The following is a 144,179-nucleotide window of genomic DNA, read 5'->3' as shown; positions in this document are numbered from 1 at the left end:
CTTTTCAGGCAAACATGTCCACCGTAAGATGAACCTAAATAGGTTTGAATGGGGATTCTAGGTGTAAGTATGTAGGACTAGTAGCATGCCAAAGTTTGTGCTATTGCCATTGGGAATGCATTGGGCGTTTAACTTAAATAACTCAGAAACTACAAAACATTTCAAAGTAAAAAGTTCCAGCATGTGTCTCCACAGTAAGCTGAAATTTAAAACGTGTGAATGGAGTTTCTAGGTGAAAGATTTTTTGACGTGCCACTGTCTGCCATTATAGATTTCTCAAATTGAAAGCACTATATTTCTAAAACTATGAAACATTTCAAAGATTCCTTTTCAGGCAAACATGTCCACCGTAAGATGAACCTAAATAGGTTTGAATGGGGATTCTAGGTGTAAGTATGTAGGACTAGTAGCATGCCAAAGTTATATATTTTTTTGGACGGCATACTATAGCATGTCGTTTTTCGTGATTAAGGACTATTTGAAAAAAAGATGAAAATCATGAAAAAACGACATACTATAGTTCATGGTTTCGGACGGCATACTATAGCATGTCGTTTTTCATGATTTTGGAGGATTTGAAAAAAAGATGAAAATCATGAAAAAACGACATACTATAGTCCATGGTTTGGGACGGCATAATATATTATGTCATATTTTCATTATTTTGGGACACTATGTCAGAGCCAGGACTTGAACCTGCAGCCTCCGGATTCCCAGGCCGGCTCTGTACCCAGTGAGCTACTGTGCATGCTGTTCTTAAAAGGCAGAATAGATAATGACAGAAGAGCCAGAGATGTGTTTCCATTGTGGTTCAAAAACATTCGAACGTCTAGAGATAAACAACAGCAAAAGAAACAATAGACAAATCTCCTGTTTTTGTATTTTTTGTATTTTATTTTTGTATCAATGTTGTACTCAAAGGGAACAGCAGACTGTGTTGTGGCAGGTAGCAAGTAGATCAGTGACTTAGCACACTTGCTGCATGATCTGGAGATTGTGGGCTCAAACCCCACTCAAGTCTTTACTTGCCAAAATCTGCCATTGACCCCCATTCTGAATTTCTCAAATTTAAAAGCACTATATTTCTAAAGAGATGAAACATTTCAAAGATTCCTTTTCAGGCAAACATGTCCACCGTAAGATGAACCTAAATAGGTTTGAATGGGGTTTCTAGGTGTAAGTATGTAGGACTAGTAGCATGCCAAAGTTTGTGCTATTGCCATTGGGAATGCATTGGGCGTTTAACTTAAATAACTCAGAAACTACAAAACATTTCAAAGTAAAAAGTTCCAGCATGTGTCTCCACAGAAAGCTGAATTATAAAAAGTGTGAATGGAGTTTCTAGGTGAAAGTGCTTTTTTGACGTGCCAATATCTGCCATTGAGCCCCATTGTAAATGTCTCAAATTTGAAAGCACTATATTTCTAAAACGATGAAACATTTCAAAGATTCCTTTTCAGGCAAACATGTCCACCGTAAGATGAACCTAAATAGGTTTGAATGGGGTTTCTAGGTGTAAGTATGTAGGACTAGTAGCATGCCAAAGTTTGTGCTATTGCCATTGGGAATGCATTGGGCGTTTAACTTAAATAACTCAGAAACTACAAAACATTTCAAAGTAAAAAGTTCCAGCATGTGTCTCCACAGAATGCTGAATTATAAAAAGTGTGAATGGAGTTTCTAGGTGAAAGTGCTTTTTTGACGTGCCAATATCTGCCATTGAGCCCCATTGTAAATGTCTCAAATTTGAAAGCACTATATTTCTAAAACGATGAAACATTTCAAAGATTCCTTTTCAGGCAAACATGTCCACCGTAAGATGAACCTAAATAGGTTTTTAATGGGGTTTCTAGGTGTAAGTATGTAGGACTAGTAGCATGCCAAAGTTTGTGCTATTGCCATTGGGAATGCATTGGGCGTTTAACTTAAATAACTCAGAAACTACAAAACATTTCAAAGTAAAAAGTTCCAGCATGTGTCTCCACAGAAAGCTGAATTATAAAAAGTGTGAATGGAGTTTCTAGGTGAAAGTGCTTTTTTGACGTGCCAATATCTGCCATTGAGCCCCATTGTAAATGTCTCAAATTTGAAAGCACTATATTTCTAAAACGATGAAACATTTCAAAGATTCCTTTTCAGGCAAACATGTCCACCGTAAGATGAACCTAAATAGGTTTGAATGGGGTTTCTAGGTGTAAGTATGTAGGACTAGTAGCATGCCAAAGTTTGTGCTATTGCCATTGGGAATGCATTGGGCGTTTAACTTAAATAACTCAGAAACTACAAAACATTTCAAAGTAAAAAGTTCCAGCATGTGTCTCCACAGTAAGCTGAAATTTAAAACGTGTGAATGGAGTTTCTAGGTGAAAGATTTTTTGACGTGCCACTATCTGCCATTATAGATTTCTCAAATTGAAAGCACTATATTTCTAAAACTATGAAACATTTCAAAGATTCCTTTTCAGGCAAACATGTCCACCGTAAGATGAACCTAAATAGGTTTGAATGGGGATTCTAGGTGTAAGTATGTAGGACTAGTAGCATGCCAAAGTTATAAATTTTTTTGGACGGCATACTATAGCATGTCGTTTTTCGTGATTAAGGACTATTTGAAAAAAATATGAAAATCATGAAAAAACGACATACTATAGTTCATGGTTTCGGACGGCATACTATAGCATGTCGTTTTTCATGATTTTGGAGGATTTGAAAAAAAGATGAAAATCATGAAAAAACGACATACTATAGTCCATGGTTTGGGACGGCATAATATATTATGTCATATTTTCATTATTTTGGGACACTATGTCAGAGCCAGGACTTGAACCTGCAGCCTCCGGATTCCCAGGCAGGCTCTGTACCCAGTGAGCTACTGTGCATGCTGTTCTTAAAAGGCAGAATAGATAATGACAGAAGAGCCAGAGATGTGTTTCCATTGTGGTTCATAAACATTCGAACGTCTAGAGATAAACAACAGCAAAATAAACAATAGACAAATCTCCTGTTTTTTTATTTTTTTTATTTTATTTTTGTATCAATGTTGTACTCAAAGGGAACAGCAGACTGTGTTGTGGCAGGTAGCAAGTAGATCAGTGACTTAGCACACTTGCTGCATGATCTGGAGATTGTGGGTTCAAACCCCACTCAAGTCTTTACTTGCCAAAATCTGCCATTGACCCCCATTCTGAATTTCTCAAATTTAAAAGCACTATATTTCTAAAGAGATGAAACATTTCAAAGATTCCTTTTCAGGCAAACATGTCCACCGTAAGATGAACCTAAATAGGTTTGAATGGGGTTTCTAGGTGTAAGTATGTAGGACTAGTAGCATGCCAAAGTTTGTGCTATTGCCATTGGGAATGCATTGGGCGTTTAACTTAAATAACTCAGAAACTACAAAACATTTCAAAGTAAAAAGTTCCAGCATGTGTCTCCACAGAAAGCTGAATTATAAAAAGTGTGAATGGAGTTTCTAGGTGAAAGTGCTTTTTTGACGTGCCAATATCTGCCATTGAGCCCCATTGTAAATGTCTCAAATTTGAAAGCACTATATTTCTAAAACGATGAAACATTTCAAAGATTCCTTTTCAGGCAAACATGTCCACCGTAAGATGAACCTAAATAGGTTTGAATGGGGTTTCTAGGTGTAAGTATGTAGGACTAGTAGCATGCCAAAGTTTGTGCTATTGCCATTGGGAATGCATTGGGCGTTTAACTTAAATAACTCAGAAACTACAAAACATTTCAAAGTAAAAAGTTCCAGCATGTGTCTCCACAGAAAGCTGAATTATAAAAAGTGTGAATGGAGTTTCTAGGTGAAAGTGCTTTTTTGACGTGCCAATATCTGCCATTGAGCCCCATTGTAAATGTCTCAAAATTGAAAGCACTATATTTCTAAAACGATGAAACATTTCAAAGATTCCTTTTCAGGCAAACATGTCCACCGTAAGATGAACCTAAATAGGTTTGAATGGGGTTTCTAGGTGTAAGTATGTAGGACTAGTAGCATGCCAAAGTTATAATTTTTTTTGGACGGCATACTATAGCATGTCGTTTTTCGTGATTAAGGGCTATTTGAAAAAAAGATGAAAATCATGAAAAAACGACATACTATAGTTCATGGTTTCGGACGGCATACTATAGCATGTCGTTTTTCATGATTTTGGAGGATTTGAAAAAAAGATGAAAATCATGAAAAAACGACATACTATAGTCCATGGTTTGGGACGGCATAATATATTATGTCATATTTTCATTATTTTGGGACACTATGTCAGAGCCAGGACTTGAACCTGCAGCCTCCGGATTCCCAGGCCGGCTCTGTACCCAGTGAGCTACTGTGCATGCTGTTCTTAAAAGGCAGAATAGATAATGACAGAAGAGCCAGAGATGTGTTTCCATTGTGGTTCATAAACATTCGAACGTCTAGAGATAAACAACAGCAAAAGAAACAATAGACAAATCTCCTGTTTTTGTATTTTTTGTATTTTATTTTTGTATCAATGTTGTACTCAAAGGGAACAGCAGACTGTGTTGTGGCAGGTAGCAAGTAGATCAGTGACTTAGCACACTTGCTGCATGATCTGGAGATTGTGGGTTCAAACCCCACTCAAGTCTTTACTTGCCAAAATCTGCCATTGACCCCCATTCTGAATTTCTCAAATTTAAAAGCACTATATTTCTAAAGAGATGAAACATTTCAAAGATTCCTTTTCAGGCAAACATGTCCACCGTAAGATGAACCTAAATAGGTTTGAATGGGGTTTCTAGGTGTAAGTATGTAGGACTAGTAGCATGCCAAAGTTTGTGCTATTGCCATTGGGAATGCATTGGGCGTTTAACTTAAATAACTCAGAAACTACAAAACATTTCAAAGTAAAAAGTTCCAGCATGTGTCTCCACAGAAAGCTGAATTATAAAAAGTGTGAATGGAGTTTCTAGGTGAAAGTGCTTTTTTGACGTGCCAATATCTGCCATTGAGCCCCATTGTAAATGTCTCAAATTTGAAAGCACTATATTTCTAAAACGATGAAACATTTCAAAGATTCCTTTTCAGGCAAACATGTCCACCGTAAGATGAACCTAAATAGGTTTGAATGGGGTTTCTAGGTGTAAGTATGTAGGACTAGTAGCATGCCAAAGTTTGTGCTATTGCCATTGGGAATGCATTGGGCGTTTAACTTAAATAACTCAGAAACTACAAAACATTTCAAAGTAAAAAGTTCCAGCATGTGTCTCCACAGAATGCTGAATTATAAAAAGTGTGAATGGAGTTTCTAGGTGAAAGTGCTTTTTTGACGTGCCAATATCTGCCATTGAGCCCCATTGTAAATGTCTCAAATTTGAAAGCACTATATTTCTAAAACGATGAAACATTTCAAAGATTCCTTTTCAGGCAAACATGTCCACCGTAAGATGAACCTAAATAGGTTTGAATGGGGTTTCTAGGTGTAAGTATGTAGGACTAGTAGCATGCCAAAGTTTGTGCTATTGCCATTGGGAATGCATTGGGCGTTTAACTTAAATAACTCAGAAACTACAAAACATTTCAAAGTAAAAAGTTCCAGCATGTGTCTCCACAGAAAGCTGAATTATAAAAAGTGTGAATGGAGTTTCTAGGTGAAAGTGCTTTTTTGACGTGCCAATATCTGCCATTGAGCCCCATTGTAAATGTCTCAAATTTGAAAGCACTATATTTCTAAAACGATGAAACATTTCAAAGATTCCTTTTCAGGCAAACATGTCCACCGTAAGATGAACCTAAATAGGTTTGAATGGGGTTTCTAGGTGTAAGTATGTAGGACTAGTAGCATGCCAAAGTTTGTGCTATTGCCATTGGGAATGCATTGGGCGTTTAACTTAAATAACTCAGAAACTACAAAACATTTCAAAGTAAAAAGTTCCAGCATGTGTCTCCACAGTAAGCTGAAATTTAAAACGTGTGAATGGAGTTTCTAGGTGAAAGATTTTTTGACGTGCCACTATCTGCCATTATAGATTTCTCAAATTGAAAGCACTATATTTCTAAAACTATGAAACATTTCAAAGATTCCTTTTCAGGCAAACATGTCCACCGTAAGATGAACCTAAATAGGTTTGAATGGGGATTCTAGGTGTAAGTATGTAGGACTAGTAGCATGCCAAAGTTATAATTTTTTTTGGACGGCATACTATAGCATGTCGTTTTTCGTGATTAAGGACTATTTGAAAAAAATATGAAAATCATGAAAAAACGACATACTATAGTTCATGGTTTCGGACGGCATACTATAGCATGTCGTTTTTCATGATTTTGGAGGATTTGAAAAAAAGATGAAAATCATGAAAAAACGACATACTATAGTCCATGGTTTGGGACGGCATAATATATTATGTCATATTTTCATTATTTTGGGACACTATGTCAGAGCCAGGACTTGAACCTGCAGCCTCCGGATTCCCAGGCAGGCTCTGTACCCAGTGAGCTACTGTGCATGCTGTTCTTAAAAGGCAGAATAGATAATGACAGAAGAGCCAGAGATGTGTTTCCATTGTGGTTCATAAACATTCGAACGTCTAGAGATAAACAACAGCAAAATAAACAATAGACAAATCTCCTGTTTTTTTATTTTTTTTATTTTATTTTTGTATCAATGTTGTACTCAAAGGGAACAGCAGACTGTGTTGTGGCAGGTAGCAAGTAGATCAGTGACTTAGCACACTTGCTGCATGATCTGGAGATTGTGGGTTCAAACCCCACTCAAGTCTTTACTTGCCAAAATCTGCCATTGACCCCCATTCTGAATTTCTCAAATTTAAAAGCACTATATTTCTAAAGAGATGAAACATTTCAAAGATTCCTTTTCAGGCAAACATGTCCACCGTAAGATGAACCTAAATAGGTTTGAATGGGGTTTCTAGGTGTAAGTATGTAGGACTAGTAGCATGCCAAAGTTTGTGCTATTGCCATTGGGAATGCATTGGGCGTTTAACTTAAATAACTCAGAAACTACAAAACATTTCAAAGTAAAAAGTTCCAGCATGTGTCTCCACAGAAAGCTGAATTATAAAAAGTGTGAATGGAGTTTCTAGGTGAAAGTGCTTTTTTGACGTGCCAATATCTGCCATTGAGCCCCATTGTAAATGTCTCAAATTTGAAAGCACTATATTTCTAAAACGATGAAACATTTCAAAGATTCCTTTTCAGGCAAACATGTCCACCGTAAGATGAACCTAAATAGGTTTGAATGGGGTTTCTAGGTGTAAGTATGTAGGACTAGTAGCATGCCAAAGTTTGTGCTATTGCCATTGGGAATGCATTGGGCGTTTAACTTAAATAACTCAGAAACTACAAAACATTTCAAAGTAAAAAGTTCCAGCATGTGTCTCCACAGAAAGCTGAATTATAAAAAGTGTGAATGGAGTTTCTAGGTGAAAGTGCTTTTTTGACGTGCCAATATCTGCCATTGAGCCCCATTGTAAATGTCTCAAATTTGAAAGCACTATATTTCTAAAACGATGAAACATTTCAAAGATTCCTTTTCAGGCAAACATGTCCACCGTAAGATGAACCTAAATAGGTTTGAATGGGGTTTCTAGGTGTAAGTATGTAGGACTAGTAGCATGCCAAAGTTTGTGCTATTGCCATTGGGAATGCATTGGGCGTTTAACTTAAATAACTCAGAAACTACAAAACATTTCAAAGTAAAAAGTTCCAGCATGTGTCTCCACAGAAAGCTGAATTATAAAAAGTGTGAATGGAGTTTCTAGGTGAAAATGCTTTTTTGACGTGCCAATATCTGCCATTGAGCCCCATTGTAAATGTCTCAAATTTGAAAGCACTATATTTCTAAAACGATGAAACATTTCAAAGATTCCTTTTCAGGCAAACATGTCCACCGTAAGATGAACCTAAATAGGTTTGAATGGGGTTTCTAGGTGTAAGTATGTAGGACTAGTAGCATGCCAAAGTTTGTGCTATTGCCATTGGGAATGCATTGGGCGTTTAACTTAAATAACTCAGAAACTACAAAACATTTCAAAGTAAAAAGTTCCAGCATGTGTCTCCACAGTAAACTGAAATTTAAAACGTGTGAATGGAGTTTCTAGGTGAAAGATTTTTTGACGTGCCACTATCTGCCATTATAGATTTCTCAAATTGAAAGCACTATATTTCTAAAACTATGAAACATTTCAAAGATTCCTTTTCAGGCAAACATGTCCACCGTAAGATGAACCTAAATAGGTTTGAATGGGGATTCTAGGTGTAAGTATGTAGGACTAGTAGCATGCCAAAGTTTGTGCTATTGCCATTGGGAATGCATTGGGCGTTTAACTTAAATAACTCAGAAACTACAAAACATTTCAAAGTAAAAAGTTCCAGCATGTGTCTCCACAGTAAGCTGAAATTTAAAACGTGTGAATGGAGTTTCTAGGTGAAAGATTTTTTGACGTGCCACTGTCTGCCATTATAGATTTCTCAAATTGAAAGCACTATATTTCTAAAACTATGAAACATTTCAAAGATTCCTTTTCAGGCAAACATGTCCACCGTAAGATGAACCTAAATAGGTTTGAATGGGGATTCTAGGTGTAAGTATGTAGGACTAGTAGCATGACAAAGTTATATATTTTTTTGGACGGCATACTATAGCATGTCGTTTTTCGTGATTAAGGACTATTTGAAAAAAAGATGAAAATCATGAAAAAACGACATACTATAGTTCATGGTTTCGGACGGCATACTATAGCATGTCGTTTTTCATGATTTTGGAGGATTTGAAAAAAAGATGAAAATCATGAAAAAACGACATACTATAGTCCATGGTTTGGGACGGCATAATATATTATGTCATATTTTCATTATTTTGGGACACTATGTCAGAGCCAGGACTTGAACCTGCAGCCTCCGGATTCCCAGGCCGGCTCTGTACCCAGTGAGCTACTGTGCATGCTGTTCTTAAAAGGCAGAATAGATAATGACAGAAGAGCCAGAGATGTGTTTCCATTGTGGTTCAAAAACATTCGAACGTCTAGAGATAAACAACAGCAAAAGAAACAATAGACAAATCTCCTGTTTTTGTATTTTTTGTATTTTATTTTTGTATCAATGTTGTACTCAAAGGGAACAGCAGACTGTGTTGTGGCAGGTAGCAAGTAGATCAGTGACTTAGCACACTTGCTGCATGATCTGGAGATTGTGGGCTCAAACCCCACTCAAGTCTTTACTTGCCAAAATCTGCCATTGACCCCCATTCTGAATTTCTCAAATTTAAAAGCACTATATTTCTAAAGAGATGAAACATTTCAAAGATTCCTTTTCAGGCAAACATGTCCACCGTAAGATGAACCTAAATAGGTTTGAATGGGGTTTCTAGGTGTAAGTATGTAGGACTAGTAGCATGCCAAAGTTTGTGCTATTGCCATTGGGAATGCATTGGGCGTTTAACTTAAATAACTCAGAAACTACAAAACATTTCAAAGTAAAAAGTTCCAGCATGTGTCTCCACAGAAAGCTGAATTATAAAAAGTGTGAATGGAGTTTCTAGGTGAAAGTGCTTTTTTGACGTGCCAATATCTGCCATTGAGCCCCATTGTAAATGTCTCAAATTTGAAAGCACTATATTTCTAAAACGATGAAACATTTCAAAGATTCCTTTTCAGGCAAACATGTCCACCGTAAGATGAACCTAAATAGGTTTGAATGGGGTTTCTAGGTGTAAGTATGTAGGACTAGTAGCATGCCAAAGTTTGTGCTATTGCCATTGGGAATGCATTGGGCGTTTAACTTAAATAACTCAGAAACTACAAAACATTTCAAAGTAAAAAGTTCCAGCATGTGTCTCCACAGAATGCTGAATTATAAAAAGTGTGAATGGAGTTTCTAGGTGAAAGTGCTTTTTTGACGTGCCAATATCTGCCATTGAGCCCCATTGTAAATGTCTCAAATTTGAAAGCACTATATTTCTAAAACGATGAAACATTTCAAAGATTCCTTTTCAGGCAAACATGTCCACCGTAAGATGAACCTAAATAGGTTTTTAATGGGGTTTCTAGGTGTAAGTATGTAGGACTAGTAGCATGCCAAAGTTTGTGCTATTGCCATTGGGAATGCATTGGGCGTTTAACTTAAATAACTCAGAAACTACAAAACATTTCAAAGTAAAAAGTTCCAGCATGTGTCTCCACAGAAAGCTGAATTATAAAAAGTGTGAATGGAGTTTCTAGGTGAAAGTGCTTTTTTGACGTGCCAATATCTGCCATTGAGCCCCATTGTAAATGTCTCAAATTTGAAAGCACTATATTTCTAAAACGATGAAACATTTCAAAGATTCCTTTTCAGGCAAACATGTCCACCGTAAGATGAACCTAAATAGGTTTGAATGGGGTTTCTAGGTGTAAGTATGTAGGACTAGTAGCATGCCAAAGTTTGTGCTATTGCCATTGGGAATGCATTGGGCGTTTAACTTAAATAACTCAGAAACTACAAAACATTTCAAAGTAAAAAGTTCCAGCATGTGTCTCCACAGTAAGCTGAAATTTAAAACGTGTGAATGGAGTTTCTAGGTGAAAGATTTTTTGACGTGCCACTATCTGCCATTATAGATTTCTCAAATTGAAAGCACTATATTTCTAAAACTATGAAACATTTCAAAGATTCCTTTTCAGGCAAACATGTCCACCGTAAGATGAACCTAAATAGGTTTGAATGGGGATTCTAGGTGTAAGTATGTAGGACTAGTAGCATGCCAAAGTTATAAAATTTTTTGGACGGCATACTATAGCATGTCGTTTTTCGTGATTAAGGACTATTTGAAAAAAATATGAAAATCATGAAAAAACGACATACTATAGTTCATGGTTTCGGACGGCATACTATAGCATGTCGTTTTTCATGATTTTGGAGGATTTGAAAAAAAGATGAAAATCATGAAAAAACGACATACTATAGTCCATGGTTTGGGACGGCATAATATATTATGTCATATTTTCATTATTTTGGGACACTATGTCAGAGCCAGGACTTGAACCTGCAGCCTCCGGATTCCCAGGCAGGCTCTGTACCCAGTGAGCTACTGTGCATGCTGTTCTTAAAAGGCAGAATAGATAATGACAGAAGAGCCAGAGATGTGTTTCCATTGTGGTTCATAAACATTCGAACGTCTAGAGATAAACAACAGCAAAATAAACAATAGACAAATCTCCTGTTTTTTTATTTTTTTTATTTTATTTTTGTATCAATGTTGTACTCAAAGGGAACAGCAGACTGTGTTGTGGCAGGTAGCAAGTAGATCAGTGACTTAGCACACTTGCTGCATGATCTGGAGATTGTGGGTTCAAACCCCACTCAAGTCTTTACTTGCCAAAATCTGCCATTGACCCCCATTCTGAATTTCTCAAATTTAAAAGCACTATATTTCTAAAGAGATGAAACATTTCAAAGATTCCTTTTCAGGCAAACATGTCCACCGTAAGATGAACCTAAATAGGTTTGAATGGGGTTTCTAGGTGTAAGTATGTAGGACTAGTAGCATGCCAAAGTTTGTGCTATTGCCATTGGGAATGCATTGGGCGTTTAACTTAAATAACTCAGAAACTACAAAACATTTCAAAGTAAAAAGTTCCAGCATGTGTCTCCACAGAAAGCTGAATTATAAAAAGTGTGAATGGAGTTTCTAGGTGAAAGTGCTTTTTTGACGTGCCAATATCTGCCATTGAGCCCCATTGTAAATGTCTCAAATTTGAAAGCACTATATTTCTAAAACGATGAAACATTTCAAAGATTCCTTTTCAGGCAAACATGTCCACCGTAAGATGAACCTAAATAGGTTTGAATGGGGTTTCTAGGTGTAAGTATGTAGGACTAGTAGCATGCCAAAGTTTGTGCTATTGCCATTGGGAATGCATTGGGCGTTTAACTTAAATAACTCAGAAACTACAAAACATTTCAAAGTAAAAAGTTCCAGCATGTGTCTCCACAGAAAGCTGAATTATAAAAAGTGTGAATGGAGTTTCTAGGTGAAAGTGCTTTTTTGACGTGCCAATATCTGCCATTGAGCCCCATTGTAAATGTCTCAAAATTGAAAGCACTATATTTCTAAAACGATGAAACATTTCAAAGATTCCTTTTCAGGCAAACATGTCCACCGTAAGATGAACCTAAATAGGTTTGAATGGGGTTTCTAGGTGTAAGTATGTAGGACTAGTAGCATGCCAAAGTTATAATTTTTTTTGGACGGCATACTATAGCATGTCGTTTTTCGTGATTAAGGGCTATTTGAAAAAAAGATGAAAATCATGAAAAAACGACATACTATAGTTCATGGTTTCGGACGGCATACTATAGCATGTCGTTTTTCATGATTTTGGAGGATTTGAAAAAAAGATGAAAATCATGAAAAAACGACATACTATAGTCCATGGTTTGGGACGGCATAATATATTATGTCATATTTTCATTATTTTGGGACACTATGTCAGAGCCAGGACTTGAACCTGCAGCCTCCGGATTCCCAGGCCGGCTCTGTACCCAGTGAGCTACTGTGCATGCTGTTCTTAAAAGGCAGAATAGATAATGACAGAAGAGCCAGAGATGTGTTTCCATTGTGGTTCATAAACATTCGAACGTCTAGAGATAAACAACAGCAAAAGAAACAATAGACAAATCTCCTGTTTTTGTATTTTTTGTATTTTATTTTTGTATCAATGTTGTACTCAAAGGGAACAGCAGACTGTGTTGTGGCAGGTAGCAAGTAGATCAGTGACTTAGCACACTTGCTGCATGATCTGGAGATTGTGGGTTCAAACCCCACTCAAGTCTTTACTTGCCAAAATCTGCCATTGACCCCCATTCTGAATTTCTCAAATTTAAAAGCACTATATTTCTAAAGAGATGAAACATTTCAAAGATTCCTTTTCAGGCAAACATGTCCACCGTAAGATGAACCTAAATAGGTTTGAATGGGGTTTCTAGGTGTAAGTATGTAGGACTAGTAGCATGCCAAAGTTTGTGCTATTGCCATTGGGAATGCATTGGGCGTTTAACTTAAATAACTCAGAAACTACAAAACATTTCAAAGTAAAAAGTTCCAGCATGTGTCTCCACAGAAAGCTGAATTATAAAAAGTGTGAATGGAGTTTCTAGGTGAAAGTGCTTTTTTGACGTGCCAATATCTGCCATTGAGCCCCATTGTAAATGTCTCAAATTTGAAAGCACTATATTTCTAAAACGATGAAACATTTCAAAGATTCCTTTTCAGGCAAACATGTCCACCGTAAGATGAACCTAAATAGGTTTGAATGGGGTTTCTAGGTGTAAGTATGTAGGACTAGTAGCATGCCAAAGTTTGTGCTATTGCCATTGGGAATGCATTGGGCGTTTAACTTAAATAACTCAGAAACTACAAAACATTTCAAAGTAAAAAGTTCCAGCATGTGTCTCCACAGAATGCTGAATTATAAAAAGTGTGAATGGAGTTTCTAGGTGAAAGTGCTTTTTTGACGTGCCAATATCTGCCATTGAGCCCCATTGTAAATGTCTCAAATTTGAAAGCACTATATTTCTAAAACGATGAAACATTTCAAAGATTCCTTTTCAGGCAAACATGTCCACCGTAAGATGAACCTAAATAGGTTTGAATGGGGTTTCTAGGTGTAAGTATGTAGGACTAGTAGCATGCCAAAGTTTGTGCTATTGCCATTGGGAATGCATTGGGCGTTTAACTTAAATAACTCAGAAACTACAAAACATTTCAAAGTAAAAAGTTCCAGCATGTGTCTCCACAGAAAGCTGAATTATAAAAAGTGTGAATGGAGTTTCTAGGTGAAAGTGCTTTTTTGACGTGCCAATATCTGCCATTGAGCCCCATTGTAAATGTCTCAAATTTGAAAGCACTATATTTCTAAAACGATGAAACATTTCAAAGATTCCTTTTCAGGCAAACATGTCCACCGTAAGATGAACCTAAATAGGTTTGAATGGGGTTTCTAGGTGTAAGTATGTAGGACTAGTAGCATGCCAAAGTTTGTGCTATTGCCATTGGGAATGCATTGGGCGTTTAACTTAAATAACTCAGAAACTACAAAACATTTCAAAGTAAAAAGTTCCAGCATGTGTCTCCACAGTAAGCTGAAATTTAAAACGTGTGAATGGAGTTTCTAGGTGAAAGATTTTTTGACGTGCCACTATCTGCCATTATAGATTTCTCAAATTGAAAGCACTATATTTCTAAAACTATGAAACATTTCAAAGATTCCTTTTCAGGCAAACATGTCCACCGTAAGATGAACCTAAATAGGTTTGAATGGGGATTCTAGGTGTAAGTATGTAGGACTAGTAGCATGCCAAAGTTATAATTTTTTTTGGACGGCATACTATAGCATGTCGTTTTTCGTGATTAAGGACTATTTGAAAAAAATATGAAAATCATGAAAAAACGACATACTATAGTTCATGGTTTCGGACGGCATACTATAGCATGTCGTTTTTCATGATTTTGGAGGATTTGAAAAAAAGATGAAAATCATGAAAAAACGACATACTATAGTCCATGGTTTGGGACGGCATAATATATTATGTCATATTTTCATTATTTTGGGACACTATGTCAGAGCCAGGACTTGAACCTGCAGCCTCCGGATTCCCAGGCAGGCTCTGTACCCAGTGAGCTACTGTGCATGCTGTTCTTAAAAGGCAGAATAGATAATGACAGAAGAGCCAGAGATGTGTTTCCATTGTGGTTCATAAACATTCGAACGTCTAGAGATAAACAACAGCAAAATAAACAATAGACAAATCTCCTGTTTTTTTATTTTTTTTATTTTATTTTTGTATCAATGTTGTACTCAAAGGGAACAGCAGACTGTGTTGTGGCAGGTAGCAAGTAGATCAGTGACTTAGCACACTTGCTGCATGATCTGGAGATTGTGGGTTCAAACCCCACTCAAGTCTTTACTTGCCAAAATCTGCCATTGACCCCCATTCTGAATTTCTCAAATTTAAAAGCACTATATTTCTAAAGAGATGAAACATTTCAAAGATTCCTTTTCAGGCAAACATGTCCACCGTAAGATGAACCTAAATAGGTTTGAATGGGGTTTCTAGGTGTAAGTATGTAGGACTAGTAGCATGCCAAAGTTTGTGCTATTGCCATTGGGAATGCATTGGGCGTTTAACTTAAATAACTCAGAAACTACAAAACATTTCAAAGTAAAAAGTTCCAGCATGTGTCTCCACAGAAAGCTGAATTATAAAAAGTGTGAATGGAGTTTCTAGGTGAAAGTGCTTTTTTGACGTGCCAATATCTGCCATTGAGCCCCATTGTAAATGTCTCAAATTTGAAAGCACTATATTTCTAAAACGATGAAACATTTCAAAGATTCCTTTTCAGGCAAACATGTCCACCGTAAGATGAACCTAAATAGGTTTGAATGGGGTTTCTAGGTGTAAGTATGTAGGACTAGTAGCATGCCAAAGTTTGTGCTATTGCCATTGGGAATGCATTGGGCGTTTAACTTAAATAACTCAGAAACTACAAAACATTTCAAAGTAAAAAGTTCCAGCATGTGTCTCCACAGAAAGCTGAATTATAAAAAGTGTGAATGGAGTTTCTAGGTGAAAGTGCTTTTTTGACGTGCCAATATCTGCCATTGAGCCCCATTGTAAATGTCTCAAATTTGAAAGCACTATATTTCTAAAACGATGAAACATTTCAAAGATTCCTTTTCAGGCAAACATGTCCACCGTAAGATGAACCTAAATAGGTTTGAATGGGGTTTCTAGGTGTAAGTATGTAGGACTAGTAGCATGCCAAAGTTTGTGCTATTGCTGTGCTATTGCCATTGGGAATGCATTGGGCGTTTAACTTAAATAACTCAGAAACTACAAAACATTTCAAAGTAAAAAGTTCCAGCATGTGTCTCCACAGAAAGCTGAATTATAAAAAGTGTGAATGGAGTTTCTAGGTGAAAGTGCTTTTTTGACTTGCCAATATCTGCCATTGAGCCCCATTGTAAATGTCTCAAATTTGAAAGCACTATATTTCTAAAACGATGAAACATTTCAAAGATTCCTTTTCAGGCAAACATGTCCACCGTAAGATGAACCTAAATAGGTTTGAATGGGGTTTCTAGGTGTAAGTATGTAGGACTAGTAGCATGCCAAAGTTTGTGCTATTGCCATTGGGAATGCATTGGGCGTTTAACTTAAATAACTCAGAAACTACAAAACATTTCAAAGTAAAAAGTTCCAGCATGTGTCTCCACAGTAAGCTGAAATTTAAAACGTGTGAATGGAGTTTCTAGGTGAAAGATTTTTTGACGTGCCACTATCTGCCATTATAGATTTCTCAAATTGAAAGCACTATATTTCTAAAACTATGAAACATTTCAAAGATTCCTTTTCAGGCAAACATGTCCACCGTAAGATGAACCTAAATAGGTTTGAATGGGGATTCTAGGTGTAAGTATGTAGGACTAGTAGCATGCCAAAGTTATATTTTTTTTGGACGGCATACTATAGCATGTCGTTTTTCGTGATTAAGGACTATTTGAAAAAAAGATGAAAATCATGAAAAAACGACATACTATAGTTCATGGTTTCGGACGGCATACTATAGCATGTCGTTTTTCATGATTTTGGAGGATTTGAAAAAAAGATGAAAATCATGAAAAAACGACATACTATAGTCCATGGTTTGGGACGGCATAATATATTATGTCATATATTCATTATTTTGGGACACTATGTCAGAGCCAGGACTTGAACCTGCAGCCTCCGGATTCCCAGGCAGGCTCTGTACCCAGTGAGCTACTGTGCATGCTGTTCTTAAAAGGCAGAATAGATAATGACAGAAGAGCCAGAGATGTGTTTCCATTGTGGTTCATAAACATTCGAACGTCTAGAGATAAACAACAGCAAAATAAACAATAGACAAATCTCCTGTTTTTTTATTTTTTGTATTTTATTTTTGTATCAATGTTGTACTCAAAGGGAACAGCAGACTGTGTTGTGGCAGGTAGCAAGTAGATCAGTGACTTAGCACACTTGCTGCATGATCTGGAGATTGTGGGTTCAAACCCCACTCATGTCTTTACTTGCCAAAATCTGCCATTGACCCCCATTCTGAATTTCTCAAATTTAAAAGCACTATATTTCTAAAGAGATGAAACATTTCAAAGATTCCTTTTCAGGCAAACATGTCCACCGTAAGATGAACCTAAATAGGTTTGAATGGGGTTTCTAGGTGTAAGTATGTAGGACTAGTAGCATGCCAAAGTTTGTGCTATTGCCATTGGGAATGCATTGGGCGTTTAACTTAAATAACTCAGAAACTACAAAACATTTCAAAGTAAAAAGTTCCAGCATGTGTCTCCACAGAAAGCTGAATTATAAAAAGTGTGAATGGAGTTTCTAGGTGAAAGTGCTTTTTTGACGTGCCAATATCTGCCATTGAGCCCCATTGTAAATGTCTCAAATTTGAAAGCACTATATTTCTAAAACGATGAAACATTTCAAAGATTCCTTTTCAGGCAAACATGTCCACCGTAAGATGAACCTAAATAGGTTTGAATGGGGTTTCTAGGTGTAAGTATGTAGGACTAGTAGCATGCCAAAGTTTGTGCTATTGCCATTGGGAATGCATTGGGCGTTTAACTTAAATAACTCAGAAACTACAAAACATTTCAAAGTAAAAAGTTCCAGCATGTGTCTCCACAGTAAGCTGAAATTTAAAACGTGTGAATGGAGTTTCTAGGTGAAAGATTTTTTGACGTGCCACTATCTGCCATTATAGATTTCTCAAATTGAAAGCACTATATTTCTAAAACTATGAAACATTTCAAAGATTCCTTTTCAGGCAAACATGTCCACCGTAAGATGAACCTAAATAGGTTTGAATGGGGATTCTAGGTGTAAGTATGTAGGACTAGTAGCATGCCAAAGTTATAATTTTTTTTGGACGGCATACTATAGCATGTCGTTTTTCGTGATTAAGGACTATTTGAAAAAAATATGAAAATCATGAAAAAACGACATACTATAGTTCATGGTTTCGGACGGCATACTATAGCATGTCGTTTTTCATGATTTTGGAGGATTTGAAAAAAAGATGAAAATCATGAAAAAACGACATACTATAGTCCATGGTTTGGGACGGCATAATATATTATGTCATATTTTCATTATTTTGGGACACTATGTCAGAGCCAGGACTTGAACCTGCAGCCTCCGGATTCCCAGGCAGGCTCTGTACCCAGTGAGCTACTGTGCATGCTGTTCTTAAAAGGCAGAATAGATAATGACAGAAGAGCCAGAGATGTGTTTCCATTGTGGTTCATAAACATTCGAACGTCTAGAGATAAACAACAGCAAAATAAACAATAGACAAATCTCCTGTTTTTTTATTTTTTTTATTTTATTTTTGTATCAATGTTGTACTCAAAGGGAACAGCAGACTGTGTTGTGGCAGGTAGCAAGTAGATCAGTGACTTAGCACACTTGCTGCATGATCTGGAGATTGTGGGTTCAAACCCCACTCAAGTCTTTACTTGCCAAAATCTGCCATTGACCCCCATTCTGAATTTCTCAAATTTAAAAGCACTATATTTCTAAAGAGATGAAACATTTCAAAGATTCCTTTTCAGGCAAACATGTCCACCGTAAGATGAACCTAAATAGGTTTGAATGGGGTTTCTAGGTGTAAGTATGTAGGACTAGTAGCATGCCAAAGTTTGTGCTATTGCCATTGGGAATGCATTGGGCGTTTAACTTAAATAACTCAGAAACTACAAAACATTTCAAAGTAAAAAGTTCCAGCATGTGTCTCCACAGAAAGCTGAATTATAAAAAGTGTGAATGGAGTTTCTAGGTGAAAGTGCTTTTTTGACGTGCCAATATCTGCCATTGAGCCCCATTGTAAATGTCTCAAATTTGAAAGCACTATATTTCTAAAACGATGAAACATTTCAAAGATTCCTTTTCAGGCAAACATGTCCACCGTAAGATGAACCTAAATAGGTTTGAATGGGGTTTCTAGGTGTAAGTATGTAGGACTAGTAGCATGCCAAAGTTTGTGCTATTGCCATTGGGAATGCATTGGGCGTTTAACTTAAATAACTCAGAAACTACAAAACATTTCAAAGTAAAAAGTTCCAGCATGTGTCTCCACAGTAAGCTGAAATTTAAAACGTGTGAATGGAGTTTCTAGGTGAAAGATTTTTTGACGTGCCACTGTCTGCCATTATAGATTTCTCAAATTGAAAGCACTATATTTCTAAAACTATGAAACATTTCAAAGATTCCTTTTCAGGCAAACATGTCCACCGTAAGATGAACCTAAATAGGTTTGAATGGGGATTCTAGGTGTAAGTATGTAGGACTAGTAGCATGACAAAGTTATATATTTTTTTGGACGGCATACTATAGCATGTCGTTTTTCGTGATTAAGGACTATTTGAAAAAAAGATGAAAATCATGAAAAAACGACATACTATAGTTCATGGTTTCGGACGGCATACTATAGCATGTCGTTTTTCATGATTTTGGAGGATTTGAAAAAAAGATGAAAATCATGAAAAAACGACATACTATAGTCCATGGTTTGGGACGGCATAATATATTATGTCATATTTTCATTATTTTGGGACACTATGTCAGAGCCAGGACTTGAACCTGCAGCCTCCGGATTCCCAGGCCGGCTCTGTACCCAGTGAGCTACTGTGCATGCTGTTCTTAAAAGGCAGAATAGATAATGACAGAAGAGCCAGAGATGTGTTTCCATTGTGGTTCAAAAACATTCGAACGTCTAGAGATAAACAACAGCAAAAGAAACAATAGACAAATCTCCTGTTTTTGTATTTTTTGTATTTTATTTTTGTATCAATGTTGTACTCAAAGGGAACAGCAGACTGTGTTGTGGCAGGTAGCAAGTAGATCAGTGACTTAGCACACTTGCTGCATGATCTGGAGATTGTGGGCTCAAACCCCACTCAAGTCTTTACTTGCCAAAATCTGCCATTGACCCCCATTCTGAATTTCTCAAATTTAAAAGCACTATATTTCTAAAGAGATGAAACATTTCAAAGATTCCTTTTCAGGCAAACATGTCCACCGTAAGATGAACCTAAATAGGTTTGAATGGGGTTTCTAGGTGTAAGTATGTAGGACTAGTAGCATGCCAAAGTTTGTGCTATTGCCATTGGGAATGCATTGGGCGTTTAACTTAAATAACTCAGAAACTACAAAACATTTCAAAGTAAAAAGTTCCAGCATGTGTCTCCACAGAAAGCTGAATTATAAAAAGTGTGAATGGAGTTTCTAGGTGAAAGTGCTTTTTTGACGTGCCAATATCTGCCATTGAGCCCCATTGTAAATGTCTCAAATTTGAAAGCACTATATTTCTAAAACGATGAAACATTTCAAAGATTCCTTTTCAGGCAAACATGTCCACCGTAAGATGAACCTAAATAGGTTTGAATGGGGTTTCTAGGTGTAAGTATGTAGGACTAGTAGCATGCCAAAGTTTGTGCTATTGCCATTGGGAATGCATTGGGCGTTTAACTTAAATAACTCAGAAACTACAAAACATTTCAAAGTAAAAAGTTCCAGCATGTGTCTCCACAGAATGCTGAATTATAAAAAGTGTGAATGGAGTTTCTAGGTGAAAGTGCTTTTTTGACGTGCCAATATCTGCCATTGAGCCCCATTGTAAATGTCTCAAATTTGAAAGCACTATATTTCTAAAACGATGAAACATTTCAAAGATTCCTTTTCAGGCAAACATGTCCACCGTAAGATGAACCTAAATAGGTTTTTAATGGGGTTTCTAGGTGTAAGTATGTAGGACTAGTAGCATGCCAAAGTTTGTGCTATTGCCATTGGGAATGCATTGGGCGTTTAACTTAAATAACTCAGAAACTACAAAACATTTCAAAGTAAAAAGTTCCAGCATGTGTCTCCACAGAAAGCTGAATTATAAAAAGTGTGAATGGAGTTTCTAGGTGAAAGTGCTTTTTTGACGTGCCAATATCTGCCATTGAGCCCCATTGTAAATGTCTCAAATTTGAAAGCACTATATTTCTAAAACGATGAAACATTTCAAAGATTCCTTTTCAGGCAAACATGTCCACCGTAAGATGAACCTAAATAGGTTTGAATGGGGTTTCTAGGTGTAAGTATGTAGGACTAGTAGCATGCCAAAGTTTGTGCTATTGCCATTGGGAATGCATTGGGCGTTTAACTTAAATAACTCAGAAACTACAAAACATTTCAAAGTAAAAAGTTCCAGCATGTGTCTCCACAGTAAGCTGAAATTTAAAACGTGTGAATGGAGTTTCTAGGTGAAAGATTTTTTGACGTGCCACTATCTGCCATTATAGATTTCTCAAATTGAAAGCACTATATTTCTAAAACTATGAAACATTTCAAAGATTCCTTTTCAGGCAAACATGTCCACCGTAAGATGAACCTAAATAGGTTTGAATGGGGATTCTAGGTGTAAGTATGTAGGACTAGTAGCATGCCAAAGTTATAAAATTTTTTGGACGGCATACTATAGCATGTCGTTTTTCGTGATTAAGGACTATTTGAAAAAAATATGAAAATCATGAAAAAACGACATACTATAGTTCATGGTTTCGGACGGCATACTATAGCATGTCGTTTTTCATGATTTTGGAGGATTTGAAAAAAAGATGAAAATCATGAAAAAACGACATACTATAGTCCATGGTTTGGGACGGCATAATATATTATGTCATATTTTCATTATTTTGGGACACTATGTCAGAGCCAGGACTTGAACCTGCAGCCTCCGGATTCCCAGGCAGGCTCTGTACCCAGTGAGCTACTGTGCATGCTGTTCTTAAAAGGCAGAATAGATAATGACAGAAGAGCCAGAGATGTGTTTCCATTGTGGTTCATAAACATTCGAACGTCTAGAGATAAACAACAGCAAAATAAACAATAGACAAATCTCCTGTTTTTTTATTTTTTTTATTTTATTTTTGTATCAATGTTGTACTCAAAGGGAACAGCAGACTGTGTTGTGGCAGGTAGCAAGTAGATCAGTGACTTAGCACACTTGCTGCATGATCTGGAGATTGTGGGTTCAAACCCCACTCAAGTCTTTACTTGCCAAAATCTGCCATTGACCCCCATTCTGAATTTCTCAAATTTAAAAGCACTATATTTCTAAAGAGATGAAACATTTCAAAGATTCCTTTTCAGGCAAACATGTCCACCGTAAGATGAACCTAAATAGGTTTGAATGGGGTTTCTAGGTGTAAGTATGTAGGACTAGTAGCATGCCAAAGTTTGTGCTATTGCCATTGGGAATGCATTGGGCGTTTAACTTAAATAACTCAGAAACTACAAAACATTTCAAAGTAAAAAGTTCCAGCATGTGTCTCCACAGAAAGCTGAATTATAAAAAGTGTGAATGGAGTTTCTAGGTGAAAGTGCTTTTTTGACGTGCCAATATCTGCCATTGAGCCCCATTGTAAATGTCTCAAATTTGAAAGCACTATATTTCTAAAACGATGAAACATTTCAAAGATTCCTTTTCAGGCAAACATGTCCACCGTAAGATGAACCTAAATAGGTTTGAATGGGGTTTCTAGGTGTAAGTATGTAGGACTAGTAGCATGCCAAAGTTTGTGCTATTGCCATTGGGAATGCATTGGGCGTTTAACTTAAATAACTCAGAAACTACAAAACATTTCAAAGTAAAAAGTTCCAGCATGTGTCTCCACAGAAAGCTGAATTATAAAAAGTGTGAATGGAGTTTCTAGGTGAAAGTGCTTTTTTGACGTGCCAATATCTGCCATTGAGCCCCATTGTAAATGTCTCAAAATTGAAAGCACTATATTTCTAAAACGATGAAACATTTCAAAGATTCCTTTTCAGGCAAACATGTCCACCGTAAGATGAACCTAAATAGGTTTGAATGGGGTTTCTAGGTGTAAGTATGTAGGACTAGTAGCATGCCAAAGTTATAATTTTTTTTGGACGGCATACTATAGCATGTCGTTTTTCGTGATTAAGGGCTATTTGAAAAAAAGATGAAAATCATGAAAAAACGACATACTATAGTTCATGGTTTCGGACGGCATACTATAGCATGTCGTTTTTCATGATTTTGGAGGATTTGAAAAAAAGATGAAAATCATGAAAAAACGACATACTATAGTCCATGGTTTGGGACGGCATAATATATTATGTCATATTTTCATTATTTTGGGACACTATGTCAGAGCCAGGACTTGAACCTGCAGCCTCCGGATTCCCAGGCCGGCTCTGTACCCAGTGAGCTACTGTGCATGCTGTTCTTAAAAGGCAGAATAGATAATGACAGAAGAGCCAGAGATGTGTTTCCATTGTGGTTCATAAACATTCGAACGTCTAGAGATAAACAACAGCAAAAGAAACAATAGACAAATCTCCTGTTTTTGTATTTTTTGTATTTTATTTTTGTATCAATGTTGTACTCAAAGGGAACAGCAGACTGTGTTGTGGCAGGTAGCAAGTAGATCAGTGACTTAGCACACTTGCTGCATGATCTGGAGATTGTGGGTTCAAACCCCACTCAAGTCTTTACTTGCCAAAATCTGCCATTGACCCCCATTCTGAATTTCTCAAATTTAAAAGCACTATATTTCTAAAGAGATGAAACATTTCAAAGATTCCTTTTCAGGCAAACATGTCCACCGTAAGATGAACCTAAATAGGTTTGAATGGGGTTTCTAGGTGTAAGTATGTAGGACTAGTAGCATGCCAAAGTTTGTGCTATTGCCATTGGGAATGCATTGGGCGTTTAACTTAAATAACTCAGAAACTACAAAACATTTCAAAGTAAAAAGTTCCAGCATGTGTCTCCACAGAAAGCTGAATTATAAAAAGTGTGAATGGAGTTTCTAGGTGAAAGTGCTTTTTTGACGTGCCAATATCTGCCATTGAGCCCCATTGTAAATGTCTCAAATTTGAAAGCACTATATTTCTAAAACGATGAAACATTTCAAAGATTCCTTTTCAGGCAAACATGTCCACCGTAAGATGAACCTAAATAGGTTTGAATGGGGTTTCTAGGTGTAAGTATGTAGGACTAGTAGCATGCCAAAGTTTGTGCTATTGCCATTGGGAATGCATTGGGCGTTTAACTTAAATAACTCAGAAACTACAAAACATTTCAAAGTAAAAAGTTCCAGCATGTGTCTCCACAGAATGCTGAATTATAAAAAGTGTGAATGGAGTTTCTAGGTGAAAGTGCTTTTTTGACGTGCCAATATCTGCCATTGAGCCCCATTGTAAATGTCTCAAATTTGAAAGCACTATATTTCTAAAACGATGAAACATTTCAAAGATTCCTTTTCAGGCAAACATGTCCACCGTAAGATGAACCTAAATAGGTTTGAATGGGGTTTCTAGGTGTAAGTATGTAGGACTAGTAGCATGCCAAAGTTTGTGCTATTGCCATTGGGAATGCATTGGGCGTTTAACTTAAATAACTCAGAAACTACAAAACATTTCAAAGTAAAAAGTTCCAGCATGTGTCTCCACAGAAAGCTGAATTATAAAAAGTGTGAATGGAGTTTCTAGGTGAAAGTGCTTTTTTGACGTGCCAATATCTGCCATTGAGCCCCATTGTAAATGTCTCAAATTTGAAAGCACTATATTTCTAAAACGATGAAACATTTCAAAGATTCCTTTTCAGGCAAACATGTCCACCGTAAGATGAACCTAAATAGGTTTGAATGGGGTTTCTAGGTGTAAGTATGTAGGACTAGTAGCATGCCAAAGTTTGTGCTATTGCCATTGGGAATGCATTGGGCGTTTAACTTAAATAACTCAGAAACTACAAAACATTTCAAAGTAAAAAGTTCCAGCATGTGTCTCCACAGTAAGCTGAAATTTAAAACGTGTGAATGGAGTTTCTAGGTGAAAGATTTTTTGACGTGCCACTATCTGCCATTATAGATTTCTCAAATTGAAAGCACTATATTTCTAAAACTATGAAACATTTCAAAGATTCCTTTTCAGGCAAACATGTCCACCGTAAGATGAACCTAAATAGGTTTGAATGGGGATTCTAGGTGTAAGTATGTAGGACTAGTAGCATGCCAAAGTTATAATTTTTTTTGGACGGCATACTATAGCATGTCGTTTTTCGTGATTAAGGACTATTTGAAAAAAATATGAAAATCATGAAAAAACGACATACTATAGTTCATGGTTTCGGACGGCATACTATAGCATGTCGTTTTTCATGATTTTGGAGGATTTGAAAAAAAGATGAAAATCATGAAAAAACGACATACTATAGTCCATGGTTTGGGACGGCATAATATATTATGTCATATTTTCATTATTTTGGGACACTATGTCAGAGCCAGGACTTGAACCTGCAGCCTCCGGATTCCCAGGCAGGCTCTGTACCCAGTGAGCTACTGTGCATGCTGTTCTTAAAAGGCAGAATAGATAATGACAGAAGAGCCAGAGATGTGTTTCCATTGTGGTTCATAAACATTCGAACGTCTAGAGATAAACAACAGCAAAATAAACAATAGACAAATCTCCTGTTTTTTTATTTTTTTTATTTTATTTTTGTATCAATGTTGTACTCAAAGGGAACAGCAGACTGTGTTGTGGCAGGTAGCAAGTAGATCAGTGACTTAGCACACTTGCTGCATGATCTGGAGATTGTGGGTTCAAACCCCACTCAAGTCTTTACTTGCCAAAATCTGCCATTGACCCCCATTCTGAATTTCTCAAATTTAAAAGCACTATATTTCTAAAGAGATGAAACATTTCAAAGATTCCTTTTCAGGCAAACATGTCCACCGTAAGATGAACCTAAATAGGTTTGAATGGGGTTTCTAGGTGTAAGTATGTAGGACTAGTAGCATGCCAAAGTTTGTGCTATTGCCATTGGGAATGCATTGGGCGTTTAACTTAAATAACTCAGAAACTACAAAACATTTCAAAGTAAAAAGTTCCAGCATGTGTCTCCACAGAAAGCTGAATTATAAAAAGTGTGAATGGAGTTTCTAGGTGAAAGTGCTTTTTTGACGTGCCAATATCTGCCATTGAGCCCCATTGTAAATGTCTCAAATTTGAAAGCACTATATTTCTAAAACGATGAAACATTTCAAAGATTCCTTTTCAGGCAAACATGTCCACCGTAAGATGAACCTAAATAGGTTTGAATGGGGTTTCTAGGTGTAAGTATGTAGGACTAGTAGCATGCCAAAGTTTGTGCTATTGCCATTGGGAATGCATTGGGCGTTTAACTTAAATAACTCAGAAACTACAAAACATTTCAAAGTAAAAAGTTCCAGCATGTGTCTCCACAGAAAGCTGAATTATAAAAAGTGTGAATGGAGTTTCTAGGTGAAAGTGCTTTTTTGACGTGCCAATATCTGCCATTGAGCCCCATTGTAAATGTCTCAAATTTGAAAGCACTATATTTCTAAAACGATGAAACATTTCAAAGATTCCTTTTCAGGCAAACATGTCCACCGTAAGATGAACCTAAATAGGTTTGAATGGGGTTTCTAGGTGTAAGTATGTAGGACTAGTAGCATGCCAAAGTTTGTGCTATTGCTGTGCTATTGCCATTGGGAATGCATTGGGCGTTTAACTTAAATAACTCAGAAACTACAAAACATTTCAAAGTAAAAAGTTCCAGCATGTGTCTCCACAGAAAGCTGAATTATAAAAAGTGTGAATGGAGTTTCTAGGTGAAAGTGCTTTTTTGACTTGCCAATATCTGCCATTGAGCCCCATTGTAAATGTCTCAAATTTGAAAGCACTATATTTCTAAAACGATGAAACATTTCAAAGATTCCTTTTCAGGCAAACATGTCCACCGTAAGATGAACCTAAATAGGTTTGAATGGGGTTTCTAGGTGTAAGTATGTAGGACTAGTAGCATGCCAAAGTTTGTGCTATTGCCATTGGGAATGCATTGGGCGTTTAACTTAAATAACTCAGAAACTACAAAACATTTCAAAGTAAAAAGTTCCAGCATGTGTCTCCACAGTAAGCTGAAATTTAAAACGTGTGAATGGAGTTTCTAGGTGAAAGATTTTTTGACGTGCCACTATCTGCCATTATAGATTTCTCAAATTGAAAGCACTATATTTCTAAAACTATGAAACATTTCAAAGATTCCTTTTCAGGCAAACATGTCCACCGTAAGATGAACCTAAATAGGTTTGAATGGGGATTCTAGGTGTAAGTATGTAGGACTAGTAGCATGCCAAAGTTATATTTTTTTTGGACGGCATACTATAGCATGTCGTTTTTCGTGATTAAGGACTATTTGAAAAAAAGATGAAAATCATGAAAAAACGACATACTATAGTTCATGGTTTCGGACGGCATACTATAGCATGTCGTTTTTCATGATTTTGGAGGATTTGAAAAAAAGATGAAAATCATGAAAAAACGACATACTATAGTCCATGGTTTGGGACGGCATAATATATTATGTCATATTTTCATTATTTTGGGACACTATGTCAGAGCCAGGACTTGAACCTGCAGCCTCCGGATTCCCAGGCAGGCTCTGTACCCAGTGAGCTACTGTGCATGCTGTTCTTAAAAGGCAGAATAGATAATGACAGAAGAGCCAGAGATGTGTTTCCATTGTGGTTCATAAACATTCGAACGTCTAGAGATAAACAACAGCAAAATAAACAATAGACAAATCTCCTGTTTTTTTATTTTTTGTATTTTATTTTTGTATCAATGTTGTACTCAAAGGGAACAGCAGACTGTGTTGTGGCAGGTAGCAAGTAGATCAGTGACTTAGCACACTTGCTGCATGATCTGGAGATTGTGGGTTCAAACCCCACTCATGTCTTTACTTGCCAAAATCTGCCATTGACCCCCATTCTGAATTTCTCAAATTTAAAAGCACTATATTTCTAAAGAGATGAAACATTTCAAAGATTCCTTTTCAGGCAAACATGTCCACCGTAAGATGAACCTAAATAGGTTTGAATGGGGTTTCTAGGTGTAAGTATGTAGGACTAGTAGCATGCCAAAGTTTGTGCTATTGCCATTGGGAATGCATTGGGCGTTTAACTTAAATAACTCAGAAACTACAAAACATTTCAAAGTAAAAAGTTCCAGCATGTGTCTCCACAGAAAGCTGAATTATAAAAAGTGTGAATGGAGTTTCTAGGTGAAAGTGCTTTTTTGACGTGCCAATATCTGCCATTGAGCCCCATTGTAAATGTCTCAAATTTGAAAGCACTATATTTCTAAAACGATGAAACATTTCAAAGATTCCTTTTCAGGCAAACATGTCCACCGTAAGATGAACCTAAATAGGTTTGAATGGGGTTTCTAGGTGTAAGTATGTAGGACTAGTAGCATGCCAAAGTTTGTGCTATTGCCATTGGGAATGCATTGGGCGTTTAACTTAAATAACTCAGAAACTACAAAACATTTCAAAGTAAAAAGTTCCAGCATGTGTCTCCACAGAAAGCTGAATTATAAAAAGTGTGAATGGAGTTTCTAGGTGAAAGTGCTTTTTTGACGTGCCAATATCTGCCATTGAGCCCCATTGTAAATGTCTCAAATTTGAAAGCACTATATTTCTAAAACGATGAAACATTTCAAAGATTCCTTTTCAGGCAAACATGTCCACCGTAAGATGAACCTAAATAGGTTTGAATGGGGTTTCTAGGTGTAAGTATGTAGGACTAGTAGCATGCCAAAGTTTGTGCTATTGCTGTGCTATTGCCATTGGGAATGCATTGGGCGTTTAACTTAAATAACTCAGAAACTACAAAACATTTCAAAGTAAAAAGTTCCAGCATGTGTCTCCACAGAAAGCTGAATTATAAAAAGTGTGAATGGAGTTTCTAGGTGAAAGTGCTTTTTTGACGTGCCAATATCTGCCATTGAGCCCCATTGTAAATGTCTCAAATTTGAAAGCACTATATTTCTAAAACGATGAAACATTTCAAAGATTCCTTTTCAGGCAAACATGTCCACCGTAAGATGAACCTAAATAGGTTTGAATGGGGTTTCTAGGTGTAAGTATGTAGGACTAGTAGCATGCCAAAGTTTGTGCTATTGCCATTGGGAATGCATTGGGCGTTTAACTTAAATAACTCAGAAACTACAAAACATTTCAAAGTAAAAAGTTCCAGCATGTGTCTCCACAGTAAGCTGAAATTTAAAACGTGTGAATGGAGTTTCTAGGTGAAAGATTTTTTGACGTGCCACTATCTGCCATTATAGATTTCTCAAATTGAAAGCACTATATTTCTAAAACTATGAAACATTTCAAAGATTCCTTTTCAGGCAAACATGTCCACCGTAAGATGAACCTAAATAGGTTTGAATGGGGATTCTAGGTGTAAGTATGTAGGACTAGTAGCATGCCAAAGTTATATTTTTTTTGGACGGCATACTATAGCATGTCGTTTTTCGTGATTAAGGACTATTTGAAAAAAAGATGAAAATCATGAAAAAACGACATACTATAGTTCATGGTTTCGGACGGCATACTATAGCATGTCGTTTTTCATGATTTTGGAGGATTTGAAAAAAAGATGAAAATCATGAAAAAACGACATACTATAGTCCATGGTTTGGGACGGCATAATATATTATGTCATATTTTCATTATTTTGGGACACTATGTCAGAGCCAGGACTTGAACCTGCAGCCTCCGGATTCCCAGGCAGGCTCTGTACCCAGTGAGCTACTGTGCATGCTGTTCTTAAAAGGCAGAATAGATAATGACAGAAGAGCCAGAGATGTGTTTCCATTGTGGTTCATAAACATTCGAACGTCTAGAGATAAACAACAGCAAAATAAACAATAGACAAATCTCCTGTTTTTTTATTTTTTGTATTTTATTTTTGTATCAATGTTGTACTCAAAGGGAACAGCAGACTGTGTTGTGGCAGGTAGCAAGTAGATCAGTGACTTAGCACACTTGCTGCATGATCTGGAGATTGTGGGTTCAAACCCCACTCATGTCTTTACTTGCCAAAATCTGCCATTGACCCCCATTCTGAATTTCTCAAATTTAAAAGCACTATATTTCTAAAGAGATGAAACATTTCAAAGATTCCTTTTCAGGCAAACATGTCCACCGTAAGATGAACCTAAATAGGTTTGAATGGGGTTTCTAGGTGTAAGTATGTAGGACTAGTAGCATGCCAAAGTTTGTGCTATTGCCATTGGGAATGCATTGGGCGTTTAACTTAAATAACTCAGAAACTACAAAACATTTCAAAGTAAAAAGTTCCAGCATGTGTCTCCACAGAAAGCTGAATTATAAAAAGTGTGAATGGAGTTTCTAGGTGAAAGTGCTTTTTTGACGTGCCAATATCTGCCATTGAGCCCCATTGTAAATGTCTCAAATTTGAAAGCACTATATTTCTAAAACGATGAAACATTTCAAAGATTCCTTTTCAGGCAAACATGTCCACCGTAAGATTAACCTAAATAGGTTTGAATGGGGTTTCTAGGTGTAAGTATGTAGGACTAGTAGCATGCCAACGTTTGTGCTATTGCCATTGGGAATGCATTGGGCGTTTAACTTAAATAACTCAGAAACTACAAAACATTTCAAAGTAAAAAGTTCCAGCATGTGTCTCCACAGTAAGCTGAATTATAAAACGTGTGAATGGAGTTTCTAGGTAAAAGTGACTTTTTGATGTGCCATAGAGCTGCCATTGAGCCCCATTATACATTTCTCAAATTTGAAAGCACTATATTTCTAAAACTATGAAACATTTCAAAGATTCCTTTTCAGGCAAACATCGTCACCGTAAGATGAACCTAAATAGGTTTGCATGGGGTTTCTAGGTGTAAGTATGTAGGAGTATAGTAGCATGCCAAAGTTTGTGCTATTGCCATAGAGAATGCATTAGGCGTTTAAGTTAAATAACTCAGAAACTACAAAACATTTCAAAGTAAAAAGTTCCAGCATGTGTCTCCACAGTAAACTGAATAATAAAATGTGTGAATGGAGTTTCTAGGTGAAAGTGCTTTTTTGACGTGCCAATATCTGCCATTGAGCCCCATTGTAAATTCCTCAAATTTGAAAGCACTATATTTCTAAAACTATGAAACATTTAAAAGATTCCTTTTCAGGCAAACATGTCCACCGTAAGATGAACCTAAGTAAGCTAGAATGGGGTTCCTAGGTGTAAGTATGTAGGACTAGTCCAAAGTAGGTTAAGATGAACCTAAATACGTTTGAATGGGGTTTCTAGGTGTAAGTATGTAGGACTAGTAGCATGCCAAAGTTTGTGCTATTGCCATTGAGAATGCATTGGGGCGTTTAAGTTAAATAACTCAGAAACTACAAAACATTTCAAAGTAAAAAGGTCCAGCATGTGTCTCCACAGTAGCTGAATTATAAAAAGTGTGAATGGAGTTTCTAGGTGAAAGTGCTTTTTTGACGTGCCAATATCTGCCTTTGAGCCCCATTCGAAATTTCTCAAATTTGAAAGCACTATGGGCCAAATGTACGCGCGTACAGGCATTTGTGTATTTTGTGTGTGTTTTGTGCAAAATGAATGCTTGGAATGGATTCATAACCCCCTAGTGTCACATGCTACTTAAAGCAAAAGTAAAGTTTGACATTTTTGACAATTTTGCCTGCAATAGGATGTTAATGATAGTTTCACAAGAAACCACTATAAAACAATTGCTCAATACTGACAGCCGGTCAGCAAGTGGATTCATGAATGTATGTAGGCCTATACAATATTTTAGGCCAATAAAAATGACTATGGCCTATACGTCCACCTCGGCTGCTGGACTAGTCAGTATTGTTGTAACCACATTGACCCTTGTGACATGCTTGCATTCAACCCTCTCCTACATAATAAACATCCAAGCAAGGGCACGCTCACACAGGATTATGTAAAGGACTGTTACATAAATCCCAATATCAGTTAATGCATATTGTCTACTATTATGTAGGCTATTGTGGACCTATTGTCTTTTTACTAGTCATTACAAAAAACAGTGTGTCATCATTCATGACGAAACGAATTATATAAAAGCGGACATAAAAAAGGTTGCCTCTTTAAATTGGCCTATGCTCCACTGCGCCTGCTAGGCCATCTGCAATGCCATTCTAAATTATACAATGCTGTGTAGGCGATCCTAAATTGGCATGCAAATCTCTCATTGTTCACGAGCATGTGAGTCACCTCTAACCCGCGTGTGAATGAATCCTCTGTGAAACGTCAACTGTGTTCATACTAGGTTTACCTACCGTCAGAAAATCCGAGCCATCTGACATGAGGGATTTTATAGGTTTAGGCGAAATTGCTTTCGCCACTGTGAGATTATAATGATGAGGTCTAAATGTATGGCAGGCTATGCCTATGCTACAATGTCTGGCACGAAACGTGTCGGGAATATGCCCATAATTCCCAAAAGGTTTTTGAGGTAGACCTTCATTTTTTTTTATTCTTGGTGGTGGACCATACTTATTTTTGAACAGAATGCACACGGATGTTTTGTTGCTTACGTTGCTTGTGTGGAGTTCGTGGACTACCGGAGTCTCTGGGAGATACCGTCCGAGAGGGCGCACGATTCAACCATACAGCCAAAGCAGGTTGGCACACGATTTACATTATTCACTACTGTCTTTGATTCGATTGCCATAGAATTAAGTAGGCATTTAGCCTATGTGTGAGTCTTTTCCAGATATGTGCGAGTCTTTTGCAATCGTATACCCATGCGTATAACTGTGCGTAAAATGGACACATGGGCGCATTCTAAATTTAAATGTCGTGGTAAACTCTTTAGGGGGCAATTGCATGACCATGACTAGCCCTGAAGTGGCTAGACCATGACATGCTTCAGTTTGTGGTAATACAAACTGAAGCATGCCTGCAGACTCGATTGAATTTATTGATGCACCATAATCCAATTTTACTGCAAAACAATTAACTGTGTATTAACCTGCTTCAGCATATTTGCAATTGCATAATTAAGCCATGCAATAGCTCCAATTTCCAAATGACCAACAATTAATCATTCAATTCCTTTTGTTATTTTCATCAGCCTATGTTAATCTTAAAGGTAAACCGTGTATACAGCCAATGACGCATCACCAGTAAATAAATGCAGCTAGCCCATACATTAATCTATCATGTAGGCTATTCTTATTCGGGGCATTAAAAACTGGGTAGGTGAGCCAAATGTCTAAAATGTAGACATTTGTACCATGTATTTGTATTTAGACTCTAAATGATGTACCATGACCATGTTAATAATGTATACACTTTGTACCATAATTTAAAGACTGCATTAGCAACCAGAAGCAAAAAAGGTCACAGCAGAAAAGTATTAATATGTCTTTATTGATATAACATCAAAGCAGTGGCAGATAAAACATTACCCTATATAAAAAATAATTGTAGGGTGCAATGTTTTATAAAATTGTATTCAAGATGCATTGGTATTGTGACTGTTTTCCCCAAATCATTTTAACCTCTAAATCGACTCAGTTTTGCTCTTTGTTAATGTTGAATGTTACACTGTTCTTGTCATCACAAGACAAACAGAAACAGCAAACGTATTCCCAAACTATTAGTAAAGGTCATTGTTGTGTTGCTAGTGCTACAGGTGAAAGTTAAACAAATAAATACATTATACATTTTTACAAGTTTAGTATAGGTATGGACTCTGGTCTAATAAGTGGTTACATCCCGATTCGCAGATGTGTCCAGTTTGCTATAAGTATACTATTAAGTATATTGATTGATTGATTGATTGATTGATTGCTTTATTGATGATGACATGAAACATAATTATGTCACATCTAGACTACCAGCATGTGGATACCTTTAAAATCCAAAATGTCCTACAAAACAAAACAAAAATACAAGGATTAAATCCCATAAAATGAACATTCCACGTGTGGACATTGTATTTGTACTGTATTCACCACTTAACTTAGTTGGCTGGGATCCCACAGGTGTTACTTGGTCTCCACCTTTTTTCTCTTCACACTATAAAGTCTCTTTAATTAACATGCCCGGAAGAGGGACGCTAGGGTTCAAATTGTTAAAGCTGGAGTGCCACAATTTTTTGTATTTTTCCAGTTTTTCATGTGTCTATGAGGTGACAGTACTTCATTAGACACGATGGAGTCGTTTTTATGTGCAATGGTGTATTAACTTTGTATTTAGGGTTTCTTCCTGGAGGCTGAAACCTTGACAGTCAAACGTGCCAATGAAAAAAACAGTAATATAGTGACATCACATTATCAGCCCCTCCCCTAACCCCTCCCCCTTTATCATACAACTACAGCTGTGGGTGCGGCTTCAGTTCAGGTGGATCACCACCCATCACCACCCACCAGGCAAACCAGGCATACCTAATGAACTGGTGGGCGTGCCCACATAAAAACAACATTTTAACAAATACTGTACACTTTTTTGAAATAATTATACCTCCTTATATAACAATAAGACCTGATGATCATGTTTTAGGGTGGAAAAAAATCACGGCACTCCATCTTTAAAACGCTATACCATTTGTATACCAAAATGTTGTGAAAATGTGTAACGAAGAATGCAGGGCTTACAGTGGTCATCAATGAAAGCTGAAAGCCTGCTGCCACTTTAATAAATAGCTACAGACTGCTAGTTGTGCTGACAACACATAGGATGTGCCAGGTTAGTAAAATAATTTACTCAGATTATGTAATGGGTAATAATCAGAGTTTGTTAATAGGCTCTCTAAATTATTGCTATATTGTGACTTTGTGGGCGAAGCTTATCCCTTTGGAAGGCTGCGAAGGCAGATGGCATTTAAATATTCAATTACCAGTAAGTGTATTTTTTTCATGCACTTGTAATGTATTGTAGCCTGTAGGAAAAAAAGGTTTAATGTTCCCAGTAGTGTACAGATACAAAACTAGAATGTGCCTCTGGCTTCTAGCCAATCAGGATGAAATTTGACAGATCGGACAGGTCCACCTTGACGTCATGAGTATAGGCATATAGAGATAAGGTGTATCGAAATGATTTGCGTGATGTTTGGACAAAATCTGTAGGCTACATGCTCCAATTTTAGCCAAGCAATTTTAGCCCCACCTAACTTGGTCACGCAGCTTGTACCATAAGGGGAAATCCGATATGTGATTATATTTTTATGATGTCACGGCACACACACACACACACGCACACGCACGCACGCGCACGCACGCACACACACACACACACACACACACACACACACACACACACACACACACACACACACACACACACACACACACACACACACACACACACACACACACACACACTCGTATCTATGTATTGACTGTCCCTATGTAATTACCTCTACGGTATTTTGGTACTCACTTCACACGGGTGTGATTTTTTCTTTCTTTATCAATAAAATGTATTTTATTAGTCAAATGAAATGAAATGAAATGAAATCTATATTTACCCAGGGTATCTGGGCTAAGCTCAAGAACTTGTTTCCAGCCAGGCCCTGCTCATAGAACACATTTCATCGTAGTGGTTGATGCCTTGTTCAAGGGCATTTCAGCGGTGGTAATTTTAACGTGTCGGACGGCTGATTCGAACTGGGAACCTTCCGGTATCTAGACCGCGCCGCTATCCGTTCGGCCACCGCTGCCACACCTTAGTTGTATAGCAACATTGTTCATGCTAAGAAATTATAAAAATTGCCATGTCATTTTACAGTCTGGGTCTCCCAGACTGTCACCATGAACCTTCGGCTAGTGTTTAGAGCATCTCAGTGGGGGGGACCACTTCACCACTTTTCAACCTATCTTCATATAATTGGTCCTCACTAATGATCATGATACAATAACACACGTGTTTGTGTCACATAGGGCTGTGGGCAGTCCAGAAACCCGTCCAACAGTGACATCATCGATGGGGAATCCAAGCTAATAGAAAATCCAGGCTTTCTATTCCTGAAAAGTTGCAATGTGAAAATAGAAGCCATTGTTCTCACTAGAATACATATATTTTTTAAATGTTGTTTTAAAAAAATCTGCCTAACGATGATGTCACTGGTGGACGGATTTCTGAACTGCCCTCAGCCCTCCTATGAGACACAGACAGAGTAGGAACAAATCGTGGTATTTTGTTGTGAACATTAGTGAGGACCAATTATTTAATTATTATATGAAGATAGGTTGAAAAGTGGTGAAGTGGTCCTTTAACCTTAAAAAAAATCATTGTAACTAAGACATTCTATATAAATTCATACACCCTGCCCTGTTTCAGACTGCTTTCACTGAGACCACGTGATGTACAGTAGTATAGTATAGGGCGTATATAGGCTGTGATATTTTCGGGCCATGTTATAGACACTTTAAATGTCTCCAAGAAGACCAGATGGTGCCCAGAGCACTTATCTACACACTGACCTATATCAACATCCCCCATAAGATGCTTAATCATTCCAAAGTCTCCTAGTCTCTGAGCGGGTGAGTTAAGGTAAATATGCTATAGCTAAATAAATTGCCCCAGCAACTAAATACAGCAGGCCCATAAAACGTAATTGTTTTCCATAATGCATTTTGCCAAAATCAATGAGGCTTAGGCCTACATAGTATAGCTATGTGGCTGTGTATTTGTAATTTGATTTGGGTTTAAGGCTTAGTGAAAAGGTACTTTTTTCCCAGCAATCTGCCATCACAAAACAGATTATATTCAGGAAGATATTAATTTGTTTTGGATAGCTGGATATGTATCTACAAAATTCCAGCTACTGCTCGGTTTCAGATAAGGTTTTAAGAAGCTAATTAGTGTTCTGCTCAGGAGGCAATACTACAATGAGTTATTGGAATCCAGAACGCAGAACTTCTAATTTCAAAATGTTGCTAAAATAGCAAAAATAGCTATTCTACCTTTTTTCTTGTTTTTAAAGACATAGGCTACCTCTCCCTTCATGAGTGGTTCTGTTAAGAATGGAAATGTAAAACAAATACAAAATAAAATAAAATAAAAAACACAATAAACAAAACTTTTTTCTCCTTTTTTCAGATTGAGAAGACAAATACCCCTGACAGTGGGACGTTGCAAAATTGGCAGGTAGTATTTTTTATTTTTGCTATGGAAGTGAATGATCTATTCTAGAGCTATAGATGTGCCTGTAATTGAATTGAACCAGCAGAACATACAGAGACACATGGCATTTTAATCATGCTATTGTTTAAAGCTTCCTATTAGTTGGATTGTCTGCTTCCATGTATCAGCGCAAAGCCATCATAATCCACTCTTAACCTCAGGAGACAGGATATACAGTAGTAGGGGAGAAAGTTCAGAAGGTCACTAATTGGTGGTGGTGTATAGGCCCTGTTAGAGATGACAACAAACCACAATACTTTGTATTGTATGTCCCAGACCGTTACTTTGTAGGGGAAAAAAGGAACCCGTGTTCTAATGGATCCCATGCAGAACTCACAAGCTCTTACTAATACTTTTCATTGCTCTAAAACCATCAGAGAGACTTAATTAAGCTCTTTAACTGTCATTCAATTTCCCCCCCACAAAGAATAGCTAAAGTAACTGATCTAGAAGTCACATCGTGACTTTATAATGACATTGCCCCACTCTTAACAGTATGTGCAATAGACAATAATCCATAATCTGTATGGTACCACGTAAATCCTTAAGATTGTATGGATGTAAGCAGTCTTGGGAACCCATAGGTCAGGATCCTATGTTGATGCACAAGTATAACCAATACACATGCTGCTAGTATGTAACATGATGTACGAGTACACTCCACATGATGCTAGTATGTAACATGATGTACGAGTACACTCCACATGATGCTAGTATGTCACATGATGTACGAGTACACTCCACATGATGCTAGTATGTCACATGATGTACGAGTACACTCCACATGATGCTAGTATGTCACATGATGTACGAGTACACTCCACATGATGCTAGTATGTCACATGATGTACGAGTACACTCCACATGATGCTAGTATGTCACATGATGTACGAGTACACTCCACATGATGCTAGTATGTCACATGATGTACGACGAGTACACTCCACATGATGCTAGTATGTAACATGATGTACGAGTACACACTCCACATGATGCTAGTATGTCACATGATGTACAAGTACGCCTAGACATGAATCATAATGCTAGTATGTCACAGGGACTTAGAACCCCAATCCAATACTGATGCTGACTGCCAAGCAAGGAGGAATTGGGTACCCTTGTCCCTTTTACAGTGTTTGGCATAACTCAGCATGGGCATTGAATGTCATTTTTTAGGACATTTTTTAAATGTTTTCCTATGATGGAATTCCCAAAAGGGATGCCATGGTGAAAGTGATTGATACAATAGAACTCCCTTGGAGCTTGGGGGTGGTCTCTTTACACATCCATTGAGAAATGTAGACCCTGATGTCGGGTTGGACACTCAATCAAGTTTTTGAAGCAGATGGCGCACTGGATTGGACACAGATGCACAGCAAGCTTAATTGTACTTTTCCCCCCCTTGTATCTCTCATCTCTCAGCTTCACTTCTTGACCTCATGTAAATATACATGAGGTCAAGAAGTGAAGCTCTGTCTCAACCTCTCCCTGAGTCTGACTGCAGTGAGAACACAGCCTATCCTCAGTGGGCAGCTACGTATAGGTTGGCCGGCCTTTCTCGATGTCCAGGCTGTGCTCTATGTGTCAAATGTGTTGCATTGCATACAGGGGTGCTGGGTCGCAACTCGCAAGATACATTTCAGTGTGAGCTGACAATTAAGTATTATTGTATCATATTAACTATTACGATTTTTCTCCGTTTATTAGTCCGTGGGCCAATAATATCCTCAATGATTACATATCATTTTGGAGCCAATTATTGCCTTCCATTCTCTCTGCAGTGCCTTATACAAGAAAAGTCGTGATGTCACAAAATCCTCCTCTATCACAAAGTCAGAACAGATCCTGAGGATTGATGACCATGACTTCACAATGAGACCAGGTTTTGGAGGTATAAGGAATTATTGTGTGAATTATTAGTGTTTTAACCGCAGTTAGACCCTCTATATATTGGACCTGAGTTGCACTGTAGGCATACTTGGTATATAATGGTAAATAATAATTACATTACATAATTACACAAAAAGAGTTTTGGACAGTACATGTACTCAAGTACTGTACGTAAGGACAATTGAGGTAATTTTACTTTACTGGAGTATTTCCAATTTTTCATACTTCTACTCCACTACAATGATATAAACATTTTACTTACTAGTTACTTTGTAGATTTTGATTATTACAAAACATACATTAACCACTTCAGTGTATACATTTTGGCCATTTGAAAATAGACAAACTACAAGGTCACATTGTGCTTATAGAGCTGCTACAGTATATTCAAAAGTTTGTAATGTTATACATTTGAATGGGTGAGTACTTTCTACTTTTGGTAGATTTTGATACTTTTGATACTAATACTCATGTAAATTTGGAATATATTTCTAAATTGCGTCATTGATACTTTAACTTAAGTAAGAAATGCGAGTGCTTTTTCCACCATTGCTGCCACCATGGTACATTGCTCTGTATGTCTGCAGGCCCTGCTGTTCCGGTCGGGGTCGACGTTCAGGTGGAAAGTCTGGACACAATTTCAGAGGTCGAGATGGTATGCTTTGCTTTGTGTATGCATTTCATTTCTGGTTGTGAATGGGAATTACATATCATAGAATGTATTTTAATCAATAAAGTGAAAGGGAAAAGGAAAAGGCACAGATGCATATCCTTCTGGTGTTTTGATATCAGCTGACAAAATACAATACATGTTGTTGTTCCACATCTGAACCAATGTCATCAGTGACTGCACACACAGCACACACAGCAAAATCGTCATGTTTACTTATTTGTAACTCGAGTGTACAAATGTAACCAAAAGGACTTAGAAGAGTCCTCTCTTAGTTAAAGAAAATCATATTCTCCTCATGGACCTATTTGTGCATGGTGGAACAGCTGTCAAAAATCACTGCTTAAACACAAATAACTGCAAATTGAAAGCAGATTCTGCCAATATGTAACATTACAAAACCTGACAACATTCTTCTTACTAAAAATTATCCTTTTTTGTTCTGGATCTGTGGATTCAGTATGAATGTTCTTCCTAATTCAAATCGTAATATAAATACAATTTAAATAAAACAGACAGATGGTGCTAAAAGACTGACATTGAGACCTGTTTTCACCGTACAGTGTTGTGGAAAGTATTTTGGAATATCAATGTCTAATCAACAGAGCAACTATAGATTCGCAAATATTTGGAGTTACTTCATGGCAAGGCAAGGCAACTACACAACACAAACATATGATTTTGCTTTAAATGAACCCCCATCTGTTTGGCAGGACTTCACCATGACGCTATACTTGAGACACTACTGGAAGGATGAGCGTCTGTCCTTCCGAAGCAACACCAACCACAGCATGACCTTCGATGGCCGCCTAGTGAAGAAGATCTGGGTGCCTGACATGTTCTTTGTTCATTCCAAGAAATCCTTCATCCACGACACCACCACAGATAACGTCATGCTGCGCGTCTACCCTGACGGCAAAGTCCTCTACAGCCTCAGGTAAAACAATTTTACAAAACACAGTTCTTCAAAATCAATAGTGGAGCAGATTACTGAAACGATCGTTCACTTGATGGTACAAGCACCAAATTTGGCACACAAGTGCTTCAGAACTTACTCTCTCAGAAAAGTACGTTGTCCACTTGAAAAAACTAAATGGCCACCATTTTTCAAGATGGCCGCCTTTCAAAATAGTTTTAAACAGTGTTTGAACTATAGTTTGATTGAATAATCCTATTGTGATGGCCTATACATCGAAATGTATGTTTCTGAGTATGAGAAATCCAATTCTGCATTTAGCAAATCAAAATTATTGAATATTATGATGATACAATCGGAATTAAACAAAAAGCTGGGGCAGATTAAGTCAATATTCCATAAGAATCTTTCACTTGGTGGTACAAGCACCACATTTGGCACACATGATGTCCAGGATGTACTTTCTATGAAAAGCACGTTATCCAGCTGAAAATCCAAGATGGCTGCCAGTTTTCAAGATGGCCACCTCGTCAAATGCAAAAAAACAAAACAACAAAAAGGTTTTCGAAGTAAAATTGTGTTAATGATCCAAACATCAACATGAATGTATTCTGATTGTAAGAACGCAATGGTGTTGGAATTGAATTCCAATATGGCCGCCAGTTTGCAAGATGCAGCTATTACGTGACTCAAAATTAGCGTTTTCGGAAGCTGTCTGATCATAGATATTGTTGAAGGGCAACATCATTCATTGATCATGCATTGAAATGCTATGGTCAAGGCTTGCTCTATTGGTTTGTATTCTTTTTATTATATAAGAGTGATGTCAAAGCACAACCAGGAACACACTGGTGACATCACTGCTGTTAGACTCAGCATGGGGTTCAGTGCTGTAGTTGTGGTTTACTAACTGTTGTAGTGTACTCACTGTAGTTTGTTGTATTCTTTAGTGTCCTAATGCTAATTAGCCCCTGTATATATCTCCACTAGAAGTTTAGTTAGTTGTAGTATTGTAGTTAGATAGCCGCACCTGAATTGACAAGATGTGCCAGCGTGGGAGAGCTGAGACAAGGGTAACAGGGCTTCAGTTACCTGTATGGTGTACAGATCGCACAGGACTTAAATGGAACTGGATGAACGGTCGTACTAAGTGTAGGGCACCAGATGCTTGAACCTAGATCAAGGTTACATCTTGTGTACAGGACAGGTACATAAGAGTACAACTTATTTTAGTTTGGCTTCCTTACAGACAATGCAGCGGCATAGATGGCAAACAACAAAAAACACAGCAAGCACAGCAAACGAAGGGATAGAATAAAGAGTGCTAGAAAAATAGTAACATATACATGTGCATGTTTTCCCTGTAGTAGCAAAGTTAGGTAAACCTTTGCCCCGGTTCTTATCAGTTCGTTCATGTATCTGATTGTTTGGGGAAAGAAGCTTATTTGCAGTCTATTTCCAGTGGCTTTGAGACTGAAAACGTTTTCCATGTGGCAGCATCCGCAAGCATCTCTGCGGTTGGGATGGCTTGGGTCCCTCATAAGTCCACAAGCTTTGCTGACACAACGATCGTCATACAGGGCTTCGATGGGGGGAGATCACATCCACTGCACTCTTCGAATTTTTGCATGTCCGTCACCAGGATCATTCTGAATTTCAGCTGCTCTCTTAGTGGAAAACTGGAGTTTCCGTTGCTAAACATTTGGCCGACAATTTTGGTACTTTTTGGTACTAACTAACTTTGTACTGTTTTGCTTCAATGTATTTTCACTGCCACCTCCATCATCCAATCTGGATGAGTCTAACATGATGGGCACGACCGTTATCACTGTATCGGATTGGCGAAATCAACCGTTATCAGCACCTTGGAATACGGCCAATATGGCCATACTGGCATACTCACCCTTGGCTGAACGTGTCATTTCCAACTCTATTGTCGGCGCATGGAAACTAGGGGCTACTATACTATCCTCTGCCTATCGGGACGTAACTCGGACGGTGCTGAGTCGGGTCTGGTGGCCGTCGCAACGCTCGGCACGTTGTCTCACGTGGCTCAAGGCCACCAGACACAGCGCGCCTCCGTCATTGACATCAGTGACACAAAAACACCATTATCACCGGTCACAATAGGTGATAATGACATACTGAAACGGTGAGTATGCCAGTATGGCCATATTGGCCGTATAAAGGTGCTGATAACGGAGGATTTCGCCTATCCAATACAGAGATAACGGTCGAATGGGGTGGAAATACGGGGAGACTTCAACTCCTCTTTCGTATCTGTTTGACACACTTCCTCCAATCAGTTTTAGTAGCGGAACATCTTGTGTTATACGGTTAAAGGCTGAGGGCTATATCCTTTTACCACCCAACCGAACCGTACAAAACATCAAAGCACATTGAAATATGGGATGCATCTAGGTTCAAGCATCTGGTGCCCTACACCTAGCCCGACCATTCATCCAGTGCAAGTCCTGTGCGATCTGTACACCATCCAGGTAACTGAATCCCTGTTACCCTTGTCTCAGCTCTCCCATGCTGACACATCCTGTCAATTCAGGTGCGGCTATCAACTACAATGCTACAACTAACTAAACTTCTAGTTGAGATATACACAGGGGCTTATTAGATAGCATTTAGGACACTAAAATATACTACAAACTACAGTGAGTACACCACTACAACAGTTAGTAAACCACAACTACAGCTAGTACGCTACAAGCATACACTGAACCCCATGCTGAGTCTCACAGAAGTGATGTCACCAGTGTGTCCTGGTTGTGCTTTGACATAACTCTTATATACAAAATTACAAACCAATAGAGCTTGATCACAGCATTTCAATGAATGATGTTGCCCTTCAACAATATCGGTGATCAGACAGCTTCCAAAAATGCTAATTTTGAGTTGCGTAATAGCCGCCATCTTGAAAACTGGCGGCCATATTGGAATTAAATAATTGACACCATTGAGTTCTTCCAGTCAGAATACATTCATTTTGATGTTTGGATCAATGTGTGGATCACACATTTCTGTTCATTAAAGTTATACGTATTTATTTGATGAGGTGGTCATCTTGAAAACTGGTGGCCATCTTGGATTTTCAGCTGGATAACGTACTTTTCTTAGAAAGTACATCCTGGACATCATTTGTGCCAAATCTGGTGCTTGTACCACCAAGTGAAGGATTATTATGGAATATGGACTTAATATGCCCCACTTTATCGTTTAATTCCCATTGTATCATCATAATATTAAATAGTTTTGATGTTCTAAATGCAGAATTGGATTTATCATACTCAGAAACATATATTCCGATGTATAGGCCATCAAAATAGGATTTTATAGCTCAATATAGCTCAAACACGGTTTAAAACGACCTCGAATGGCGGCCATCTTGAAAAATGGTGTCCATTTTGTTTTTTTCAAGTGGACAACGTACTTTTCTGAGAGAGTAGGTTCCGAAGCACTTGTCTGCCAATTTTGGTGCTTGTACCATCAAGTGAACGATTCTTATGATATATTGACTTAATCTGCTCCACTACAAGGTCTTGGATTGGATTATCTGATTGTCTTCTCATCTCGTGGATGTACACTATGTGTGTAATGTGTAGCATCATACAAGTAAGACGCACGAACGCGGGAAGTGAACGCAGCTCGTAAATTGCAATAACAACAATTAGAATAAATTACGTACCAAGTGTTTTTTTTAAGTTATTTTTGTGTATGTGTGCGTGCGTGTGTTTTCTTTAAGGTTTTTTTTAAGTTACGTTTTTTTTAAGTTAAGTTGTGTGTGTCTGTGTGTGTTTTTCTTTGTGTGATACAGCTGCGCCCTCTGGTGGCGGGCGGGTGGTGTTACAGCGTGACACACAGACAGACAGACATGTTCTGCTAGGTCTCATAGTTAGTGCTCACTGCGTTCGCAACTAGCATGACATCACATAATTATAGCTCAGAATAATACTGGATTCAAGCTGGCTCGTCGCATGTCATGGGTTAATCTCCGTTTGTAATAGGTTGGAGATCAGATTTTCCAACTGGCGAGTGAGGATGACAGTGTGCCTCCACAGACTGTGCTCTCTCCTGAGCTGGATTATCTTTATTTATTTTTGTTGATCACCTCCACCCTGGGCAGTGGTGGAAGTTGTTTTTTCTTTAGCCAAGAAAGGTTGCAATGCCGCAATATAGAAATACTACGAGTAAAAGACCTTGTGAGGGACCGAGCAGTCAAGGCTTAAGGATAACACAGGTTTCAAACTCAAAGTTTGTTTAATTTCAAAAAGTAACAAATCATTAACAAAATATTTCAATAAATGAAGTTGTAGGGCCCTTAAGGTCAACATAATATAACTCAAATGAAAAGAACGTGGAACCAAACAGGAAATGAACTCAACAGACCTGTCCAAATGACACATGAGGGAGACTTATATAGTGGTGGACCAAACCAATAAATACACAAAGGGGTGGACAGCAATTAGAGCCAACTGGAATCGCTAAACAATTCCCAATTCCCCCCTTCTCAATCAAGTCTGTTGGTATGGTCCTCTGCATCACAGCTGACTCCACCCCCTGCCCCATATGTTGCCATTTCAGGAACTAAATAAAGAACAGAACATTAGTACAACAGTGCATATTGTCACCAAGCCATTTTCAAATACTGATTTAGAATGCAAATGTGAGTGTGGGTTAGAGGAGTCTCATCTCACTGTGGGGCTGGGATCACAGCCCTCACAGACCTATTGGCATTTTTCGCATTTTTACTTGAGTGCAAAAGCCCCTTGAGATGCGACATTTCATTTTCGAGGGGGTCCCATAAACTCAAGTACAACATAAGACATTATAAATTCATACAATACAAGTAGGCTACACAAATACATTCATTACACCGAGATAGGTTGCTCACCCTCTCCTACAACTCCCTCAACTGTTAAACAACAAAAGAGAAAGTAGGGTACAATACAATATCCGGGATAATGAATTAAGACTAAAGATATGGAATAAAGAAGTGGTTTGTTGTGTGTTTTCTTGCAGGGTCACAGTCACAGCTATGTGTAGCATGGACCTCAGTCGCTTTCCTTTGGACACGCAGACGTGCTCCTTGGAGATAGAGAGCTGTAAGTGGCTAATTTGTTGCTGTCTGGCAGAGATCTCGTATCACTCCATAAATGAATGCCCTTCTTCATCACATTGATTGTCACCATAAATACCCCATGTTTTGCCATGAAGGGGTTTTGCCCATGCAGCAGTTTGTTCACTGTGATCCTCATCCGCCCATCAGATGCTTACACAGATGACGACTTGATGTTGTACTGGAAGAAAGGGAACAAGTCACTGGCCACAGATGAGAGGATCTCCCTCTCCCAGTTCCTCATCCAGGAGTTCCACATCACCACCAAGCTGGCCTTCTACAGCAGCACAGGTACCCAGCAAACTGCTTCAAATGCCTCGCAGAATGTCTAATTAATTATAACCACTTTCAACTGGCCGTCCTTATTTTGGGCATGTCATTATATAGTCTAACACGTTCAGGCTTTTTGGAAGAAATGTGGGGCGGCACTGTGCTTGTGTATTATACTATTTAAAACTGTTTTAACATATTGCTTTAAAGGCCAAATTGGCCAGAACATTGCTGGTTGTACTTTTAGAGTCTAGCATGAAATAAACAATTTCAGTATAGAGAAACATAGGGGGAGTGTTATAGCAGGTGGGCCGGAACAAGGTCATTATTATTGTAATAGTTTAGCCACTGAATCATCACCATTTTGGTGACGATTCCTCAAGGCAGAAGAATGATAGCATGGTAGCATGGTATCATCTCTTTGTCCTACAATCTTCCTCAGGCTGGTACAACCGTCTGTACATCAACTTCACGCTGCGTCGACACATCTTCTTCTTCCTGCTCCAGACCTATTTCCCTGCTACTCTGATGGTCATGCTGTCCTGGGTGTCCTTCTGGATCGACCGCAGGGCTGTGCCAGCCAGAGTTCCTCTGGGTGAGACCTTTAAGACCAATGTTATGTAGTGGTTCCCTAACGTTTTAGCTCAAGACCCAAATAGAAAGATAAGACGTTTGCCCGGGACCCAAACCAGTGAAAATAGCTTGTGAGCTTGTATATCTGCTATTTTCACTGCTCCTTAAACATTTTTAGAATTTTATTTATGGAAGATATTAGTCTTTTATTTATTGAAATAGGCTACTTTAGAAAAATGCTGGAATTGTTTTTAATTCATGAAAAGTTATTCCTGAAATGTAAAAATCTAGGGTGCATTGCTGCATGCAGGGTAACTCTAGGGTGCATTGCTGCATGCAGGGTAACTCTAGGGTGCATTGCTGCAGGCAGGGTAACTCTAGGGTGCATTGCTGCATGCAGGGTAACTCTAGGGTGCAATGCTGCAGGCAGGGTAACTCTAGGGTGCATTGCTGCAGGCAGGGTAACTCTAGGGTGCAATGCTGCAGGCAGGGTAACTCTAGGGTGCATTGCTGCAGGCAGGGTAACTCTAGGGTGCATTGCTGCAGGCAGGGTAACTCTAGGGTGCATTGCTGCATGCAGGGTAACTCTAGGGTGCATTGCTGCATGCAGGGTAACTCTAGGGTGCATTGCTGCATGCAGGCGAACTCTAGGGTGCATTGCTGCAGGCAGGGTAACTCTAGGGTGCATTGCTGCATGCAGGGTAACTCTAGGGTGCATTGCTGCAGGCAGGGTAACTCTAGGGTGCATTGCTGCATGCAGGGTAACTCTAGGGTGCATTGCTGCATGCAGGGTAACTCTAGGGTGCATTGCTGCAGGCAGGGTAACTCTAGGGTGCATTGCTGCATGCAGGGTAACTCTAGGGTGCATTGCTGCAGGCAGGGTAACTCTAGGGTGCATTGCTGCAGGCAGGGTAACTCTAGGGTGCATTGCTGCATGCAGGGTAACTCTAGGGTGCATTGCTGCAGGCAGGGTAACTCTAGGGTGCATTGCTGCAGGCAGGGTAACTCTAGGGTGCATTGCTGCAGGCAGGGTAACTCTAGGGTGCATTGCTGCATGCAGGGTAACTCTAGGGTGCATTGCTGCAGGCAGGGTAACTCTAGGGTGCATTGCTGCAGGCAGGGTAACTCTAGGGTGCATTGCTGCATGCAGGGTAGCCTGAGCTAACGCTAGACATTTCTGGCCTAGATGGGAGGGCCGCGGCTCAGATTTACGCACACCCTGATTGGTTCACCGATCTGTCCGTCAGCCCCGGTCTCTCCTCCCCCCCCCCAGTGCAGCACTGTTATTGTGTCGACCAGAAGCAGAAACCACTGGTTGCTGGAGTATACCATTCTAATGGACTGTCAAAGTTATTTCCACAGAGTCGGCACACGTTGTTTTTTTTTCTTAGACGGTGTGGTGGGTTCTTCAGCCATTCTCCTCGTTTTCCTCGCATAGCCTCGTTTGAAGTTCCACTGGTAATGATTTCCTCACGGTGTTATTTTAAGGGGTGCACACCGCTCAGAGCCCTGACGTCACATCATTTGGAGCGACGCCTACGCGGAAGGGTTGACTCCCACGTTTAGGCCAGTGCAGCCCATGCGTAAATCCAGGCTTTCATTTTTCGCGCAGACGAAATGAAAGCCTGGGTATCGAGGCTACATGCAGGGTAACTCTAGGGTGCATTGCTGCATGCAGGGTAACTACAGGGTGCAACTATACCTTCTAAAAACTTGATCCCTGTATCCCTATTTTGGCCCTGTCATAATAGGCGAATAACAGTAGTAAGGTTCTGTGAAAAATGTGCCAGGGTTTTGAGCTCGCAGATCGGATATTTTCGGTGTGAGATTTGGTGTAAAGGGAAACAAAGAAAGGGGCCAAAGATAGAGCCCTGAGGGTGCTCCGGTTAACAGAGTATATAGAGTTTAAGTGATCCGTCTTTTGTTGTTTTGCTTGAACATATTTACACCGTAGCTTCCACAGCTCACACCAGGGGTATCACAATGTTTTTCATTTGCTTTAGGCATCACCACAGTGCTCACCATGTCCACCATCATCACTGGAGTCAACGCCTCCATGCCCAGGGTGTCCTACATCAAAGCCGTGGACGTTTACCTCTGGGTCAGTTTCGTCTTCGTCTTCCTGTCCGTGATAGAGTATGCTGCAGTTAACTACCTGTCGACACTACAAGAACGCAAGGAAAGGAAACTTCAAGAATCGGTCAGTGTCATTCAGTCAACTCATTTGATGTTGATGCTTTGATGTACAGTACTTCCTTAATACTTACTTAGGTCGCCTTCACACCAGAAAGCTTTACTGCGATTAAAACGAATCCTACTGGCTGCACATTGTTGGAAAGTGCGCTTCGTTTGGCAGGTGTGAAGCCTCATTCGAATCCTAATGCGCATCAAACAACCGCATTCTACTCCGCCAAAAAACGGGGGTTTCGCTTCGCTTCCAAATGCACTTGATTTCGATTCGGTGTAGGTGGGAATGCAATCGCATCAAATAAAGGAAATTAAGCAAACAATGTGGCGGTCTGGCGGATGAATGAGGAGTAAAGTTGCTCCCGGGGATCCCCGGAACATCCAGACCCCCAGGAACACGCCCAGGGGGCTGGCCCGGTTCCGGCGAGCCACGCCGCATCCGAAATGGTTGAGAAATGACAGAGTTACCGTGTGGGGGTCCCCAGGTGGTCCCTTTACTATACTGTACTGTCACACCCGAAATCATCATATATACAGTTAGTATGTGTGTGTGTGTTAGGCTGCACTACAGTGACACTTGGCGGTGAAAACCAACCAAACGTAATTTTCAGGCTCGGACGGACACAGGCAGCCAGCCAGGGACACAGCCAGCCAGGGACACACATAGCTGTCTATAGGAGTGGTTGCACCACTCCGGGGAAAACACACAGAGGTTCTATGTATTTATATAGGCCCCTAGGTCTATAGACTCTGTAGACACTTTCTGCTGTAGTTCCGTGCCTAGTCTTCAGCCAGGTCGAAATCCACCCTGGCAATCCCATAGTTGGAACGGTGGGGCATTGCTATAGGAACCGGACCAATGTTAAAAGCTTCCTTAGGCCTCAACCATTATATAGTATAGAGTATACGTTGGGGTACGTATATAGGCCTATAGACCTGGGATATGACACCACCTAGCGCCGACGTCCGTATATATACTTAATTGATATCGGTAGACAATATGTAATTCTCAAGTCTACTCAGTATAATTGTCTATAATAGAGCGCCAAAGTCCTGACGTCACTCACTCATCCCCTGGTTCTGCCCGGTTCACGGAAGTAATTTATCTATGGAGAATAACATGGGGTCCTCTTAAAATCGTTTCATATAAGCGTTTGTGGTCCAAAAATAAACAAGCTGTCTCTGCGTTATTGTCAGGGAGGTGTCTCTGTATCGTTTGCGACAGTCAGTCACTCATATATGATAGGCTACAGTCTGTTTCTAGCGAAAATGTAACTAATTCAGTAGCAGTAACAATAGCGTTTTCTCTCAGTTATTGATTCTTCATATCCATATGAGTGAAGCGGCCGGGGTGACATGTTTATTTTTCAACAGTACTTATATGAGGCGATCTAAAATCCCCCTATGGTGATTACAATGCAAATAAAAAGTACATGAACCCGTGGATGTGCGCCCTCTACCGATATTGACGTCAGACTTCGGTGCTCTATAACGTTGAACAGAATCCTGACCTTCAACATATGGCTTTCTCACCTAACAAGCAGGGGAGTCTAATGCTAGTCTGTAGGACCAGTTGACGGAGGGGAATCTATTCTACAGTATGTTGATTTGGTAACGATAGAATGATAGGACACTCATGTTATGAACTCTCTATGAACGTTTTTATGAACTTGGTCATGAGTAAGACACTGGAGATTCTGAAACCAAAACACGGAGCGGAAAACAACAACCTTTAACAGATCATGTTGATGAAATGCTGTTTTATCATTGTCTTTACTGTATGTATAAATAAGGTTATGGGTATGTGATTAACATATTATCACCCGACATTAGTCAATGCTCTCGTGTTATCCGAGCTCAGGCAGGCAGCATCAGATAGATTGGATAAACCCTAGATTGGATAAGCTCGGCCAACAACGGTTGCCTGCATGATAATCTATATTTACAGTCCTCCTCTGAATGCCTCATGATGTGCAAGAAATAACCTGCATTACAAGTTTGTATTCTGAAATGATACAAAGAATCACCAGCTAATCTGCCAAACTTATTGCCGATATGAATGTTCAACATTCAAGACTTTTAGCGTTACATCTCATATAGGAGTGCACAAGAGTAACATTCTTTTACATTTTGATATTATCAAACATAGTCTATATTTCCCAAAAGGAAATGCGTTAATTCAGTCTGGCCATAAGTAGGGATAGTAGTAGGGATGTATCCCCACTGCACCGGCCATAACAATAAATTACCTGAGGAGAGATATTAAAAGCAAGTGCCTTTTGTCTCTCTCCATAGCTACCTTGCACATGTGGTATGTCACACCCTGGGGTAATGTCCACCAGCTACAGTGAGATGGATGTCAACACCACAGGCAACTACGGCATGCCAGAGGAAAACGGGATAAAACATGAGAGGATGCTAGTGCAATTGGCCATGGAGACGGACCAGGTCACCGGCCATGTTGGCTCCAGCACCTACAGCAACATGTGGATTGAAACGCATGTTATAGACAAGTATTCACGGGTCATCTTTCCAGGAGCCTATACACTCTTCAACATGATTTACTGGTCCATTTACTCTTAACCACTTACTGTTGGGGTGTATACGTTGGTTAGACATACAACAGTCCGACAACGTCGCTCCTGACATGCGTGGCCGCATGTCAACAAAGCCGTGGCCGGGGTAAAACTCACCTGTGGCAGGTTAAAATGAACTTGTGGCTCTCGATATGCGTGGCAGGTTAAAACTAATCCTTAGCTTCCAGTGCGGTTAGGTTTAGGGTTTGGGTCGGCCGGACTAATACCTGTCGGACTGGACCAAACGCATGCACCTCTTACTGTAAGCCCTGTAATTAAATGGTTAATGCACAGTAGCGAAGAAGGCTAAAAGGCTAAAAGTAAAGGTACTTTTATGAAAAGTGAAAAACGAGCAACAGAGCATGATCTGAACACACAAAGATTTCGTGAGACATAATGTGATGAAATTGTGTTTAAATTCCTCTAAGTATACAGCTGTACCTGATTTATCACCATCTGTGACCTCCCCCATCGCTGTAGATCAAGAGTCGGCCACATATTGTGATGTTATAAACCACAATTGTGGGTTCTAGTGACACAAATGTGATGGTACAGACTTGTTCCTACAGATGATTGTAGTAAATACAGAGTGGTAAAATTATATTCTGCTGTAAAACACTTTAAATCAGTTTTAAAGTGCATAAGCATATTCCTGATCATCAGCAGATCAAAAACATGGCTACGAGGTCACCGATGGGGCTATAACTGATTATGACTGGAAATACATAAGGTTAATGATCACTGTCAACAATTGAATACTAACATTGTGGCCAATTCTCTTAAACCTTTTTGTAACATCAACCTGGATCTGGTATGTGAAGGTCATGGGTGGATTTGTGGTCATTGTTACTGGTATTTATGTTAATGAAAAACACCTGCTTATATAATTAGTGATCAAGTATGGACTGATTATTGTCTGAGAATAATTTTGACACAAGCTATCTGGACAGCAGTGTGTAGTACAGTACCTGCCATTATGTCATTGACAACAGTTTGAAGATAGTTATACCAAAACCTTTTTATATATATTGGGAGTACATCATTACACTAATTATAGTATAGTGTAAACGCCAATATATTAGCCGAGGAGTGCTACACAAAATAATGCAGGTATCAAAAAACAACTCTTTGGATTTACAGACATAAGACAGGGAGGTTAGACTTTTGATATTTTGCGATCATTCATATAATGCAAGAAATACACAATTAAAAAGCCTTTGATAAATGGACTGTGCTACATATTTCAGTCAAAGCATGTATAAGTCTAACCGCTCTCCCTACACTGATTTTATTGTGTTCAATAAGAGTATATTTTATTTTGATTTATATAGAATGGATGTAAAGTACATTATTTGAGTTTGAACTCTCCCCCCACACCCCCACCCAAATCTCTTTCGGGGTATGCTTGAACTAGTACTTGTATTGCTAGCTAATAAAATGATTTATACTCAGTTATTTTAATTTGTTCTATCATTATTGTGGCATTATTAACTGAAAATGACTACATTAAAATGGGTGTTTATTGAATAAAATTATTTTACTGGTTATCCTCATTTTCTAAAATAAAATAAACCATCAGAATGTGTTTATATCAACTGTTTATTTTTCTTCATGAAATAATTCTGTGTACAGAATCTAAGACAAAAATGAAGTGAAGTTGATTGTCATAAAGAGATTTCCCTTATAGGTAAAAGGCCATATGCAATACACTTAAAGCAAATTTTAACTTTGGTAGAGGTTTGTATAGTTACCTTGCTATGATGCAACTCATAGAAATGTAAAAACAGCAACAGAGTACAGTCAAACACTTAAATTAAGTCTGAAATGGATAGCACCAAAGAAAGTCGTTGCGGTCTTGTTTCCATTTAGGCCAGCGGTGGGCAACTTTGACAATGGAGAGGGCCACTATATTTCAACACTCACTCCTAGGGCCATATATTACGGTCGTCGCAAAAATAGAATCCTGAAAATTAATATTTTTCATTTCAAATGCCTTTAATTATACTTGTGTTGAAGCATTGAGCTACTAATTTAGACTGAAGTAATTAAAGTGGGTCATGTTTGCATGTTGTGGAATTGTAATCAGCTGAAACCAATATTATATCAGAATTCTGACATTAACCTGAGGGCCGCATTAAGTGAAGGTGGGGGCCGCATGTGGCCCCCGGGCCGCCAGTTGCCCACCCCTGATTTAGGCCCTAATATACCAAATAGCAAAAATAGACACACTCACAATGCATGGCACCATGACACACTGCAAGCTTGTAGATCGGCAATGTCTATCTTTAAATCCTTTTAAGCGAGTTTAACTGTCTTCTGCCTGTCCTCCCTTTTTAAGGATATTGTCCTCCTTCAGTTTGGCCTCCATAAACTCCTCCTTAACCTTCTGCAGGAGCTCTGGACACAGCAGTACATCCAGAGCCGTCATGGCCAGAGCCTTGGCCGCACGCAGGGTGTAAAACTGAGCTTTGTCATCACCTGCAGGAAAACGAACACACAGGAAAGTATTTTCCAGGTAATATTGCTTTGATGTTAAAGTTGACATACACAAGTAATAGGCAACTAAGGCAAGAACAGTTGCAGTGGTATTGCAGTGGTTCCCAAACTGGGGTCCGGGGACACCCAGGGGTCCTTGTACCCTTGTATAAAATGCCTTGACCCTCCATCTGACTGGGAAAAAAATCAATGACCTTCCCCAAGTGATAAAAGAAAAAAGATGAACCCTCTCTTTCTCTCCGAGGGAGATTTGACTGGGTCATTCACACTCGCAGTGTGTTGATGGCTTGTTAACGACTGGCATTGCCTCATTGATATATACACACAATGGCCCTCATTTATCAACCGTGCGTACGCCAAAATATGGGTGTACGCCGAAATTACCGCAATTTTCGGCATTTACGATTTGCGCCAAAGATTGAAAATGATCTTGTGCCAAGACAAAACTCACGTCTGGTCGGGAGCTGTCGTACGCTTTGTCCTCACGGACGGACCACAGTGATAGAGAGAGACAGACAGACAGGACAGGAGGAGCACCTATGCAAAACAGCAGCCTGTGTGTGCCTATTTGTTATTTAATTCATGGTTCACAGGTTCAGGTTTTCGTTCACCAATATATCTTGTTGTATATTAAATTAAAAAGACTTTAATAATTTAATATACAACTAACAACACACAGTGACAGTTGCTTGCAAATTGCTATATGTGCGTGCGTGCGTGCGGGGGGGTGATGCGGGCAGCAAGGGAAGCGAAGCGAGAGGAGAAACAGACAGCGTAGTCCTACAGCTTTATTTAATTCATGCAGGTTTATTTATTTAAGATACAACAAGTTGCTTGTGCGTGCGTCTGTGTGTGTGTGTGTGTGTGTGTGTGTATGGGAGGGGGCAAGCGAGTGAAACTTTTATTTTCCTGTAACCATGGTTTCCAGGTCGTATTGCAGTTGTTCATGTCGCAAAAACGAGGGCGAGGCTTGATTTTATAGGGCGTGCCAGATTGATTTCAGCCGTCACATTTATCACTGCTAGGAATGAAATTAGGAAGAAACAGCTGTCTGCGATCACTTTGTAAATGCCGACCCGACGTGGGTGTACTACGAATCCTACACTCGAATTTGGGGCAGATTTTACACTCGATTGATAAATGAGGGCCACACAGTATATATATGGCAATTTAATTTATTTGATGCTGAAGTAGGCCTAAACATGTTTGTTTAATTTAGAAGTTTTTATATTTAAATTAGATGAAGACAGTCACCATTTGTCATCATGACTGCATTGTTGACATAGTGCCTGATGCGGTCCAAATATGTATATATGTTACCAGAATGGTTTAATTAACCATTATCCTGAATACATCTGACGTTGTTTGAGTTGACAGTGACACCAGTCAGTTACAGCAGCCTACAGTAAATCACTTATGTCGCATTCACACCAGAATGCTTTATTGTAGTATTTAAAACAAATACTACTGCGTATTGTCGGAAAGTGCGCTTCGTTTGGCAGGTGTGAAATAACCGCATTCTACTAAAAAACAGGGTTTCACTTCGCTTCCAAGCGCACCTGACTTCGATTCACTGTATGTGAATGCAACCCGCATCAGATAAAGGAAATGAAGCAACTGTGGCAGATGAATGATGAGGGGACACAGTTGGAGACGGAGAGGGCATATTTTACGCAGCGCAACCGTGGATAGACGTGGTCGAATGAGGAGACTGAAGCCCTCATCGAAATATGAGGACGAGTACATTAATCAATTGCTTAAGGAAACACATAAAACACTGCAGTTTTGCGCTGCTGTCTGAGCTCAGATGCGCTCAGCGCTGTGCCTCCATGCCCAAAAGAACAGTGCGTGCGGAGAGAAAGAGAGAGGAGAGGGAGAGTGGTGAGTCTATCGTTTAAATATATATGAATTTCGAAATTAAACAAAGATTCGGTTGGTTCATGTTTGCGTAATGTGGCATGCCTTTCCAAAATAATAGACATACACGCCATTAATACACTGTGCCATAGCTGTTGACAGCTTGTAGATCTGTTCTTTTGGCCGCGGTCGAAACAGCAGCAAAATGAAGACGGCGCATGGAGTTATATTAGCTGAATTTTCCTAGATGGGCTGTCACGGGTAATCAAAGAATCCTAAAAGAATATAAAAAATATTGCAAGATGTCTGAAATTCTCTAGATGATGCTGAGATAAAAATATGAATTTAATTACAACATTTTTATGTTTAAATGAGATGAAGAAAGTCACCACTATCACCATCTGCGAATGGTGTTACTAATGCAACAGGTCCACAGGTGTGTATATATATATATATATATATATATATATATATATATATATATATAATAAATTAAATGTGGGTACTTGGTCTCGTGCATATTAGGGATGGGCCAGATTAATCGATTAATAGGATCAACATTGATTAAAAAACATTAAACTGGGGGTCCTTGAAATAATAAATGAAAGTTTGAGAACCACTGCTACATGTATATCGCATAATCGCACAGTAGGCCTACATACCACAAGCTACAGTGTATCCCTCAGTATGGTTCAGAGCTTTAGAGCCAATGTAGAAGTAAGGGTGGATTCCAGGAACCACAAAAGACACATTGCCAAAGTCGGTGGAACCTGTGGATCAAAGAACACCAGGGTACATTTGACCATCAAAAGCAGTCATCTAAAACCAGCATTAAGCTGTGTTGTAGCGACTACTTCTTCCTATTTATCAAACAACTTAGAAGAGCTGCTGAGCTGTCGGCAGGAACTGTATGACGCGTTTCCAAACAAAACCAAAAATCTTCTTGCTGTTAAGGTGATGATTTATTGACTGAAATTATAGATGAAACTGAACATAGACGTATAAGCGGTCAACAGAAAATATTGAGCCACATGATAGTGTAATTGTCCTAATGTCTTCTCATTTCATCTCCGTTTCAAGTTTATTTTACAAGTTGGCTACACACAGGGTATATCTTACTCTCTCACCTGAAGCATTGGTGAGGACTTCTTCATCTGCAGTAAACTCCATCCCCAAAGCCATGCCGTTCTTCTCATACAGATCTTCAAGGGCAGTATTTCGCAAGATGTTGTCAAAGGCATTCCGAGCAAACTCAACTTCAACCTAATGAATGACAGAATTGCCGCTACTGTAAATCAATTAAAGCTTCTGTCAATTAAAGCTGCATTGTGTGACATTTGTGACCACTGATTGGCCTGTCAATAATATATATTGTGTTATATGAATCCAATTTGACAGGTGCCCATACAAAATAAATAAACATGCTCTGAAAATGCATGCGGTCCACAAATCTGGCACCTAGTTATCGTTGGGGCTTCAAACATCGCTCGTGTCTCGCAACACCTTGGTTTCACCTTGAAATGCAACACCTTGGTTTCACCTTGAAATGCCTGCATGACTTTTCTTACTTCACATCCAGTTGCCATGGCAGCAGATCTAAAGCACATCTCCGCTTTGGCTTTGATGATGGGGAGTTCACGGCGTGAGGGGGTTCGTAGATAATACTCCAGCTCAGTGTACGCAGGGATGATGTTGGGCTTCACTCCGCCATGCTTTATAATCCCTGAACAAACCAACGCGTTTTTCGGATTTTTAGCGGCGTTTCTCCATCGGTTTTCCGAAAGACGAGTCCAGTGTGCAACCACCTTTACTCTTCGTGCACTAACCACTTTCAACCTGGCGTCCCTGCTTTGGATGAGTTGTAAACTTGTAGAAAATGTTTGCCTATTATATGTCATGACCAAAATACTAGGAACGCCACGTTGAAAATGACAAAATGGTTCGATATTTGCATGGAATTTTCAGACAATAACAACAATATTGTATACTACCGTGTTGTAAATTACACCTACAATGCAAGCAGGGAAACATGACTAAACTCTTGACAAGGTGCGTTACATAGTCAGTCAGTGATTAGGGTTAGTTATTATTGTACGTCGCTCTAGAATTATTAGATTAGTCGATCTGCTAAATGCGTATTGTAATTGTGATCCCTTGCTCACCATGAATTCTCCAGTTTGGTTTGATCTGCTGTCTGAGAACAGAAAGGTTGTTGTAGCAGAGCACTGCAGCGTCCAGCGCGTTGACCCCCTCCCAGGGGTAGGCAGAGGCATGCGAGGCCTTGCCGTGGTACCTTATAACAACACTGGACAGGAAGACACAACAAGTCACATGTCAAAGTCACATGGAGGTTGAATTTGTGCAAGACATGATAAACATACTCATGTTCGGCTACATCTGGCAGGTAGGGGGCATCATCCTGTAATGGATGGGCCATGAATACTACATCCATGGCCTCAAATGCACCTTCCCTGATCAGGTCTATTTTACCACCTCCATCCTCCTCAGCCGGAGTGCCCAACACGGTCACCTGTGGAGAAATGTGCATGATCGTAACTGCATTATTTTATTTATTTTTATGGATTATTATTATTATTTTCATTTTCAAACAATATACAGTACCTAATTGAATAAACACAAAACACTGCACCCTCACACATTAGAAGACATGATGGGCATTTCCATGTTTAAGCATGTCCAACATGTTCAAGTGGAGATGAAGTTGAATGGACTTGTCTTAAATTGTCTTACAGTTTCAAGCACATTACACACACACACGCACACGCACACATGTCACACAGTATTGATTTTACCTGGACGCGTGCAGGGAAGTCGTGCGTGTTCTCCTCCAACAAAGCCTTTAAGCCCACAGCCGCGGCGGCCCCAACCTCAGCAATCAGGTTATGACCGCATGCGTGACCGATGTCAGGCAACGCATCGTACTCGCACAGAAATCCAACATTAATCACATTCACATCATCGCCATCCTCCGTGCAGCAGGCGGCGGCCACGGGCCCCCACGTTGCACGGAAAGCCGTGTCCAGTTTGTAGTGACTGTCCACCTTCCAGCCAGTCTCCTCCTCCGTGAAGAACCTCACCAACCTGTCGTGTGCCTTCTTTTCTTCATAGGCCAACTCCGGACAGCTCCAGATGTCCTCACTGAGGCCGTGGAGCTTCTCTTTGGCTTCATCGATAAAGCTGCAAGCCTTTTGTTTCAGATCTTGCACTGAATGCTTCTGCTGGGCCTGGGCCATACTAGTTTGATTCAATGCCTTTATAATGAATTATTGTAATATTGAGTTTGTAAAAGGTCAATCGTCTGTGCATGTTATACCCGTTATAACTACCACAAAAATGTAAACACATGGTCATGTGACATTATTTTTCACTTGCGTTGCAGTTTGTACTGTAGTGTAGTGTATTGGTGCCGACTAGTGGATGTTTTGTGAATTGCTATTCATAATTGTTGCATAGCTTTCTTCTTGGAATGAGACATGATTAAAGCAAACAAACCTTTCACATAGCAATGAAATACATATATTTTTTAATAGATTGTCTTTAACATGCAATTTGTTTTGGTGAAAAATACATTCCAAACATGGTGAACAGGAGAGGGGGAAATGGCAGGTGGCTTTGAGTAAGGAGTTGGGACTCAATCACCCACCAGTTCAAAGGTGAGTGCGTGCGTGTGTGTGTGTGAGAGAGAGAGAGAGAGTTCTGAGATGACCATTCCAACAATCAACGTGCTCCAGCCTCAGTAGATTTGGAAGTGTCTTCTGCCTGTCCTCCCTTAAGGATCTTGTCCTCCTTCAGTTTGCCCTCCATAAACTCCTCCTTAACCTTCTGCAGGAGCTCTGGACACAGCAGCACATCCAGAGCCGTCATGGCCAGAGCCTTGGCCGCCCGCAGGGTGTAAAACTGAGCTTTGTCATCACCTGCAGGGAGGCACACACAAGATTCATGTGATAACTGTACAGCAAAGCATTATCAGAATATTTTTGCCCTTTTCTCATTATTATCTGATTATACGGGTCCTCACTAATGGAACTGGTTCGGTTACAGATAGGTAAAGGTCCGTTTGGTTTCTAATTATCAATTATTTTGTTGGGGACCCCCTGGAACCACCTTCAAGGACCCCTGAGGGTCCCTGGACCCCACTTTTTAGAATCACTACTGCACAGTGACAGAGGGGGTCATGGGAGAGAGACAATTCTCCATGTGACAACGTTGTAAGCTGCTCCAAGTTGTAAACTATACTAGGCTATACATTGTGCTGCCCTAATGTGTACTTGTAACTGCATATATTACTACTGTAACTATTTATAAAGGAGGCTGCATAACACGTGTTACATACCAGCAGCTACAGTGTATTCTTCAGTGTGGTTCAGAGCATTAGACCCAATGTAGAAGTAGGGGTGAATTCCAGGAGCTACGAAAGTCACGTTGCCAAAGTCTGTTGAGCCTGTGGAAATCAGAGGTATTATAATTCGATTTACAAACATGGTTATATTCATGGTGAGTCTTTTGAAGTAGGACGGTCATATTAAAACAGCAGGTTTGTTAGAGCGGTAATATGATATTTTCCCCTGAGTCAACCACATGAACCCTAGTGTCCCTATTCTGGGCATGTCATATTCGGTTCTGTGCATAACTGTAGCCCCAGGTTTCAGAAGGTTGGCAACTAGGTTGGTTTCCTATTCCATTTCAAAGTGCCACATTTGATTGGCCTGGCATCCGATTTGACAAATGTCAATTTTCATTTGGGTGGATTTCCCATTCAAATTTGCTGCCAAGCTAGTCAACTAAAATTAACCAGAACAACCACCTTCTAGAAACCCAGGACTGCATGTACAGAACATTGAAAACAGCTAAAAACAGGCAAATGAAAACAGGAAAACATTCAGCAAAAATAGCAAATCTACAAGCTCACAACACAATCTGCTACTTTTGGCAGAGATTTGGTGTAGTAATAGGCCTATAATATATATACTGTATTGCACGCTAAATATTCAAGTCCACAAGAGGGCATGTGTTTAAACTTTACAGCAACTGAGAATGTCCTCTCACCAGAACTATTTGTGAGCACGTCTGCATCTGTGGTGAAGTCCATGCCCAAAGTCCTGCCATTTTTCTCATACATCTCCTCCAGTGTTGCAATCCGCAAGATGTTGTCAAACATATTTCGTGAAAACTCGATTTCAACCTGGCAAAGACATTATTTATAGTTGACGTTCCAATTTTGTATTGTGTCTTATAATTCTTACACAAGTGGCCTCTATGGCTAGAATGTACAGGGAATGACACATATTATTGTAAATGATTTAAAGGGGGTGTAAGCGATTTCGTTAAAATAAGTAATAATAATTGTTCAGTAACAGAGATCTCCCTGTCTCTCCTGGTCTTTTGTAAACAGAAAATGTGTTTTTAGTTTGGGATACCAATTCTAACCAGGAGAGAACATGTAATATTTGAAACAATTAAATATTGCTTTATTGTAAGAATATACAATTGTAGCCAGGTTTCCAGCTTGATTCGCTGCATTCAGTGATTTGTTTTGTCACTTCGCTACTCAGTCTGGAAAGTGTCCTATCTCCAAGGATGGCGGGACATGTAAAAGTGAGAAATCGACCCGTCACCCGAGGCTTCTGATTGGTCTGTGGTGTGGGTTGAGACAAAAACACCAGGTTGACGTCTTATCAATCCGCCTACTGCTGATGCCCTGCAACGTACATGTAAACAAGTCTTAGTGCTTTTTCTGGTTTTATCCTCTTAGCAGATGTTGTATTGACCTGCACTTTCCTTGAACTGTACCCATTCTGCAATCAATCCATCCATCCAATGTATTACTCACTCACCCCACACATCTGTCAGTATTTTTGTACTACTGAATCTGACATAGTGGACTACTTCATCAAATTAGTGTTTATTCTTTACCGTAGGTTTGAGTCTCGAACTGGTACCATTTTTTTCAATATGAGAAAAGCATGGACAGAGTGGCGCTGGCTGATGACGTATCAGCAACAACAATTGTCTACTTAACAGGTGAACATTATGAAATACGAGTCAAACAGAAGGCTGGCCAGACTGAGTAGCGAAGTGACAAAATAAATCACGGAATGCAGCGAATCAGCCTGGAAACCAGGCTAATACAATGTATCCTTTTCCCAAAATGTGTGCAGGGAAGACAAGCTGTCTCCTTGTCAGACGCAGCGCTGGCTCTACTAAGCACACGTTCTACTGTATTGTACTACTTTTCTTACTTCACATCCAGTTGCCATGGCAGCAGATCTAAAGCACATCTCTGCTTTGGCTTTGATGATGGGGAGTTCATGGCGTGAGGAGGTTCGAAGATAATACTCCAGCTCAGTGTACGCAGGGATGATGTTGGGCTTCACTCCGCCATGCTTTATAATCCCTGAACAAGACCGCAAAGTGGACAAACGTTACTTTCGATGCATAAAAACAATGTGTCATCTCATAGTGCAGTTGTTCTCAAACCTTTTCATGCGTATTTGGCATCCGGACCCTCCATCTGAAAATATTGTGCACCAGGGAACCCCATATAAGATTTGTGTTTATCCTGTGATTTATTGCCGTCGTCGTTAATACATATTTTTGGAGTATTTTTCGTGCAAAACGAATGCTTGGAATGGATTCAGAATCATGAAAACCCCCTAGTTTGACACGTCACATGCTACGTAAAGCATAATGAAATTTAGAACATACCCCAACTTTCAGCAGCTGTCAAAAATTCCCCTAGGGTTGTTGAATAGAAACCAATGTGGGATATGTTAGTTAGTAGACACCCTTACAAACACATTGGTGAAGAAAATTCTTGGTAAGAAATCTATTCCCAGATTTTATTAATATCCCCTGACAATTGCTAAAAACAACATTTTCAAAAGATCTTCAAACTATATAATAAAATGAAAAATACATTACACACACACACACACACCTCACCGTGGATCCTCCAATTTGGTTTGATCTGCTGTCTGAGAACAGACAGGTTGTTGTAGCAGAGCACTGCGGCGTCCAATGCGTTGACCCCCTCCCAGGGGTAGGCAGCGGCATGCGAGGCCTTGCCGTGGTACCTTATAACAACACTGGACATGAAAACAGAGACTAGGGTTACACACACTGCTCTGCCAGGGTCTATTCTGGGAGTTCCTTGAAATAATGTGTCAGTGACACATACCGACTCTGTATAAACACCACAGTGGGTAAACATTGCTCAACGTGCTCTTCAAGTACACATTTAAAATCAGTTTTGTTTTTATCTACATTAACCATTTCATCCCCATATACTTCCCACAGGGGTCTATACCATAGACGAAACTGGGACAAACATTTGGCGAAAATAGTAGCTCTACAAGCTCTGTGTCAAAATAGAACATTGAATCCATTTTTATTTGATTGTTTCTTTTTTATTTGTCTCTCTTAAACAACGATTTCATATTGTAAGGATTTATTTCAAATACATCCTTTAACACACTTATTCTGGGAATGGTGTACGCAATGTTGTACGTATGTACAGTACATGCCAGTGGTTACGCCCTACCCTTATCGATTAAAAATACCGAGTCTGTTGACGGTTTTAAGGTCTTGTTAAAAGCTCACTTATTTAGTTTAATGTTTCGGCTTTATTCTTCGTTGTGTTATTTGCTCCTTTAACTTGATTGTTTAAATTGTTGTTTCACTGTACAGCACTTTGTAACTTTGTTTTGTGCTTTATAAATAAAATGTACTTACTTACTACTTATAACCTTGGCAGAAATAGCTGTAGCACATACAATAAGTAGTAGTACACAGACTAAACACTGCATCATGCACAAGTAACACCAGGATGTGTGGCTTCAAATTCAAACATACTCGTGTTCAGCCATACACGGCAGGTAAGTAGCATCCTCCTGCGAGGGATGGGCCATGAATACGACATCCAGACCCTCAAAAGCATCTTCCCTAATCATGTCAATTTTACCTCCGCCATCCTCCTCGGCCGGGGTGCCCAACACAGTCAACTGTTGGGAGACAATCGTGAGCAGAGATACATACATTAGAGAAATTGTTCTCTCAAACTTCGATCCCGGGGACCCCCAGGGATCCTTGAGGGGGTCCCCAGCAAAATGACTTAACACTTTAACCCCATTTTATACCTTGGATATTCAAGAAACGCAGATCTAAAAGCTTGATTGATTGATTGAAAATGTTATGTCACAATGTAGAACGGGTACATTTCAAATGTATGTAGAATGGGTACATTTCAAATGTATGCGTACATTTCAGAGACTTGTTTACAACAGGGTCCACCATTTTCAAAGTATGGGGGAAAGAAGTGGGGGGGACTCACTTTATTTACAGGGGCCTTGCATTGTAGATCTGTTATCTTACATGTTATTTTCAAATAAATAAAAATTGACAAATCTTGAAAATAATTGGGTGGGGGCCGGGGCACAATATCTTCCTTGGGGTCCTTACAAAAATGTTTGAGAGCCACTCAGTGACACATTGTTCATTTAAAGGCGCTATGCAACATTCAGCCACAAGGTGTCGCACTACACCCCTAAAGTAGTAACGTTCAAGTCAAAGTCCGTCTACTAAATACCCCGGGTCTAAGGTCCATACTAGCCGTGCCCTGGTCCAGTGCCCTGGTCCAAGCACTGGACCAGGGCTAGGTCCATACCGTCCATTTGGTTATACGCTCTCTGAGTTAAAACTTGAATGTGTGCGTTACCTGGAGTCGAGAAGGGAAGTCGGGTGTACTCTCCACTAGAGCTTTCAATCCCAGCGCCGATGCGGCTCCCACCTCCGCTATCAGGTTGTGACCACATGCGTGTCCAATGCCGGGCAACGCATCGTACTCACACAAGAAACCAACATTGATCACGTCGCCTTGCGCGCAGCCACCACGGGCCACCGGTCGCCAGGTGGCACGGAACGCAGTTTCGAGTTTAAAGTGGCTGTCAACTTGCCATCCCTCTTCTTGGGAGAACAAAGCGACCAACCTGTCGTGAGCCTTCCGTTCTTGGTAGGCCAACTCCGGACACAGCCAGATGTCCCTGCTGAGGCTGTGGAGTTTCGCTTTGGCTTCGTCAATACAGCTGCCAACTTTGCATTTCAAGTCCAGCAGCAGTGCATCCGTTTGCAGCACTGCCATTTTTTGGGGGTGATAATGTTATTCGTTGATCATAATCCAAGTTCAAAGCCAGTGAAGTTAAAAGGCTTTCAGTGGTATGATATGATCCTCTTCTTGGTGCTTCCAGGAAAAGTGCCCCCGGGAAGAGGAGGGAGATAAGGAAGGGGTGGGGGGGGGGGACCCGAGATAGATTCTACGTGCAAAGCAAACACTATATATAAAATAGGGCAGGCTATGTATTCTGTGCCATAAAGCAAAAGCAAACCTATATTTAAATGAAGAGAGAAAAGAACATTACAACGGTGTGCAACTTGCAAGTGTTCAATCTTATTTTCCTATTGGTGCTATAATTAAGCATTGGCAAATGGCAGGTTGATCTGGAGAGAATATGTTACATCATCAGTGTTGCCAAGTCAGCTTATTATAAGCGACATTGGTGTCTTTTTCTTGTTAAGTCGCTTGTAAACCTATTGGTGGTAGTTTCTGCAGTTTTTTGAGCGTGTATCTAAAGTTTAGTTGCTAATTTGGTCTTGCTTCCCAGTTCACCACAGTAGCCTACATCAGCTATTTGAGTAGCCTATAATGAGTATCCCATACAAGCGCACAAAATATTTTACAGCACAAATCTGGGCGTGAGGGCGTCACTGGCACAACAATATTTTCAGATGGGGGGGTCCTTGCCATGAATATGATTGGGAACCACTGCTCTAAAACAATATTTAGACGATTAAGTTTGACTGACTTGCCCTAGTTGCTTATTTTGGGTGAATTTCCATGGTCACTTCACTTGTTTCTCTCAGAAAATATGGCAACACTGTAGGTCACCCTGCAGCTGGCCTCTCAAAGCAACAGGCAACATGACTGTCAAATGTATTCACCTCAATGTCAATGTTCTTTTCATTTTGCTATTAACCGCTAAGTTGAAAGCAGTTCCTGCAGCAGAGTATTATCATTTCATTACATAAGATTAATTAAATAGAAAGTCAAAAGAAATTTTGTGAGAAATATTACTTCACACACAATATTATATTATTCACAATGAGCTACAGTCCTGCTTTAATGAAAAACAATTCATAATTGTTGTGTAATTTCTGTATTTCAAATTTGAAGAACCTCTGAAGAAACAATAAAAGCTTTGATTGCTAAGAGACAAACAACCACACCCCGCCGCCCCTCAAAGCCGGTTATTCGTCAATAGATGTGGTCAGGTTTGTTTTAATCATTTGCCCAGTCTTATTTCCTCGAAGGCCCGCCAGGTACACCAGGGGCTTAGGAACATGTGTGGATGCGTCTCTCTTGGTTTGACAGGCTGCATCCTTGGGTGGGAATGTCTGCGTGCTGTTGTCTCGTCTCATGTGGCTCAGACCTGTCTGCATGGAGTGTGTCACTGTAGTCCGAAGGTTAGCCTGTGATCACAAAAAGAATACAGTCTGCACACTGGGTCATGCTCCAAAGCTTTTAAATGTATTGTTTGCTTACACCATCATTGGACGGTCACGGGATGTTTTGAGCCTGCCGGCTCTTCTTCAGCCTGTGATCACAAAAACGGTGTGAAGTCTAAGGTCTGAGTGTGAGGGTGTGAGCAAGTGGGCCCCCAAATGACTGACAAAACGAGAGACAGCAAACTTTGTGCGACGGACGACGGGTTGCGCCAGTCTGGCGTTTGGACAAAACACTAAGATTTTAATGATAAGTTATCTGTAATATTAAAAAGTGAGTAAGTAACACTAATAAATTATACTATACGTTCATTCTATTGATCCAAGGTGGAACATGATCGATTGATTAATCATTAAAATAAACAGCTCTGAAAATGCACACAAGCCTAATTGATGATCCGTCTCACGTCGCGTGAACTTGTCGATCTGCCATTTTCGACACCAGGCGAAATTAATCAGGCTTATTAGGAATCAGGCTTTACTGACCAGTTTGATTGCTTTTCGTCGTAGTTCCCACTCGTTCCACTCATATGATTTGACAATGTTGGTCTCCAGCAGGTGGGTGTCAGTCTGTGTACAGCTGTCACACTTGGTAATGGGCTTGACCAGTAAACTCTCCCCTGACTGCATCTGTGAAGTTACAAAAGAAGTTGGCGTTACTTCGCTGTGAGCCTTGAGAGCAATGAGGCTGGAGTTGGTATAGAAAGCACAGAAAGTCTTAACCACTTTAATCTGGGTAAAATGGCCAAACATTTGCAAAAATAGCCGAATTACAAGCTCAGCTTGTAGATAAGATATTTCCACTATTAAACCAACAAAAGTTCAAGTTTAAGCTTGTGTTTAAGCTACAGTATAAGCTGTGGTGTTGGAGAGACACATTCACCGTGAGCCTTGAGAGTAATGAGACTGGTTCAAGAAGTGTTGCCTAACTCCTTTCAACCTGACTTATGTGGGCATGTGGCATGATGGCAGTCTTGATCTTTTTGGGGAAAACACTGATACATAAATAAATATCAACCGTTTCTGGAACAGGGCCCACATGAAAATCTCAAAAGCGTCCGCGGCCCACCCATCTGACACATGAAAATCTCACCCATCTGACCACTTAAAACGGCAGCTGTGGGTGGGCTGCGTGCATTTTCATAGCATGTTACAGTATGATCAATCTATTGATTGTGTTCCAGCTCTATGGAACTAACGTTGTATACTTTCTATTCAGCAGTATCACAATGAAAGTTCACTTTTCAAGGTTGTAAAGAATCTTCATCATCACACACACACACACACACACACACACACACACACACACACACACACACACACACACACACACACACACACACACACACACACACACACACACACACACACACACACACACACACACACACACACACACACACACACACACACACACACACACACACACACACACACACACACACACACACACACAGAGAGTGATCACAGGCAGAAGAAGAGCCGGTAGGCTCAAAACATCCCATCCAATGATGCCAGGTGTAAGCAAGTTATTTGGGGGCCCTGGCCCACAGCTTGAGAACCACAGACTGATCATAACAATAACAACCACCTCAGTATATGGAGTGACAGTGGAGAACTGCTGGTGGAGCTGAAGCAGCTGAATGAGCTCAGGGGAGCGCTTGGCCCTCTCCCCCACGGACTCAATCATCTCATCTGCCCTGGAGGCAAAGTACAAGGCAGCCTGTTTGGAGCTGAAAACGTAGAATTTATCCCTGTGTTTCAGCACTCCAATGCTCGGATTACCTGTGCAGGAAATGAAAGAGATGTCAAAACTTCATTTTGACATCCATTATAATTCAATTTGTATTACCTTTTCTCCATGTGACAGAGGGGTCAAAGTTGAACGAAAGCTCCACTATATGTCCCACCACGGGACTCAGGCAATCAATTAATACCTTTGCAACCACTATATTAATGGAAAGCATTTCAAAAATATGAACTAACCCTTTAATCTGCAACAGATTATATACAGTGTGTAGTGTGGGTCCTTACTTCATCTCTCTCTCAGCTAAGGGGCCCATAGTGTGAAAAACACTGAAATCCCTGCTGTTAAGTGGAATCACATACCTGGCAGTAGAAGCCCGCCTTTCTTAACCAGCGCATAGCCACAGTAGCCTTTATACTGCAGTGGCAGTTTGTCAAGGTTTGCAGTCGTTTTGGGAAGAAGCCACTCCTGTGTCTTCATCTCTGAAGGATTAATACAGTCACCTGGAGGTCATGAAGAAGACTGCAGCGTTCATTCAGGACAATTACATTTTTGTTTTCAGCAGTATGAGATTGTGTGTGTGTGTGTGTGTGTGTGTGTGTGTGTGTGTGTGTGTGTGTGTGTGTCAGAATGCACTATACATGTGCTGTTAAAGTATAACAGTTACATCAGATGCACCTCTTGACATGCTGACGGAAGAGTCTTAAACAGGTAATGTTGTTGCACCAGGGAGGAAGTGAACTAAGAAAGGGGAGGAATGAGGAATCTTTATGTATATATGTATCGCCATGTTTTGTTCTTGCTTAATGTGAGAGTCTGCTAAATGCCTAAATTGTAACCAAGCCCAAGTGGTGCTATCATCACTGTACATAGGTAGATTTATTTCATCCTCTTAAAGCTCTAAAATTGACTTTCTTGACAATGTTATTTTTGTCCTAAAGGGCGAGGTCACGTGCACGCATCCACCTGGGTGACCGCAGACGGCAGACTGCTGGGCGAGCGCTGGCGCTTTGGTATGGGGGGGGTCAGATCAACATATGGAATGAATTTTGTACTGGCGTGTCTTGAGTGTACAGGGTTTGATGAATGAAGTGCCTGGTGCTGGGAGACTGGTGCAACGCACAGGTCCTGGATCTGGTGAGAGCAGGAATGGACCTGGTGAGACGGAGGAGGGGCCCGGACAGGAGTCAACCCACAGAGCCTAGTACTTCCTATATGGTGACGTGTCACGAGGAGTGACCATATATGGAGGTGTAATGTCACGAGGCATGACCATATATGGAGGTGTGATGTCACAAGGCGTGACCATATATGGAGGCGTGCCCATATATGGAGGCGTGGGGTGACTAGCTAACGGACGGGAGATGCAGGTTTTCATAGTAATGCAAATACAACTTATACAATTGGAGTGGTTGTATTTGGTCTTCCTGCTCATCAATTCAGACATTTAGATCAAGTGATGTGAAGGCAGTATCACATCAATCGACAAGGTCAAAATGTAATTTCTCCCCATAACAAGCAGGCAGGCTATATTAGCTCAGCGGTAAAAAGATCAGTACTCAGCGTAAATCAGGGCTAGAACATAAATATACTTTGGCATACAATGAATAGCAAAAATAGCCTATTTACAAGCGTCGACACATTGTGATTTTGTAGATGGGCTATAAAAAAAAAGAACATTAAACCTATAGGAGGGGCTAGCGCCCCTCAAAATTCAAGATCAGCCAGGAGAATGAGACTAGCAGGACACTGCCAAAGATACCAAGAGCTTCCAGCCAGCAAGTTAGTGCTGTGGGAACCAACACACGGGCACCGGTCACGAGAAAAACTCAAAACTCAAGAAAGAGAACCGGGATACCGGGATGACTGATGGAAGCAACGATGGAGGGCTGGTTTGAGGACGACCTAGAGAGATGGCATGGTCCACAATACAGATGCCCAGTAACAGTGGCAGATGTACAGTACCTGTACCTGAAGACTCGGCCATTCTGTCCTCATCTGTCTTGACGTCGGAGCCCTCCAACAGGCCGTCTAAGTGGCCCGCAGAGAAGAGCTGAGCCTGGGAGGAAAGGAATGGCTGCAGGTGTGTCACCATGCCGTCCAGGATGCTCAGCACAACCATCTCGTCCTGAAGAGTCCTCCACAGCGTGGCCACAGCCCTGAAGTGTGGCTAACACAAGAGATCGTTACTGTCAGGTGGAAACCATGCATGTCCAAAAGCTGTTACTGTTGAGGAAATGGTGGGGCGGCAAAAATAACCAATGGATACAATGTAGTTATCATTTAGTCACAAGCTCTTGTCAATACTATTTTTGCCTATAAGAAAGGAAAAGAAAAAAAAATTGTGAAAATAGCCATCTACAAGCTCCCATCATGTGAGTAGATTCACTACTTTTGTGTGACATTTGTATGGTGAAGTAGGACATTAATTTAAGAAATGATATAAAAAGTTGGAGATACAAGGTTTCTACCCGACAGCAACGGTATGCACGTCTGTCTCTATATGTAAGCTGCGTGCTCCACAACACATAGGCCTATATACATCAGCGGTTCTCAAAGTGGGGTCCGGGGACCCCCCTGGCATAATTGAGGTGGTTCCAGGTGGTCTCCCAGCAAAATGTGTTAATATGGCATCAAAATCAACCATTCTCTCCATTTCATACATTGACTGAAAATTTGTGAAAAATGTGGAATACCCTTTGAAAAAATGTAAACGGTCATTGATCGTTTATGTGGTCCCTGGCACAAAACATTTTCAGATTTCAAAAACACATCTATTTGGAGGTGCTTCCATATAAACCGCTACTGTAGGAATTTCGAATTGTAGGAAAAATGCGGAAGTGCAAACTCGCCTAAGCGTGCCTGAATCGATTCATTAACGAGCTCTCTGTGTTAAGCCCCAGCTGCACGCTGCAGTTCCAGCTTTGGTCAGTAGGGTTGGGCGGCTTCAACGTTTCCCAGCCGCTCTGGTGACTTGGTTACATCATATACTGTACTTACAAAAACCTGTGCGGTAGGTACGGCCGTCTTTGTATGCACTGTGTCTTTAATCTGCTGTATCCGTGATACCAGGTCAGTCTGTAGGCGTTCAACCTGCTCGGCGCATAAACACACATCTGCCTGTCGATGAACACAAAGAAAGACAATTAATACTTTTTACAACTCTGGACCACTTAAGACACATTTACCTATTTAATGAAGTACCTTATCCATCTTCCAAAGCTGAAACTATTTATGAACTGAAGTCATGGTATAGGCTATGATTTGTTGTGGTATTAAGTAGCCTATTATAAGGTTTATTTGAGCCGTCTTTAGTTACAATATTTATTTATTTATTTAAGTGTTATAAAAATGCTTTTCTAATATCTAATCAAATCAAATACTGTATAGCCACGCCCTGAAGAAGTCTTTGGTATGACCCAGGGGAATTGAGCCCGACCTCCCAATTTCATGGGCAGACACTTGAGCCACAAGGCCACTGAGCTGGACACTGGTAGTTTGTACAGTATATAGGCCAATATTATACCATATGTTGATTCTCCTTCAAAATGAGAAGATGCACTGGATGATTCTCTACTGTTAACTGTGAAATTACATGTATGATACAAGTACTCTTTATGTTGTTTCTTTATACAGAGTTTGGTTGTAAAGCTTCTATTCCTGACATCACAAAACCTTATGTAGTGGATGTTTTCTGAACAATTTGGGTTCAGGCACTAATTTCCAAAATGTATATAACAATTGCTTATCAGAAATTCAGAATGCAACAAAGGTTTTTCATATTATTTTAATTTCCAGAGTTTAAAATGATCTGTTAATTCACAAGATTTGTTTATAATCACTAGTACAATGCTGATTGTATTGCTGGATAAAAAAAAACAATAAAACAATGACATTCGACTCACCAATAGGACTTTAAGGAAAGCTTGGTGCTGTCTGACATTGTACAGGGCCTGTTTGAGCTGGTTCTCATCAGAACCCATCAGACTCTCCAGTACTGCGGTGTATTTCCATGCCAAACTCTGTGACAGAACCAACTCATGTTCTATTACGTTCCTGACGGCTGGTAGCGCCTCATGTAGAATTTTAGGCACTGTACCAGAGGAACAGAAAACAAAGTGAGGAAAGTCATTTCAAAATGATTTTGCAAAGCATTTGACAGATCATATTTTTAAGAACATTCTGTATTACAGGCCTACGGTAGGTCCTTGGTTGAAACATAATTATACCTCTTTTACAGACTGGAGCTTTCATATTTCAGCATTTCTGTGTGATATATTTTCCATTAAATGAATGCAAGTGTTAATGTAATGTTCTCCTTAGAAAGCTACACAATGTACACCGACTAATAATAGAAACAAAACATTAATTTAATGCATTTAATATTTCTTTCCCTGACGAAGTTGGAAAAACTATATACGAAATCTCTATAAATCAACCACTAAAGCCCTAATTTATACTTGGCCATACAACGGTGATGCACGTCAGAAATACCCAATCTACAAGCTCACTTGGTGTGCTTTTTTGTTGTCGCTATTTTTGAAAATGTTTTATCTTTTTGAAACTTTTTTTTTTCAAAGCGCAACATCCGAGCGCAACCAAACATAAAATTACTTCTTATAGTTCTACTGGATCTCTTCTCCACTGTCCCTCCAACATTTTTGTCTAGTTATAATTTTTTGATGAAATTGTCAATAGGCTGTATTTAGTCATAGTCAAGCTTAGTTTTTATTTCGTTTTCGTCAGTGAAAAAAGGTAGTCGGCGAAAACAATCTGTACGTTTTAGACGACGAAATCAACACTGCGTCAGACTCACAGTTGTCAATGCCCTCTCCTCCCTTCTTGCTGAACTTGTTGAAGAGGCGGATGCCTGTAACGATCGTGGTCAGCTCTGTGAGCTGCTGCTCCTTGTCCCTCTTCAGGAGAGACATGAAGGTCCCCAGCTCCACCTGAGGGAACACGCTCTGCAGGGCAGCTAGCACATGCATACTTTGTGTTACTTAACCACTTACACCAGGTCCAGGGACACCCAGGGGTCCTTCGGGGGGGGGGGGTTCCAGGGGGGCCCCAGCTAAATTAGTTAATAGAGCAAAAAGACCAGTGTAATACTATAGTCTATTTTCAATTAATCTTGCCATTTAATTAACCATTTAATTTTGTAAATGGTTTTGAACAACAAGAAATCCTGTATGGGTGTCCCTGGTACATGAAAAAGGTCCATTTGAGGATCAGTGACTTAAGCGTAATACGACAGGTGCTCCTGCACCCCCAGATGTCCTGACTGTTGACTGTACTATGCACACACGTCATTTTGGAAAGAACTTGAACAGAGGGTGTTCAAGGGTGCTGCTATTGTGCATGTTGGGCTTACTGGAAACACTCTGCTTCACCAGTGGTTCTCAAAGTGTCATTGAGTGAGGTTCCAAATGGTCCCGTACAGGTGTGTAACTCAGACTTATGGGGTCCTTTGAAATTAAAAGGTTTGAGAACCACTGTACACGAAATGCAACAGAACCTTAATTAGTATCATCGTTATTATTCTGTGTGCATAGTCTGTAGTGTAGAGTATACTATTGCATGGAGTGCATGCTTATGAATGAGGACCCTACCCATCCAAGTATTACATCAATGGATGGATCACACATTAAGGAAGTCGAGGACTTTAAATATCTGGGTTCATATGTGGCTGACAGCAGAAAGGACTTTCTTGCCAGAAAGGGACAAGCCTGGAACGCCTGCAACAAACTCCTCAGAGTCTGGCAGTCCAGCGTTTCAACCTCCACCAAGGTCTCTTTCTTCAGGGCCTGTGTTGAAAGCATCCTATTATATGGTGCTGAGACATGGACTATGAAGAAGGAATTACAAGACCGGCTTGATGGCACATATACAAGACTCCTCATGTGTGTTAAAAACATTTCCTGGAAAACTCATCCAACCAAAGAGCAGATCTATGGTGAACTGCCACCAATAACAACAACCGTAGCATGTCGTAGAGCGATCTTTGCTGGTCACTGCTACCGCTCCAAGGATCAAGTAATATCAGATATCCTGCTATGGCGGCTCCCCCAATCGTCCAGAGGAACCAGGCCTCATACATATCCTGACACAATCTCCAGGGACACAGGACTGACATTCCAAGAACTGGGAGCAGCAATGGCTGACAGGACCCGATGGAAAGACGTGGCACCTACGATCTCGACGACAGTCGAAGGATGATGATGATGACTATTGCATGTGCTCATGATGTAGGACAGGCTATGACCCTAGCTAGAATCCTAGTGTTGAATGCACAGTATAGGTTTGTAACAGACCTGTTGTCTCTCGCACTGTGTTGAGGTCAGAGGGAGAGCCCAGGCCAGAAGACAGCAGCATGTAGTGAATGATGGCGTTGTAAAGAGCTTCCAGTTCTTCTCTGGTCTTCACCCTGGTGTCTGTGATGTCTCTCATCACTGGGCTCAACCTGGACCGCAGCACGCCATGGTGCTCTGAAATGAACTCAGCTGTAGAAACAGAACCATAATGGAAATTAGCTCTCAAGCTTTTGGTGTGTGGTTTTATCATTTGGATAGACTACTAGACAATAGACACATTTTGTTTAGGTATAGGCCTATGCATTTTTGAAGAAAAAAATAAAATAAATACATTTACCGACAGGAGAACAAATTAATATCGGAAGCAGAGTCCTGGTTAATAAATAAGGTCAAATTTGGACCCAATTCTAAAGCAAATCATGTGTCTATCATTGTCTTATTTTCCACTGTTGATGGGATGAGATGCATTGTTGTACCAGGCAAAATAATTCATTTTTAAGTGAGAAAGGCTGTAAAATAGGCTTAAGAATTTGTTCCATTCCTAAAGGAATGGTTTAGAATGCTTTTTCATGCACTTACATCGAGAGGTGTAGTTCATATCAAAATAGACTTGCATTTTGATTGTGTCAAGGGCTGGGCTACATTTTTCCATCAGTTTTTCCACACACAGCTGTAAAGAAAGACAGGTGATGTGATTTCAAAGAACATTCAAACGCACATTACACATTTTTGAAGGGCAATTTCAGAGTTTGTGTAATAACAGTAACCATCCTGTAGATGGCGCTTCAAGCCTCCCCGTTGTGCATTGGGAACTTACTAGAAAGTAGTCGGGGAAATACATGTATTTAGACGTGCCTGCTTCTCCATTTAAAATTAACAGCAATAACTAAATGTATTGAATAGCATGCACAACATTGCACATTTAAAGACCCCAAACTTCATTCACCTGCACAAGCTTTCGTACATCTTGCTTCGTCAGCATCCTATCAACGTTGAATTCATTTCGAGGATCCAGGACTACAGCTTTTACCTATAAAAACAAAATGCGTTGCATGCTCGACAGTCGCACGAATAAACTGACGAATAAAACATGTTTAAGCAATAAGCATACAGTAGTTCCTGCACATACCACGAAAGCAACCAATGTATCCGTCACCACGTTTCCATGTGCTGCACATTCCTGAGCAATCTCACGAATGATGTTTTTAATCACACTCTCCGCTTGAGACATCTCGTTCGGTTAACAAGAACAATTTACGGAGTTTGACAGAGTTGTTGATATGTCGTCATAGTAACGGGCCGCAGTTTCTGCATTCAATTTGACAGTAACCCCTAGAGGGTGCCAAGTTACCAACGTATTAAATGATGCTTGGATTGCACTATGCATTAAAAAGGGGGGCAAAGAAAGCCAATTACTGTAGATTAGTCAATATACAGCATTTGGCTTTCTTTGTCATAAATGTGTTTGAGTCATTCCATGAAACTGTAGTATTTGCAGTCCCTCTGACCGTGTGTTTTATTGATTGGGTTACCAACATCTATTTTTAAAAGCTTTTTCATTATCAATTGAAATGTTCACATGATTGTTCAGATATGATTTCCTTCTTTCAGTAGATGCCACCTATTTTGTCATGTTCCCAATGGCCTTCGATGAAAGTGGACTTGCGATATGACTACTAAAAATGTACAAACGTCCATAAGTAAATAAGTGATGCCATTCACATATAAATCTGTGCTTTGTAGCTGGTCATGTTTAGTTTTTGAATAAATAGATGAATCATTAACATAGCTTTCTACTGTATACAGTAGCTCCGTGACTCAGTCCCCCAGTCACTCTCAACCCCGTTACACAAGTCATTCTCACCTGCATACAAATGATGAACTGGCCATTTAGTGACATCACCAACAGGAAGTTGCAAGTCTTCTGAACAACATGCTACAAAAAGAGGCAATTTCACACCTTAACTTATTTTACAATGTTTTCACTTCAATCACTTTCCAGGACTGATAGCTCAAGACAACTCATAAGGGACAACACACAAAAAGATTTAAAAATATATTTATTCTAAAAAACAGACGTGACATACAAAGCATCATTTTGGTGAAATGTTGCAGTCCAGATGGTTAAAAGTACATTTGTATCAGGTTGGAACAAGGCAAGAACTCCTTCTCACTTCAAATCTAGGATTACACCTACTGTAAAAGGCCAAGTGTTGAACAACTTAACTGATCTGCCTTACATAAGTCTCTAAAGTTCCCACAGTGATTACGTGCCGATTTCCACCAAAAACCTGAGCTTTAAAAATCAAATGACAACCCCATGTTTAATAGTAGAAAATATGGCAATTAAAAAACAAAAACAGGTCTCACACAGACACACACACAAAATGAGGCGACTATGCAAAAGTGCACAAAAATACAAAAGACAAATCATGCATCACAAAAGTACATGGGGCTGTATAGGGGCTTATCAGGATTAAGCAAGTTCAAAGCAACAAGGCAAATGCACCAGTTTTGGCCCCTCTGAAAACTTCACAGCACTAAGACCTGATTTATACTTACTTGTGTGCTGCTGAAACACGTAGGAAAAAAAAAAGCAAATCTACACGCTCACAGACGGAAAGTGATCACCACTGCTGTGCACGTCAACACATGACAAATACATGCTGACAAAACGGTCAAAGACAAACCAAAACCACAAGTGAAAACAAATAGAAGACAAAGCAATACATATTTTAAGTGGACCAAAGAAAAGCATAGTAATTCACTGTACACAAGTTTACTGTACACAAGAGACAAGGTGATGATCAGTATTCTCAGAGCAATCCCATGCATCACATAATCCAACATGGACATGATACTTTTAACTTGCTATACAAAAAGCCTTTCAAAAAAGCTCAACTGGTTCTTCTGGCGGAGAATCAACACTCCAGAGGGAAACCCAAACGTTTACACATGGGCCTTCTTTGGTTGTACACTCAAGAGTAAAATTAACCCTCATGATTTTACAGTGCAGTAAGGCATCAATGTAGTTGCTCTCAGAAATGACTGCACATCATACAACCACCAGCAACCAGTGCTGCAGCATTATTGGTGCATCCTTATGTTCCGTCTTCACTCACGTTTGCTGGTCCCGTACGGCAGTGGTTCCCAAACCTTTTAATTTCAAGGACCCCTAATTTGTGTATTCATGGACCCCCATAATTCTGACGGTGTACAAATGCAAATTTGGTCCCATTTGTACACTACCAGTCACAGGCTTTTAAGGTTCCACTTGGTTGCCAACTATCAAGCACTCATTATGCTGGGGACCCCTTGAAACTCCTTCAAGGACCCTTGGGTCACCACTTTGAGAACCACTAGTGTATTGATTATCATCAACAACTTAAAATGAATAGTACATTTTAAAAGAGGAAGGTAATTTATTTCTTGCCCAGACAACCTGATAGCGATACACCATCAGATGAGCAGGATCATCAAAGTCTATAGCCTGACTTAAGTTGCATGTGGGTGTTGCACACCAAACAGCCAATCTACAAGATACTCGAGTATGAATAGTGGGTCTTAGGATAACAAAATGTCTTACTCCAATTTGCGTGGAATTTGTAAGATTTCTTTGAAGTCCGTTTACGTGGCATCAACCAACACTTGCTCCCCATCATCATCAACAGTACCGGTAGGCAGACTTACAAGAGCAGTGACGGGTTCATGTTCTTGAACAGAACTACTTTAACACACAGGTTCTTGTACTGGAATTGAGGACATTGAAGAACACAGACTTTCTTCTCCCTCGCTTGCCATCGCCTTCATGGAGATATTCCATTTTTTGTGTGCAACACGTCACATAACTAAGTATAAATGAGGCTTTAGAGTCATGACTGCTGCCCTGACAGAGGACATGCACAACACCCCTCCCACCAGGAAAAAAAATGGCAAAGGGAATGGTTGTGTTGCCGAACTGCATTTAACTTTTGTAACTTTCACATTGTCACATGGATAAGATTATAATTTAAATGCAATTAAAACATTTTAAACTTGCACCGAGTCACATGGATAAGATTATAATTTAAATTAAAAATATTTTAGCTATAATCATTTAGAACATATAACTTAGATTTAAATTTGATCAATATGTTCGCACATGTCTTCTGTGTGTCCCTAAAGTGGTTGTCCTGAAATTTGGTATTGTGACAAAAAAACAAAACAAAAAAAACACAAAATTAAGGCCATATATATTAACGAGGCCTAATTCCACTGTAGTTCTAATCTTCCAAGTGTTTACCTGTGCTGCAAAAATAACCAACAGCACACAGGGATATGTTTCTTTACAGAGGCACACAGAACCTATTTGAGGAAAATGACAACTCTTAATTAATAAAAAGCAATTTCATCCTTGTCACATGCGTGAGTCTTGATGAGTAAGTTATGGAGGCATAACCTCAGTGGCAGGTTAAAAATCACGCCTGCTTATTTCAAGTAAGAGCTCACATTATAGAGAGCATAGGTCAAGACTCTGCCTGATGACAAGGATCAAATTAATACAAAAGTCAGTAACGTAGAAAAGACAGACAGAAAACGAAACATTTAAAAGCGTATTATTACTGTACGTTTAGACCAGAACCATGGCACCATGGAAGCGCTGTATTGCACATTGAGATGTTCAGAAGACGTGGCCACTGAAGAACTTGAAGGTTCCGAATATTTGGGGGAGAAACGCAGTCTGAAAATTCCATATTTTGTTCTTTATGAGATACGACCAGTCTTGCAAGTCAAAAGGCTGAGATATTAGAGGTCTTTGTCTCTGGATGACCATTCAGCTCCTTCGACAGCATTTAGGAAAGAATTGGCCGTGGAGGACACTGCAATACTATTGAAGCAGAACTCCAGGATAAGTGTAGGACAAGGTTTGTTTCTTTGGCAGCTACCAGTGCACATTATACAGTAATCCACGTACCAGCAGATCCGAGTCCAGCTCAGAAGCATTTTCTGAAGACGATCTGTGGTCCAAACTCCTCGTATTCTTCCCGACTGATCCAGGCAGAAGAAAAGGATGGCAGGTTGGCCAGCACACCGCCACCGCTCCACACACTGAAGTCTCGGTCCTTGGGACTGGTGATGTGGACACAGTCCGCCAGGTCCGACGGCACCATGCCCCCGATTTCACTCTGCAGACGTTCCGGCAGGCCAGACAGCAGCGTGTTTCCACCTGGGTGGAATGGGGGAAAACATGATATCCAATGAAGGTTATCAAATTCAGTGCCGCAGTGAGTTGTATATCAACATCATAACAGCCCTACTGGGTTATAGCTTTAACCACTTAAAAGCCCCATTTCATGGTAATTGACAGCCCCCCAAAATGTGCGAAAGGCACATAATGAATAGAACATAACACATCGCAATGTGACGTGAGCTTGCAGATCAGCCATTTTTTTAAATGTTGTGAAGATTTAGCCCATGATGACATGCCCAAAGTAGGGACGCCAGGTTGAAAGGTTATTACAATAGAGATGCCAGGCTAATACAACGCTGGTATGGTTTCTTCCAAAAAGCATTAACAACAAGTATGTGGCCGGTGTGTAATGAACAAAACCATACCTGACAGAACAATGTTCCCTAGGAAACTCCGTCGTAGGTCAATGTCTGAGCCCAGGATCGACTTGAAAATGCTCTCGTGTATCCCATAATGGTCTCGTCCAATCAGTTCTGGTTTAAAGAGAATCTCAGGAGCCCTGGATAAGTAAAACCAAACAGGTTGACCTGGTTTAAGACAAGTCCTGCGTCAAGCCTACAGAATCACAGACTGCCGTAGTCAGCCTTTCTTTGAAGAATCTGATTTGGTCTCTTAGGCTGTAGATTATGACCAAATCTGACACTTTGACAAAACATGCAGTTTCACAAAACATTGAGATGACTTTCCAATTCATTCTCCCACTACTGCAAACTTCTGTGACTTAAACACATCTGACCATGTCATATGGGGGAGCATTCTGTGAAAATAGCAGAGCTACAATCTCACAATGCATTCGTGAGTAGATTTGATCTATGATGAGCACATTATGGGTTTTTTCCTTTGTATAAAGTAAACCACACAGTTCAGGTTTGTAGTTTGTAGAGTAAACCAAACCTGAACTGTATTCCTGTCAAACAAATCTGAACTGCAAGAAAGTGGTGTGACTTGTCTTGAGTAGTCTGCTCTGCATGCCACAAATCAGGTTTTCTGTACACTATTCACACAAAATAGCGAATAGTAAAGTGTGAATGAGTCAGCCAGACTTATTGCATAGCGCCATCTGGGTCAGGTGATTGTGTGGCTTTTGAGTATTTATTTTCAGTGGTTGCAACCACTCCTATAGACCAGGGGTTCTCAACGTTTTTGGCTGGGGACGCCCGGAAATGCTTTGGCCATGTCTCGCCCCCCCACCCTCCATACAAACTGACTGCAAAAATAACCTTAATGGAGAAAATATATCATAAATGAATACTGAAACCAGTAAACTAAATTCTTAATTTCCATTTTCCAACCATTCAGTTGCAAAAAAACAGCTATGCGTGTGGCTGTGTCCGAGCACGAAAATAGCGTTTTTATTTAAAAGAGAGAGAGCGAGGAGAGAAGTCGGCAAGTACAATTACCTAAACAAGATACTTGTGGAAGATATAGATCAGTTGAGTAAATAATATGTAGTTATATTTATAGAATAGATTAGTGGTTCTTGACAGGTCCAGGGATCCTCAGGGTTCCTTGAGGGGGTTCCAGATAGACCCTGTATCCGAGTGTACAAAATAATGCTACCAAATGGAGCTGTAAGGGGTCCATTTGTATACGTTCAGTCAGAGTCATTTGGTCTTCTTGAAATGTAAAAGTTTAAGAACCACTAGAAAAAGCATCCGTGTCATTATAAATTCTAGCTCGTCGGCTAGTCAAAAATAGCAGATACAGGCTTTTTGTAGAATCTGCCTCGTCTTCCTGGGTGAATAAAGCAACACCACACGGCCTCTGCTCATTAGGTAGAGTGTTCCCTGGAGGGCGTTACCTGAACCTCTCTGTGTTGAGGCAGATGATCTGTCCATCAGGCAGGGTGTAATACATCTCTCTGCTGGCGGACCCCCTGCCGGTCTGCTCCACTTCATAGTTCAGAGCAACGCAGCAACATTTCTCCTTCATCTCCCTCACTATCTCCATCTCTGCAGTGGTCCTCATGCAGACCCCCTGCTCCTGTAGAAGCTTTGTAGGGGACCATGAGGGTTATCTTTAATGCATGTATACTGTGCTTTGGTCCATAGGGGACCATACCAAATAGAGCTCACTTATTTGCCGAACTGTTGTGAACATTCTTTGAATTATTTACTTTTGATGGAGATTTGGTGGAGGGGGAAAAAAGAGAGCAGAATTATAGAGCCATGGGAGACCCCAGTCAAGTATATTTATTTATATAAGGTTTAAAGCCGTTAAAATTTTAATTTTGTCCAATCTGTATGTATGGTAAACTACAATTGTGGTGTTGTATTTTGGGTCCCTGCTCTTCTATGACATTTAGATCGTGTCAAAGGTCATGTCTCACCTAGACAGGATCTGACACGAATTTGAACCAGATGGTCAATTTATCACCTGAGCAAGCATTCACTCCATTAGCTCAATGGTAAAAAGGTTAGCAAAGCGGGATCAAAATTGGGGTAGAAGAGGAAAGTTACATAGTGCAGCATTAAGTGGTTAAAGCCGCCTTTGAGTGACATTTGCAGAAATGAGAAAAAATAACCATGTAAAGACAGTAACAGTTTGTGGTTTAAAATGTACATTAGGAACAATAAGTCCCTGTTGTACAGTCTAGAATTACAAATTCTCAACAGCTTAAGCGGTGCTCAGAACAATGAATGTATGACTGAAAACGTATGACTGAATGAACACCTTTTTCAGATGCATGGTGACATCCAGGCCTGCTAGAGGAACACGCTGCACAGCATGAGCTAGACAGTATCCATCATATACCGGCACACTGTGGCTCACTCCATCCCCAGAGTCAAACACCACACCTACAGACAAAGAACATATTCTTTACATTCAACAGAAAATAATAATTTACATGACAAGATAGCTGGCAGATGAGATGACTTATTCTTTCCCAAATGGTCGACTATTACAACATGCCCAGAATAGGGACACTAGGGTTCATGTGACTAAGACAGTGGTTCTCAAAGTGGGCTCTGAGGACCCGCCACAAAGCATTGTGATCAGGGGTCATCAATATGTCTGTACACGGACAAATGTGTCGTTGGCAAGCCTCATCCGTGGCAAATTCTAGATTTAGTTTTTACACACCATTATAATGTTCTTCAGGATAATAGGACACTGATTTACTATGACACATTAGGAGTCCACTAGGACAGAGGTTCTCAGGCGTTTTATTTTCAAGGACTCAAGGACCTATAATGGAAATTTAGGTTAGCTCTTTGTGTTGGACTACTATGTCTGTGGCAAAAATATATTTTTGAGAAAAATGTCTACCACAAGCCATCATGTTGTGAACTTGTGATGAGATGCGTTGAGAGCTTTTAGATTGGTTATTTTCAGATAATCGCAGATGGGGTCCCCATACAAACACTGGGCTAAGACATTAAATGGGCATTCCAATAACCTGTGGTCCTCCCAGCCGCATAGAGCGCCAGTACGGCCTGCATAGCCACGTAGGTGAGTGGCACACAGAAGCACTCGAACATGACCTCCACCATGCGCTGCCGGTTCACCAGGGGGTTCATGGCCGCCTCGGTCAGCAGAACCGGGTGGTCCTCCGGGTCAACGCGGAGCTGCTGAAAGGTGTGATGCCAGATCTGAAACAATAACACAAGGATGACTGGTTGGTTTTACTTTGCTCTGATGAAGGCCACGATCTACAATCGCATAATCATGATGCGTGAGCTTGTTGTAGATCAGATTAGTGTGGCACCGTATGACAAAGTAGGAGATTCATTTACTTTAATGTCAGGGGCCTTTACTTCACTAAAAAAGTACAAATATGGAGTTAAGAGATATGGTGGCACTAGCCAGGACATGATTGTAACTGGATAGTTGCTGGCCGTGGACCAACTGGGAAATGATGAATACAGGAGAATAGTCTGCATTCCCTTAAGGCTTAGTAATAATATGCACAAGCACTAGCTTTATGAATGAAGTAGGACAATGTGATAAATAATACCGTCTGAACAGAGATGGGTCTGTTAACCGTCTTTCTTAATAGTCTACTTTCTTTGCATTACTAGATACACCTGAATGAAGTTTAAAGGATGACATTAATACATTTACGTTATGTCCCTATTGGTTAAAAACTTTCAAAAAGTGATGGAGAATGCTATCTACAGTTGCTCTACAAGCTCAGAAGAGGTTGCATCAAGATGACCACACACACACACACACACACACACACACACACACACACACACACACACACACACACACACACACACACACACACACACACACACACACACACACACACACACACACACACACACACACACACACACACACACACACACACACACACACACACACACACACACACACACACACACACACACACACACACACACACACACACACACACACACACACACACACACACGTTGAATTTTTACCTTTTCCATTTCATCCCAGTTTTGAATGATTCCATTTTTGATGGGGTACTTCAGAGCAAGGACACCTCTCATGTGCTGAGCCTCATGTCCAATGAACACGTCTCGTTCCATGTGCCCATTAATTATGTCCTGCAAAAACACAACTGCTGATCAGTACCGCACATTAGAAGCAAACCATTTCTAGCATTTAAATGCACTAGCAGAGAACTAGCACACAAGCAATACCTCATATTTTGGCAGCCCAATAATGGTTGGGAATATGGTTGTTGGAAGGTCCTGATCGGCGAATCCAGCTTTCATCAAACCAGAACCTGTATCCAACACTATAGGGGATTTGAAATCTGTCATCTGCGGGGGGAAAAAAGGTTTTGAACAAAAACGTTGATGAAATAAGTATGGCATCATAGCTTTCACTGCTCGGCCAATTTCACGAAAGGAGCAGGAGTTGTAGTTAAGTGTAGCTTGTATAAAAGATATTTTTTAAGGAGCAGGTGTGGTAGAGTAGCTTGAACTCAACTTTATATAAAAATATATACCCCATTGGTCTGAATATGAGACTACGTTTTTTATTTTCAAATGCAAATGTCTTAAAAACAGGGTTGTATTATAATCAGGGACTAGACTATTTTAACATTCAATGTCCTTTTTCCACAAAGAGTCTTGAAAAATGGGGGTCGTCTTATAATCAAAGTAGTCTTATATTCTTACTGTACAAAAGAAGAATTACTAAAATGTACTGTAGAAAGAAAAAAGGACAAACTGACCGCTCTGACATTGATGTCACCAAGTTGAGGCTGCACAGGTGACCTCGTGCCGGCCATCCGGGTGGCCTCACATGTGGACATCTCTTTACGCCACCCTCTGCCTCCACCCGGGTCACACGTGACAGGTACATCGGGAGGGTCCTCTGGTTGTGGTGGAGACTGTGGGTTTAGGCACCCGTCTGCAGCAGGAGAAGAACCAGCCTCCGTTTGGTCATCAGGATCTTTGTGCAAAGTGCCTACGGATTCAGGAGCCACCATGACATTTGTTTTTTCTTGGGGAGAGGCTTCATTAGCGGACTGTGGTTCATCGAATGACACCATGGCCCATTCAGTCAGGGGGTCGTTATTGTTGTTACAGTGTTCTTTGACATTGGGATTTATGATTCGTTCAGTCAGGGGGTTATTATTGTGTTCTTTGACATTGGGATTTATGATTTGTTCAGTCAGGCAGCTGTTATTGTTATTGTTGTTACGGTGTTCTTTGACATTGGGATTTAATACGATGGCGTCACAGTTGACCAGAGACTTGGGTTTTCTCTCTTTGGGCTTCGGTAGGGCGTCTCGTGTGTCACCATCACCAGGGGGCACTACTATAAATGCAAACTCCGTTTCTGTGATATGGGAGCTTGCACAAAGTGATGCCTTTCGCGGTTTAGGCACAGGAGTGTACGTCGAGTTACCGCCTGGATCAAAAGCTCTGTCGCCCGGTCCCATTTCTGGTATCGCGGCAGCTTCTGGGCTTAATGTGTTGCCGTTTGGCTCTGACCATGCATCCAATTCCTTTGCATTCATACATTCCTGAGATTCCTTTTTCATCCCTTCAGAAGACTCCTTCAGATCCATGAGTGGAGTCATGCTGGGTGCTGCGGGTTCAGCGACAGACCCATTCAGGCCCTTTGGATCATAGCTTGGGTCAGCAACGTCTTTACTCTGGCCATCTACAAGTGGATCTGAATCAGGCGATACTGAACTGCTACTGGATTTACTGGTGCACGGTTCTAAGGACTTGTGTGGAGTTACTGAGGTCAAGTCACTGCACTCTCTTCGACTTCCCGACGAGAGGCCATTACAGAGCAATCCCTCGTCTGCGTTCTCCGCTCGCATCTTTTCCATTGCAGAACATTTCACAATCTTTTTCGCTTTGCTCCTGTGCTTCTTGACATTGTGCTCTTGGTCCTGATCTTTCTTTAAGCTCTTTTCCATCCTCTCCACCTCCTTTTTCTCCCTCTCCAGCTGCAGCCGGAAGACCTCCCTCTCCCCGCTCGTAATCGAGGGCCCAGTTGTCGCGGCGCATTTCCCGCCCGAGGGTCCATTCTCCTCCACGTTGTCGTTGTGTCTGAGCTCGTGAATCTTCAGGCTCTCTTCGACGATCAGCTCGTCCAGGATGTTGACCTTCCGGAGCTCTGTCAGCAGGTCCGCCCGGTTGCAGGGTCGCGTTGGGTTCACAGCTTCAACGTGGCATTCATGGTCCTCGGGAGGAGCCTCGGTTTGACTTGATGAATGCAGTGGTTTCCAATCACTGTGGTCCTCTAGGTCGCCAGAGGCAAGGCCATCTTCGAGGCCTAGCACACCGGCTTCGATCAGATCGCTGGGGGACATCTGGAAAATGGAGCATGGGCATTGAACAAATGTGGTTGATGGTAAATACTAGGACTGCACATTTTTGCATCAATTATTTTTGGATTAATGGATAATTAAGAAAGGTTGAGTTGATATTTTAGAAAATATATATAAAATAAAGATATTCAATGTGAAGAATAATCCACTAATTAAGCCTAATTGTGTACTTTTTCAAAATTACCCAAAATAGCAGATAAAAGTATTTTCCACCAATTTCAGTATTTGCACCACTGTTGCACCACTAGTAAGTACACACCATGAGATATTTCTGTATAAATAATGTATTAACATACCACACCAATATGGTCCTTGCTGTCCCATAATGCCCACTGATTCCCCCCGTTCTCCGATCTCCACAGAACATCCAGCATGACCTCCTGGGCCAGAACCTTTTCTTCTTCCTGCACCCCCCAAAAACAGAGTCCAATAAAATGCATACTAAATTTGTATTCGATTGAAATCTTATGACATAATGGTAAACATCGACTAACTAGGTCAAATTAGTTAACTAGTAAAAATCTTTGGTCATGAAAGCCCTAGTTGAAACCCATCATTTTGAAAATGTTACAGAAATATTCTTAACAGCATTTCCTTTCATGCAAACTTCCTCCAAAGTCCAAACTCAACATATTGTAGGTGAGACATTAACATTAAGCATTGCTTTGTTGACACCTCACCTGTAGTATTCCATCAGCTCTGTCCAGAATCTCTTCTACCTCTCTCAGACCCTCCTGTTCCTTCACATCCCAATCCTTTGGACACAAGCCCACATCTGAACTGCGTAATCTGGAAAAGAATGGACTAATGAGGGCTGTTCTCCCATCTCGGCTGTTAGCATCTGGTGAATTGTTTAAATCAAACTTTATTTATAGAGCACATTTACAATGATCAACCAAAGTGGTCAGATAAAAGAAAGCAAGCATACAGAGAACAAGAAAACAAAATTGCACAAACAACAACAAACCAAAAGATTAAAGCAGGACATAAGTCAAGGCGCAAACCGAGGCTTAAGGCTCAGGCTTACACAATTAAACAGAGTTAAAAGCCAGGGAGAAGAAATTAGTTTCAAAGATTTAAAAGCCGTCAAGAAGCGAGCAGAATTAGACTGCTTAGAATCAATTTACCAATGTACCCATTTGGCAAAAACGTACATTGCGCCATGTGCATCACTTAAAATAACCGACATGATTTAAAGCTACAACCTGGAACTTGTATTAATGAATTAAATCTGTATGATGGTATGTTAATACAATATCTGCAGTGGTACTATTCTATTGAGGAATCTGGAGTGGTATTGCCTGAAGCTCAAAGAGCAATCATCTCTCCAACCCAAGTGGGCAGGGGAGATCTTACTGGTAGAAATTAGTTTTACCCATCAGTGGCATCTTGATTTTGATCATGGAAGTCATATGAATCCCAGAGGAGAGTGGGGTGCCCCTCTGTGATGCAGATGGATTGGTCTTGTCCCTCAGTAATGGTGCTAGACAGGACGTTGCAAATGGAGCTCAGCTCTGGATCCTCACAGCTGCTTTGGGACTGCAGTGTCCAATCCCTGGTCCAAAGCCCTTTGTCCTGCGTGCTGGCCGGCACCTCTGTTTGCGTGGGAAGGTCCCGGGACCTAAGGTAAGTGGTGCAACAGTTAGTCAAACTAATCAAATTAATACAATTTTAACAACAATTTTAACAACTGCATAAGTAGCAAAAATAGCAGATGTACAAGCTCAGAGGGCACCACATGTTTGCTTGTCTATTTGCCATTTTTGCACCATTGCATGACAAAGTAGAAAATAGGGCTTAAGTATTTGATCAGAATAATCAATTTAATTATCAAAAAGCATTATTTGCACCACTAAAAGAAAAAAAGGTTCGAGGGAAAAAAGGGGGGGGCACCTACAGTAATGTGATGACAAAAATGACATTGCACGACTTCAGGAAGTAGCCAGCAATGGTATAGTGTGAAAAGGCAGTGTCATGCTTACTGTACAATACGTGAAAACCTTGGCAGACTCGGTCGGGCAGAGTACTTAGCAATTGTTGTGTAAAATGTCAAATAAGTAATTTGAGCGTGCGTGTGCTGTGAGACATGAGGTCAAAGCCATCTCGAACTCCATGGCCATCCTCTCGGATTAGTGTCCCTAGATTAATACAAGAATAAATGGATACAATAATCAATAGTTGCAGCCCTACCTGATGGACACGTCAAAATGACGGCGGTAGAGTTCTGAAGGATCAGATCCTTGGGGGTCTCTCTGCTGCGAGGCTGACCCTGGGGGGTTCTGGGTAACCGTGACAGTGTACGACTTCTCCAGGTCGTCTACGGGCAGGCTGAGCCAGGGGTTGGCAGGCAGCGTCGTCGACCGCCTCACTTTGATCTCCAGGTTGAGGGAATCCACGGTGATCTGGGGGATTACACGGACGCTGGCCCTGGAGCCGTTTCCCACTGAAGCCAAGTCAAAGTCCTCTCTGCGCTCTTCAGAGTCGGACATGCTGGACGCGTTCTCTTCGTGAATCTGCGGCTGCCTAGGAAAGAGGCCAGGCCCACAATTATGACATGATCTCCTGATCGCAATCGTTTGTGATGATCGTCAGGATTGTTTCCACTTATCCGATCAATTAATCTGTTGAACAATAGCTGATCTACGAGTCAGTAAAACAATTAGAAAATGCATGTCCGTTTTGGCCATATTACATGTTAGATTTTATGCATGTTTAATGCCAAAACCACAACAAAATAATTGATGCCAAAAGGAAATATTTAAATCGCAGTTAGTTGATCATAACAATTAATCATCAAAACTTCAGGATCATGACAACCCTACCTGGAAATAGGTCTGAACGAGTCCCTGGTTCCTGCCGACCTGCACGGTCCTTCCCAGCCCTCTTTCCCTCCACCGGCCTCCAGGTGACCGCTGCTTCCTGCCCCATCGAAGCCAGAGTCAAACGAGCTGATAGAGGGGGGCTTGCCCTCAACCAGCAACGCCATTCCAGTACCCACAGGGCTGGTTCGGAGGGGATTCGCTTCCTTCCCAGTTCCCCATTGGTTCAGGTTAGGAAGCGAGCATTGCGTGTTATCGTCGATATCGTGCTGCAATCTATGAGAGGTTTTCTTGCCATCGTCCTGCAATCTACGAGATGATTTCTTGATATCGTCCTGCAATCTACGAGATGATTTCTTGATATCTTCCTGTGATCTACGCAATGTTTTTCCGGACGGGGGATATGTGGTATCGGAGGCATCCTGGATGCTCGCAGCTCCTCTACTGGTAACGAGGTCAGTGGGAGCCTGGGGAAGATGGTTGGCGTGTCTCAAGAAGTCATACTGCCACTGCAGAGCCAGTCGGAGGTCGCTGATGGCCGCAGGCCCTTGACAGCCGAGCAGCTTCCTGAGGATCATACATCTGTAGGAAAGGTGAAAACGCTAGCTTCAAGGGAATACAATACAATACAGTGCAATTAACCATATTCATGCCGATACACTGCATTGCATAGCAGCGAGCATGTAGATCGCCCATTTCATTTTTATTTTTCATCAGTTTGACAGTAATGATATGCCCAAAAGAGGGACACCAGTTTGCAAGTGTTCAACATATCTTCCATCACCACACGCTCACCGCTCAGACAGCTGCTGGCCCGTCTGTTGGAGCTGGCCGTCGGGTATGACGTTGGCGAGGTGTGCCAGCTGCACCAGGTCTTCCATAGCAGGGCAGGGATTCCTCTTCAGGAAGGCAGACAAAGCCTGCCTCCACACGGGGGCTCCCTGCGACCGGTGTCTGGGTGCGCCGTCAACACCCGACAGGAGTTCCTGGAGGAAGTTCTCACAGAGGACGAGGCTGTACCAGCTGTTGGACTGTGGGGATGGGGAGAGGTAAAAAATAATAATAAAGTCTGCATTCAGCATGAATTCTGATTGGAATATGAATGTATGATGTAATGATCAACTGTGAATGAGAATGACAGACGCTGATTACAGCTAGGCATGCGACTCACTTCCCCTGTATAAACTAACAGATATTTTTCATTGCAATCGTTTTGCCATGCTCCGTTATTCACTTTAGTCCTGGTCACAACCTGATTATTTAAGCAGAGCAAGCACACATTCCTAGGTTCTCAGAGAACTTGCCTTGTTATAGTAATAGTAGAAGTCGGACACTGCTCTGAGTGTTTGGTATGGGAAGTCCACAGCAGAGTATAGCCTGTCCTTCAGAATCTCCAAATCCAAGACCCACCTCTCCCTGGCCTGGCTGTCACCGAATGGCAGCATCTCTGCCAATGTGTGAATCACGTCTTCGGCACAGCGGACTAGTGCCTGAGAAGGCAGAGACAGATACAATACACAGAATATGACATACCGCACTGTGGTTCAGCTTATTTGCACATGCCACGATAACCACAGGGGAAAAATGTCCACTGTGCAGATAAAACTGTCATCAAGTAGACTACTGCAGCAAAGATTTCAGTGAATGAGGTCCAGCAGACTACACTCTTACAGTATACTCTTTGTGGATGGATAGTATCTATGCAGGGACCCAAGAAAATATACCACAGCAGAAAAATACATACTATAGCAAAGGTGTAGATGGAGGACTCGAAGTCTGATTTCAGCTGTCGGGCCTTTGTGATGTCGTTGGCAATCTCTATTCTATATGGCTGGAGCTTTTCTTTCAAAAGAGTTTCAATCTGCTCAGTGATCTGCAAGGACAAGCAGAGAAATGCTACTATGGCAAGCTTTCAAAACAGTGACTACAAACAACAATGAATGCACGACAAGAGGACATGAATTACGCATATGAACAATAAGCAGTCCAAATATACATGTGTATATGGCACTCTTTAATTTCAGTTCCTGGAACAAAACAAATGAGTCCCAAATAAAAAGCCATTCGCCTACCTTCATTGCTTCCTCGCGCAGCTGCAAGATGTGCAGATGAATCCTGGCCGTAGAAAAGGCCTGTTGCCACAGCAACTCCACCTTTTCCACAGCCGCAGTTATCCTTGACAAAAACAACAAGACATATGACCAGTCTAACCATGTGATGAAAGAGTCTGTCTCAATTGCACAAGACTATTACTACAATATACACAGCAAAATCCTATGTGCAAATTCACATCCAGGACTTTGCTGTGTACTATAGGCTCTATGCACACAACTCTTCCTACTTCCGGGCCCATTCGCTACTTCAAGGTGTTACCGATGATATCAATTACGGCTCTGTTCCACTAATGTACACAGTGGTTCTCAAACCATTTCATTTCAAGGTCCCCCATAACTCTGAGAGGCTCTCAGGGCCGGGCTACACTGGGGACGGAATGGTGCGGTGCACAGGTTGACAGTCAATCTGTACCCGCTTTACATGTTCATTTTTCCGTGTGTCCGCACGGGTTACGCAGCCCCTCGCCGTCAGAGAAAAATAATAATACAGTAAACATGGAACTCCCCATGGGATGGACTAATTGTCTAGTTGCGTACGGTTCTGTTCCGTCCCCAGTGTAGCCCGGCCACCAGAGTCACACACCCATATGGGGCCATTTGGAACCCACTCGAGGACAAGAGACCCACCATGCACAATAGCTAGCACCCTGACTTTTTGGACCAGAGCAGTCATCTATCTTATCTAACTATAAATGCAAGTCTCTCTCTCTGTGTCTGTGTGCATACTTCAAATTAGACACACGTGTTTGACACCGCCCAAGCTCTGGACAGGGCCCCTGCCCAGGCTCCATATAGGGAGCTGGCCTGTTCCGACATCACAAGTCACAACACTCCATATTTGGGCATGCCTGACACAGAACTCCATATGTACGTCTGTAATCCATGTAACTCAAGAACCGTTCACCCCACAGACTTCAAATTCGAGACACGCGTTCCACACCCCCACATGGAGTGCAGCACACGGTGTCGAGTCGGCCCCACGTTGTCCAGAATCGCCACAAAAGGCCCCTGCCCAGTCTCCATAGCTGGCCTGTTCTGACATCACAACACTCCATATTTGGGCATGCCTGACAAAGAACTCCATATATAGGAATAAAGAGACAGAGACTCTGTCTCTGACACGGGTACAATGGGTATTGCATAGCCGGGTGGGGCATGGATCTCCAACTTCCATCGTTACAGACTCGGTACTCTACAGCCGGAAACCGGCCTAGTTAGTACAATCGGAAACACCTGTCACACATGGTGCATCATACATTGTGATGCACCAAGGAAAGTTCCGTGGCTTCCTTTCCTGTAAAATTGCGTCCGAGATTAATATGCCCCAGAGCCAAAGGCCTTTCTATGATAATGTCTATGCCCGGAAGTAAGTTATTCTGTGTGCATACCGTGTAGAGCAGGGGTGCCCAGATCACAAAGGATGTGCAGGTAGATCACATGAAGGTTCACATGATCCCTTAAAGAATATTTAATTTAAATATATATATAAAAAATAAAATCACACCCGTGTGAACTGAGTGGTGTAAGGTCTGTCTGACGTAATGAAATCATGTCTGACGTAATGAAATCACACCCGGGTGTGATTTCATTACGTCATTACAACAGGGTGAACATAGAAACCATGCTCATTTTTTCTGCACAAAAAAGCCAGTTGTAGGAGTGGTTTACACCACTCAAAAAAAAAAAAAGAGAAATATTTTTGGCATCTGCCACTTGAATTAAGGTGACTTGATTGACAAATCGTCAAAAGGTCCTGTTGTCAGCTCAAACCCACAATGCAATATTTTGTTTTCAAGAGTGTTGCTGTGCACAAGAATGTTGGTAGCATTACTTATACAAGAAAACCCTACCTATTCCATTTCTCCCCCTCCATTTCCCATTCCAAGTGCATTTATATGTAACACCAGCTCTGCTATATTGCAAAGCCCCCTCAAGTACATATTTAAACAATTTTCAGCAATGGTATAATATTTTGGGGTGGGTAGATCTTGTTTAGCTGGTCATTTTGAAAGTAGCTCTCAAGCCAAAAAGTGTGGGCACCCCTGGTGTAGAGCCTATTGTAGTGGCCAAAAGGCATCATGAAGCACATTTTCAGTTTTTCACACGTCTATATCATGAATTGTAGCGGTCTAACCACTTAGGTTCGAACTTAAAAGTACTTAAGAGGAAGAGAAACTTGGCACCATGTCTCAGTGTATTGTTTCAGACACTGAATTGGTGTGCCCTGAAAGTACCTGTTGTAGTTCTGAAGCATCTCGAAAGCTGTGTGGGTGAAGAGCGCAGTTCCTGCCATGGCCTGGTAGCATGGGTCCATTTCAGGGTAGCGTAGCTTGGCCACCACTTGTTCACAATGCCTCAACAGCTCATCCAGGCCCAGCTCCCTGCACAGCAGAGCCAATATAATCAATTTTCTTTCAATATGTGCATGTTTCAACCCACCATGTCTAGTATAATAATACCACATCAGCTGAAAATAAAATTAATACAAATTTAATAAAAATGGCAACAAACCCCTTAAAAAAAAGAAAAGAAACCTGTCCTGAATTTGTTTTGATACTGTCATACAAGACAAATCAGCTGACCGATTCAGTTGGTACTCATTTGACATTACTATAGCTTCTCCCATTAGCTGTAGTAGTAAACCAAGATTCGTTCCAAGGTTGACAAGGACAGTGCCAACAGTTTCTATCCAGACTCCAGAGCATATTGCAAAGAATCAACACTAAATATATTTTAATCATTGTCCATGGTAAAAGCAGAAAGTCTGAGCTGTGCAGTGTTAACGCCCCCTTCAGAGGCAAGAAACCGGAAGTATTCTGCAATATTGTTGCTTAAGAATTGCTTATCCCCTTAAATGTAAAGGTTTGTAAATGCATTCCTCTCTAGAACCACCAAAGTAAACCGTGCCCTCCAGAGATCAAGTTCTGTCTGTGTCTCTCCAATACTGTGTCCACTGTCCATTTTAACCCTATATACAGACAGTACTTTGTCTGTGGAACGTTCATCTATATTTACAGATAGTTTGCAAATTAGGAAATGTCCAGAATGAGTGACGCTACAGTTAAGGCCTTGCCTCCTCAGCTGCTGGAACTTGGCTTCATTGGTGGAGCAGAAACGTTGAAGCTCCTCATAAGTGGAGGGGACCGGCAGCCTGTTCAGAGCCTGTAGGGTGGAGATGCAAGATGGCAGCCGCTCCACTGCTGACAGGAAGTCCTGCACAAACGCATCAATCTCCTATGGAGGAGCACAAGACGCACTTTTTAACTGCCATATGTATATATATATATATATAGCCCTGTCCAAGGATAGGGCTAATACAAGCTCATAGCGCGCCACCGAGTGGCACGCTACAAGCGTGTAGGTCTGCTATTTTTTAATGTGGAATGTGGCACAAATCTTTGAATATATATTCTTTCAGAAGACTTTATTTATTCCGACGTCGGGCCTAAATGGGTTAAACTTTCAAATAATCTCACACTCTTAAAATGTGCGTGTCATACATCAATTTGTGGCCTAGTAGTAAGCACATGCTGGTTATTACATATAGGGCTAATAGCTAGATATAAAATTATAGATTGTGTGGCTGTCATCACAGCAGTAGGTTAGGCGTTACATAATTTCTTGCAGGCCCAGGGCTAATGAATACTGTCAACATGGCCAAGAGGCTCAAGCATCCAAGTGAACAAGACTGAATATATAATCTAATGGAAAGAAACGATGGGGCCCCCCTTTCACTTGCTAATAAGGTCAGCTGATTATACTCTGTCATTTGCACAAGCTTCACCAAGGTAACGGACAATAGCTGTGGGCCGCATCGGTGGAACTAATGAATGGGTTCACAAAAACATCCCATCATCTGATCGAGCTGCAGCTCTCCTCAATTAAGGACAATTATTTCACCGGGGAGAAATATTTTTAGGGTTCAAGAGACAAAACAAGCTTCTTCTGTACGGTAACTAGGGCTGGACGATATGGACAAATATCACGATATATTTTTTTTACTACTAGTACCTCAACTTAATATCGTATTGGTGTGAGGATATGAATTTTCTTTAGCGAACATAGCTAATCTGTGAGTTTGTAGATTTGGCTTTTTAAATTCATAGAAAAGGTTTATAGTACTTTATACACACCTGTGAGCGCTCTTATACATAAAATACATTTCCATTACATACATTTGAGGGGCTGGTGCCCCTCAAAAATAAGGCTCACATTCTGATATTACAATATCCAAAATCCCAGAAGATATCTAGTCTCATATCACAATAACGTTAAAGAACATTAGATCTGAATTAAACATTGGTGGTGGGAGCATGAGCACTATGAGCCAAGCATCTTCTCTGCTACTGTATGTCAGATAACCCCAACAATGTGTATACATTACTACAGAGGTCTGCATTGTGTGTGCTGAGAGGACAATGTTACCATGTATCAGACGGACCCCTTTAAACTGGCTGATCACAAGACCTTGATCATCGTCCCTGCCCTGAAGCACACTGCCTTACACAACACTGTTCTTCATAAGAGTCTCAAAATACTGTACAAATGTGTAAAATGTGTGCAAGAATGTTTGTGGCGTGCGCTGTGTATGTGTGTGTGTGGCTGTGTGTGGGACTCGTGGGCGGCAAAGACTATGAAACACTTATGAAACACTACTGCTCAGACAGAAGGCCCAGATAAATGGTACATCAAATATGTATAAGATGGTAATTAATTCTTGGTATTCTTATTTATCCATCTGAATCACAATTCAGTTTATTGTTGTAATAATACTACAGTATGACTTTAGTATGACCAGCTATGAAGCATTTTAGGTTAAAAAAAAAAGAATCACAACCGTGTGAAGTGAGGGGCACTAATAGATTATGTAATGGTGATGTAAAACAAACGGTGCCAAACAAACACTAAACGCCATTAACAATAAAGAGACAATGACGTAATGAGTTACATTATGACAATTTTCCCTTCATTGTCAATGGCGTTTACAAAACAAACATTGAACTAAAGACAAACATTAAACCTGTATATAGGTCCATAGGAGGGGCTAGCTCCCCTCAAAAATAATTAAAACGGTACCTTGATAAACATAACCCAGCTTTGATGACAGTATATAAGATAGCCTCCCAAAGAGACAGTTAACTGGCTTCGGTCAATGTAGCTGGAGAGCTCAGAGACTTCTTTCAGCAGGACTTTCTGCAAACAAAGAGCACCATTACATAATTATGGAAGGTTAGATTAAACCTACATTAACATTAACATTTTGAATTTGGAGAATTCTTGAAACCCGGACGACCGGATTAAAGTGGTTAAAACGATTGAAGTGTTCCAGATACCTTGAACGGCACAGTGTAGGACTTTGGTGGAACCAGGAGCTTTAGTAATAGTTTGCAAACATCTTTCTTTTTGGGCAGAAACATATACACAGTATGGACTATCCTCGTGTGGACCTTAAAACAGACAGAAAGCAGAAGAAGTTAAAAGAGAAAGACCTAGCACGACAGACTGGGACATTTATGCTAGCAAACAAAACTAAAAACTTTCAGCAAAGAATGTCCAAATCAGGCCAAGGACACAATACACATAGTACAGCTTTTCCGGGAAACAAATGTAATCTAGAAGGAAAGAGGCAGCCATGAATTAATTCTCCTTAGTGAAATTGCATTAGCTGAGCTTAATTGTCTGAGGCACTTCTATTAAATAAGTGAGCGTGTGACCCACGGTGCATGTGACTACCTCCTCTTCCCCTGCACCACCGTGATGGCCCCCAGTGGAATTCCACAGCAAGACACTCTATAGTTAGTCAAACTGAACCGAGCTGCAATTGTACTTAAGTTGGTACACTCTTTTAGCCAATCTACAAGCTCAATGGACTGTGACCTTATGGATCTGTCTTATTTGGTGAACGTTCCATCCCAGAATAGGGATGCTGGGGTTCCAGTAGTTAACATTGTGTAAAAAAAAAAAAAAAAAAAAAGACAAAATCAGGAGAGAGCATACTGAAATCATGTGCCCACAAAAGATCTACGATAAGACAATTTTCTGCTGATAAAAAGGAGTTGTGCTGCTTAAACTTTGGCTAAATGAGACCTTTTGTTTAGTCAAATAGAACAGATGGGGGGGAGGGATAATCTAAACCCAAAAGTCAAGCTAGGAGTTCCCTTACTAAAATATCTCTGACTTAACTGGGAGAACAGCTGTAGAACTACATTTCATTTCAAAAGGCTCAATCAGGCTCAATCATCTGATGGCAACAGCAGCCTAGTCTAGTAGCCCAGTAGTAGCCTAGCCTTAGCTCTGGTCCATAGCCTTCTACTGCTTCTACGATTCTGCCCTGCAGTATAAGGCTATGGGACTTTCAGTTTTAAATCTCAAATGGAAATCAGACCAGCCTCTTCTCTTTTGTGGAAATCTCACGAACGTTTGACCTACTCACCAATACAAAGACGGGTTGTGTCAATAGAAAGCCTACTTTCCTTAGTGGATGCACTGAGCCCCCCACCACACGTATAAACGGTACTTTTTGTCCAAAAAGGGATTTTGTTTCCACCGCAAAAAAAATGTTACTCCAATGCGCCCTCTACCGATATTGCCCAGAGAACTGCCTCAGAGAATATTTTTCCTCTCTGTGCTGTTTACTTTCTATGTAGTTTACCTTTAAGCCTTGCATGTGTAATGGAGACCAATGTTCCTTTGCCTAATTAGTAACTCTCCTCACCTGGTAGCCTCACCAGGGTATTTCATAGGTGATTAGTTTGGTCAGAGTCAGTTCAGTTCAAGCCAGCACACTGTCAAGAGCTCACTCACTGGCAGTGAGTCACTGCATGTTGAGTTAACCCTTTCTCTCAGGCCTTGGACAGGATAAGTCTGTAAGTTTGTGTTAATTGTTAAACTTTATGGCTCTTAAAGCATATCTTAAAACAATATGCTTGTAAGTTGGTTTGATAATTTCTAAAAGGTTTGTAATTTGATTCATTGAATGCAATTAGTACAGTGAGTACATGTTCTTTTTGTAAGCTTGTGTGATGCATAAAAAGGACTAATGTTTTGGGTTATGATTGTACTGTATTTGACACAAATGTCTGTGTTTTCTGTTTTTCTGTATTGCAGTTTTACAAATTTAAGTTATCACCAGTAAAGAACCTAAACCAAGTCACTGCTTTTTGGAGCTTTATTGGGAACTTTGTTAGCTGTCTGCCAAGCCATACAGACTGTACACCAAACGTATAGTAAGGGCAGAACAGTAAAAAGACTTTAAGCACAGCGGGCTTCACAGAAAGACATGGCTCAACACTGCAGTTTATTCTCTTCATCATGTCACATTGAAAAGATGATGAAGAGCTCAAAACCAATCAGTACTGCTGCAGTAAAAGCACGTGCTAAAGCACAAGCTGCACTTGTCAAACTAGCCTATGCACACAAGGAAGCAACAATGTTAAAACAACAAGCTGATCTACAAGCTAATCTGCTGTTGCTAAAATCAGAGGAAGCTGCAGAAATTGCATCAGCTGAAGCAGACGCACTACAATGTGTTTTAGAAGAAAATAAAGGAACCCACAGGAGCCAAATCAAAACTAAGTTGCCGTCACTCAGCTCAGCTCAACGCACAAGTGAGTACGTGAAACAACAGTCTGAAATGCTTCAGCAGCAACAGTATGAATCACTGCAGCAGCAGCAGTATAAAGCAGTGGAGCAGCAACATTATAAAACGCTGGAGCAGCAACAGCATGAAGCGCAGCAGCGACAACATGAAGCGCAGCAGCGACAACATGAAGCGCAGCAGCGACAACAGTATGAAGCGCAGCAGCGACAACATGAAGCGCAGCAGCGACAACAACATGAAGCGCAGCAGCGACAACAGTATGAAGCGCAGCAGCGACAACATGAAGCGCAGCAGCGACAACATGAAGCGCAGCAGCGACAACAGTATGAAGCGCAGCAGCGACAACATGAAGCGCAGCAGCGACAACAACATGAAGCGCAGCAGCGACAACAGTATGAAGCGCAGCAGCAGGACGAAGTGCTTCAGCGTCGCCAGGACGAAGTGCTTCAGCGTCGCCAGGACGAAGTGCTTCAGCAGCAGCGTCTCCAGGACGAAGTGCTTCAGCAGCAGCGTCGCCAGGACGAAGTGCTTCAGCAGCAGCGTCGCCAGGACGAAGTGCTTCAGCAGCAGCGTCTCCAGGACGAAGTGCTTCAGCAGCAGCAGGACGAAGTGCTTCAGCAGCAGCGTCTCCAGGACGAAGTGCTTCAGCAGCAGCGTCGCCAGGACGAAGTGCTTCAGCGTCGCCAGGACGAAGTGCTTCAGCGTCGCCAGGACGAAGTGCTTCAGCGTCGCCAGGACGAAGTGCTTCAGCGTCGCCAGGACGAAGTGCTTCAGCAGCAGCGTCTCCAGGACGAAGTGCTTCAGCGTCGCCAGGACGAAGTGCTTCAGCGTCGCCAGGACGAAGTGCTTCAGCAGCAGCGTCTCCAGGACGAAGTGCTTCAGCAGCAGCGTCTCCAGGACGAAGTGCTTCAGCAGCAGCAGGACGAAGTGCTTCAGCAGCAGCAGGACGAAGTGCTTCAGCAGCAGCGTCTCCAGGACGAAGTGCTTCAGCAGCAGCGTCTCCAGGACGAAGTGCTTCAGCAGCAGCGTCGCCAGGACGAAGTGCTTCAGCAGCAGCGTCGCCAGGACGAAGTGCTTCAGCGTCTCCAGAACGAAGTGCTTCAGCAGCAGCGTCGCCAGGACGAAGTGTTTCAGCGTCTCCAGGACGAAGTGCTTCAGCGTCTCCAGAACGAAGTGCTTCAGCAGCAGCGTCGCCAGGACGAAGTGTTTCAGCGTCTCCAGGACGAAGTGCTTCAGCAGCAGCGTCGCCAGGACGAAGTGTTTCAGCGTCTCCAGGACGAAGTGCTTCAGCGTCTCCAGGACGAAGTGCTTCAGCAGCAGCGTCGCCAGGACGAAGTGTTTCAGCGTCTCCAGGATGAAGTGCTTCAGCAGCAGCGTCGCCAGGACGAAGTGCTTCAGCAGCAGCGTCGCCAGGACGAAGTGCTTCAGCGACGCCAGGACGAAGTGCTTCTGCAGCAGCGTCGCCAGGACGAAGTGCTTCAGCTGCAGCGTCTCCAGGACGAAGTGCTTCAGCGTCTCCAGGATGAAGTGCTTCAGCAGCAGTGTCGCCAGGACGAAGTGCTTCAGCAGCAGCGTCTCCAGGACGAAGCGCTTCAGTGTCTCCAGGACGAAGTGCTTCAGCGTCTCCAGGATGAAGTGCTTCAGCAGCAGCGTCGCCAGGACGAAGTGCTTCAGCAGCAGCGTCGCCAGGACGAAGTGCTTCAGCAGCAGCAGGATGAAGTGCTTCAGCAGCAGCAGGATGAAGTGCTTCAGCAGCAGCAGGACGAAGTGCTTCAGCAGCAGTGTCGCCAGGACGAAGTGCTTCAGCAGCAGCAGGACGAAGTGCTTCAGCGTCGCCAGGACGAAGTGCTTCAGCGTCGCCAGGACGAAGTGCTTCAGCAGCAGCAGGACAAAGTGCTTCAGCAGCAGCAGGACGAAGTGCTTCAGCGTCGCCAGGACGAAGTGCTTCAGCAGCAGCAGGACGAAGTGCTTCAGCGTCGCCAGGACGAAATGCTTCAGCAGCGACAGGATGAAGAGCAGCAGCAGCAGCAGTCTGAAGCAGGCTATTGTAAATATTCACACCATGTTGCAAAACATCCCATACTTCACTCTTCATCAGTGCACCAGCTAACAATGGACAACGATGGAGAAGCTACGGTCAAACAAGGAAGGGAAGAAAGATTCTTAACGGAGCGCTTATCAACTGAGGAAGATCAGTGCGGGGAGCATGAGGAAGTCTTCAACCCACCACTAAGAAATTGCCCTACCACCATTCATGTTAATAAGAAGTTCAACTGCTCTAGTAGAGTCCAGGTCCTCTCTGATAGCTTCTGGAAGCAGGAATACCTGGAGACTCTACAGCCTAGGAGGAAATGGCAGGCTGAAAAGCCCAATCTGCAAGTTGGAGATGTCATGCTGTTGGGGGACTCTCGGGTGACGGGGGGGTGGGTGGCCTACAGGACTCTTCGTCAAGGCTGATCCTGGTCACGACAAAAAGTGAGGAAAGTCAGCGTGAAGGTCATCCGACAAGTGTTTCAGAAATTGTTCTTCAAAAAGAGACTGTATAGTGGTATAACCAATTATACCATGCGGGGAGTGTGCTGTTTACTTTCTATGTAGTTTACCTTTAAGCCTTGCATGTGTAATGGAGACCAATGTTCCTTTGCCTAATTAGTAACTCTCCTCACCTGGTAGCCTCACCAGGGTATTTCATAGGTGATTAGTTTGGTCAGAGTCAGTTCAGTTCAAGCCAGCACACTGTCAAGAGCTCACTCACTGGCAGTGAGTCACTGCATGTTGAGTTAACCCTTTCTCTCAGGCCTTGGACAGGATAAGTCTGTAAGTTTGTGTTAATTGTTAAACTTTATGGCTCTTAAAGCATATCTTAAAACAATATGCTTGTAAGTTGGTTTGATAATTTCTAAAAGGTTTGTAATTTGATTCATTGAATGCAATTAGTACAGTGAGTACATGTTCTTTTTGTAAGCTTGTGTGATGCATAAAAAGGACTAATGTTTTGGGTTATGATTGTACTGTATTTGACACAAATGTCTGTGTTTTCTGTTTTTCTGTATTGCAGTTTTACAAATTTAAGTTATCACCAGTAAAGAACCTAAACCAAGTCACTGCTTTTTGGAGCTTTATTGGGAACTTTGTTAGCTGTCTGCCAAGCCATACAGACTGTACACCAAACGTATAGTAAGGGCAGAACACTCTCTGTGAAAAGAAATACCTTTCTGGCCAAAAAGTACCGTTTATACGTGTGGTGGGGGGCTCAGAGTGCGTCCACTAAGGAAAGTAGGCTTTCTATTGACACAACCCGTCTTTGTATTGGTGAGTAGGTCAAACGTTCGTGAGATTTCCACAAAAGAGGAGAGGCTGGTCTGATTTCCATTTGAGATTTAAAACTGAAAGTCCCATAGCCTTATACTGCAGGGCAGAATCGTAGAAGCAGTAGAAGGCTATGGACCAGAGCTAGCCTAGCCTCAACAATACTATAACATCGCTTTGCTGGAAATACTGCATCCCTTCTTGATGCTAGTGTAGTTTACTATGCAGATAACTTGGTCACTTGTTCAGATGCATCGTTTCTTGGATTTGTTTTCTCTCCACCACTATGTTGAATGTGATGTTCAATGTTTTGAGGAACTACTTTGTTATCTCCATCCATTTAGGACTACTTATCTTGCAGTCTATTGACAAGAGCTTGTGATTACTCCGATTATTCCGATTTTACACTAGTATAAGTTGGTCTCGAGTCTGCATACAAATCTGCTAAATGCCTAAATTGTAAATGGCCCATCTTCTAGTTCACAACAACTTGCCAAGTTGGGATATGTGACCTCAGATATGCCATTTTCATCAAATGTTTGCACCAGAATAGGGACACTAGGGTTCATGTGGTTAACCATATGTTAAATTAGGAATTATGTTAAATGATGATTTGTGACCTTGCATCTCAATTAGCTGTCCGTTTCCAGGAAAGAAGTCTCAATTTGCTGTCCGTTGCTGGGAAAGAAGTCAATCTGTATTGCCAAATGCAACACTACCCCAGCGTCAAGACAAACCAACAAGAATGTTAAAGAAAAAATAAAAAGATGAACTGTAGATAAGTCAGTGATTCTCAAAGTGGGGTCCTTGAAACTCCAGGGGTCCTTGAGGGGGTTCCAGGGGGGTCACCAGTGAAATTAGTTTTAGTTGGTTGCATTTGTACACTTGTCTCGAGTTACACACAGGGTTCCGTGGATTCAATGCATACCAAACTGGGGGTCCTTGAAATTAGTACAAGCCATTTTGGTATAAAGCTCTGAGCTTTCATGTGTCCGACACGACAACAGGAAATGTGTAAAATAAATGTCCAGATACCTCAAGAAGATGAAGAGTTTCAGCAATAAATCTCGAAGTGGCAGGCAAAGCATGCCTCAAATCTGCCACGACCGAAACCAAGCTTTTCTTCTCCCGTTTTTTGCTGTTGGGAAGAAAACAAAGAATGGGTGCTTGGTCTTATGAAACATCTTCAAAAAGATAATCTCCACTGCTCTCCTCCATACGTGCAAATGTTAACCTCTGTGTGTGCCTCTGTGTAAACATACTTGTGAAGGTTAAGAAAGTAGTTTATGAAGTCAACCACTTCCGCTTTGCTGAGGTCCGAGGAGAGTTTGACTTGTCCATCCACTGGGAAAATGATCAAAGGGCACCCATGCAGATCAAAAGCACCTGTTTAGACATTCACATATGGCAAAAGGGGGGGGGGGGTAAGAAATGGAACAGACAAAACAAAAAGTAAACAAAATATTGTGTAGAGACAAATGGATGTCTACACAAAAACGTTTCAAACAGACACACAGGGGGGATTCTGAACACATTCTGATCTATTACTATAGGTATTTACAAAGTAAACAACATAACCATGGTATACTGGCCTAACTAAAACAGTGTTAGAAAAGGGCTGAATGGGAAGAAATGATAGCTACCGGGGAAGAGTACAGCTCCAGAGTTCAACACATGATCTGCAGGCAAAGGCAGGGAGGGGGTGGAATCCTGGACCTCTGAAAGGGGTTTTCGTGGGAAATGATTATTTTTATTGAACAGATGCCAACGTTTTTCTTCCAACAAAAGTCAACTGGAGAAAGTAGAAACCAGTCCAGCAAATTCCAACCCTCCATCAGAGTTGGCTCACCCGGCGGTGTGAACAAAGAACATTACTTTAATACACACGTATTGGTTCGTTGACTTCGTTCATTAAATAGTGTAAATAAATTCACAGTAACTCCCCAGTGTTGTCTTTGTTTGTTTACTCGGATAGCTTACATTAGATTAGAACATTACACATGTAACCACATCGAACATTTGTAATCTCAGAGTTAATCATTGAATATTTTACTGTGTGCATTCGTGATGATCATTTATATATCCCGGAAAGCATCAAACCAGCTGCACTTGTCTATCTGTCAGTTCTTTCCCCAAGTTTACCTGTTGCCTGTCGCCTGCGGCTCATCTTCTCTCTCGCAGCAGCAGCAGCAGCAGCAGCTCCTGTAACAATAAAAGTTCTCCGGGTCCGGGACAAAGGTTGACGGCTGGAATGCAAAACTACTCCTTCTTCACGTGTCCTCCCGCTCGCCCAGAAGCCTGCGGACAGAACCACTGAACCAGTCTACCGTGTGGTGGTCCAGAAGAGAGAAAAGGACGTGGGACAGTGCTGCCCTGCTTTCCGCCATGTTGCATCCATTCCATTCACAGACAGACGCTTCACGCACGGCTGGTTGAACAACACTGAGTCCCGTCGGACTAGATGCTGAGAGCTCATTTATAGGCTGCAAATTAGCGAGGGCGTGGAAACGTGGGCTGCAAAAATAAAACCCACAGAAAAACAATAACATAAACGGACTGCTGCTACTGCAGCAGGGAGGGAGCGATCATCGGCAACTTCTACGAGAAACGCATGGCTTTCCCAACTTCCTATTTGGTTATAATTAATATTTAATCAGTTTTGGCTTTAGTGCCCACCAAGTCACTCCGAAGTGCTGTGCTGCACACTGCCAAACTAGAAAAAGTGCCCCTCGGGGCACAGGTCTCCACCAGGGCAGGTCAGGTTGTGGCCTCCTGGTGGCGCTATAATAGGCCAATGTGAAAGGGGTGCCATTTCTTCATACGCCTTTGATGGAAATTGGATGATTTGAGGCATTTTGTTCCAAAAATGTGTTTTGCAAAAATCAACCTGTTGGTGGCGCTATAACAGGCCAATGTGAAAAGGGTGGGATATATTCCTCAGCCTAGTAAGAAAATGTGTGAAAGATTTCACGTAAATTGCATGCTGCGTTCATGATTTGAGGCTTTTGTTCAAAACGGGGCAATCTTGCAAACTGTGAAAGCCAATTATAGCCAATTAGGATGGAATATGAAATATCGGACAGATCCGACTTGAGCACATGACCATAGAGATACTGTGTAACGATTTGTGAGATTTTTGGACAGAATCTGGAGGAGTAATATCAAAAAATGTGTTTTACAAAAGTCGGCCTCCTGGTGGCGCTATAAAACGCAGATGCGGAAAATGCAGGTCAAAGGTTTGTCCTTGGCCTCTAGGGAGTGTGCATGCAACATTTCACGCAGATCGGTGCAGTTTTAGGTAAAGAATGTGAAAAGCTGCCTCATGGTGGCGCTATAACAGGCCGCTCTGGAAAAGGTGGGGCAGAGGTTCATCGTTGGCATCTAGGGAGTGTGTGTGCAAAGTTTGGCATCGACCGGGTTAACGGTGCCGGAGATTAGCTGGTAACAGACAGACGGAAGGACGGACACACACACACACACACGGACGGAGTGCAAAACATACTCTCTCCCCATGCCTTCGGCCTGGTGGAGACAATAAGTGTTGTGTAGGACTGTAGGCCTACAGTGTAGGCCCTACTGTCTGTACTCTACTCTCCCCCCATCCCCTTACTGTATGTTTATTTTCCCTTTTTACTTCTTCTTACATGATTTCCTGTTTTTTTATATAGAAGTGTATAGGCCTATTTGTACGTCTCTTATTTATGTTCTGATGAATTGAAAATGGTGGACCCGTAAACAAGTGTAATGCTTTATCAGTTTGTCGTCCACAGTAACAGCCTTTGTATTGAGTTGTGCTTTTATGTGAATCTTTATATATTAAAAAGATATTTCGTTATTTATTTGGATCCCATGACTGAATTTAAGGGAGACTTTTGTAGCCTATAGGGCAGGCCTACTGCAGTGCAGTGTTGCACAGCTAGGCAGTTCACCATTTCAAAACCTACCATAATGTGAAATCAATCACACAATTATTGTATTAAAGGGAAGGACAGTGTTAAGACAATAATGCACTTATTTGGCAGGAAATAAATGCAGGTGTCAGAGCAGAAAGGAGAGATATAGGCAAGACAACACCAAAAGACAAATAGAATAGAAATTAAAATAAAAATGAGCTTGGATTCTGGCACTAGACTGCAGTCTATCAATAAATAAATGTGCAATTACTATGAATATACATCTATTGCCAAAGACTAAGAGCCTAACCTACTGTACGTAAATTAATGAACACAAAATGATCAGTCAAAGTCAAAGTCGTACGATTTGTCACACACATTACCGCAGTGAAATTTGTTCTCTGCATTTGACCCATCTCTTGGGAGCGGTGAGCCGCAGCCAAGGAGCGGTGAGCTGCAGCTGTGCCACGCTCGGGAATCATTTTATTAGTAGATTTGACACCCAATCCAACACTTTGATGCTGAGTGTCAAGCAGGGAGGCATTGGGTCCCATTTTTACAGTCTTTGGTATGACCCGACCAGGGATCGAATCCCAACCTCCCAGTTTCAGGGCAGACACTCTAACCACAAGGCCACTGAGCCTTGGCTTGAGGCCACTGAGCTGAGTCATCGTGGTTCCTATAGGCTAAAAAAAATAGTTATTGGGAAAAGGGCAAAACACAAACTAGAATCTCAACATTACTCGATATTAACACAATAGCGACTAATTGGGAAATCTGCCAACGAGCATTCAACCCTGTAGAGAGCAAAGAACTTTATACCCCTACAGCTGGAACTCCTCCCAGCAGTCTGTAACTGAAAATGTGTGTGTTACTGTGTGTGTGTGTGTGTGCACATAGTTCATTAGGGAAGTAGAAGACCAAAGGGTCCCAAGTTCCCAACACACTGAAAAAAGAAAGAAAAACTCCTGCAGACTGTCTTCAAAAGATTGTTTTTCTTATTACATATTATAAATTGCATTTAAAGACGGTGTGCGGGAGTTTTTTCTTTCAATTACCTCCCCACAAAACACACCAGAAAAAGCCTGAAAGGCCACTTCTTAAAATGCACTGTATAAGGAAACTAAAGCCTGTGCACAATGTTAAATTACACCCATCAATCCTCTTCATTCCTTGGGGAGTGCTGGTATTAACCACCAATGTCACAGCAGTCTGATGTACTGTGGTCTGCTCTTGAGATAGTTCATAAGACACCAGGACACCAAGACACCAGGCCATGGACCCCCGCATCTCTGAGAGCTTTTCAACTATCCAGCATGGTTGGATGTGTTGTTGTAGGCATTCTAGCAGTCAAAGAACATGACTGTCATAGTGCTACACGGCCTCTCCAGGTGCGTTTATAGGCTCTGCAGGTAGATGATGGCATCATCCACACCAATGTTTGCCTAGTATGTGAACTGCAGGGGGTCCAGGGTGTTAGCCTGGCTAATAAGCCACACTCATATCACACTGTCGCCGAAGGCAATTGTTTTGGCCAACGGCAGATTCACGTCTGCCAGGCTACCAGGGTGTGACACATCAGTTGTCACTTCACTTGTAGAACCCTTGGGGGGCACGTCAAGTGGTTAATTAGTTGCCACTGCCATGGCTAAATAACTAATGTTGTGTATCCTCATACTTTAGTAGCCCAACAGTACAGGATGAAAGTGGACACTAAAAAAGAGCGGGCACCTTGGTCCAACCAAAATGTTAAAAATTGTAAATATTTGGAAAACTAAACAGCAATGTAAAGTAGAAATGATTAGAACATGATTGAACATTTTCACAATTAGGGTCTAATATTTATACGATTGCTAGTTTGCTACAAATTAATACAAAACAAAACCTGTATATCCAGTCATTTTGGGCATACACAAAAAGTTGAAGGGTAAATTTAAGTCTGAATTTATTTTAACATTTAGGACTCATTTTTACACTCAATTACTTTGAGTATTGAGTATGACTAAGTACCAATCTGTAATTATTGGTGCCCCCTGTCATCAAATATTTGCTCACCTCAACTTGGATAAACTTGTTGAGCTTTCTCTTCTATGTTACAATATAACATAGCTTGTAAATCAGGCTGCCATAAACTACCTACAATTAATAGCCGCCCACAACACAAGCCATAATGTTACTTAAGTTGTTTTTTATTTAAAAGTTAAAGCTTGTTGGAATGTTTTTCAGTAAACAAAAGAAAATAATAATTGTATCCGTTCATGACTCAGGAGAGAGAACTCATACAGGATATAGGATTATAGACAAGTAAAATTGGAAGCAATTAAATAAAAAAATATAATCAGCAGACAAAATTGGAACTGAAACACTAAAATTGAAAGCGATTAATTTTGTGCAGTTCTATCTCCTAATTGGATACAATTGGTGTCACATTCCTACCTGAAATGTGATTTTCTGTTAACTAAAGAGGTGCTGGAGAGACAGGGAGACCACCATTACTGAGCACACACTGATTACCGGTACTATTGTTAATTAAGAGCCAATTTATTTATCATTTTAACCCCAAAAATATATACAGTATTATATCACTTACCAACCACCCCTAATATATAATAGACCTACACTGCCTACCAATATTCACCTGAAAAAGAAAATTGTGCTCTTAACTTATATCCAAGTGACTTTTACCTTTAAAATCAGAACAGTGAATAGAATATTTCCTTAGCGTACTGTACCTTGGTAAGGAACTGCCTGATTCTTTCACATGTCATGACATAGAAGACAAAAGCTACACATATTGGAGTTCACAAAGTAGTTTAATTCCCCAGACGTTCATACCGACAAAATCCTTTATAGCATCCTCCACAGTATATGTATGGTTTCAGTCCCACTTTGAGGTCTTTCTCCTCATGTATTTCTCCCCTTCGCTGTCCACGGCTTCGTAAAGCTGTTGGTCGTTGTCTTTCATTGCGTGCATGTAGCCCAAATATCCAACACACAGGGTGATTGTTACCAGTCCAAATGCCATCACTGGTTTGTTCTGGAAAACACAGTCACAGGCAGAGGCATCGTCACTTTATGTAGATAAAGATATGATTATGAATACATTCCACTGCTGCAGTCTGGCACTGTATATTAAAGTAACGTGCCAAGTGATGTATCTCACCTGCACAATAGACTGTGATTGAATACTTTAATAACATTTTGTAAATTGCACAGTGGTACGATAATACAATGATGCGGATGAGGATGATGAGGATAACGTGAACCATGGCTACCATTGCATAAGACAGGCATAAAAGGCATTAGGGCTATGGACCAGAGCTAGCTCAAGACCCAGTTTATTTTTGTGGTTCCCTGTAAATGTACATTTCAGTATATCTTTCAATAGTCTGTGTGGTTTCTTATTGAAGTGTGTACCTAAATATGTGACAGGTAGTCTGGGTGGTTCCCTGTAAATGTAGATTGGCCCAATACATTTTTTAATAGAGTCTGACTCTGTATAATCCATCTAGTGATGCAGTGATGTTTTGTTCTCTATTTCCTTGTATTGTTTTAATTTTGATCTTGACTCCTTTTAATTTGTTCTTGATTTTATATTTGATGAATTGAAAATGATGGGCCCTATTGTAAACAAGTGTAATGCTTTATGGTGTCGTCCACTCAGTTTTTGTATTGAGTTGTACTTGAAAAAATACTCTAGCTCTGGTCCATATGGACCAGAGCTGGATGGATGGAATAGATGGATGGATGGAGATGGAAATGCGTTGCATTTAGAGCTATGGACCAGAGCTAGGCTAGCGGCAGTATGTTCCCTCAGCACTACGCTCATCATCTCGGAGCTACAGCATGAGCGTAGGGAGAGGGCACATAGGCTATGGGCCTTGGGGCTAGAGCTAGGCTTGATCCAAGGCTAGGTAAACATAAGGGACACGACACTTCAATACAAATTGTATCATACAATAAAGAGATTTTTTTTTTTAAATAGCAGTCTCACTGGTTTTATGAAGAGCTCAGGGTTGACAGCTCGGAACAGCGTGGTGGTCTTTGCACCTCTCAGTCCAGGAATCCTGAAACCTTTCTCCTTGGGAGCCTCCTTCCCTTCACTAGACTCCACAGATGACATGTCAAATTGTATTTTTATTTGTTGTATAAATCACAACTATTTTTACTGTGAAACCAAGGTCTGAAATGCGAACATTACGGGTTTTCTGAACTATACGTCGTTGTTGTTGTTGTGTCTCTGTAAGGAGCCATGTTTCAATGTCAATACAACCAACGAGTGCTAATGAAAGAAGAAACTCTACCTTCTGGAGAAAAAAAAAAGTCCACAGCGACACCTGCTGGTTAGAACATGGTCAATAATTTGCAAAACAAAAACTTAAAAGTAACTGTTTTTTTTTATAAGTCGGCACCGGCGGTGACATTATATTTTATTTGTATTTATTTTTTCCTCAAACAAAACAGACACAACCCGCAATAGAAACTACAATAAAACGCATGACGCATATAACAAGCAGTCAAGCACAAATGATTTATTAATGAGAGTAAGACAATATGCTCATACAAAATACATGGTGCTCTCATCACAACAAAAAAACGCCATAACATTGCCTGCTATTTGGACATGTACACAGGTAGGCCTAGATAATGAACGGGGAAAAACGGATATTTGCATTAGGGTTGTTATGGTGATGAATGATGTGTGTGTGGCTACTGCATATTAACTATTAAACCTCATGTGTTGATAGCCTATCCCTATAGGCTATACTTTAAACGACTTTAAGGACTAGAATGCAGCATGGCTATATCTACTCATTAAAGAACTAGCATACTTTTTAATGCATTTTATTTGCCATATAGGCTATATATATAGAAATTAATGTCGCTTCCTAGGGAAACAGCTATTCAAATACGAATTTGGTTACATAAGGTGTGGCAGGAGAGGGCAGTCTCCAGGTGTATGTGACAACAAAGGCAGCATAAAGTCCAACGAACGCAGATCTTCTTCACAGTTATCCCTCCTGCTGCAAAGGTACGTTTTCTTTCTATACATATGAATATGATCTCCTATATGGAAATAATTAAGCCTTTGATCTGCATATACTCTCCAAAATGAAATCAAAGGGTAGCTACAGTTTTGAAATCAAACCAATCAAACCATATCACTGTCATAAGTTTAACAGGCCAAGTAAAATAGAATAATATAAGCACATGTTATTTCATAATCATAGACATTATTAATTCATGGGAATTAGGCTACAGTATTCAAAACAAGCAGTTCAGCTGCCACTCTCACTGATTTATAAACTAGTCTAATCGTTTTAACACAACAAAATAATAATTAAAAAAACATCCATCCATCCATCCATCCATCCGCACGCGCGCACGCACACACACACACACACAGTCACACACACACGCACACACACACACACACACACACACACACACACACACACACACACACACACACACACACACACACACACACACACACACACACCTGATTTGGTTCCATACATTTTAATTTAAATCAATGTAATTTAACTTATTGAAACTTTAAATTGGATATTTAGGGATTTTGTATTTAAAAAAATGTTAAAAGGTCCAATTTTGTCTGCTCATTTATTTGTGGCCCACATGATCTCATGATAACCACAGTAACCATGCTGCTACCAACTGACTAATAGACACACAAACACAAATTATGAAGTGGTTTCCAAACTTTTTAGCCCGTGACCAAAAAGAGAAATGTTTGCCCAGGACCCAAACTATAGTGAAAATAGCAGATCTTCAAGCAGATCTTTCACTACTTCTTAATAAACATTTGTTTTCTAATGTATATGGAATTTCTTAGATTTGTCTTTTATTTATTCATGAAATTACTATTATTAATTCAAAAAAAATTAATTTGTTTTTAATTCACTTAAAAAAACAATAATAGGCCTATTAATTAAAAACAAAATGTAGAATACAAAAAAATAAAGGGACCCATAAAAAGGTGTCTGTGTCTGGGTTTCCCAAACAGTGGGCTATAGGCTATTTGGATTGATTGATTGATTGATTGATTGATTGATTGATTGATTGATTGATTAACTGACTGACTGACTGACTGACTGACTGACTGACTGACTGACTGATTGAGGATATTCCTGTTTAACTTACAGGAGAGAAAAGCTAAGCCAATAAGCAGACAGCATGAACTGGCTGTTCCTGGAGACCATCCTCAGCGGGGTGAACAAGTACTCCACAGTCGTCGGTCGCGTCTGGCTGTCCGTCCTCTTTGTCTTCCGCATCCTGGTGTACGTGGTGGCGGGCCAGCAGGTGTGGCGGGACGAGAACAAGGACTTTACCTGCAACACCAAGCAGCCCGGCTGCGAGAACGTGTGCTTCGACCACTTCTTCCCCATCTCCCAGGTTGGTCTGTCTGTGGGCCCTGGCTGCCCTGCATGGTTGCATGCACCCCAGTGGTGGAAGGAATATAGCCTACCCTACTCAAATGTATGTCTTTTTGAGCGGTGCCTCCGCTCCATTATGGAGCTATGTGTGTCCGTAAGAGTAAAGTGGCACAGAGTACGACTAGAGACCACAGTGCACTATACAATACAGACAGTAGCCTATACAGACCACAGTACAGTACAATAACTGTAAATGTATAGTTGCACCGCTCACTTCACACAGGTGTGATTTTTCATTTTTAATTGAAGTTGCGCTATGCAACTTTCCTGTTCTACCCAGGTTTCCAGCACAAAGGGCATTAGTAGGCCCTACCACTGATCTATAGAGCATGCCTGCTTGCTCTGGGGAGAAATAGATTTGTGACCTTCAGGTCAACATTTTTGTCAAACCAGAAACAGTCTTGTGTCAAGGTCATGTCAATAGACACAGGATCCAAATGTCTAAATATAAGAGCAGCTAGTGAGACTACCACCCAGTCAGACAGTCTCTACAATACAGATGGGACAAAAAAAAGTAGCCTACAAAATAGTAAAAAGGTAGCTGAATTCACAAATGTACTTGAGTAAAAGTATGAAAGTATTGGCATCAAAATATACTTACAGTAGGAAGTAAATGTAGGCCTACTCATGTTTCAAAATATATAAACCTTTTCCAAAATAGCAGCTTTAAGCTCACGTGCCACTATAGGTGATGCGTTGTTAGCTTATAAATCGTCTGTTTTCGATAAAATACTAGTAAATTACTCTATGGCTCTAAAGCTGTCGAATATTGCAGTAGAGTAAAAAGTATATAAAAATACTCAAGTTCTGTTACTTACCACTACTGCTTCTTCTTCCCCATCTCCCAGGTGCGTCTGTGGGCCCTGCAGCTGATTATGGTGTCCACCCCTTCCCTGCTGGTGGCTCTGCATGTGGCGTACAGAGAGCACAGAGAGGCCAAATACAAACGCAAACTTTACGAGAACAAGGGCAGCATTGATGGAGGCCTGCTATGCACCTACATTGTCAGTCTGGTGTTCAAGACAGTCTTCGAGGTGGGGTCCCTACTCGTCTTTTATTTTCTGTACAGTGGCTTCGAGGTGCCGGTGCTGCTACAGTGCAGTTTGGATCCCTGTCCCAACACGGTGGATTGTTACATTGCCAAAGCGACTGAGAAGAAGATCTTCCTTTATATCATGGGCTGTACATCTATTTTGTGTATTGTGCTGAATTTCGTGGAATTGATGTATATCATGTCTAAACAGTGCTGGAAATGTTACTGCAAGCAGTATGTGCCTGTGGTGCAGGCTCAGGCTGGGGCCCGCATCGCTCACTGTCAATGCCGTGGTGCAGCTGCACCTGTTGTTGGGAGCAGCTGCAGCAGGTCCCTCACACCAACACAGCAGCAGCCCACGTCAAACAAAGAAACAAGCCCACCACAGCCATCTCTACGGATGAAAGACAGTCTGTGCTCTGATAGATTTGTTGAGTTTGGGATGCAATGAGCCCCATTTGATGAGTTTTATGTTTGGGACCTCAATCAAAATACTCAATAGTTTGAGTGTAAAAAATGTACCAAATGGACCCATTTGTAAATACCAATCATTTAGCTGGGGATACCTCAGTCACTGAACTCAGTCAGAACCATTGCCCTAATAAATGGGATAAAATGTCATTTTGACAGTCTCAGAAAAGGTTTAATCATTCATTAAAGGACCACTTCACCACTTTTCAACCTATCTTCATATAATAGGTCCTCACTAATAATCATGCTAAAATTGCACCATTTTTGTCTCCACCAGGCCATAGGCATGGGGAGAGATTATGTTTTGCACTCCTCCGTCGTGTGTCCGTCCGTCTGTTACCAGCTAATCTCCGGCAACGTTAATCATCAATGCCAAATTTTGCACACTCCCTGGATGCCAACGATGAACCTCTGCCCCAAATTTTCCAGAACGGCCTGTAGCGCCACCAGGAGGCCGACTTTTGAAAAACACATTTGTTGCTATTACTCCTCCAGATTCTGTCCAAAAATCACGCAAATCATTACACATATAGTCACTATAGTCATGTGTTCAAGACAGATCTGTCCGATAGTTCATATTCCATCCTAATTGGCTAACATTGGCTTTCAATGTTTGCAGGATTGGTCCGTTTTGAACAAAACGCCTCAAATCATGAACGTAGCGTGCAATTTACATGAAATCTTTCACGCACTTTCCTACTAGGCTGAGGAATATATCCCACCCTTTTCACATTGGCCTGTTATAGTGCCACCAACAGGTGGATTTTTGCAAAACACGTTTTTGGAACAAATGAAATGCCTCAAAATGTTCATGTACTTTCCTACTGAGGAAGCTATCCCACCCTTTTCACATTGGCTTGTTATAGTGCCACCAACAGGTGGATTTTTGAAAAACATATTTTGGAATAAAATGCCTCAAATCATTCAATTGCCATCCAAGGTGTAAGAAGAAATGGCACCCTTTTCACATTGGCCTATTATAGCGCCACCAGGAGGCCACAACCTGACCTTCCCTGGTGGAGACCTGTGCCCTGAGGGGCACTATCCAGTTCAGAAACCCGTCCACCAGCAGTGACATCATCGTTAGGCAGATTTGTTTTTAACAAGATTTCTTTACATTTTATTTTTTTAGAGAATGATGGCTTCCATTAACTTTTCAGGACTAGAAAGCCTGCAGTTTCTATTAGCTTGAATTCCCTATCGATGATGTCACTGGTGGACAGGTTTCTGAACTGCCCACAGCCCTCCTATGAGACACAGACTGAGTAAAACAAAATGGTGGCATTTTATCATGATTATTAGTGAAGACCTATTATATGAAGATAGGTTGAAAAGTGGTGAAGTGGTCCTTTAAATGTTCTCATAGCTAGCTATAAAATAATTTCTACATGTTCAGCAGTGTATTCAGTCAGTATATTATTTTTTAAGTATTAATATGTGCAGTATGTTGTGAACCACATCCCCAAAATCATGCCTCATGCCTCATATGCGAGGCATATAAATCACTTTTTATAAAGAATTATACACATTTATTCTTCCCTGTAATCTTATGTGACCCACTTCGTCTTACATGTAAGTTTGTGGAAACGATTTATATGGTGGTCTTTTTTTCCATTTAAGTGTCCTTCCAAAACCCTTTAAATTACATACTGTAGGCCAGGGGTTCTCAACGTTTTTGGCTGGGTACACCCAGAAATGCTTTGGCCATGTCTCGCGACCCGCGCCCCGCCCCCATCCCCACCACCAATACAAACTGACTGCAAAAATAAGCTTACTAGAGAAAATACATCATAAATGAATACTGGAACCAGATTTAATCATTAAGGAAAGTTTATGCATGCACCACATACTATGTAAACTCTTAATTTCCATTTTCCAGCCAAACATTTATTTCTTTAAATATAATTTGGCGACCACCAGAGGGGTCACAACCCACGCGTTGAGAACCCTGCTGTAGGCTATCGCTCAGATTAAGAATCTCGTATACACTACTAGTCTGGTTAACCACGCATTCATCTGGCTACATCACCACAATGGCTTTGGAGCAATTTAGCAAATATCTTTGAAGACAGGAGAACTTTGACTCAACAACAGAACTAAGATGCAAATGTGTGTCAACAAGATGAGTTTAAAGTTCTGGTTGCTCATGTAAATAAAAGTATCACAGTTTAGCAATTTGCTGTGGGCCTATGTAATACGATCCGAGTGGTATTTGCAGTAACTTTCAATGAATTGTACTGTTTGAAAGTGGAATGGGGTAAAGAAAGCACATTAGAAAACAAACTAATAAAATGTGTTTAATTGTATTAAGACTGCTGAGGGCAGTAGCTGATTTAAAACAATACATACACACAGCATTTTCAAATCACAAACTATACACATTATTACAATTCAGAGTCAATTTAATCATAGGCCTATGTTGTCCCATAGGGACGATTAAGACATAAGCTGGTGCCATATTTTTTTTTCTCCCTCTGGTTTAACTGGTGATTTATTAGGTTGTAAATACAAACATGCTATGTATTTTATTGTTTAAAAAAAATGGACACATTTTATAGAGGTAATATTACAGTAAGGTATAGCAATGTAACAACAAAAACATTTATTTGTAGGGCATCAGTACACATCAGATAAAATCAGATAAAACATTCTACTCCTGAGATTCTATTTCTTGAAATAAAAGAAAAAAAATCATTCAAAATCATTTTTCTCCAATATAACTGTAGGTCGCATATCCTGAAGTTGTTTCAATAGATGTTCAGTGACATCTGAAAAAGCTTCCTCTACAACAATTATGACCTTATTGAGTGATTTAAAATTCTGACGGTTGTTGAACTCAACACAGGTTTCTTTGGTGTGCACAAATGAACAGGACGTTTTCCCAAACCTTGTCTCATTGTTACTGTGATGAGATTGGTTTGATTGCTCCAAGAACTGCAGGAAGGACATTTCAAATCCCATGGGTTTAAATGAGGTTAACTCTGCACTTACATTTTGCCCAGCAAGCTCTTCCTGAACAATGGCAGGGAAGGATTCGCAGGAAGAGTCATCCGATTCTTCCACTTTGTGGTAAACTTTACGACTCTTTTTTGATCTCACCGGCCGCTTTCTTCTTTTGTCAAATTTTAAGTTACCCAGTTTTCGCGGACGCCCTCTTTTGCGTTTGACTTTGACCACTACAGAGAAATCGGAACCGTTATCAGAAAGTTCATCATTGTCTGATAGTTTGCCATCAAACATTTTGGCAGAGAGTTCAGCTGCCACACGTTTCCGCAAGACTGGCTTGGAATATTCATATCCACTTCCTTCTATGCCAGTGTTTGCCATGTCCTCTGCATCGGACATGTCAGAACTATTCTCAGATTTGGAATCTTCGTCACTCCTCATCGAGTGGTATTTGTACCGCGCAAACTTTTTGCAATATATGAAGCGGCTCCTCTGTTCCTCCAAGTATTTCTCAGACAGCCCGTGCCCAACATAATGCTTAATTATGCTCCGTTCTGACCTCATCACAGACTCACATCCTTTTATCATACAGGGGTATTGTAGACTGGATTTCTTTGTGCACATTGTAGCTGCCTCTTCCTTAGATTTCAGGGAGGGCATTCCATATTTACTCCAGTGATGTTTTGTTTTCTCAGTTCTCTTTTTCTCACTGACCTTGGGTATCTTTTTATTGCTCTCAATATTTTCTTTACCATTGCTCGACTTTGTGATTTGGTAATGGGGATTCTTTGAGCTTTGTTTCACCTCCTCCTCAATCTGATGTTTCGGAAATTGAATACAGTAAATCTCAGGGTGCTTTTTCCCTATATGCCTGATCAGGTTTGACTTTGTGGCATATAAACAATCACATCCTTCAACTTCACACTTAAACATCCGCTGTTCAACTTTCGTTTTGGTCAGCGGGACATTTTTGTGCTTTTCTTTGACATGTTCGATGTAGTTCCACACAGAAGTGAAGGATGTTGCACATCCCTGCTGATCACAAGAAAACCTGCCAAGGTAGATAGTGGACAAAAGAGTAACAGCCGTTTTCAAGGTGAATTCATGAACCTGCAGATAATGTTGGAAAACGCTGGTAACTTCTTGAAAATGTCTCGAACAGTCCTTCACTTGACACCTAAATTCTTTAACAACTGAATGGATGACTTGAATTTGTGGTTCCTCAACTGAATGGATGACCTGACTTTGTGGCGCCTCCTTGTGGTACTTTGTCTCGTCCAGCCCCTCACTTTGATCCTGCTCTTGGTTCACCTCCAGTGCTGACAGGGCAGAGTGAACAGCCCTATAATGGAGGATCAGATTGTGCTGGATGGTAAAAGCTGCCACACAGCCTTTGTGTACACAGCGATATGGTCTGTAAATGTATGCATCTTTGATTGCTTGATTTGATTCTGGCCGCTTCTCTTTTGACTTTTTAGGGGGGTCTACGTCCAGAGCTTCCATTTTGGGTTTGATCATTTGCTGATTGTTCATTTTAGACTGATCTTCTAGAGACGGAGGTATTGAAGCCTGAAGGGGAACAGGGACATCCTGGATCTGAGAAGTTGACGCTGTTGGCGATTGAGCTCCAGTTTGGTGACCTGACAAGTATTGAGTGCAAACAGAGGAAACTGGTCTATTTTGTCCATCTGACCATTGTTCTGTGACACGGCCGGGATCTTGGGCTTGATGGGTCACTGTACAACTTGGTGCCTTTGTTCGTTTTTCATTTTGCAAGGGAATAATTTGACTGGTATTAATTAACTTCTGTGTGTGGTTGCCAACAGGCAATCTCTGACCGTTTCTATTTCTGTTATACTGTCCAAATGACGGTGGCTGGTATTCCCGTTTATTTGGACCATGGAGCATAAAAGTAGAGGGGAGGGGAGTCACAATGGTGGTCTGAGCAGATGGAACTGGGTTTACAACAGTGCTTGGACTGCTCAGAGTACATGGGGCTGGGTTTACAACAGTGCTTGGACTGCTCAGAGTAGATGGGTCTGGGTTTACAACAGTGCTTGGACTGCTCAGAGTAGATGGGGCTGGGTTTACAACAGTGCTCTGCCTGTTAGCTTTTTTAGCTAACACACGTTGCATATCTAGTTCCTTAAACTCTTCATTGGACATCTTGTGAGCCGACAGGTAGTGAGCACGAAGGTTTGAGTTACGGGTAAAAGTTTTGCTGCATTGTTGACAGATAAATGGTGCAAATCTACCTCGTCTTTTCTTAAATGAGATTAGCATCTCTTGTGTGTAGTTGTGACATTTGGCAAGATGTCTCCAAAGTGGATCCATTGACATGGAACTAAATGGGCAGTTTTCACACTCACAAGCAAACGGCTTGACCACCGTTGACATACTCGGGCCATCGGAATTAGTCGTTGCTGACACTGTATCATTGTGAAAATTGTTGTTAATCTGTGGCGACTGACAGAGGCTTGTCGGGTCAGGTTTGTCAAAAGTGTCCTCTACCTCCATCACCCATTGTGGTGGGCGTACAGGAAGCCGCGTGGGGCCCATTTCAACATCATTAGCCTCTACACTGGTGGGGGTTGGCATCTGTTGTGGGCTGGAAAGCTCTCTAAAACAGGAAAAGCTTGGCATGTTGCCCCCTCCTTCAATTTCACCAGGGGGTGCGGGCATGATTACTGAATTCGCCTGAACCTGTCCTCCACTGATTCTAACAAATTCTGATTCCTGTTTAATTTGATTTGGATAGAATGACACAGGACTCTTTATACTATCATCAGGGTCAACACCGACTGAATTACATGAACTGTTTCTACGTTGAAAGTCACCCGCCAAAATCTGTTCCCGCAATCTCTTCTTGATATTATGATCGGTGGTCTTCTTCTTTGTCTTACTCTTAACCAGCTTGATGTGTGTCGATGTTGGACTACCCTGGGTTTCTACTAGTGGCACGGTCCGTTTCATATCCAGTGTCAGACTGCTCATTGGGGAGAGAGAATTGAGGATTCCACCAGGGGACTTGTGGTCAGTGGCCAGCCTACTAGGAGAACCAGTAGGTGAGTTTCGTGAGAGGAGCTGTGTGAGTAGAGGATCACGAATAGCACGGTTGCCATACGCCGCAACACCTGACTGGGGGTAAAGGCTTGTATACGTTTCATTCTCCCTCTTGGCCTGGACACTGGCAGTGTGCTGTATTACTGAACTCTGCTGTATCACTGGGCTCTCTGGCAAACGCTCAACAGCTCCATAGGGACCACATTGAGTTTGGAACGAAGGCTCGGAAGCAGTTGGTTGCTCAAACAGGTCAGTAAGGTTTGCATCAGCCATGATTTGTTTAAGAAGATCGTCAGTTTGTTCACCATTGCCATATGCTGGCAAACTGGCTTGTAGATAATTAGGAGTAGGGAACTCTTTTGTGCCTGTTGAGGTACTTGAATGAACAGGTGTCTCCTGATAAACTGCAGAGGGATCATAAGATGGCTGTGGCACAAGGGGGTTAACCATTTGCTCTGAATTGAGAAGATCAAGAAAGGATGTCGGCAAGTCGGCACTTAGCTCCGAATCATCAAAATCCTTGCAGTTAGAACGTTTGGACAGATGACCTCCCAGTGATTTAGGATTATCAAATTCTTTGTAACATTTGCAGCAAATAAACTTGCCATCTTTGATGATGGCTGGCCACTTTGTTCTTCTAGTTCTTTTTCGCTTTTGATTTCCAGGATCAGAAATGACATTGTGATTTTCAGACAGACTAGCCCTAGCATCACAGGCTTCAAGTGAAGGCTCCAATTTGATTTGTGTAGGACTTAGTATTGCCATTGGAATTTCTGACACACTATCATTAGTGTCAAAAGTATTTCGTATCTGTGTATACTGCGGTACAGAATTTGCCACTGTGTCAGGTATTTCTTTCAAACGGTTTGTATATGAGGGCAAATTAGATCCCATTATAGGGCAAGAGGGGGCACCAAGTGCCAGAGCTCCACCGGTAGCATCAACTTGTGCAATGGCTTGCATATTTGATGGATAGTTTTGGGACTGGGCAGGACCAGAGTTACGAACTTGATTGTTTACAGGTGTTGAATGCCATTGGTGACCTGCTCCAACTTGTGGCTGCACTGCTAATAATTGATTTGGGGCACTTCCCATTTGTACAATAGAGTTTAAGATATTTTCCACAGGGGCAAGTTGATTTGTAATAGATGGGGGATGAGAGGTTTGTTCATCATAGTTCAGAAGCATGTTTGGAAATGGGTGTGATTGTATGACATTTTGCCTCTGAACTTGATGTATATCGACTGCATTTCCCTGTGGGTTCGGAAGTAGATCAACTCGCTTCTTTGGCCTACCCCGGGGTGGGTTGGCGGCTCTCCTGGCAATTTTCCAACGTTCATAGAATTCCGGATGGTCAGCTTTCATGTGCTTTGCAACACTTTTATAGGAGCTGTAGTTCCTGGGACAGTTGTCAAATGCACAGTAGTGACGCACTTTCTCCACTGCGGGGGCAGCCGGCACCGCATTGACAGAATATGGCATGGGATTGTTTGGCCCAGTTCCTGAGGGTAACAGAGGGGCCATTACTGGGGGGAGAGATTGTGACATTGCTGTTGGCATGCTATTTTTGAGTGGGTCAGGTGGTAACAGGTTGCTCGGGCACACAGACTGCATCTGTTGTGGAAAAGGTACAATGCAGTTGGAGCTGTAGCTCATAGATTCATCCTCTCCTTCACTGGAGAACATCTGTGGTTGACTACTATGTGCGTTGGTGTGATAGGCATGTGACAAGTGATCTACACAGGCTTCAAATGGAGGTATTAATTGATTTTGTGGGGCCGACTGCACATAATCAAATGAATGAGAACCTGAGCTATCTTTGTATGTATTTGGGTCAGAAAAGTGTGAATTCATGGTGGATGAAATCACAGAATTATCCTGAAACTGTATCTGTTGCTGTGTCGTACTGACCGAAAACATAGTTTGGTCTTGGGGCTCACATTTCACTGCATATTGTTCAGAGTTGTGAACAGGTTCTTGAGGATATGTCAGCAAGCGCTCAATGGCCCGTTCATCTGTACCGAGGTCTAGCTGAGCAGTGTTCTCCTCATTACAAATGTTTGACTCTTGTGAAGTCTCCTGTGTCAATGGTGTCGGTTCAGAGAGCATTCGCTCGATCAGTGATGGACCAAAGTCTGTGTCATCGTGTAAAGTCTGGTTCTCTGAAGTGTGACTGCTCTCCTCTACAGTGGCATCATGCTCCCTCTGCTGGTGCCAATCCAACTGCGCTTGTGAATGGAAAATATTCCCACAGTCTGGTACTTTGCAGGTGAATGTTTTATAATGCTGTGCCTCGTGGTCATACAGCTGGAAGGCTCCACTACATATCATCCCACAATTAGGAAACATGCATCTTGCCTTAAATACAGCATGCTCTTTACTGTGCACTAGGAGCTCAGTGTTAGATAGAAAACTGGCGTTGCAATTTAACTGTATGCAAATGTAAGGCCTCGCGCCACAGTGAACCTGTAAATGATCATTAAGGTGGGTGACATTAACAAAGTGGCGACGGCAGTACTGACAAACAACCTTCTTGCTCTGCATTTCAAGGTAACGCTTTGCCTGCTCATTATTCCCATGACCTCTCACATGCGCAAGAAGATTTTTTAAAAACTTAAACCCTTTTCTGCAGTTTGCTACTGGGCATACATTTTCCTCTCCAGTATCTGTCATAGGCCCGGTGATTTTTGTCTCGGCTGGGTGCGTTCCATTACGTGCTAGGGAATTCCCAATTTCTGGTGTAGCAAGCTGATTTTCAGACTTGGCTTGCAATGCTGCGAGAACAGGCGCAGCCGTTTTGGGATTTGCCAATTTCTTATTTGTTTTCATTGCAGTCAGCCTTTCCTTGCATGACTGCTTAACATGTGATGCTACATGGGGAACCAATGTATCTTTTGTGGTAAAAGTCTCAGTGCATATTGGGCAGCTATACAATCCACCTTTTAAATGAGTCTGTGCGTGGCGTACAATCCTGTGGCCAAGGAACTCCTTATCGCACAGAACACAGTACTGCATGTACGCCTGCCAGTTTCTAAACCTGGCAGATATTAAACCCTTTTCCCTCATCTTCTTTGACTCTCGGTTTTTCTTTCTCTTTTCTAGTACTTCCTTAGATGTACCGGTGGTATCCTCTAAGGCTTCATTGCCAAGGGTGTCCCAGACGTCCTCAGGAGAGTCCGGGCTCTCGTTAAGCAAGTCAATGGACGATACGATGGAGGCCTCTTCACCCATCAGTGCCAGACACTGGCGTTTCAGAGTCTTCCAGTCCCAGAATTCTGGGTCGAAAGGCCATTGGGTCTTGAAGACCAGCAGAAGTTCACAACGTAGGGAGTTGGGCACGGGCATGTCCTCTTCCTCCAACTTCTGATCCGGTTCGTTGTACAGTGTCTCCACGGCGTAGTAAGAGTCTACTGTGGGCTCCAAGAGGAACTCTGTTAGCTGGCAGGCTCGCTTTACTTCCAGGTCAGTAGGGAGCAAACAGGAAATGGTTTTGCAGATGCTGGCCATGGTGCTTGCTTCGTTTGAGTCCATCTGCAAGGCTCTTATGCACATTTCAATGCACACTGGCAGCCCCACGCTGTCACTCTGTGGAAAAAAGCACAGGAATGTAATTTAACCAATTAAGCTCTATACACTTCCTCATACGGTCAATAGTGAAAACAGCTAAACTACAACCTCCCAATGAGCTTGTAGATCAGCTATGTTTGATATGTCCTTCTACATAGCAGCGGTTGTTTATGCTTTAGAAAAAAGGAGAGAAAAAAGCACGTTATGCCCAGTAACTAAACTTCCGAACGCAGCCCAGGCACCTAGGCTACAATCTAGCCTGACATGACCTTGATGAGTCCCGATCCCGGCGGCCTTTTCTGCTCCCCATTTCCTGTCAGCCTACTGTCCTATCAATAAAGGCATAAAATGTATTGCTCTTGCCATAAAGCCTTGGTCTTATAAGCGTATGCTTAACAGACAAAAGCCTACTGTTTACTGACCTCTGACTGGATGACCTTGATGAAGAACAAGATGTGAAACACTGTTTTGGACAGTAAGGACATCTGCCGACATCGCTCTAGGAAGGCCTGGTCTGACAGCTCCAACCTCTTTAGCAGCTTACTCCAAAACAATGTGAGCTCCCTGGTGTGGAAAGAAACGTAGTGAACACAATGTGTAGAAGTCCTGGCATGAGTTCAGACAGAACCAAGTCATCACATTTGATTTCATTTTCAAAAAATCCTTTTACGGATCTTTTACATTTCTATTGGCATCACAATGAAATAATACCATGACTTTTGCTTTTTACAATATTAGTAGTAGTAGTTTTACATAGTACGTACATTATGATTAAAATCTTTGTTTTAACAATTATTTGGAATACCCTCACAGCCCACAGGTTGGGAATCGCTACCCTCTCATATCAACACCCGGAAACACAGGAAATTACTCATGTCAACCCCCCAAATGCATATCAAATAGGTTGAACCAGTTCTAAGTAGGGATGCACCGAAAGGGACATTTTTGGCCGAAACCGAATACAGGAAACAGTTGGCCGAATACCGAATATCCGAATATGATTATTATATATATTTTTCCTACCATTGCTGTCATGGCCGTACCTAAAAGCTACCTGATTTATGGCAAAATAAATGTTTTTTGCAAAACTTAAACTTAAATAATAATCACATTATGAGTCCATAAAACATTTATTCAGCTCTTTTGAATGCATTAATTGCATACACTATTCGGTGATATATTTTCTGCCTATTCGGGCCGAAACCGAATAGGCAAATTGCATTTTTAGCCATTTTCTGCCGAATATTCGGTGCATCACTCGTTCGAAGGGATCTATACTTTGTTTTCTTACCAAGCACAATATGTGTCTGCTTGTAGAAGCTGGCGGGTCAGGAAGGCAGAGCATAAGCTGAAAGCAGCCTTCTCGTCTCCCTCAGATTCCAGGTTGCAGATCATCTCCAGTGCATCGCGACAGTCAACCCCCGAAAGCTGTAAAGACAGGTACAGCATATGAGTTATGAATGAATCACACTAAAATCTATCTCCAACTCCACTGTGTTTTGTCACTTGAATCCTAGCATCCCTAATCTGGGGGCAAACATTAAGTGAAGATTTTAGATCTACAAGCTCGGAACATTCTGAGCTTTTGTTGTAGATCGGCTATTTTCGGCGAAGATATTCGCTGTACTGTAGAGGGAAACATAGGAGGGGGCCTAGTATAGACCCCTGGAGGACTCAGGTCAATGAAGTATAGGCCTATAGGGATTAAGTAAATTACAATGGAAAATTGTAATTAATTTCCACAATGTGCTACATGTACAGTAGACTGTACATTTGTATGGATGTATTATAGACAATCCTAAAAAAGGTGAAAAGGTGGCATTACTTGTCAGCCTTGACTTGGCCAGCATCTTTAGAAAAGGTAAAATTATTTGTATTATTTTATATGTAGATTATCGGGTTAGGTTTGTAAGGGGTTGCAACCGGGTGGTTTTGCTTTTGTGAGATCAAATTTGAAATAAAGCTCCATCTACTTTCTGTGGTGGACACAGTAACCATTCAAGGACATTTATTTAAGCTTTATTTTACCAGCCAGTCACTTGAGATCAGAGGTTATCTTTTCCGAGACAAAATGGCAGCTGTTAAAAACGCAAGAAAAGCATTGGGATGGGGGGCAGGTAGATTAGAGGGTAGAGGGTTGCTGAGGACAGAAGGTCATGTTAATGAAATAACTATAACACCGACTGATCGACTACAATGCTGTACACTACAGTAAAACACCACCCTCCCTGACAAGCTCTTGGAATTGTAGGAGTTGAGACATTACATTTAGTTAGACTCGGTTCCACAGATAGATAGTGAAAATAGCCAATCTACATGCTCACGACCTTGTAGATTGGCAATTCTTCTTAGGCAGGGCTCGAAACGAACACTTCCTTTGCCAGGGAATGTTTCATAATAAAGGCGCTAGAGTGCAATGAGGCAGATTTTACTCTGAAAAGCCCCACCTTCCATTACCCCCCAAAACCGGGAAGCATAATCTTCCATTACTACCACGCGCTGTCACATCTAAAGTCTCTCTAGAAGCGTTTATATTCCAAAGGAGATGCTAGGTTAATAATAATATAAGTTAGAAATGAAGACAGAACATTGCCGTTTTAATCAAAACCATGGAGAGCGCCTAGATTTAGAGTAAGTGGGGGGGCATGTTTTCCCGGCACCCCAGAGTCCCTATTTTGAAGGAATCCCGGGACTGATTGTGTTAAAAGGTGGACTGTATAGCTGCCAGTTTACAAATGTAGGATCACCAGAATAGTTTTAGGAGCACCCACCAAAATGTAAGGAGCACCAATATGTTATCGATTTTTAAATGAATAAAAACAACAATAGAACATGAAATGGTGAAAGTAGCCTTACAAATGCATGCAATTAGGTTCATTGTACTGTGAGTGTGCTTGTTTGTATGCGTGTCCTACACCAGTTGGCCTCAAACTTTTTGATTGTCAAGGACCCCAAATAGTTTACCGGGTATATCTGGGACCTAAAATTATTATTAATTTTGTATTTATATTTTATTTATATTGTAAAATCAATGTCAACTTAACTCTGAAAGTACAAATGGAACCAAATGGACCTGTTATGGTCCATTTGGTTCCATTTGTACAACCTCTTGAGTCCCCACCGGATCCCACTTTGAGAACCACTGTCCTGTCTGTGCGTGTGTAAACACAACAGTATCCAAGTTGTTGCCTGATGATAGCTGCGGGGGAAGCATTGTAACCAGTGACAGACGCTGTTGTTAGCATCAGTCATAGCATGCTCCGTAGCATCAATCGCTCGACTACTTCTGTTTGGGCGCACCACAGAAATGGTTGGTAGTCGCACAGTTCTCCCAAATATATTTTTAGGTCGCATAGATTAAATATCAGGCGCATTTGCGACCAAAATGATCGCTATAGCCAGAATGGTCATTGCGGCGAGAGGCAAGCATGCAGCGGCAGCCAATACACAACAACGATTAAGCAACAAAATGGGAACGGTGCTAGGAAGATGACCCCCTCTCCGGCGCCTATGCTGTTAGGTATTATATGACACTTTGGCCAATGTTTTCAGGTAAGTAGCCAAGTAAACAGTCCTGTGAACGAAGGCTGTAAGATGGGTTTGATGTATGAGTATGACACGGATATTATGATATACCATACAATATCTAGTCTCATATCACAGTATCTAATCGCTAGTTCATACCTCTTCCATCAGCTGATCCTGTTCAGAGGTAGAACAAAGGCAGACCAGGTGCATCTGCTTGAAGTGGCCCTTCCCTTCGAAGGCTGTGTGCTCCGAGCAGGTCTTTGCCAGCAGCGCAGCTTTCCCCATGTGGTTTTCCTTCATTAGGTGCTTTATTCTCATTTCTAGCAGGACAGGCCCCTCCAGTGTCAGGAACTCATCAACTGGAAATCAAAAGAAACTCTTTAAACAATCTTCCAAAAAAGGTACTGCAGGTTAACCAGGTTTTATCAGTCCCTGGCTGGACAGCTACAAGGACAAACAGGTGAATGCAATTAATGTCCCAGTAGGTGACATGATGAAGAGACAGCAGCACCAATAGCAAGGTTAAGGGGTCAGGAACCACTGCTGTGAAGTCACATTTCCATTAGTACTAAAGTCTGCATAGAAATTCTGCTACCAACCCCTTGAACACTTCAACCTCACTAGCGTCTGGGCATGTCATAATAGGTATCAGCAAAGATATCAGATGTACAAGGTGGGACACCCCTGTCAATGAAGTATATATATCCCTATCTAAGACACATTTTCAAAATGTTTCTAAAATAGCATATTTTCACGTGCCGGAAATATCTAAGAGCTCATTCTTAGATATTTTGCCACGTGACACTGTCATACGACAAAGTATAAAATAGGGCTTACGTGGTTAAATCAGATAAAGTAAGATTAGACATACCTTGTTCTGTCTGTAGGTCCTGACAGGACAGAAGGCTGAGCAGGACATTGTTAGTCCAAACACCAGAGTGCTGGGCCAACACGGACAGCATGGACAGCTGACTAATATCATTCTCCTGCAGCTTGGCGTGGGCAGTCTGCACACAACAGAACCATTGGAGGAGTTAAAACACTCAAATGTTTTCATTTCAAGGACACAGTTTAATGTGTCCTTTGGTGAAAATAGGCTAACATTCAGGTCTTTGAGGAAAGGTTGGGCCAAGGATAGACCCCTAGGGGAGCCCAGTATTGCTTAACAGACTCAGATCCATGAAATAGAAAAATTGAAATACTTCACCTGGACAGATGACTTGAATTCATTCCATATTGCATCAGGAAGTTCCTCCTTCAGTGAGAGTAAAAGCTCCACAAAATTCCTGTAGTTGGAAAAGCAACCAAATAAATGTAATGCTATGGTAATGTCTAACATAATGATATCAAACTAAAATGTACTCAATGTCTGAATGAATGTCTGTGTCTGAAACACTGCTGTTGCTCCTCACTGCCTGCACCAATCGCTCTCACTTTTCACACAGGCATTGACTATAATATTATGGAGGTCTTAAGGAAGCCCTTTTTCCCATTAACAAATTAATAATTACTTTATTAGTGAATTAAAATGTCCCCATCGACTTTACATGGGAAAATGCGACCGCCCCCTAGCATTACACACATCACAGGCCACCGTTCTCGCTGTTACCCCACTGTCATGCTTCCTCTGCTACAGCCGCAACACAACAAACAGTAACCTATACAATTTTGCGCCTGGCCCAGCGCTGTTCTGCCGACACAATGTCACGCCCCTATTTCATCTGCTGCTCTCAGTAGACTGGATTGTAACATTCCACCGCGGCGACCAGGCGCATTCGCCACATGGTGCTCACGAAGGACACACTGCTGATCACTTTCCCAGTAGCCTAAAGGTGTTTCAAGACCACACAATGGAATGAGCGGGTCCAGTTGGTTCGATAATATAATTCCTCACTTGAGGGAGGGCCCGGTGAAAGACAGCTACAGCTCTTCGCTCTTGCATGGAAACGCGTGAGCTGGCACAAGCGGGTCCATTTGGTTTAATACACTCCCAAATGTACTTTTTATATCTGTTGTATCATTATATACCAATAATATAATCCCCCACTGCCCCACACGAGGGAGGGGGAACACAGCTGACAACTCTTGCATGGAAACGAGTGAGCTGGCGCGCAGGGACCATTTGTTTCCTTTTCTTTAACAAACGCTGACCTGCACGAACAAAGTGAAGTGACTGAAGCAACTGGAAACATATACGGTATATCTTCAGGTTTGCACGCACCTTCAGTGCACAAGCCTCTAGCCTGCCTTTAGCCATACTGATAACTTAACGTGGATTCACTTCACGCTCGCTTCCTCCCCAATATCATAGCGACAACTTTGCAATGTTCGAACGTCTCTAACCAACCCTGGGCCGTGTGCCGTGCATGTCTCAGCCACACAGACGTATTTATGTGAGTCCCAACAATAGACACACCTTGTTCTGTCTGTAGGACCTGACAGGACAGAAGGACAGAAATGGCACAGTCGCCATTCAATCAATCTTAAATGGGCCAATAGGCTTTCTTATAGGGGAAACAGAATTTTGTTGCCGACGTCCAAGTGAAGAAAAAAAACGTCAGTCGGGTAGTCAAAAGTGGGGGGGGGGGGGGGTGAAATCACCTATCTGTGAGAGTGGGGGTGTCGGGACGTACTCACAGTGAATGGTGGTGACCCAATCAATGTGATCTATTATATCGCATTACCCACACTGTACATAATTTCCTGTTCATATATTAGAACAGGTAAGGCCCTAGTCAAGTACAATCAAGCAGAGCACATGAGATTCACTACAGGAAACTGAAAATACCAAGAATATGTAGCATGCCATGTAAGGTACACCTTACTAGTAGAGGGGAGTTTATAATATTCTTGACACTTTGCCAACAAACCTGACATTTAAGTTATATGTTCTAAATTGCCTTGAGGAAAGGCATACACTACCATAAATACTAGTCTTTCAAGCCATACAACTTTTCCACAATCTGTAAATGCTACAGTCTGTAACTAGGGCTGTCGAAAGTCGGTAATGGAAGCTGTCATCTGATTGTCATATTTCAAATATATTTTTGAAATACAATTTGAATTTACATTTCTGCTAAGCAGCAAGTTATATATACTTTGACTAACTTGATTAACACAGTACAGAGTAGGGCAATTCACACAACTGAAGAGACGAAACATAAGTGAGAGGAAGCGGGGCATATGGTTTACTCCTTCTCATGTTATTCAGCGACTGTTTAGGAGGAAGCGTTTGAAAATTGTGTGAGCCAACAGTCTGACTACATAAATACAGACAGCAGAGCAGAAACAAACACATACAGCAGACTATGTATGTACCAGTGAACACACTGAAACACAATGCTTTAAACCTGGCATCCCTATTATAGGCCAGGGCTTGACATTTTTCCAAGTAGCACGGGTCCTCCCAAGTTGAAAAATCTAGTAGCACACAAATAATTGTAGGGGCATGATGAAAAGTTATCAAATGTGATTTTCTTTTGCAGTGGTGATTTTCCTTAAATGTCCTAACCATCTGTACCAAGACATCAGAGACACATACTTCCCACAGATCACCCACAGAGATTTTAAAAACATGGCAAATGTTACTATAGGGACATCTGGGCACCTCAGCGTTTGGCCATTGTGTCAAAAATGTTAAAAAAAGAACATATTTGAAAAATGGTCTTAAGTAATACAACTTATTTATGCCTTCCAGCCCAAATACTACTGTACAGTATAACTTGTCATTGATTAATTGTTCACACTGTCGGCCGTTTGTAAACTGCAGAGGAGCTCTTCTCTCCACATGCATTTTCTGTAGCTCCACCGATCCACAAGACCACAACGCGTCGCGGATGAAATGCGCTGTGGGCTTGTAGGTCAGTTGTGTTCCATGCATTGTGAAGCAAGAAACAGCAGCAGAACGCAGATACATACAGGGTGTTTTCAAAGCGTGATTTCTTTCTATGAACGCTTTAAGACATAGACCCGCCCTTGGTGACGCCCCGCGCGTCTGATTGGCCAGAGCTCGTTGTTGTCAATGTCAGAAACAGTCAGAGATGGCGGCGCCCTGTGACAGATGATGACAGGCGATCTTCATATATACTCTAAGCAGGCCATAGGCGTAGTATTCAAAAGGCACAGATGACGCTCCAGAATTAAAGGCAAACGAATATTGTTTATGCGGTTTGCTTTGATTGAATTGTGATTCGATCTGGGTGTTCTAATAAATAAAGTGTTTGTGGTGATTAGCGTGTGTCCGTATTTACTAATATTGTTTAATAATGTTTCATGTTTATGTTGACATCTCCAGCGTGCTTTCTTATGGATACTGTTATTGACTCATAACAAGTTCACCGTCATGAATCATGTCATGATTATGATTGTCATGCGGCGACGATGTAGGGTTTTCTAATAAATAGGCTACAGTGTTTGTGTTGATTAGCGTGACGATGTTGGCGTTTTAATATTATTATCGCTAAATCACTAACGTTTTAATATTATTATCGCTAAGCTTCTCCCTACTTCCTCTACTCTTCTTCTGACAGCAGCAGCATAGCTAGCCAATAAGAGGGTTCGCGGCCAATCAGAGGCAGGCGGGCCGCGCGGGGCGTCACCAAGGACGGGTCTATGTCTTAAAGCGTTCGTAGAAAGAAATCACGCGTTTTCAAAGCAGTGCACTACAATGGGTCCCAGACGACAGCTAGCCGCATACACAGCATTTAACATTAAAACAATGTCAAATGTAACATGTGCAAAACACCTTCACATGAAACCACAAGTGCTATTGCTACCGGCGCTAATCACAAAGACATGTTTAACTATGCGCGCTGTATGGATACACGGCCTGGTCACATCAAACATTACCACTCAGCGTAACGCAACAGAGGCTGTACAAGATCTCCACAAAAGTTTACTCATGCAGATCGGCTACTTTCTCCGTTTGATAACTTTGATTTGTCCTAATGTTGATTGTTGGTCCTTATAACACTTCTCACTGCACTGCTAGACCAGGGCAGGCTGAGGACGAGCGGGGAAGAGGGGCTGCTTGAGCCCTGCATGAACAGCTCGCATGCAACTAGAGCAGTGGACGCGCACACCCGGGCACTCTCCTTATTAAGCGGCAGAGAAAATTATTATTATTATGAGGATCGGCTTGGCAACATGTATTGAACCGTTGAACGGTCAAATTCTGTAGTCTCACGGGTGCTACAAATTGCATTTCACAATTAGCACGGTACTATTTTTACTAGCAAATGCGAGTACCTGCTCGCACTGTCGAGCCCTATTATAGGCTTGTCATCATAATAATATTCTGCAAAAGTTCTACAAAAACATTCTGTGAAAATAGCACATCTACAAGCTTGCCATGCATTGTGAGCTTGTAGAGCGTCTATTTTCGGCAAAGATAGTTGTAAAAGTAGAAAAGGACCAAGTATAGACCCATGGGAACAAAGTATATAGGGTTAAAGTGATTATTAAATCTGGACTCACATTGAAAGCCTTTCAAGCACAAGGAGAACATTTTCGCACAGTGGGGAGAGGAATGGAGAGGCCTGGGCATAACTCAGCAGGGCCACTGTGTACACTTCCACCAAGGGTAGAGGGTTCTCCTCAATCTTCCATCGGCCAGCATACTCCAGCAGCGTCTAGGAAAAGCGTGATAAACGAAGAGATTAACCACATGAAAACTAGGGTTGGGATCCGACCGGAACCAGATCCAACATTGAGGAACCGGAATCGGTTCCATCACATTTGGAACAGTTTTTGGAACCGGTTTTATCACAATGTCAGAGAGCTGGTATGTGTACTTCATGTACAGTAATGCTAGTACTGGTGGTTCTCTTTACATTTCATGGACCACCATAACTCAGAGTGTACAAATGGAACCAAATGGACACTTACGGGTTCCATTTGTACACTCTCTGAGTTACAGACCTGTAAGTGTCCATTGGAACCCCCTATAGGAATCACTAAAGGGAACCGTTAAGGAATCGGACCGTTGAGAGGGAATCGCTAGGAACCCTAATCAAAAATAGCATTCCTCGTCTCGACAATAGGCAGACATTGAGCGAAAATTGCAGATCTACAGGGCTCACAACACAAACACGTGAGCTTTCATCATCAGTGCATCGAGAGCACTGCTGATTTTGTTCCACCTGAAGAACATTATAGAAACATTTAAGAGTTAAATTAAGTTGAGGTTTCTCCAGGACATTACAATTGCTGCTGTATGATACTTCTCACAAAATATTTTGATTTCTTCCATTGTACTCAGGAATGCTGTTCTTTTGCCATAACTGCATTTTCCTTTGGCTGTGCAATCCAACGTGTCAAACCCTCAAGGTTTCAAAGTATCGTGAATGCTGGACCTAGCTTATCACCCAAGTGAGGTCACAAGGTTTACAGGGAAAACATTATGTATCTTTATTGCTACATGTCCTTACTAGAAATTCAACAATGATAACAATGATTCAACAGTAAGAATGTACAACCAAAGATGAACTTGAAAGCATATCGGCACGGCAAAGGATAAAAATTAAAGAGTTTAAGCAAACATTCACTTTTTTTTTTCTTCTTTTTTGCTACAGACTGCAAAGGTGTTTCAGCATCAAGTAAGAACATCAATAGCTCTATGCAGAAATGCATTAGCAAGTTGATGTACCCTAGTACAACATTTGAACTACAGTCTTGCATTTTTATCTATTGGAATGCAGTTTTTATACTACATATTGACTGTAGCCGAGCACCCACAGGCAAGGATTTTATATATGTGATGTATTCCCATACTTTTGTTCTTGCCTAATGTAAGTCGCTCTGGATTAAGAGCGTCTGCTAAAAGCCTAAATTGTAAGGAGGTAATATTTAGGGTGTGTAAATGTAGAGGCCAATTTTCATCTATGTGCAAATAAGTGGTGACTAGATGATTATCATCATCATCATCATAGGACCCGTACCTGGTTTACATTTCAAAGATGAACTTGTATTCTGAAGATAAAGCCTAACACAAGCTACTGTTGAATGCATTAACAGATTGATGTAGTAAAATGGAACATTTGAACAACAGTCTTGCATTTTTATCTATTGGAATGCAGTTTTTTATACTACATATTGACTGTAGCTGAGCACCCACAGCCAAGGAGGTACAGTTGGAGGCCATCGATATTGTCCTTTTCTTTTTGCTGAGGTTTGCGTGATCTGCGCAAAAGGACAGTTAACCCATTTTGGGCGGGAACCCCTTTTGGTGTTTTAAACATTATGTTATAATTTAGCTATTGAAAAATAGCAGATCTACAAGCTCATAGCGTGCCACCGAGTGGCGCGCTACGAGCTTGTAGGTCTGCTATTTTTTTTAAATCGTGAAAATATTTATTTCAGAAAACTGGAGGATTTAGAAGGATTTTTTAAAATTTTGAGGTCAGGCCTAAATGGGTCAAATGATAAGGGACAATATCGGTGGCACCCAACTGTAATAGTTATGTGTAAATGCAGAGGACAATTTTCATCTATGTGCAAATGTGCCATGTACAGCGACAGAAATAACCCAAATAAGCGGTGACTAGATGATGATCATCATCACAGTACCGTACCTGGTTTACATTTCAAAGATAACTTGTATTCTGAAGATAGAAGTTGCAGCCCAACACAAGCTACTGAATATGTACACTTTGATATCGATGTAATTTGCTCCTAAAAATATATCCATCATGACAGAGAGCTCAAGTCCAATGCATTGCCTGCCCTGAACCTGATAGAAACACAAGTTGGTGATCAGACAGATTGAGCATGAATTAAGTCTCTTAATGATATAAAACCACATGCGCACAGCCGTTCTTCCTTGTTAACGGCCCGACAAAACTGTCTATTCGCTAAATCTACATCGCTGTCCATGGTTTTGATCAGAGAGGCGATGTTCCGTCCTCATTTCTGACTTAACCAAGCATCTCGTTTGGAATATTAACGCTTCTAAAGAGAGATCAGATGTGACAGCGCGATGTAGTAATGGAAATGATATCTCTCGGTTTGGGGGTGAAATGGAAGACAGGGCTTTTCAGAGTAAAATCTGCCTCATCTGCTGGGCACTCTAGCGCCTTTATTATGAAAACTTCCCTGGCAAAAGAAGTGTTCATTTCGATCCCTGCCTAAGGTATTCAGAAAAATACACAAAGTGCACAAAGACCTGCACACCGTCTGCACTTGCAATATGAACACTTTATTAGGCAACGTTTCAGTGAAAGACCTTCTACAGCCCTGCCTAAGAAAAAGGCAAACATTGTGAAAATAGCCAATCTACAAGGTCGTGAGCATGTAGATTGGCTTTTCAGAGAAAGATCTGCCTCATCTGCTAGGCACTCTAGTAGCACCTTTATTTTGAAAAATGCAGGCGCACTGGAAGTGTTAAAGGGATATTTCTTATTTCACTTTATCGTCTACTCAGGCTTATGTGAACACCCCAGACGGTTTTAAAGTTACTTGATTCAGTATTTAGATATTTGATATTCATTTGAGCTGTCCCGTCCCCTTCATATATAAGCCCATTATAACCAACTTTTTTCTGGTGACTGATATTGCCCTTCTGATACGTGAGGGGGGCGTGTTTTTTAATTTAATGTTTTCATTCATTTTATTTCATTTTAATTTAATCTTTTGGAAAAGAACCTCCTCCAGGAGGAGGCCGGAGGAGACTAAAACATCAAAAAGACAAAATGACAAAAGTAAATGAAAAAACATGGCCTAAACATGGCTAACCCTCTATAGTGATTGTTGTGGATGTGGATGGCCCTTCAGCCTTGGACCTCAGATTAACAAGTAAAACCCCTTGGTTGCCATTGCAATGTTTAAGGGGGATGCACTTGCACACACAGATCTGACACACCAAAGGTCTGACATGCGGAAATCACCCGTCGCTCCCGACAATGAATTGGTCCGACATGCGTTGCACTGTGCTTGCGGTTAGGGTTTTGGGTAGGGTGTCGGTCTAATGACAGTCGGACCAATAGTATGTCAGAACTAAAGCCTGTACCCGTTAAAGGAGCCCAAACATATGTGCTATTTGAAAATACGAATTTCAAAGTATTGGGTTTAGTACTGACAAATAAACAAAGACAAATTAAAAGACCCCTAAACTGATTTCCTGCAGTCTGGTCATTCTAAGTGATATTGGCGGCCCTTGTTAATGAGAGACTTCTCAGACAACTTCACCTTAAGGGAAACGAGCGGCCTGCGAAGATGTGAGCCAGGCTGCCTGCGGTCAAACAGCTCCATTTACAGAACACTCTCTGTCTCTCCCTCTCAAATGACTTAAGTTCAGTCTTCACACACACCACAGATGATCCCTACCCATGCTAAATGCCTCTGGGAAGTCTGCACTGTTGCGTTTAATAGGGTAACAACTAACAAGGCTGACTTGTACAAGGTAACACAGATGCCCATAACACAACTGGGGAGGTGAGGGGGTGTTGGTGTCATGGAGATGGGATGTAAAATCTAAAAAGGGGGAATATGTGCAATATGAAATAAAATGAATACATGCACAATTAAAATTAAATCCACATAACAATTACCTTCCAGAAAAGCAAACACACAGGGTACAATCAAGGACCTGTGCAATGCACTTACAGTAGCATACATTACATGACACATACTGCTACATTACATTGCACCAAACATTAAGCTGTAAGATGATAATGTATTGAAAATAATGTGCAAGGAAAGATCTGCACCAAAATACATTAAATATGTACATAATAGGCATTTGTCGAACATTGTTCAAATATAGAATCAGGGTCTGCTGTGTATGACTCCCAATTGCTTGCAAGGGAGTTTATTAAATAGTTTGTGTATAGTGAGTATAGGAGAGGAGACAGTATACACAATACTATTTATCTGTGTGAATAGTGTGTTAAGAGTGGAGAGTTACACTGGTATGTGGCTGTGCCAAGTCAAGAAGTCTGCTGTCTGTTAGTAAGCCAATGATCCAGTAGCAGATGGGAGCAGGGACCTTGAGAGTTGTGCTAGTTTTTGGTGGAGCAATGATCAGGTACTGTATACTGAGCTGAAATCCACAAACAGCATTTAGTAGCGGGTCTATGGCCCTATTTCAGTTAACAAAATGATATTTTCACTTGACGATTATATTAGGTGAACATTCAGCAAAAATATGCAGTGAAAACAGCGAAAATAACAGATCTACAAGCATCACAGAAATGTGGTGTAGCGGGAATAAAGGGGATGCCGTTCCAAGTAGGTAGGGTTTCTATGCTCGGCACATAGTGTGCTAAAACCAACAATATCTGACACCAAGAGAGTCCGTCACTGAGAAAAACACCACCTGCTCATCATGTAGTAGATATAGATTCAACCACTTTCAACCTGGTGTCCCCATTTTGGGCCTTATAGTCAAATGTTTTAAAAAATATTAAGAGATTTACAAAAATTAAATAGCAGACCTACATCTGGTATACTGGTGGATATTTTCAAGGAGAAACTTGTTACTTTAGAATTGACTGAATATATTATGACCAATTGTCCATGAACACAGGAGAGTTAGTTACATGGCACAGTGCTTCTATGTGCCTACTATTCTGTAGTGCAGGGATTCTCAACCTGGGGTCCCGAAATTATTTTGGGGGAAAGGTCCCCAGATTATTAAAAAAATAAATAACTTTTTTTTGCAACTGAATGGCTGGAAAATGGAAATTGATTGTCTACATAGTACACAGCACATGCATGAACTTTCCTTAATGATTATATCTGGTTTCAGTATTTATTTAGGATGTATTTTCTCTATTATTAAGGTTATTCTAGTGGTCAATTTGTATTGGGGGAGGGGGGGCAGGGGTCACGAGACATGGCCAAAGCATGTCCAGGGGTCCCCAGCCAAAACCGTTGAGAACCCCTGCTATAGTGAACTTGTCTTTGAGGGTCAGTGGCGAGGTGGGAGCGGTGGAGCAGATGCCGTCGGCCTTCAGGTGTCAGGGTGGGGAGACACTACACAGTAACAAAGCATGTGAGTGACCAACAACGGTAGACGTCAATACCATTTAGAAATCAAAGAACAGATTTCTTGAAGTTAACTTGTTCAGAGGATGATTTTGAGAGCAGAGGATATTAATATTTAATAATAATATGATAAATGTCTGGACAACATTTTCAACCTACATTCATTCTCCAAATGAGAAACCAATGAAATTAAAACCTTTCCTATATTTTATTTTGTCTGCCGAGTTTTCCTGAAATGATTTTCCTCAAAGTTTTTTCTCAAATGCTTGAATGCATTTCTTTAAAATCTAACGTCATTATTTGTACAGTGCCTCACACCACACCATTTGGCCATTTCGATTTTCATTGTGTTCATACAACATATAAAACAATACATGCAGTTGTCATAGTGACAGTGTAGATGCAATTCTCACTCCTGATATTTTCTCAACTGTGCAGTAACTATGGAAGACTATTGTGGCTGATATTGGGTTTAAAAAGTGTTTCAACTGGTCAGCCAAATAAATAAGTGATATTACACTAATTGTAAATATGTTCTTGAGGTAAATGTTTATCCCCCAAAATCACAAAGGCTAATTTGACCATTGGGATACACAAATAAGTTGGTGTGTCCAAAATCGTAGTTACTGCACTTTGGCTTTGTAGGGCAGCGTGTATGTATAGTAGACAAATATGATTGATCAATGCAAAAAATCTAAATATAATCAAATAAATTGACGAGTCTGATTAAACACATAATCACTATTCTATACAACAGTGTCATAAAAGAATAGCAAAAAAGCCAACCTTACAGCTGTCTTTTACTGGGGGCGTAGTTTCGAAATTTCACCGCAAAATTTCTAATCAATTAAATCCATTCGTTTGATTAACTGTTGCACCCATACATCCTGATAGACCTGTTTACAACAATGAGGTCAAGAATGCCTGGGTACAAGTGCCACAACAAATAAACAGTGACTGATGGTCAGAGAGAGAGGCTGATATCTTTAGGTAAATTATGCCTTCTCATTGGGAATAAAAAGGTTTTTTGAGGCCATCCCCTGAAAGATTATATCTGTAAATTCCACATGTCATGTGTAAGCGCATACAGCCCAATAGTGATATTCACCAAGCACGGTATGGCTGGTGTTAACACATTAAGAGCAGAGGGCAAGGCCGATTCCACAAATGCGTTCTAAATCAGTAGTTCTCACTTAGTTCTCACACGTTCAACATTTGTCCGATTTTTTGCAAAAATAGCAGTTGTACAAGCTTGATGCTTTCCGGTTTTAATGTGTAGTGCCTATGCCCGTTTGCACGCACTCCTCAGCAGAATAGCTAATAAAATTCTAACAATGGACAAATACAGCACAGTTTGACGCTTACCTAGTCCCTCCATACTCACAAGCAAAACAGTTAATTTGATTATTGCCCATTGGTTTTCGGTAGAACTATTATGGCCTACTTTTTCTGAGCAACCTGCATCAATGTATGATAATGAATTGTTAGCGGCATAGAAATTCCCATTGGGCCATAGGTCAGACTATAAACTTTACATAGCATCCCTGGCACAAAGAATTACATACATAACAACTTGTATTAACAATCAATATATCAGTAATAGCATGTTGATTATGTCTGCTGTATTTACTTGTTTAATGAATGAATGCTTGAGTAAAAATAAATTATGTGCATTATGTGGAACATATAGATTATATACTTATATATTATATACTGATCGATCGCTATGCTGCTGTCCTGACTGATAAATCTAACTTTGTCAGTCATGTGGTTTCATCACACAGGTCACTGGTGTCCTAGGAAATGCTGGTTCTTCTCAAAGTGGCAGGATAACTGATTTCAGATTTGGCTACTTTTCAATTTCAAGTCGTTGCCAATGAAGAAGGCATTTCAGATGTACTGGGCGATGGCAACATTTCAGTCTCAAATTTCAGACTGATACAATTACAAACTATGTGACTATGCATTTGAATTGGCCAAGAAAAACCAACATGCGAACTGGCTTGAACACATCCACTGACTAGAACAACGAAAGCTATCAGCCTTTAGTGTAATGAGTCAAAGTGAGAAACATGTTTTAGTTGGTTTACAAGGGCACCTTATGTAGGAAAGCTGAATCTGCCCCTGTGCAATAATTCTACAGCATTGTAGTCTCCCTTTGCCGGTTTTATGTCCTGTAGTGTGTACATGCATGCTCCCCAATTTGTAAGCTAGCTCCTCCTGATCTCCCCCTTCTCATTGGAGAACCAGGGCTTGTCATCACTGTTGAATTTAATCACCGTCTTCTCAGTGAGGCATCTCTCCACACAATTAATCTGTCTTCACTGATGCAGCCTTATTAAATCTGTTAGGCTATACACACGCAACTTGGTTTCACTTCATTTGAAATTCCATCCAAAATATGAGATTTATTTGGCAGCAATTACGGATAAACTACATTGACAAAACAATGTATTTTTCTAGAAATGACTATTTCTTAAGCAATTGTTTATCACTTCAACTTACAGTACCTGTAATTCATATTGCAATTTATTTCTCTTCGTCTTTCCCAATCCCCAGCCTTAGCAGCAATGCATCAATACATAAATAAATGTGCATATAAGATTATGCTAATAATGCCGATATATGTACACCAAAGTTCTTTATTAGTCAGGAAACTTAACAATACTATAGATCTAGACAGCAACTGCTTGGTTTCCAACTCAGGCCCACTCAAGCAAAAAAGATAAGATAGCCTTTATTAATCCCTGAGAGGAAACCAACTCATCAAACTCAGTCATGCACATCATCAAACAAAATGATTACATCTAATATACCAGATACCAGTACTCATTTAAATACAATGAATGCATAGTGGAGGAAAATGTAAAACAGCCAATACTGCCAAAGGTACCTCTGTGTCTTTTCGATCTACAGTATCAGGCACAACATGTTTAGCATTCATTTACTATAGAGCTCTGATCAGGTATCCCAGGCAGGCTGAAAAGCAGTGGTTCAATGCCTGGGCTGGGCACGATTCCAAATTCTAGGTTTTGCATTGTTTAATTTGGTATATCTTGTATTCAAGTACATAAAAGTAAAATAATTTTGTGTTGGCTCCTCAATACAGTCTTGTAGCAGCAATAGTAAAACAATAATAAAGAAACAATAGATAGTAAATGCACAACAAGCATTGCTGCTTTAATTGCAAGAAAAAAATAAACCTGCTTTCCCTCTTTGTTGACCAGAAGCGCTGTGACACACACACACACCAAAGTGCATCGCCAGATTCGACACCCAAACAATATTGTGCAGTGTTTGTAAACACTGAGTCTACGACCCGTTTAAATATTATGTTTTGTTTATGGCTAATGACATGAGGCCATTGTGAAGATGCATCTGCACGTGCAGGGTGGCACGTACAGTCAGTCGGTCAGACCCCTACACACAACACAACGTTGCACCATCCTTTCGTTTCCTTCCCATTATCTCAGCGATAGCTCAGTCAGTGAGTCGCCCACCGTGGATTGGTGGCATATGTTACATACACAATACTGTAATGAAATCTTAACGCACAATGACGCTTTTGCGAACATGCAAACCAAAGATAAACCAAACAAATTAACTGCGACAAGAACGCGTCTCTGCAGCAGACTTTAACATCTGGTGACACTGACGGAACAGGCAGAGCTAACGCCGAGCACAGTATGCTAGCAATTTGGCTAACGTGATCATTGACACATTAGGAGTGCCTGGTATACAACCAGCTAATGTGAAATAAACCGCATCGTGAACAGCCATTTGGCCAGTCTCCGTCACATTACCGGCTAGTTATCTGACAAAAAGGTTTTTTAATTGGCATTAATGATGATAAAAAACAGCTAGCCTGCGCTAAGGTTAGTAACGGGGGATCAGTAGCCATACTGCTGTCGGGAGTGTACGTTTGATTAGTATATCACGGTCAGCCGGGTCGGTGGGCGTTGATTCGCTGCGACTCGTTGTCAAACCCAAGCCCCGTCCGCTTGGGACTGCTCTGTGCATTGAATCGCGCGCTCCCCTCCGCCACCAGCACCAATTATCCATCCCCCTGGGGAAACGGGTCGAAGCTAATGCTATGCTAGCTGCTTTAGCTGCGGGGGTCTCTCTCTCTCCCTCTCTCAAAGAACGTACCTGACAAAACTCCTGGCAGTACTGCGAGGACGTCTGCTCGGAGGACACGCTGTCGTCTGGGAGCACGAGCTCCCGCAGCTCCCGCAGACGCTGTCGCAGGGCGCCTATGGTCGCAATGGTCACGGTCCTCTCATGACTGCCACAACCGCCGCGGTCCTGCTCGGCCTCCTCGTCCGCCATCTTCACTCCCTGCCCCAGCGCGTAGCACTGCTGCCGTGTACGACGTACGTAGTCCGTGCTGTTTACCCACTGATGCAAAATAAAGAAAAGACTAGAGAAAGAAAAGGAAAGACACGCCCCCCTGCTGGTACAACTACAATACTGCAATCAATTGTATGAAATAGGATTGTGTAGTTACTACACTGTAGTAGTCTTAATATGGTAGTAGACTAGTAGTAATAGTAGTAGTAGTACAGCTCTAGATTGGCTGTGATAATATTACATACATTTAAATGTATTTGGAATTTATTTAATATCACAGCCATTCTAGGGCTGTAGCATGGGCTGTAGTAGTAGAATGGCTGTGATATTGCATTCAATGTATTTGGAATGTATTTAATATCACAGCCATTCTATTGCTATAGTAGTACAACTACAATACTGCAATCAATTGTATGAAATAGGATTGTGTAGTTACTACACTGTAGTAGTCTTAATATTATATGGTAGTAGACTAGTAGTAGTAGTAGTAGTAGTAGTACAGCTCTAGATTGGCTGTGATAATATTACATACATTTAAATGTATTTGGAATTTATTTAATATCACAGCCATTCTAGGGCTGTAGCATGGGCTGTAGTAGTAGAATGGCTGTGATATTGCATTCAATGTATTTGGAATTTATTTAATATCACAGCCATTCTATTGCTATAGTAGTAATGATGATATATAATTATAATTATCTTTCCATATTAATTTAGGTGTACGCACCCGAATAGATCCAAATGGATGGGACAAATCGAGAGGCCATTAGTTCAGTGGTTTTCAACCATTGAAGTGGTTCCGGTCCGGTTCCGGACAGGTAAATGATGGAGAGTTGGTAACCAAATGGACCCTTATAGATCTTTAACTCTTGAGAGCGTAAAATGAAACCAAATGATTTGGTCAAGAGTTAAATTATTGTTAAACATCTGCATTGCTTCATAGTTCATTTACAAGAAGTCTACACAATTAGGCTAGAGAATGTAGAAGAATTATTTTGATTATTTTGAACGACAACAAAATATTCTTTAGTTTTGGGTCTGAGAGGCGGTCCGTGGCTCAAATGCTGAATGATGATTGACTGTGTATACAATCGCGCCGCTCTAACCATCCAAGTCTAACACCTTAACACGTTTTCCTCACTGTCCGGGGCGGTGGGGGGTGGTGGGGGGTGGACCGCATCCTTTACAACTTGTAAAGGATGCGCATGCATAAGTGAGTGAGTGGCCACTCTCAGTATGCGTTCCCGCATAACTTCCAGGTATGATGATGATATCACGTGCATACATCTAATTCTATACCTGGATGGGAGGTTGAGGTTAATGTCCACTTAAGCCCTATACTCATATTATGATGAATAGTGAAATAGCCGATCTACAAACTCACTGTGCATTGCATTGACACGTTGTGAGCTTTGGCTACATGCCCAAAATAGGGACACCGGGTTGAAATTAAGTGGCGAAGATGAAAGATTCATACAAAATGAGTGTTCATCTCAGTTCAGAAGTTATTTATATCCCTAATATATACGCTTATAATCAAATAAGGTTTTATATAGCTTTTATACATGCTTGCTGCTGATATTAGTATTAAGTATATACTATAATTGTTTTTGAGTGGTGCAGCCACTCCATTGCGTAACTATGTGTCCCTATACGTGTCCCTGTGTCTGTCCGTCTGAGCACGAAAAGCTGAAACACCTCAATAATAGGCCTACCACTGGATGCCACTGTTGAGCAGCGTCACACACACAC

The 144,179-nt window shown here is 41.0% G+C and overlaps 8 protein-coding genes across 8 annotated transcripts; 2 read left to right on the top strand and 6 right to left on the bottom strand.

Moving 5' to 3' along the window:
• The first annotated feature begins 38,946 nt into the window (after positions 1–38,946).
• LOC306940825 (gamma-aminobutyric acid receptor subunit rho-1-like) lies at positions 38,947–51,307 on the top strand. Its single transcript, XM_079526041.1, has 8 exons — positions 38,947–38,980; positions 39,567–39,634; positions 40,363–40,586; positions 45,597–45,679; positions 45,844–45,984; positions 46,406–46,558; positions 48,540–48,736; positions 51,019–51,307. Exons 1-8 carry the CDS (start codon positions 38,962–38,964, stop codon positions 51,304–51,306), a joined length of 1,173 nt encoding a protein of 390 aa, XP_079382167.1. The 5' UTR covers positions 38,947–38,961; the 3' UTR covers position 51,307.
• A 2,190-nt stretch (positions 51,308–53,497) lies between these two features.
• LOC306940839 (xaa-Arg dipeptidase-like) lies at positions 53,498–58,909 on the bottom strand. The gene is made up of 7 exons (XM_079526064.1): positions 58,466–58,909; positions 58,034–58,182; positions 57,815–57,957; positions 57,221–57,375; positions 56,780–56,915; positions 56,315–56,422; positions 53,498–53,777 (listed from the first exon to the last, which is right to left on the bottom strand). Exons 1-7 carry the CDS (start codon positions 58,904–58,906, stop codon positions 53,605–53,607), a joined length of 1,305 nt encoding a protein of 434 aa, XP_079382190.1. The 5' UTR covers positions 58,907–58,909; the 3' UTR covers positions 53,498–53,604.
• A 434-nt stretch (positions 58,910–59,343) lies between these two features.
• On the bottom strand, positions 59,344–64,876 carry LOC306940900 (xaa-Arg dipeptidase-like). The gene is made up of 7 exons (XM_079526147.1): positions 64,387–64,876; positions 63,525–63,673; positions 62,616–62,758; positions 61,913–62,067; positions 60,720–60,855; positions 60,007–60,114; positions 59,344–59,587 (listed from the first exon to the last, which is right to left on the bottom strand). Exons 1-7 carry the CDS (start codon positions 64,807–64,809, stop codon positions 59,391–59,393), a joined length of 1,311 nt encoding a protein of 436 aa, XP_079382273.1. The 5' UTR covers positions 64,810–64,876; the 3' UTR covers positions 59,344–59,390.
• A 1,096-nt stretch (positions 64,877–65,972) lies between these two features.
• On the bottom strand, positions 65,973–75,516 carry cfap206 (cilia and flagella associated protein 206; the record flags this gene model as incomplete). The annotated part of the gene is made up of 12 exons (XM_079526026.1): positions 65,973–66,194; positions 66,714–66,857; positions 67,819–68,012; positions 68,337–68,477; positions 69,940–70,144; positions 70,975–71,094; positions 71,880–72,067; positions 72,791–72,949; positions 74,286–74,474; positions 74,865–74,955; positions 75,232–75,315; positions 75,415–75,516. The coding sequence occupies 12 exons, from the start codon at positions 75,514–75,516 to the stop codon at positions 65,973–65,975; spliced, it is 1,839 nt and encodes a 612-aa protein (XP_079382152.1).
• Positions 75,517–76,328: 812 nt separating this feature from the next.
• LOC306941587 (uncharacterized protein) lies at positions 76,329–104,567 on the bottom strand. Its single transcript, XM_079527124.1, has 25 exons — positions 104,278–104,567; positions 103,779–103,853; positions 103,398–103,521; positions 103,171–103,273; positions 96,560–96,673; positions 96,303–96,419; positions 94,300–94,460; positions 93,461–93,607; positions 91,185–91,287; positions 90,857–90,985; positions 90,417–90,602; positions 89,908–90,143; positions 89,116–89,694; positions 88,484–88,816; positions 87,669–87,914; positions 86,974–87,082; positions 86,590–86,697; positions 84,677–86,275; positions 84,138–84,260; positions 83,913–84,041; positions 82,916–83,108; positions 82,189–82,313; positions 81,317–81,507; positions 79,881–80,014; positions 76,329–79,491 (listed from the first exon to the last, which is right to left on the bottom strand). Exons 1-25 carry the CDS (start codon positions 104,300–104,302, stop codon positions 79,259–79,261), a joined length of 5,622 nt encoding a protein of 1,873 aa, XP_079383250.1. The 5' UTR covers positions 104,303–104,567; the 3' UTR covers positions 76,329–79,258.
• Positions 104,568–108,822: 4,255 nt separating this feature from the next.
• On the bottom strand, positions 108,823–110,302 carry smim8 (small integral membrane protein 8). The gene is made up of 2 exons (XM_079525459.1): positions 110,023–110,302; positions 108,823–109,065 (listed from the first exon to the last, which is right to left on the bottom strand). The coding sequence occupies exons 1-2, from the start codon at positions 110,149–110,151 to the stop codon at positions 108,907–108,909; spliced, it is 288 nt and encodes a 95-aa protein (XP_079381585.1). The 5' UTR covers positions 110,152–110,302; the 3' UTR covers positions 108,823–108,906.
• A 1,924-nt stretch (positions 110,303–112,226) lies between these two features.
• Positions 112,227–113,970, top strand: gjb7 (gap junction protein beta 7; the record flags this gene model as incomplete). The annotated part of the gene is made up of 2 exons (XM_079526357.1): positions 112,227–112,445; positions 113,335–113,970. 2 exons carry the CDS (start codon positions 112,227–112,229, stop codon positions 113,968–113,970), a joined length of 855 nt encoding a protein of 284 aa, XP_079382483.1.
• Positions 113,971–116,271: 2,301 nt separating this feature from the next.
• Positions 116,272–142,466, bottom strand: znf292b (zinc finger protein 292b). The gene is made up of 8 exons (XM_079527122.1): positions 142,227–142,466; positions 132,570–132,724; positions 128,302–128,380; positions 127,966–128,101; positions 127,251–127,453; positions 124,858–124,994; positions 123,989–124,130; positions 116,272–123,584 (listed from the first exon to the last, which is right to left on the bottom strand). Exons 1-8 carry the CDS (start codon positions 142,404–142,406, stop codon positions 116,682–116,684), a joined length of 7,935 nt encoding a protein of 2,644 aa, XP_079383248.1. The 5' UTR covers positions 142,407–142,466; the 3' UTR covers positions 116,272–116,681.
• Positions 142,467–144,179: the final 1,713 nt, after the last annotated feature.

This window comes from Electrona antarctica (assembly GCF_951216825.1).
Source record: "Electrona antarctica genome assembly, chromosome: 17".
Taxonomy (NCBI): domain Eukaryota; kingdom Metazoa; phylum Chordata; class Actinopteri; order Myctophiformes; family Myctophidae; genus Electrona; species Electrona antarctica.
This window is presented reverse-complemented; position numbering and strand designations above follow the sequence as displayed.

Bases quoted from the DNA above. Each gene is read 5' to 3' on its own strand.
- smim8 (XM_079525459.1), bottom strand. From the start codon at position 110,151: ATGTCATCTGTGGAGTCTAGTGAAGGGAAGGAGGCTCCCAAGGAGAAA. The intron at 109,066-110,022 runs GTGAGACTGCTA...TGTGTTTTCCAG, and splicing joins CTGAGCTCTTCATAAAACCA to AACAAACCAGTGATGGCATT.
- LOC306940900 (XM_079526147.1), bottom strand. From the start codon at position 64,809: ATGGCAGTGCTGCAAACGGATGCACTGCTGCTGGACTTGAAATGCAAA. The intron at 60,115-60,719 runs GTGAGAGGACAT...TGATTTCCACAG, and splicing joins CGTGCTCACAAATAGTTCTG to GCTCAACAGACTTTGGCAAC. The intron at 59,588-60,006 runs GTATGTAACACG...GCCTCCCTGCAG, and splicing joins AGAATACACTGTAGCTGCTG to GTGATGACAAAGCTCAGTTT.
- LOC306941587 (XM_079527124.1), bottom strand. From the start codon at position 104,302: ATGAGCCGCAGGCGACAGGCAACAG. The intron at 90,144-90,416 runs GCAAGTTCTCTG...CCATCCCCACAG, and splicing joins TCTACTATTACTATAACAAG to TCCAACAGCTGGTACAGCCT. The intron at 86,276-86,589 runs GTATGTTAATAC...TCCATTTTCCAG, and splicing joins GCAAGGACCATATTGGTGTG to ATGTCCCCCAGCGATCTGAT.
- znf292b (XM_079527122.1), bottom strand. From the start codon at position 142,406: ATGGCGGACGAGGAGGCCGAGCAGGACCGCGGCGGTTGTGGCAGTCAT. The intron at 128,381-132,569 runs GTGAGTCCAGAT...TTCCAACTACAG, and splicing joins GTGCTTGAAAGGCTTTCAAT to GAATTTTGTGGAGCTTTTAC. The intron at 124,995-127,250 runs GTATGAACTAGC...CTGTCTTTACAG, and splicing joins AGGATCAGCTGATGGAAGAG to CTTTCGGGGGTTGACTGTCG.
- LOC306940825 (XM_079526041.1), top strand. The intron at 39,635-40,362 runs GTATGCTTTGCT...TCTGTTTGGCAG, and splicing joins CAATTTCAGAGGTCGAGATG to GACTTCACCATGACGCTATA. The intron at 45,680-45,843 runs GTAAGTGGCTAA...TCCGCCCATCAG, and splicing joins CTCCTTGGAGATAGAGAGCT to ATGCTTACACAGATGACGAC.
- LOC306940839 (XM_079526064.1), bottom strand. From the start codon at position 58,906: ATGGCCCAGGCCCAGCAGAAGCATTCAGTGCAAGATCTGAAACAAAAG. The intron at 58,183-58,465 runs GTAAAATCAATA...ATTTCTCCACAG, and splicing joins ACTTCCCTGCACGCGTCCAG to GTGACCGTGTTGGGCACTCC. The intron at 53,778-56,314 runs GTATGTAGGCCT...GTTTTCCTGCAG, and splicing joins GGGATACACTGTAGCTTGTG to GTGATGACAAAGCTCAGTTT.